At 44.8% G+C, this 122,576-nt stretch overlaps 3 protein-coding genes, 1 long non-coding RNA gene and 2 pseudogenes across 6 annotated transcripts; all 6 read left to right on the forward strand.

Annotated features, from left to right (window-relative positions):
• The first annotated feature begins 13,467 nt into the window (after positions 1-13,467).
• Positions 13,468-15,930, forward strand: LOC309539789 (protocadherin gamma-A12 pseudogene; annotated as a pseudogene). The gene has a single exon. The product of its transcript is annotated as a protocadherin gamma-A12 pseudogene (transcript).
• A 17,509-nt stretch (positions 15,931-33,439) lies between these two features.
• On the forward strand, positions 33,440-35,974 carry LOC309539790 (protocadherin gamma-B1 pseudogene; annotated as a pseudogene). Its single transcript has one exon. The product of its transcript is annotated as a protocadherin gamma-B1 pseudogene (transcript).
• Positions 35,975-47,894: 11,920 nt separating this feature from the next.
• On the forward strand, positions 47,895-50,408 carry LOC309539791 (protocadherin gamma-C3-like; the record flags this gene model as incomplete). Its single annotated transcript, XM_082236125.1, has 1 exon — positions 47,895-50,408. One exon carries the CDS (start codon positions 47,895-47,897, stop codon positions 50,406-50,408), a length of 2,514 nt encoding a protein of 837 aa, XP_082092251.1.
• A 7,447-nt stretch (positions 50,409-57,855) lies between these two features.
• Positions 57,856-96,888, forward strand: LOC309539792 (uncharacterized protein). The gene is made up of 6 exons (XM_082236126.1): positions 57,856-60,730; positions 65,759-68,275; positions 68,897-71,077; positions 75,063-75,121; positions 84,968-85,056; positions 93,963-96,888. The coding sequence occupies exons 1-6, from the start codon at positions 58,280-58,282 to the stop codon at positions 94,217-94,219; spliced, it is 7,554 nt and encodes a 2,517-aa protein (XP_082092252.1). The 5' UTR covers positions 57,856-58,279; the 3' UTR covers positions 94,220-96,888.
• On the forward strand, positions 61,988-64,719 carry LOC309538607 (protocadherin gamma-C5-like; the record flags this gene model as incomplete). The annotated part of the gene is made up of 1 exon (XM_082234319.1): positions 61,988-64,719. The coding sequence occupies exon 1, from the start codon at positions 62,260-62,262 to the stop codon at positions 64,717-64,719; it is 2,460 nt and encodes an 819-aa protein (XP_082090445.1). The 5' UTR covers positions 61,988-62,259.
• Positions 96,889-116,905: 20,017 nt separating the features above from the next.
• LOC309539829 lies at positions 116,906-117,860 on the forward strand. The gene is made up of 2 exons (XR_014222991.1): positions 116,906-116,983; positions 117,670-117,860. It is a non-coding gene; the product is annotated as an uncharacterized lncRNA (long non-coding RNA).
• Positions 117,861-122,576: the final 4,716 nt, after the last annotated feature.

A 122,576-nucleotide genomic window follows, 5' to 3' on the forward strand; every position in this document is an offset into this window, starting at 1 on the left:
AAAACTGGAACAGCCCAGATACGGATTAATATCACCGATGCCAATGACAACCCTCCCATTTTCACTCAAGAGGTGTACAAGGTCAGTTTAAGTGAAAATGCTCCTATTGGGTCCACGGTGCTCCAGGTCATAGCCTCTGATGATGATGAAGGTTCATATGCCCAAATCAGGTATTATTTCAGCAACATACCAGCAACTTCCCAAGAGAAATTCAGTCTAGATCCCATTGGTGGCATAATCACCCTCTTGGAGCAACTGGATTTTGAGGAGAACGATGAATATACTATGACGGTTGCTGCAAAAGATGGTGGGGGATTGGCGACTCATTCCAATATTGAGATAAGGGTTCTTGATGAGAATGATAATGCCCCGGATGTGACCTTAACCTCCATGTTCAGCCCGGTTCCTGAAGATTCACCATCTGGAACCTTAATTGCTCTGATCAATGTAAATGACAAAGATGCCGGTGATAATGGAAAAGTTACCTGCTATTTAAACAGTGATTTGCCCTTCAAGATTATGTCCTCATCTAACAATTTCTACAAACTTCTGACAGTCAGCCCTTTGGACAGAGAAAAAACTCCTGCATACAATATTACAATCACAGCCACTGACAAAGGAACTCCGCCTCTTTCCACACACAAAACAATCTCACTACAGGTTTCGGATATCAATGATAATGCCCCTACTTTTCAGAAACCATCCTACAACATCTATGTGCCAGAAAACAATCCTTCAGGTGCCTCCATTTTCACCATCAAAGCTTCTGATCCTGATACGGACCAGAACTCACGGATCACATACTCCATCCTCAACAGCAACATTGAGGAGCTTCCCATCTCCTCCTATATCTCCATTAATTCAGAGACTGGCACCATCTATGCCCAGAGATCCTTTGACTATGAACAATTCAGAGAGTTCCGGCTGCAAGTGAAGGCCCAAGATGGGGGTTCTCCCCCTCTCAGCAGCAATGTGACCGTCAGGGTGTTTGTTCTTGACAGGAATGATAACAGCCCTCGTATCCTGTCCCCCTCACAAGAAGCCAAGGGCTCAGCCTTGTTTGAGATGGTGCCTCGTTCGGCCGAGGCAGATTATCTTGTCACCAAGGTGGTGGCCGTGGATGCAGATTCTGGACACAACGCCTGGCTCTCCTACCACCTGACTCAGGCCACTGAGCCGGCACTCTTCACGGTTGGTTCTCATACTGGAGAGATCAGGACCGCCAGGGCCTTTGTGGAGAGAGACGCTGTGAAACAGAGACTGGTGATTATGGTGAAGGATAACGGGCAGCCGTCTCTCTCGGCCACCATGACTCTGAACCTGGTGTTTGCTGAGAACTTTCAGGAGGCCCTTCCGGAAATGAAGAGCCAACCCAGCAGCTCGGAGTATCAGTCTGACCTGCAGTTCTACTTGGTGCTGGCCTTAGCTGTGATCTCCTTCTTGTTCCTCTTGACCGTCATTCTGGCCGTTACAGTGAAGCTCCGTCACTCAGGGCATCCCAGGTTCCTGCAGTGCTTTGGTCCTGTTCCCCATTCCAAGAATGGTGCCATCTTCCCACCCAACTTTGAAGATGGGACTTTGCCCTATTCCTACCAGCTGTGTCTGTCTTCTGAGACCAGGAAAAATGAGTTTGCCTTCATGACACCCAATGTTCAGATACTAGACAATATTCTTGGCAGTGAGAAACCTGCTGTGCCTTTTACAGGCAACAGTGGAAACAATTTTCAGTCTGAGATGGCTAATGGTGAAGAGGTAAGATTTGTTCTCTGCAGTTACATGCATGGTACACTCTGTAGTTCTTTACCGTTAAGTGACATTTCAATACAACCTTTTATACATCATATGTACTTGCCTTTTCATTTTTCAGTCTTTAGTTAATTTTCCATCTAGATTCATGAATCATCATATTCTTTATATATAGTAAACAGCTGAGGCTAAACTACCTGTTGCAGGTATAGTCTATTTTCTCCATTGCATTTTGAGATTTCTTGTTCAATCCTAACCATATCTACCCAGATGTGAGTCCTGTTGAATTCAGTGTGACTTTCTGTCAGGTAAGAGTGCTTAGGATTTAAGCTTTGGAATTTGAATAGTGGGAACATGAAATTAAATGAAGTGAAATGGATATATATATTGCTTATTTAATCTTATGAGTGGGTGTGGAATGTGCCGTTTTTATTATATAATTGAGAAGGTATACTTCTTTCTGTATGGCAGTTGTGTGCTATTGAGTTCAATAGGGCTTACTCCCAGATTGTGCAGTCCTACCTTGGAAGTCAAACAGAATCCATTCTGGAAGTCCATTTGACTTCCAAAACCTTTGAAAACCAAATTGTAACTTCTGATTGGCTGTAGGAAGCTCCTGCAGCCAATCAGAAGTCTCAAAACCCCCATTGGACATTCGGGTTCCAAAAAAATGTATGCAAACCGGAACAATCACTTCCGGGTTCGCGGCATTCGGGAGCCAAAACTTCCGAGTTCCAGGGTGTTCGGGATCTAAAGTACGATTGTATTCCAGCTTTCCAGCATAAGTAGCTTGAACATTAAATAATATAGTAAATGAGGAAGATAATTATTTTCTGATCATTTCATGACATGGGGTGGGAGCAATGTGCTGATGCTTCTATTTTATAATCATAGCCCCCTTCTTTCTTTCCTTTTGAATCAAGAATGGTCAACTACAACATTCAATTACTGGGGTACAATGTATAATTTTTCACCAGTAGTGCATTTTAGCTACTTGGATTTAAAATAATATGATATGGCTTCACTAGGTCTAAAATGATTTTAATTTCGGATATACTAGAGTCCTTACAAAAGTCTGAATAGGCTACTTGTGGTTCATGTTGAAGAACATTGTACAAAGTACTTTCACATCATGGTTCGGAGCTAGAGTTTCGCTATTTCATTTTACAGTGCAGATTGGATTTCACTGATCAAATTGTTGGTATTTAATTGAGCACTGGATGCAATGCTTAACCCATTGTTTTAATGTAGGAGGTCATGTGTAATGTGGATGCAACCTTTTTATGTGTATCTTTGAACTCCACAGAAGATGCTTTTACTTTAATCTTTCGGAGGTGTAAATTGTGCAGCATGTTCTCAACGCTGCCTCTGTGGACAGTTGGCGTGGGCATGGTGGCACCATTCTCTATGCCTCTGTTTGGCATGGCAGTATCTGGCCTTCTCCTTCTAGCTTCAAACAAGGCAAGATCTATCAGTTCTCAGTTGGGGCTGAATGGTAGTATTTTGTTCTTGTTGCTAAATTGGCCGAATGAGAGGATGAATGACAGGAGCTTTCTCATCTGCTAGGCAGTCAATAATTAGAGAATGGCTGTATTTGGACCCCAGCCATTCTTTTTAAATGTGCCACAACTGGCATGTGCTATGTAGGTTAGAAAACATAAGGATCCTATAGTGAGCAGCCCAAGACCTGAAAGGAGAGTTACCCAAACCAACCTTCATGGCATTCTTACTAATTTGGGAGAATCTGGTCATGGTAATTATTTGTCTGTACTGATGACCTCATTGACTTACTGGCTCATGGCTGATGATACCTAAAGGTCCTCATTTGCACTCAGTGGAGCTGGGAAGGAGGGCACTGAAGAGAAAAGACCAGTTTCAATATTGATCCAATACTTGGACCCAGAATGGCGACAACTGTTTAATGTGTCTGGCAGAAAAGACAGTTCCTAGCCTCCATCTTGGCATTAAGTATGTCATCACTGAGGTTGTAGAAGTAGTATAATTTAATCATATGTAGATCAGACTTGTAAATAAATAAGTTGTGGCACATAGTCAAATCCATCCACTGTGTCTGGCTTCATGCTGGGGTGTGGAAGCAAACATAGACCACACTTTTTACCTGTATTGTGTAGTTCAATCATGTTTCAGTATGCATGATATAAAATCCGCCACCAGGTCAAGACTAATTGGCAGTGGTCTTCTAGAGTAGAGCGTGGATATTGATTATTTAGCTGGAGATACATTAAAGCCCTTTATGCACAACTAGTTGATCATATTTATTTTATAGTTGTAAACTGCTTAGAGACTGCTTTTGCTGAAGAAATGTGAATTGTGGCTATCTTGGAAGGTATATGTATTATTTAGGGTTATGTATATAATGGGCTGGATCCAGACTTGGCCATACATAGAGCCGAAGCATTGAAATCAACTTGACAAGTTACTGAGTTAAACCACATTGATTTTCGTGGATCAGCTATAACCATGACTAAGGCTGTTATCCAAATCCTGGCTTGGGCGACATGAGGCATAACAGAGCAAGGAGACCACTGTCACATCCGCAGCATTGCTGCTGGTCTGGGCAGAAGGTGGAGGGGCACCTCACTTGGACCCACATCAGGCCCAGTGCCATCCCGGGACAGTAGTGGGACTGGCTCCTGCCTCTCCCTGTCCTTGTCCCCTTTCAGAATTTTTCATCAGCTGCCATGAGTGGAGATCCCACTGGCATGACTTCTAACCACGCATACATTTGGCAGAGGGAACAGGCAATTCTGCCCCAGCAGAGTGACCCCCTGTGGGTAGAGGCCAGTGGAGGCTGGTAGGGCTTGGCTGAGGAACAGCTCCAGCCAATCCAAACCCTACCACCACCAGCGCAGTGCAAAAGATTGCAGGCTAAGTCTGGAGCTAAAGCTGAGTAAAGATCCTCAAATATCCAGGATTTGTCAGAACAGCAACATTACTTATAATATATATAAGTATAATATATATATTATAATATTATATAGTATTAGTGCAATTATTCCACATACTGCAGGAAGAGCCTTGTGGCTTACTTAAAGGAACCTGCTGAGTTCATGCCAAATGCAGGACATAAACTGCATTACTATTCTGTTTCTTACACTACACCAGCTGAAGACACTTAAAACACATTGAACGCTTGAATTGCACTTAATTCAATTTATAAACAGAGGTTGGATGGCCATCTGCCATGGATGCTTTAGCTGAGATTCCTGCATAGCAGGGGGTTGGACTACATGACCCTTGGGGTCACTTCCAACTCTAAGACTCCATCATTCTATCTCTCCTTCCTTGGAGGTTTTTAAAACCTTGAATAAAATTTCCTCAATTCTCCCATCGTCTTTTTCTTTATACACCGTAACACTTCATAGAGAAATCCACTAGAGTAATACAATTTTTCTCATAAAGAGGTTTACAGATTGATATTCTTGGTAACAATTGTAAGTGCTGTAAATTGAGGAAATGACTCTATACTGTGTTTTTATTGCTTGTTCTTTACTGCAAATACTCATTTGAAGTTGATTTTTTTTTTACCTGTAATACTAGTGAAAAGATAACACAAACAAAACACAAATATTTCTGCTTTATAACAGAAGAGGCTTCACATATCCTGTATCAGAATGTAGTTTGAGTCATTAAATATAAATACCACCATGCCATGTCATGAATTAGGAGAGAAAAATCACTGGGAAAAGATTGCAGTTCTCTGCTTCAGACTCACAGTGTCACTGTTGGACAAGGCGGCAATCCAAGGGCAGCTGAAGTTGCACTGATGCTTTCTGCAGAGAGATCTCTTTGTCCCAAACTGCACATCGGGAATACCAGCAGACGCTGGAGCAAACGTTTCAGCTGGAAAAAAAGAAAACACTGCAGCATATACAAATTAAACCAAAAGATCCAGTTATTTTTTTTACTGGGCAAAATAAAATCTCCTGTCTTTGTGGAAATCGGAAATCCTGTGCTCATCAAAGAGAAGAGGAAAATGAACAGAAGAGGAATCCTTCATGGAGAGAGCTTTCAAACACCAGGAAGGCATATTACCCTTCTGATATTATCATCTTTGTTTTGTGGAGCAGTTTTGGAAGAGGTTCACTATTCCATCCCTGAGGAGATGGCAAAGGGGTCTTTGGTGGGAAATCTTGCCAAGGATCTGGGACTGAATGCCAGAGAACTGAAGAGCAGAAACCTGCATATCCTTTCTGAAGGTAAAAAGCCATATTTCACTATCAATGCTGAAAATGGAAACCTGTATGTGAATGAGAGGATAGATCGTGAGGGAATGTGTAGAGAGAGCACACACTGCATTATAGATTTTGAAGCTGTGGTTGAAAAGCCATTGAATGTTTTCCATGTAAGTGTAGCAATTCAGGACATTAATGATAACATCCCACAATTCATAAAGGGCAATATTGGGCTTCAAATAATTGAATCCACATTGCCAGGTGCCAAATTTCTTCTTGGGAAAGCTCAAGATCCTGATATCGGGATTAATTCTCTCCAAAATTACCAGCTGAGTTCAAACCACTATTTCATTCTTGAGATTCGACAGAGAGAAGATGGCCATAAATATGCAGAATTGGTGTTGCAGAAACCTTTGGATCGGGAAAGTGAGCACTCACTTCAGTTGATCCTTACAGCCTTGGATGGGGGTGAGCCCAGAAAAACTGGGACTGCCCAGATATGGATTAACATCACAGATGCCAATGACAACCCACCAGTCTTCACTCAAGAGGTTTATACAGTTAACCTGAGGGAAAATTCCCCCGTGGGGTCCCCAGTACTCCAAGTAAAAGCCTCTGATAGGGATGAAGGTCTAAATGCACATATTAGTTATATTTTTAATAACATCCCAGAAACAGCCCACCAAATATTTGAACTAGATCCACAAAGTGGAACAATTACAATTAAGGAAGCTCTTGACTTTGAGGAAACAGAGAAGTACACTATGACTGTTGAAGCAAGAGATGGAGGAGGATTAGTAGCTCACTGCAATGTTGATATAAAGATTATAGATGAGAATGACAATGCACCAGAGATCATTCTGGCCTCCTTATCCAGTCCGATTCCAGAAGACTCTGTTTCTGGAACAGTAATTGCTCTCATCAACGTAAAGGATAGGGATTCTGGAGAAAACGGAAAAATTACCTGCCACTTACAAAATAATGTACCATTTAAAATAGCATCAATATCTAAGAATAACTACAAAATCCACACAGACAGTCCATTGGACAGAGAAAAAGCCTCAGGGTACAACATCACAATCACAGCTACTGACAAAGGTAGCCCCCCTCTCTCCTCCAACAAAACCATCTCCCTGCAGATTTCAGACATCAATGACAACCCCCCTGCCTTTGAAAAATCAACCTACAGTGTCTTTGTGCCTGAAAACAATCCCTCAGGTGCCTCCATTTTCTCCATCAAAGCCTTGGACCCAGATCTGGACCGCAACTCACGTATCACTTACTCCATCCTCAACAGCAACATGGAGGAGCTGCCTCTCTCCTCTTACGTCTCCATCAGCTCTGAGACGGGAACTATCTATGCACAGCGCTCCTTTGACTATGAGCAATTCAGGGAGTTTCAGATCCAAGTGAAGGCCCAAGATGGCGGCTCTCCCTCTCTCAGCAACAACGCCACCGTGTGGGTGTACATTTTGGACCAGAATGATAACAGTCCTCGCGTTCTGTATCCTGTCCCAGGTGTTGAGGGTTCTGCCTTGTTTGAGATGGTTCCTCATTCAGCAGAGCCAGGCTACCTAGTGACCAAAGTGGTGGCTGTGGACGCAGACTCTGGGCACAATGCCTGGCTCTCCTACCAAGTGCTGCAGGCCACAGAGCCCGCCCTTTTCACCATTGGGACCCACACAGGAGAGATCAGGACATCACGAGCCCTTCTGGAGAAAGATGCTGTGAAACAGAAGCTGGTCATTTTGGTGAAGGACAATGGGAAGGCTCCACTCTCAGCTACTGTGGTCCTCAACCTCGTGGTTGCTGAGAACTTCCAAGAGGCACTTCCAGAAATGACTAGGCAATCCAGTGACACAGAACATCATTCTGACCTCCAGTTTTACTTGGTGCTGGCTTTGGCATTGATCTCATTTTTGTTCCTCCTGACGGTGATACTGGTCATTGTCATGAAACTTCGACAATCAGGAAATCCCAAATTATTCCAGTGCTTTGAACCTAATGCTTTTCCTAAGGCGCAGGTCCTATTTCCACCAAACTATGAAGAAGGAACTTTACCTTATTCCTACCAACTCTGTCTATCGTCAGAGATGAGGAAAGAGCAGATCTCTTTCCCAAAACCCCATATCCAGGTGGCAGAAAATTTGCTGTGCAATGATAGCTCTCAGGTGGTTCTTGTGGATGGCAGCTGTGGGGATGCCAATGCCAAAGAGGAGGTTGGTGAGCAGGTAAGCTTTGCTTTCGGAACTGTGATGTTGGCAGCACAGGCTTGCTCCTTGTAGGAATAAAACCAGACCTTTCTTTTTGTCAGAATGCACCAGCACTCAGTTCTGGCGCCTCTCAGCTAGGCTCTTTTGCCATTATAAGAGAACAAAGTAGGCACCTCTTTGCCTAGACAAATTGCACTGAGTAAAACTAATATTTTTAGCTTGTCTTCCTCTTACCTTCCTGATTTAGTACATGAGAGAACTAGAAAAACATGAAATCATATTACTAGAACCTGCTGTTCAGAATGTAGAGAATTTTTTTTACAAGCCTTCAAGTTGCAATGGCAGGGGCATTTTCAATGCTGTAGCTGAAAATTATGTTCAGGTGAGTCTTGATCTTGTTATGGTTTAAAGGTAAAGGTAAAGGGACCCCTGACCATTAGGTCCAGTCGTGGCTGACTCTGGGGTTGTGGCGCTCATCTCACTTTACTGGCTGAGGGAGCAGGCGTACAGCTTCCGGGTCATGTGGCCAGCAGGACTAAGCCACTTCTGGCGAAACCAAAGCAGTGCATGGAAACGCCGTTTACCTTCCCGCCGGAGCGGTACCTATTTATCTATTTGCACTTTGACGTGCTTTCGAACTGCTAGGTTGGCAGGAGCTGAGACCGAGCAACAGGAACTCACCCCGTCGCGGGGATTCAAATCACCGACCTTCTGATCGGCAAGTCCTAGGCTCTGTGGTTTAACCCACAGCACCACCCGTGTCCCTGTTGTTACGGTTTAACTTCTAGTAATTATGAATGAAATGGAAGAGTGCGGTGAATTTGAGTTTTCCATACTAATGTAGATATCAATAATAAGGTAACAGCAATTCAATGCAAGACCCCATGTAAGAAAGTGCAAAGAAATCTTTTTTTCACATATTTTGTCATCAGCGGTGACTGACTAGGAACAAGATCCTGGAGTCATAGTGGATAGCTTGATGAAGATATTGACACAGTGTAAAACAGATGTGGAAAAGGTGAAAACCATGGTAGAAATTGTTAGGAAAGGAATTAAAAATAAAACTGAAGAATGTTCAGGAAAGAGCAAGCACAATGACAGGTGGGTGGAGTAATTCCCCTATGAAAAAAGGTTATGACATTTTTTATTTTTAAGTTTAGGGGAGAAAAGGCAAATAAGGAAGGACATAACTGAGAGGCATAGATTTCAGCATAGTGTGGAAAATGCAGAAATAGAAAAGTTTTCTCTCTCTCATAACTAACAAGAGGCTGTGATAGCCCACAGCCTGAATGGCTTTAAAAGAGGTTTACACAAATTCCATGGCTACTAACCATGTTGTCTAGGTTCTGCCTCCACTGCCAGAGGCTATATGCCTGTGAGTATGAGGTTCATGGAATCACAGGTGGTGGCTGTGCTGTTGTGCTCATGTTCTGCTTGGGGGCTTCTCATGGGCTTCCGGTGGTCTCCATGAGTGCTGGACAAGCTCCACCTTTGGGCCAATATTGCAGGCTTCTTCTTATGTTATGTTTCTTTGTTCTTTATAACAATGTAAGTTATAGTTCACCTTATAGTTCAGCTATGGAATTTGCTACTACAAGATGCAGTGATCACCCCCAACTTGGTGGCTTTAAGGAGAATGAGATCATATGAGGGCTCCTACAGGAAAAATGGCAAGATGTAAATTTAATAAAGAAATTTATGGTGGATAGAGCCATCACTGGTTTGTAGTCATGGTGGCAATATTACCTCTAGTCCCAGAGGCATTGTGCCCCTGATTTTAGTTGCAGTGGTCCAAGAATGGAGCTTCTGAGAGGAATCTGGCCAGCCACTGTGGGAGACAGGATGCTTGACTGGATAGGTCATTGGTCTGATTCAGTAAGACTGTTCTTATGTTTTCATGGAATGGAATTCTGTGCATGGGTATGCTGTGTGGTGTTGTGAGACAGATGAAAATTTAATGAATTTAATTAATGGGGGGAAATTGCATCTTGTGGGCTATTATACAGAACAATAATAGGGGCTATTACCATTAATGTGGACAAATCAAAATCAAACTACTTCTGTTATTTTCCAAGGAAACCTCTACAGTATCATAAAATCCTTCTGAATTAGATATCTTGATTTCTTGTATCACTCTCTTACTTTGTCTTTCTATTGCTCTCAGTTCCTGGCCGTCATAATGTAATTATCACAATCTTTTCATTTACAGTGGTGCCCCGCAAGACGAATGCCTCGCAAGACGGAAAACTCGCTAGACGAAAGAGTTTTCCGTTTTGGAGGTGCTTCGCAAAACGAATTTCATATGGGCTTGCTTCGCAAAACGACAATGTCTTGCGAGTTCCTGCTGGCTTTTTTTCCCTTCCCCCCTTTTTTCTAAGCCGCTAAGCCGCTTATCAGCTGATCCGATCAGCAGATAAGCCACTAAACGCCGCTAATAGCGCTAATCCGTCAAGGGGCTTGCTTCGCAAGACGAAAAAACCGCTAGATGAAGAGAATCACAGAACGGATTCTTTTCGTCTTGCGAGGCACCACTGTAATGTATTTTCATATACTACTTAATTGCCAAAGTCTCTAATCTAGCAATCCTTTGACATCCTCCTTCATCTAGAGCATATGAGTTCAAATATACCAGTAATGGTGTGTACAAACTGCATGATAATGTGCATTCAGTGCCGGATTCAGATACGCCTTTTGGGGGTGCTGTGCACACGTCATCCCGATCTCAGCCCTGTCCCACACTATTTGTCATTTTAGGTGTGTGCTTCTGGAATGGTTATAATCTGTTTTGTGCCAAGATTGTACTTCTCAAGCACTTGTTGCATGCATGTGTAGACCAAGAATGCTTTCTTAGGTCACCTCCTATTGGAGCAGATCTACTGATGTTGCATGGCTGTGCCACTGCAACTCACCTTGTTTAACCTGTCTGTGAATGAAAGAGGCAAAAACAAAAACGGAGCAGTACAGCAACTTAGCTCTCTCCATAAACATATGTATATCAACACATCAGTTTCCAACCCCCTCTCAAAAGACTGAAAAATATGTGCTTTTTAAAAGGTATGTGAAAATAGGAAGTACTGATGGGGAGGGGAACACAGAACTTCATTACACACTAGTTTGAAAACATGCCCACCTGTGTACAGACAGCACAGAGAGTAGCTGCTACTTTGGATGATGTTATTGCACAAAGGTGTGTGAAATTGCAAACAACCAGGTCTTTTTTCCAGTAGCACCTCTCCTGAGCGTTCCGGCAGACCTGGGATGGATTGGGACTTGGCGTGGTGAGTGTTTTGGGCTCTTTTTAAGGTAGTTGGTGTGGTGTGTGTTTTTGATGGCTCCCAAAAAGAAGCTCAACAACTTTGGGAGTTCCTGCACCTCTCTTTGTAAAAAAGAAGAAGCACTGCAAACAACTACGTACAAAGTGAGGGGGGGGTGATTTCCCCTGTGCATTTTAGAGGCTACATGTGTACACAGCCTATGATGTCCAACAAACCTATTTCACGCTGTTGGATCCAATACCATGCCAAGCGCTGGTAGAGCAATTACTGTAATTGTTCCTGCATTGGTGGTTAGATCCTGCTCTGGCCACAGGGGAGCAAATGCTGCAGAAGGAGCTCTGCATGGCACCAGCAAGTAGGAGGCAGGAGGCAGGGTCTGCTATGGAACTAATACCAGTGAACAGGTTTTTATGACCCACCACTGCCTAAGTAGAAGCGGGAGAGATCTTAACATTGCTGCTTATTGTACCCTCAGTAAACAGGCGCTGTCTAAATAGAAGCTGTTTATTGTACCCTCAGTAAACAGGAAGGAAGGAAGGAAGGAAGGAAGGAAGGAAGGAAGGAAGGAAGGAAGATGCATGGGATTCTCTGAAAATGTTCCTTATTTGGCAGATTGTAAAGATTCAACTGTAAGGACTTGTAAGGAAACTATAATCAAAAGCACAGAAAATAGCACTTCTGAAAGACAGAGGGAGCAGACGCTAGATGAATACTGTTATATGAGTCAGCATTGTGATGCTGTGGCGCAAAAGAGCTGGACCATGTGTAGTTTGCATTTACAGGAGAACTCTTGGAGTAGCCAGATTCCTACTAGGGACCGAGAAGAACTGTTCTGGACACATGCATTCCATAAATGCTGATTGACAGACATCTAACAACTTAGGAAAGATTCAAAAAAGAATTATTCCAGCCCTTCTGCTGAAGAAAATAATTATAATAAATAAATTTTCAGAAAATGTTTAATTAAGCATCCCTTAGTTTGCATTTTTCATATAATTTTTTTTTTTAGAATGTTTTACTTTGAAATTATTTTACAAGTTCCCTCCCCTCATAATGTTTTGTGAGGAATTCCTAGTAGATGCTATGATGTATTGAGCCTTGAAAAGACACACATATTTCCAGTAAAAATGTTCTTAAAATACTATATATATTTCGGAGTCAATGTTCCAAGAGCTAGGGGAAATGCATAAAAACATAAGATTTTCATGATTTTCATCTAACATTAGGATTCCTGTGTACAAATTCCCATACTTGTTTATGTGGTAACTGTGCATATTACATACCTATGTAGAAAACTTAATCTTACCAAGGAAGGTTTAACTGACTTGTTGGTTATTGGGGTTCTCTCCTTTTCTAGAGAATAAGAATCCACTTCTACGCTTACAAGGCATAACTTGGTGTTTCATGATAAATTAAAATAAATAGTCACTTTGTTTTGTTTATCTGTGAAACAGTGTGCACATCAGCAGCATTCCAGCTTATGTGGGATAGCTCAGCCAGTAGAGTATGAGACTTTTAATCTCAGGGATGTGGGTTTGAGCCCCATGTGGGACAAAAAGATTCCTGAATTGCAGGGGATTGGACTAGATCACCTTCGTGGTGCCTTCCAAATCTGTGATCCTATTATATGTCTTGTGTATTGACGCAAATAAATGCATTAAATATAGAGCAAGGAAACACGAGAATGACATTCAGTGATAAAACAGGTTAGTAATTAATTTGTGCATTGTATTTAAATGTTTCTCATTATACACACACACACACATGGAGTTGGATATACAATGAGAATCGAAACAAAAAATGTAGTGTGTGCAGTTCCTGGCTGTGACTCTGAGTGTCGCTGTTGACCAACCAAGGCTAAGAAATACACTGAGAAATTCATCCTTCCCAGATGAGCAGCTCAGCTCAGAAAATGCTGAGAGATCAGAGTTTCAGTGAACATTTTTGCGTTGGGAATCTCAGCTGCAAGTCCCTTTCTGGCAGCACTCCGTCATCCTGAATCACAGATCTCCCCAACAGCTTCATATCAGACCAGGAATGGCAACAGCAAAGTATCCTCAAGCTTGCAAAAGGAGAGTTTTCTTTTTATTTCTCTTTGCTAACATCTGCCAAGCCATCACCAGACAGATCCAGTACTCCATTCCTGAAGAAACTGAGAGAGGCTTTTTGGTGGGGAATATTGCAAGGGATCTTGGACTAGACGCAAAGGAGCTCTCAGATCGTGGAATTCGCATTGTTTCCCCAGGTAGGACTCAGTATTTTGCTTTGAATTATAAGAGTGGCCATTTGCACACCACAAAGAGAATAGACAGAGAGGAGATCTGTGGTCAGGAAGAGAAATGTATTTTGAATTTTGAGATTATAGTTGAAGATTCAATGAAAATTTATGGAGTTGAAGTGGAAGTCACAGATATCAATGACCATGCGCCCACCTTCCCGTCAGAGAAACTAGTGATAAATATCAGTGAGAATGCAGCTTTGGGGTCCCAGTTTCCCCTCTTGGAAGCTCAAGATCCTGATTTAGGAAACAATTCTCTACAGGGGTACAAACTCAGCAACAATAGCCATTTTTCTTTGATTCTCCAAACATCAGTTAAGGGCAAACAATATGGAAAAATTGTGTTGGAAAGACCTCTGGACCATGAAAAAGAAGCAGCTCATAATCTTATCTTCACCGCATATGATGGTGGTGATCCAGTCAGGAGTGGCACTGCACAGCTGCACATTACAGTCTTGGATGCGAATGACAATGCACCCATTTTTAGCCAACGCATCTATGAAGTGAGCGCAAGGGAGGATTTACCTCTAAGAACCATTGTGGTTACATTAAAAGCTACTGATCTGGATGAAGGGACCAACAAAGAAATGACATTTTCGTTTGCAGAAATCACGGAAAAGGCTTCCCAGATATTCCACTTAGATAAACACACAGGTGCACTAACTCTCATAGGAAGTTTAGATTATGAGGACTCTGCTCTTCATGAAATTGAGGTCCAGGTCCGTGATGGTGGAGGTCTATTGGACAGATCAACTGTCATAGTATTTGTTACTGATGTAAATGACAATGCACCCAAACTGGAAATAACTTCACTTATCAGCTCCATCCCTGAGAACTCTCCACCAGCGACTGCAATAGCCCTTCTCAATGTGCAAGATGAGGATTCGGCAGAGAATGCAGAAGTCACGTGCTCTATCCCCAGCAACCTCCCCTTTCTACTGACAAAAGCCTATGGCAACTACTACAGTTTGGTGACAGCAAGAGCCCTGGACAGAGAGCAGGTGGCAGCCTACAACATCACTGTCACAGTCACAGATCACGGGACCCCTCCACTTTCCACATCGATTGTTATTCCACTTGAGATTTTAGACACAAACGACAACCCTCCACGCTTCCTGCAGTCCATTTATACTTCTTATTTAATGGAGAACAACCCAAGAGGGGCCTCCATATTTTCCCTGAAGGCTGATGATCCAGACTGTGGAGAGAACTCCAGAGTCACTTATTCCATCATTGAGCACAACATCAGTGACTCCCCAGTATCTTCCTTCCTCTCCATTAACTCTGAGACTGGGATTGTCTATGGCCTGACCTCCTTTGATTATGAAGACTTTCGAGACATTCAGTTCCGTGTAAAGGCTCAGGATGGAGGTTCTCCCCCACTCAGCTCCAGCGTCTCAGTGACTCTCTTCATCCTGGACCAGAATGACAACGCTCCCCAAATCCTGTACCCCTCCCCTCCCACTGATGGTTCCACAGGGATAGAGCTGGCCCCTCGCTCCTCAGAGCCAGGCTACCTGGTCACTAAGGTGGTGGCCGTGGATGCGGACTCTGGCCAGAATGCCTGGCTCTCCTACCAGCTGATCAAGGCCACTGAGCCAGGGCTCTTCACTCTGGGGCTCCACACGGGAGAGATCAGGACGGCCCGATTCTTTCTGGAGAAAGATGCCCTCAAGCAAAGCCTGGTGGTTTTAGTCAAGGACAATGGGCAGCCACCTCTCTCTGCTTCAGCCACTCTGACTGTGGTGCTGGCTGACACCATCCCTGCAATCCTCTCAGACCTGAGCAGCATCTCAGCTCCCTTGGAGCCTCCATCTGACCTCACCTTCTACCTGGTCCTTGCAGTGGCTTTTGTCTCCTGCTTGTTCTTCATCTTCCTCCTTGTGTTACTGGCAGTTAAACTTCATAGGTGGAGATATTCACAGTCTGGAACTGAGAAGTTTAGTGGAGTTCCAGTTTCACAGTTTGTGGGGATTGACGGAGTCCGAGCATTTCTGCACTCCTACTGCCAGGAGGTTTCTCTCACTACAGACTCTAGGAAGAGCAATTTCGGATTTCCCAAGGGAAATATTTCCAATACTATGACCAGTCACCAGCCCTGTGAGATAAATGATCCCTTTCTCATTGCTGAAGAGATTGCAAACAGTAATGGGGATTCAGCCAATATACAGGTGAAGTCTTGCTATCAAATCAAAGGTTTTTCACTTTATATTTTCAGTTAGACATTAATGCCATTTATATTATTTGTTTTGCACTTGTTCTGAAGAAATGGAACTGGAGACATATTCTCTCATTTATACTTGTTCTCTTCAGATAAAATGAGGTTTGGGAGTTCACATAGTTCCCTTTTTGTATATGTGGTTGTTTCTGTCGCAAGCAAATGCGTGTAGAGATAGGAGAATTGTAAACAGCTTGTCCCACAAGAGCTTAAGTGCTTAAAGAGCAACCATGAGACAAATATTAGAGATATTCATATATTTTCTTGTTCAGCAATTTTTGCATGATTGTGATGGTTATCTTGTTTAAATTGAATGCTTCTTTCAGAGCTTCTTTCTTGACCTTCTTGCCTCTTGGAAAGGTTATTTAGTTCTCAAATAATAGCATCTGTGGAAAATCTAGGCTTCCCAAAATATTTGAACTTTTATTTACTGCCCTCTAATTCTGTGTCTGAAATAGTTTATGTCTTTACTCACATGGATAGATCAGTTGTGTGTTTACTAAACAGGGTCAATAATCTATCTAATTAGTATTTTCCAGCCTTATGAGCAGTAGGTGGTAACTCAGGTGTTTCTCAGCCTAGTTTTATTAGATGTTTTAAAAAACTGGAGATATCAGGAATTAAACCTGTATACTAAGTAAGAACTCATCTAGTTTATTGGCCAAGTATGTGAGCTGATAGGCATGAGATCTGTAATTTGAATATTGGCTCTTGCCACAAACTTTGGTGACATTAAATGATTTATTGCATTTAAAAATGGAAATAGATCCCTTGGATGGGACAGCAGAAGCAGAGTTGCAAGAAAAATCCTAACCCACTTCATTATTTGCACTGAGAAGACGAAAGGTCCCATTGATACTGTCTCTGCAACCATGGTCATGATCCTGCTCCCCCAGTGACATCTATTTCCATTAAGAATGCATTTTCATTCAATGTAATAAAACATTTAAAGCCACATATACTTTTGCTCTCATTAGGCATGTTACTTTTTCTCATTCTCAGCTGCAAATCTGTAATACCAGTGCAATAAATAACACTGGCCTAACACTCAGAAGTGCCATATAATGGCCAGGTATTGTCTCTGCCAGTGGGGAATGGCTCCCTGCTCTTTCCCTTCCATTGGTTCAGTCTCCCAGAATTTCATCATATAGAAAACAATGGTGTGTTAAATGTTTGTGTAGTAGGATATTATAACAAGGCAAATTTATTTCACATTTTGAGCAATAATATTTGGCCTCATCTGAGAGTCTAAAGAGGTCAGACAGGTATTTTAATAAGTCAATGATGATACACAAAGCAATCCAACCCCCATTTCCACTGAGCTAGGGAACAATGGGGTTGGATTAGGCAGAGACGTCCCCCTGCCTGGCTCTCTCGGCTCAGCTGACATCACCTTCTACTTGCTGGATGTGCAGGAGCCAATGGAGAGCCCCAAATGGGGCATTCTGAGGGCAGGGGCATGGCTGAGCTGGCCCAGTAAATGCTGTATCCTGAGCCAGTCTTGCTGCAGTCATGCAACAGACTCGGACCAGGTCATTCTGGATCTCCATATTCTGCTATGGCTAAACGGTGGGAGGGGGGTAGTTTTGATGTGTGTCCTCCTATAGTTACCTCGGGTTAGCTCAAGCCATATGTATATTTATCATCCTTGTATTTTGTATGATTTAAAAAAAAAACTTTCTGCAATATGAATGAGAGAAACTATGAGAGCAATGAAAATCTTTCAGTTCTGGATGGAGTTGGATAACTTTATAAAGAATGTCAGGCTCTTGTTGGATATGTCTGAACACGGCACAAGGCCTGTTTGCATTTCTATGATTTGTCTTAGGAGCAGCAAAGAGAGTTTCCTTGTTCGCTGAAATTGCATGGGGGTGCCACACAGGACTGTTTTAGCTGTTGACAGGAAGTTACAACTCAATCTCTCCCCACCACCCAAAGCAAGCTACCTCCTAAAGACCACGGTGGCATATTTTCAATAAAACCTGCTAACAAAATTGCTCACATCGGTCCTATTTATACCTCAGAATCAGAAGATCTCCTTTTTACACCTTAGACTTACAATTCTTTTATCACTCTGTCTCTTTTATCTGTTGACATTGGCAAGTCATTACCACTCCTTGAAGATTCGCCACTTTTTCCCTGAGGAAATGGAGGAAGGCTCTTTACTTGGAAGTATCACCAAGGATCAGCAACTACTGGTGATAAAGAAACTCTCAAACCATGAAACCACCCCACACTGTTTACCATGACAGGATTCAATTCTCTGCTTCAAATTAATGGCACAGTTTATTTGTGCAACACAGATATGTAATATGGTGGGGGAACGTTAAATATACTGGTTATATCTGTACACAAGTATATATATTAACAATGTCACCATATTACCAATAAAAAATGGACATGAGTATCATCTTCATGTAAGCGAAACTGCAGTCCCAGATGCAATCTCAATTTTCACAGTACTATCTAAAAAGCCACTGAAAGTAGCTCTAGCCTCTGTGTTCCTCTGCTGTCTTCTGACCCCTTTGCTGAAGACCTTGGAGAGAGCCACTGGCCTCCTCTGGGAGCTGCAGCCTCCTCAGTCAAAGTCCTAGTGCATGAAGAAGCTACACCCATTATTGACAAGGAAGGCAAAAGAGGAATCTTCCTTTGAATATGTCTGCAAAACGCTAACTGCCATCTCTGCCCACATCTACCATGAACTGAGGTTACTGAGAAGAGTAGCAGGGAAAAGAGAGCCCATTCTTCACTTTGTTGCTGAAGAGAACTGAGTGAAGTGGGGGGGAATTATCCATAAGTTTATCCACACCTAGTATCTCAAAGGGCCTTCTATTGCATTTAAAAAGGGATAGTTTGTGCTTCTTTTGCATGTATGTGTAAGGGGAATAATGAAAATCTGCCAGAGCCACCGATCCCATTTTGAAAGGGAGCTGGATTGAGGCCACTTAGAAAATAAATGAAATCTATTCATAACCAAACATTATGAGTGTAGTTACAGGTAGGTATATTGGTCTGCCGTAGTCAAAACAAAATTTAAAAAATCCTTCCAGTAGCACCTTAGAGACCCATTAAGTTTGTTATTGGTATGAGCTTTCATGTGCATGCACAAAGAAGTGTGCATGCACACGAAAACTCATATCAATAACAAACTTACCGTAGTTGGTCTCTATTATGAGTGTAGTTTGTTTTATTTTTGTTTTATTTATATTGCTTTTTTGGACCTGTACCCCACCCTGGAAGCCTTTGTTGCTGAAGGTGTGGACAATAAAAGTAATATGCTAAACAAAGGTGAAACAAGGAAAAACTTTTTCAAATGCTCCACTTGCAATTGGCTAAAGAAAAAGTTCACATTGTGGAAACGTGCATTATTTTAGCTCCATCTTTCTCTGTTATGGTGAACATGGTTTTCCTTGCAGTTCCTTGAGTGGTCCTCTAAGTGTCAGTGTTGGCCAGTATGAGAGCCAGAGAGAGGATAGAGATCCATTGATGCTTCCTAGACTGCAGTAACTCCCATCCCTGCTATTCAGAGCAGGCCAACTGAAGAGCACAGAGACAGGAGACTCTTGCAGAGAAGGAAAAATCTCTTTTGCTTTGCACACCTATAAGAACAAGGGAAATTTATTCTTCCTCAGTGATACCTCATGTTGTTTCCTTCATCACTGTGAGAGCTTGAGCATAGGAAACTGAGAAAAGGAAGCAGCCTGTTTTTGAGAGAACCAGCCAGATGGAGAGAAGGCACCCAGGGAATGGCAGGGCACTCACAAGGCAAGTACTGCTTCTCTCTCTCTTGTCTTTTACCTGTTGGGCTGCATCAGAGCAGATTCATTATTCAACCCCTGAGGAGATGGCAAAGGGTTCCGTTGTGGGGAACCTCGCCAAGGACCTGGGACTGAGCGCCAAAGAACTAAAACATCGCAATCTGCACACTGTGTCTGTGGCTAAAATGCAGCATTTCAGTATCAATGCAGAGAATGGAAACCTCTATGTAAATGACAGGATTGATAGGGAGGGGATATGTAGCAAAAATCCACTTTGTTCAGTTTGAAGTTGTAGTAGAAAACCCGCTGAATGTTTTCCATGTGCTAGTGGAAATCCAGGATGTTAATGATAATGCGCCCCAGTTCCTGAATAGCAATATCAGTTTAGAGATCCTTGAATCCACTCTGCTAGGTACACAGTTTCTCCTTGGGAAGGCGGAAGATCCTGACATTGGGATGAACTCACTCCAGGATTACCAGCTGAGCTCCAATCAGTACTTCACATTGGAAGTTAGAGAGAGAAAAGATGGAAATAGTTATGCAGAATTAGTGCTAAATAAACCACTGGATCGGGAAAATGAACAGACCCTTCACTTAATCCTTACAGCCTTGGATGGGGGTCAGCCTAGGAAAACTGGAACAGCCCAGATACGGATTAATGTTACTGATGTCAATGACAACCGACCTGTTTTCACTCAAGAGGTGTACAAGGTCAGTTTGAGGGAGAATACTCCCCTTGGATCTCCTGTGCTTCAGGTTTCAGCCTCAGATAAAGATGAAGGTACAAATGCCCAAATCAGGTATCATTTCAGCAATATACCAGCAAATGTCCAATTGAAATTCAGACTGGATCCAATCAACGGTATAATCACTCTTATAGATCCGTTGGACTTTGAGGAAACTGAAAAATATACAATGATGGTTACAGCAAAAGATGGTGGCGGATTGTTGACACATTGCAATATTGAAATAACTGTGCTTGATGAGAATGATAATGCCCCAGAAGTGACATTAGCCTCCATGTTCAGTCCTGTTCCTGAAAATTCTCTGCCAGGAACAGTTATTGCTCTGATCAATGTAAATGACAAAGATAGTGGTGATAATGGAAAGGTTACTTGCTACTTAAACAATGATTTACCCTTCAAAGTTCTTCCCTCATCTAACAATTACTTCAAACTCCAGACAGACAGTCCTTTGGACAGAGAAATAGCTCCTGCATACAATATTACAATCACAGCCACTGATAGAGGAACTCCACCTCTTTCCACACACAAAACAATCTCACTACAGATCTCAGATATCAATGATAATGCCCCTGCTTTTCAGAGATCAACCTACAGCATCTATGTGCTAGAAAACAATCCTTCAGGTGCCTCCATTTTCACCATCAAAGCCTCAGATCCCGATATGGACCAGAACTCACGAATCACTTACTCCATCCTCAACAGCAACATTGAGGAGCTTCCCATCTCCTCCTATATCTCCATTAATTCTGAGACTGGCACCATCTATGCCCAGAGATCCTTTGACTATGAACAATTCAGAGAGTTCCGGCTGCAAGTGAAGGCCCAAGATGGGGGTTCTCCCCCTCTCAGCAGCAATGTGACCGTCAGGGTGTTTGTTCTTGACAGGAATGATAACAGCCCTCGTATCCTGTCCCCCTCACAAGAAGCCAAGGGCTCAGCCTTGTTTGAGATGGTGCCTCGTTCGGCTGAGGCAGATTATCTTGTCACCAAGGTGGTGGCCGTGGATGCAGATTCTGGACACAACGCCTGGCTCTCCTACCACCTGACTCAGGCCACTGAGCCGGCACTCTTCGCGGTTGGTTCTCATACTGGAGAGATCAGGACCGCCAGGGCCTTTGTGGAGAGAGACGCTGTGAAACAGAGACTGGTCATTATGGTGAAGGATAACGGGCAGCCGTCTCTCTCGGCCACCATGACTCTGAACCTAGTGTTTGCTGAGAACTTTCAGGAGGCCCTTCCGGAAATGAAGAGCCAACCCAGCAGCTCGGAGTATCAGTCTGACCTGCAGTTCTACTTGGTGCTGGCCTTAGCTGTGATCTCCTTCTTGTTCCTCTTGACTGTCATTCTGGCCGTTACAATGAAGCTCCGTCACTCAGGGCATCCCAGGTTCCTACAGTGCTTTGGTCCTGTTCACCATTCCAAGAATGGCGCCATCTTCCCACCCAGCTTTGAAGATGGGACTTTGCCCTATTCCTACCAGCTGTGTCTGTCTTCTGAGTCCAGGAAGAATGAGTTTGCCTTCCTGACACCCAATGTTCAGATGGTAGACAATATTATTGGCAGTGAAAAACCTTTTACAGGCAACGGAGGAAGCAATTTAATTTCTGAGATGGCAAGTGATGATAAGGTAGGGTTTATTCCAGAAGATTTTTCATTGCACGCTGCATGATCTTTTACCATAACTGACACTGAAACATTATATGGAGGAGGAGAATTCATTTTCTCTGACATATATGTTTACTGAAAAATGAGTTATTTAAATCTGGAAAGCAGTAGCTCAGCCTTATTTATTGGGCCCCTCATGAACCATCTACTGATTTATGCATGATAAAAGAGTAAGGTTTACAGTGTCAAGGCAAAAATATCTAAGCATTGGATCCAAGTAGCTTTGCTTTACTCAGTTGGACTACTAAACCAGTTCTGTGGTATTTATGACGTTGGAAGTTTACAGTAGGATCCCATGCATGTCTACTCAAAAGGAACTCCAGGTGAAGTGAACATGTATAAGACTGCAGTCTTAGTGTCTTGGACTTTCAAAGTAATGATGTCCATAAGGAGTAGCTTTATTGAGGTTTCCAGAAGTAGTGTGCAGAAGTGCTGAACGATTTAAGAATAATTATATTTAGGATGCATCTGTCTGCAAGCTTCTTGCTTGCTTCCACTCCTCTTTCCTGCCATATCCTCAGGTGCACACAAATGGCAATGTGCTGGCCATCATTTTATGTGTGGCTTTGCCTTCTCCTGCCCTCTCTCTTCTCCCATCACCCAGCCTTCAAATTAGCTAAGCTCTATAGAGCAGCTAGTTGTAAGCTGGAGCTCTGGGGGCTGGAAAAGTATAGGGGAAGTTTTTCAGGGATTCCCATCAAAAGTAATGACCAGCATGCTGCTTTAGCTGCAAACTGGCAATTTCTTTCTTCATTTGCAGTTGCTTCCTCATTTGGGGCAGGGGTTGGGCTTTGCCATTTTTCCGTGTTGTAGGGCCAAGCTGATCTCTTAAATACTGTTTATTAGGACAACTGGGGAGGGGAGAGGAGAAGAAACATAAGCATTGGATGCAACCCAAACATATTTGTTATGGTATAAACTTTAGTGGACTCAAGTCATTGGGACTGGAAATATTCATTGAAGAGTGTGCTATAAATACTGTAAATCAAAATAAGGCTAAATGTAAGAGTGAGAACAAAAACACCACATTGTGATTCCATTTTCTGATACATCTCATCTATACCGGAAGTTCTATTTATGGCATAGTGCCATTAAATTATAATTTTGTTTTACAATTTTTCATTCTATTGCCATTCTTCTATTTGCACTTTGTCAACTATTCTTCTCCTTGAAATACTCAGTCCACCCAATCTATCTCTGTTCCATTCATTTGTTTCTTGTGGTCCTCTTATCATTTTTTTATCTTCCTGGGTTGCCATATTTTGAATAGAAAAAAGAGGACACATTTACTAACCTCTACTTTTAACTAATGTTTTAATGTATGTAAAATGACGACTCTCATTTTACATACCCATGAAAAAGAGGACATGTCCTGGCAAAAGAGGACATATGGCAACCCTATGACATGGATTCAATTTTATTTCTTTTATTTCTTTGTTGCATCCTCCTAGGTTTCTGTGTAGACCATCTACAACTGTTTCCTTTTAAAGCCTGTCTTTAAAACCCTGCTCAAACCTGTCATTTGGTTGGATTTGCAATTGTTCTCCAGATGCGTTCCAGACTTACTGTAGCAATTTTTGCATACAACTCGAATGCACTGTGACAAAACTTAGCATTTTTATGGCAGCAAAATATCAGGTCACATGATTACTACACCCATCCTATTCCGGGAATCAGAGGCAACATCAAACCAATGAAACCACCATCTCATCCCAATCCTGGCCATTCTCTCATAGCAGATACTTAAGAGCATTTAACATAAACGTGTTGCCCCCTAAACACACTTTCAGAGTTGTAATCTAAAAATGCTCTCTTATACATTCCTTCTCTGTGTTACTTATAGTGAGGATCTTAATTTATCAGTGCTTATGAGTAAAGAAGTAGGATTAACTGATTAACTAACCAGAAGCAGCAGGTTATATGGTGCAAGCATAGGTTTCTGTGTTTTTAGGAGATGTGTATATAAGGGAGTATTGTGGCCTGAGAAGGTGCTCTTTCCTCTCACAATTCCACCCCTCCTGATCATCAAGAGAATGAATTCCATGCAATGTATCTGGGCCACTCTACTTTCTGTGTTGCTCCCACCAGTGTTCCCCCACTGAATCAAAATATCATATTGTAGGAAATAGAGAAAGCAAACTAATCTAAGGCAATGTACCTCAGACTTAAAGACTCCTTAATAGATTGTTTTATAACTTTTTTCATGAAAATATCCAAAGAGTGATACGGCACAATGTTCTATACAATGTCTGAATTGCTCCTACAACTGGAAAGTTTCTTCTAATGTTCACCATAAATCTCTCTTCTGGCGCTGAACCTTCTTTTTTTCTAACATAGTTTTGAAATTTGACTTTGTTTCCTCTCTCTATCTTTGTTTCTCTAAGTTAGCACAGACAGTTCCATCATCTGCTCCTCCGTCTGACCTCACCTTCTACCTGGCCCTTGCAGTGGCTTTTGTCTCCTGCTTGTTCTTCATCTTCCTCCTTGTGTTACTGGCCATCAGGTTGCACTGATGGAGAAATTCTCACCTGGTTGAGTTGGGGAGTGTGAATTTCAGTGGCGCTCCCATCTCACAGTTTGTGGGGATCAATGCATTGGTGATAGATGTAGTATAAATGTTTTCAACTTTGCCATATTGGCAAGCTGTTGTATCCTCTGCATATGCATCTACATGCCTAATTGTTAGCGGCACATTTCCTCCCTTATTTGGAAAATGTACTGAAACATTGTTGTGAGTAGTCAAAGTCAAAAAAATCTACTGGTCTTGAGGGAAGAGTTTCAGAAAATTGCCCATTGGCATCAAACATTTCAGGTACAAGAATCCCATGAACACAGACCATCTTTACTGGACTGAATCTACAAAAAAGTGATCCTTTCCTGTTTTTTTCAAAAAAATACTTTTTTACAAATACCTTTTTTAAAGAAATAAGGAGTGTGGATATATATATTTTTAAAGCAATTATTATTTCAAAAAAGAAGGCAATATAAGGGATGAAAATCCAGAACTTTCATCTAATTAAAATATAATATTTTATGTATATAAAGTGATTTTCTTGCAAATGGCCTGTGAGGGATATTTTGTTGAAAACATTAAAATTGTGAAGGGGTTGTACACATCCATCAATATGGTCAAGAACTTAGTACTGTAATACATAACACAATTCCTTTTAGTCACTAAATGTTGCTTTCAAAGTATTAAAATGTTTTTTTATGGAGAGGGAAAGCATATATTTCAGTTCTTCCGGTTTATTCTTGGAGCTGATTCACTTGCAGTTCTTCAGTTGGAACTCACAGTGCCGCTGTTGGCCAATTTGGGAATCAAAGAGCTATTAGGGATCCGCTGTCAGATTGCTACTTACCAGCTGCAGAAAGAACAGACTACAAAGACCTGCCTGCTGTTACTGAGATGAGGAAACAAATGTGATACAAGCAAACTGAGAGGGAAATCAAAGGAATCAACTTATTCTTCTGAATACCTGTATTTTGGACAAAAATATATATTAGCTCACCTGCTCATTAGCAGAAGAATGGAGATGAGGATGGAAGTTATTCCTAGAGAAAGCTTCAGGGCATTCAGAAGCCACATTTTGCTTCTACTATTATTGTTTTTCCTCTGCTGGGAGATCTCAGAGTCAGTTCACTATTCCATCCCTGAGGAGATGGCAAAGGGATCTTTTGTGGGAAATCTTGCCAAGGATCTGGGACTGAATGCCAGAGAACTGAGGAATAGAAACCTGCATATCATTTCTGAAGGTAAAAAACCATATTTCAGTATCAATGCAGAAAATGGAAATGTGTATGTGAATGAGAGGATAGATCGTGAGGGAATGTGCAGAGAGAGCACACAGTGCTTCATTAATTTTGAAGCCTTAGTTGAAAATCCATTAAATGTTTTCCATGTAAGTGTAGCGATTCAGGACATTAATGACAATATACCACATTTCCTGAATGACAATATAAGGCTTGAAATAATTGAATCCACATTGCCAGGTGCCAGATTTCTCCTTGGGAAAGCTGAAGATCCTGATATTGGGAAGAATTCTCTTCAAGACTACTAGTTAAGCCCAAATCAGTTTTTCACATTGGAGGTTCAGGATAGTGTGGATGGACATAAATATGCGGAATTGGTGCTGCAAAAACCTTTGGATCGGGAAAATGATCACTCCCTTCAGTTGATCCTTACGGCCCTGGATGGGGGTGAGCCCAGAAAAACTGGGACAGCCCAGTTATCGATTAATGTCACAGATGCCAATGACAACCCACCAGTCTTCAATCAAGAGGTCTATGAGATCACCGTGAGGGAAAATTCCCCTGTGGGGTCCCCCATACTCCAAGTAAAAGCCTCTGATAGGGATGAAGGTCTAAATGCACATATTAGTTATATTTTTAATAACATCCAAGAAACAGCCCACCAAATATTTGAACTAGAACCAAAAAGTGGTACAATTACAATTAAAAAAGCTCTTGACTTTGAGGAAACAGAGAAGTACACTATGACAGTTGAAGCAAGAGATGGAGGAGGATTAGTGGCTCACTGTAAAATTGAAATAAAGATTATAGATGAGAATGACAATGCTCCAGAGATCATTCTGGCCTCCTTATCTAGTCCAGTTCCTGAAGACTCTGCTTCTGGGACAGTAATTGCTGTTATCAGTGTAAAGGATAAAGATTCTGAAGAAAATGGAAAAATTACATGCCATCTACAAGGTAATGTACCATTTAAAATCTTATCCTCATCTAACAATTATTACAAAATTCTCACAGATAGTCCTTTGGACAGAGAAAAAGCCTCAGGATACAACATCACAATCACGGCCACCGACAAAGGTAGCCCCCCTCTCTCCTCCAACAAAACCATCTCCCTGCAGATTTCAGACATCAATGACAACCCCCCTGCCTTTGAAAAATCAACCTACAGTGTCTTTGTGCCTGAAAACAATCCCTCAGGTGCCTCCATTTTCTCCATCAAAGCCTCGGACCCGGATCTGGACCGCAACTCACGTATCACTTACTCCATCCTCAACAGCAACATGGAGGAGCTGCCTCTCTCCTCTTACGTCTCCATCAACTCTGAGACGGGAACTATCTATGCACAGCGCTCCTTTGACTATGAGCAATTCCGGGAGTTTCAGATCCAAGTGAAGGCCCAAGATGGCGGCTCTCCCTCTCTCAGCAACAACGCCACCATGTGGGTGTACATTTTGGATCAGAACGATAACAGCCCTCGCGTTCTGTATCCTGTCCCAGGTGTTGAGGGCTCTGCCTTGTTTGAGATGGTTCCTCACTCGGCAGAGCCAGGATACCTGGTGACCAAAGTGGTGGCTGTGGACGCAGACTCTGGGCACAATGCCTGGCTCTCCTACCAAGTGCTGCAGGCCACAGAGCCGGCCCTTTTCACCATTGGGACCCACACAGGAGAGATCAGGACGTCACGAGCCCTTCTGGAGAAAGATGCTGTGAAACAGAAGCTGGTCATCTTGGTGAAGGACGATGGGAAGGCTCCACTCTCAGCTACTGTGGTCCTCAACCTTGTGGTTGCCGAGAACTTCCAAGAGGCACTTCCAGAAATGACTAGGCATTCCAGTGACACAGAACATCATTCTGACCTCCAGTTTTACTTGGTGCTGGCTTTGGCGTTGATCTCATTTATGTTCCTCCTGACGGTGATACTGGTCATTGTCATGAAACTTCGACAATCAGGAAATCCCAAATTATTCCAATGCTTTGAACCTAATGCTTTTTCTAAGGCGCAGGTCATATTTCCACCAAACTATGAAGAAGGAACTTTACCTTATTCCTACCAACTCTGTCTATCGTCAGAGATGAGGAAAGAGCAGATCTCTTTCCCCAAACCCCATATCCAGGTGGCAGAAAACTTGCTATGCAATGATAGCTCTCAGGTGGTTCTTGTGGATGGCAACGGTGGGGATGCCAGTGCCAAAGAGGAGGTTGGTGAGCAGGTAAGCTTTGCTTTCGGAACTGTGATGTTGGCAGCAGAGGCTTGCTCCTTGTAGGTACTATGAGCTACTGTTTTTAGATCATTATCTGCTCAACTGTCTGGTGCTTTATATGGGAAGAACCAGTACTTAGACCTGCCTGAATGGCATGCCGCTGAGGCATTCTGAACATGCTTACTTAGCACATCCAACTGGTACTTGGATTCACGGCACTCTTACAAGTGAGTCATTCCTAAATTAAGCTGAGCATCTTATTTGTCTGCCTTTCTTGTGATCTGGCTATATCAGTGTAGCTATAGATTGAATAATTTCCCTTGTTTTTTACCAGTCTGTTGAGTAGATTAATTCTATCCATATGGTTTTCTATCCCCGAAAATTAATAGCATCTAATAGAATAGCATTCTCCCACACATATGCCATCCTAGCAGAAGCATGGATAATATAACTACATGTTGTGAACTAGTAATACACAAATATAGAAGTCAGCATTTTATGACATTCCCTTATCATGGACATTTTGTTTGGTTGCATTTATTGCTGGTTCACACATTGCTGGTTCACACAGCCACATGGCTGTGATTGAGAATAGTCTGGGCTGTTCATGTGTCAACAACAGATATTATGTGGATCATATGTGTGCTGGGATCACAGCACCTGGAAAAGAACTATGAAATATGCTCCTTAGCAAGAGAGCCATCCATGTTCACATTTCCTGTGGCATGTTTTACAATCAGAATATGGAATAAAACCTTGATAAGAGTAAAGGTAACTTCATTTAAACCCAATATGTTCGAGGAATTTCAGTGACCTTTTATGGGAATGGAGTAAAAATCTAATGAGCCTGGGATTCTTTTCGTGTTGTATTTTGTACTTCACCTGAGGAGACCACCTCAGTTCACTTTCCTTATCTTCCTCAGGGTTTGACCTTTGAGCTCCAAATGAAAGGAAACCTATCTTAAAATAAACATAGTTTTTTTAAAATCTGCCATTCATCCAAGGTGAATTGGCAGAATGATATAGATATAGATATAGATACAAATGATATAGATGATTAGATACAGATATAGATATGTAATGCATTCACTTTTCCTGACATTTGCACAGGACAATGTCCAAACTGATAATGCTCAAGTCAAATAATGGCCTTTCTTGCATAGTGAATATAAAGCAGGGTAGCCAGCCTTTTTTGTCCAGTAAGCACATTTGGAATTTGGAGAGAGTGTTGTGGGCACCAGCCACAAATGGCTGCTATAGGGGCGTGTCTTGACACAAAGTGGCTGCCATGGAGATGTGATGTAACACAAAAGAGATGCCTAGGGTGTGGCATAATGGCTTCAGTGCAGGAGAGGCTGAATCCATGCAACAGAAACTGAGTACAAAGAGGGTTTTTTATTATTATACCTGAAAAGAATCGTAACACAAGTAAGGCGCATGGGGTCCTGTTTGCCAGCCCTGCAGTCAGCTGACTCCATCCACTGCACTGAGCTCTTAGAAGCCTCCTCACAATTGAGAACCCTGATAATGAAACACCCTTACAATACTGCAATTCATTGTTCAGTCATAACACCCAAGCCAGGTTAAAACCTATGCACATACGGCTGTAAACGTGTAGGTTCTTCTTCCCAATGCTCCACTGAATATGCAGATGTTGGACAGGGCCAGAGGCAGCACAAACATTGGGGAATGTGCATGAATTCTACACATAAAGGAATAATCAGTGAACAACCATAGAAAGAGGCAGTGAGGTGGGCATCTCTTGCTGAAATGACTCATTTTCCTTTATCTAGACCACTGAGCTCACTGTGAATCATTTACTTTATCATTGTTTCTGTTTAGGTTTGTTTCCTAGTAATAACTTTGATTTTCATTGGCTGCTCTCATGATCATATGTACTTGGAAGTATGCTTCACTAAAATCTATTGGACTTCCTGACATGTAATTATGCTTAGCAGAATGAAGTAGTGAAGTACTACCGTTCTAAGAGGAGCTCATAACAATCTGAGAAGCGTGTTTGTTATATCCACTTTCATTAAATAAGGTAGCAATTTTACTTGATTAGCTTTGCTTTTTAAAAAGTTACTATTTTTTTAGCTGTCAGGAGATAGGGAAGTGATCTCTTCTTGCTAATTAATAGTATATTGATGTTGGCCACAAACCTCCACATAGAAATAGGGATCTCTGAAGAGGGTAGTATCAGGAGACATTTTCAATGCTGCACTTGCGTGAAATCTGTTTAAAATAATCTGTTCATATTTTAGAACTCTTTGTGTACTACCCCAACCAATATTTTGGAACCCAACTTTACCTGTGCCCTGTTATACTTCCCACCAACATCAGACACGTGAAAGTTTATTGCGGTGACTTAGCAATAAAAGATAGGCAGTCTACACATACTCAAAAGTGTGTTCCTCGTATTCTGGGGCTCTTTAAAATGGTGTGGCCAAATCATGGTCAGCTCTAACAGTAATTAAAGGGACAACTGTGGCTTCAGTAGCAGAGTGCATGCTTCTTCTGCACAAATGAGATGAGATCTCATATAAGAGCTCTTTCAGAGAGAGGTGTACATTGTTTTCACAATATAGGTCTCAGTATTTTACTCTGAAGCTGGTCATTTACACACCACAGACCAAATATATGGAGAGGAATTTGTGGCCATGTAGAGAAGTGTGTCATGAATTTTGTGATTATATATGGAGGGGTCAATGAAAATTTATGGAGTGGAAATTGAAACGATAGCTATTAATGACAATGGGCCCAGGTTCCCATCAGAAGAAACAGAAACAAAGGTTGGTGAGAATAAAGCAAGAGAACTCCAATTTGCCATCTATAAGGCACAAGACACTGATTTGGAAACCAATTCTCTCTAGAACCTCAAAATCAGCGAAAAGAATAATTTTTTCCTGGACATGAAAATAGCAGCTGGAGGTGCCAGATATGTTGAACTGGTGGTAGAAAGAATTCTTAACCACAAAGAGGAAGCTGCTCACCATCCGCTCCTCACAGTATATTAAGGAGGAGAGTCAGAAAGGTCTGGTACTTCAGAAACCTTGATGCAATGACAGTGCCTTGGGCTTTAAACAAGCCTCCATTATACAGTGAGTCCAGGCTCAATATGGAGATTGCCAAGATTTGTTATCCTTGTTACCTATGTATGGCTATGCTCTTTAATTAGCCATATCCTCACATATTGTACTGCCAAAGAAAACCCCCCAAAGAAATCTCTCTCAAGATGACAACAGAAGCCATCCTAAACATGCAAAATCAGGATTAAAGAATCCATGGAGAAATCCTGTGTTCGGTTCTGACAGTCTCCCTTTCAAACTGAAGAAATCGATCAGCAACCATTACAGTTTGGTGCCAGGTGGTGGCTGTTTCTGTGCGTCAGGCAGACTGAAGAGGATATGGGAGCTGTTGCTTCAGCAGTGAAGGAACTTAGACTTGGAGCTTATACAGGAGCTAGAGGAACCATCCCTTCCAGGATCTCAGGCAGGACTTGTTTCCATTTGATTCCTTCTCATGAGTAGCCTCTGCAGCGGCTAGCCAGGCACTGCGGCAACTCTTATGTTCCTGCCTGGTTCACCTTCTTCTCTGAGCCTGTGGCCCCCAAAGAGATGAGGAAGATTCTGAGAGCCAGCCAGGATCTCAGCTATCCAGTCCTGGGGCAGGGTTGTGAGGTCCATGAAGAACAATGTATCCAGACCGAGAATAACTTATTAAAAATGAGATCAGTAATTTGTCTATATAACTCTATTAATTCTGTCTGGGGTTATTTATGCCTGATGTTCTTTCATTTATGAAAAGTTCCAGGAGATTAAGTTCCATGGAGAGCCAAGGATGGAGGTTCTCCACCACTCAGCTCCAAGGTCTCAGTGACTCTTTTCATCCTGGACCAGAATGACAGTGCTCCCCAAATCCTGTACCCCTTCCCTCCCACTGATGGTTCCATAGGGATAGAGCTGGCCCTTCACTCCTCTGAGCCAGGCTACCTACCTGGTCATTAAGGTAGTGGCCATGGATGTGGACTCAGACATATATTCCTGTATGGCCCATACTGATTTTAGGAACATATTTCAAACTCTGTGATTTTGTCATCAGTGACTACAATTATCATTTGCAACTTGTCTGTTTATATAACGTTCTTGCCTATCCTCAGTCTCTGTAGATTGAATAGGATATAAGGCTAGAAAACAAAATTGTTGCAATTATTGCAGAAGTATCACATGCAATATCCTAGAGAGAGATGGGCAGGCGGTGGGTCAGGATCTACTGATAGATCTTTGGGTGATTTTCAGCAGAATGGCAAGGGTTTCTGGCTCCCAGCTTAACAATAACAAAAAACTTTTTTTTCACCTAAATTAGGCTGCTGAAATGAGGAAAACTAACCAGGAGTGAACTTTTGTGTAGAATGATTGTAGAACAGTTCTGTTCTGGTACTGAAAACACAGTCCTTGGCTCAGAATGTGCTCAGAAGAAGCCTGTTGTTTAATTCTATGGGTGGTACTCAATGCTAGTCCTACTCAGACCTATTGAAGTTGATGGACATGACAAACTTAGGTTCACTTATGTCACTGAGTCTACCTCAGGGTAGGACTTAGTTGACTACAACCCTATGTCTTTTGCACCTGGTTCTGACTGATAGATTAACCTGATGTCTGCCCATTCCTGTCCTATGAAATGAAGTATTGTGGATTCAGAAATTCTAGTGGGTGGGGAGCAAGGGCCCAGCACTTGTAGTTGTTCCCCACATGACAGCTCTTCATAATGACTCCCACCCCTTTCTGCCTCAGTTTCTTCCTCTAATCATAAAAAAGAGGTTGGCAGTTTGGCACAAAAGCTGGTACTATGGGCATTGCCTTTAGACCTTCTGAAGAATTTAAGGTTTTGCTGTGGGGGGCTATTGTGAAGTAAACCCTCTCAATTAAGTGCTGAGTGCTATATTTCTGCCTCAGAAACTTTGTTTATGAAGTTCTTGAGACAAAGCCCACTGATAAGTTAAGGTAATAACTTCAGAGTGTTTCCTGTATGCACCATATGTGTGTTCACTCTTGCACATACTGCCTTAGGGAGAATTGTGAAATGCACACACAACCAAATAATTGCATAAACCTGTGCACATCTAGAGAGAAATGTTGCTACCCTGTCAGCCTCTGAACTCTTATCAGCATGTTGTGCCAGTAGGTGCTCCTGCAGTTTTCCAGCAGAGACTCAGAGTGCCGCTGTTGGCCAATACGGGATAAGGATAGAAATCAGGGGTCCATTCACTTTTCCTGTGATGTAACAATTACTGAGTTAAGTTCTGCAAATCTGAAGGAGCTGGAATTGAGGGACAACAATATAGCATCCTACCAAAAATGGATCCCTCACTGTTGAGACTGCATCACGGAACGATGCCTGCTCCTGACAACAACTTCTTGCAGCATGAAAGAAACTTGAAGACCCGAATCAGAAAAGAAAAGATGCAAACAAAGCAGCCGAGGAAATGGCTGAAGATCACAGGGAGCAGGGAGCCACTCCGGCGGCAAGTACAGCTTTCCTTGTTATTCTCTTTGTTCTGCCTGACAATGTCGGAAGAGGTCTGGTATTCAATTCCTGAGGAAAGGGAGAAGGGTTCTCTTGTGGGAAATCTGGCCAAGGATTTGGGTCTGAGTAAGAGAGACCTGGTGAAGAGGAAGCTCCGTATTGTTTCTGCAGCTAATGCTCAGTTCTTTACTGTGAATGAGGAACATGGAGACTTCTATGTCAGAGACCAAATAGATCGAGAAGCAATCTGTGGGAAATCACCACGTTGTGTCCTTAACTTTGAAACTGTGGTTGAAAACCCTCTAAATGTTTTTCATATAAGCATCACCATAGAGGATATTAATGATAATGCACCACAATTTTTAAAAGATGATATCAAGCTAGAAATAAGTGAATCTAGCTTGACTGGAGCCATATTCCCCCTTGAAAGTGCTGAAGATCCTGATGTTGGGATAAATTCTCTGCAAAATTACCAGCTGAGCAGTAATCAGTACTTCACCTTGGAAGTTAAAGAAACTCCAGATGGAAATAAATACCCTATTTTAGTGCAAAGCAAACCTCTGGATCGGGAAAGTGAGCACAGCCTCCACTTGATCCTTACAGGCCTGGATGGTGGAGAACCAAGAAAAACTGGAACAGCCCAAATATGGATTAATGTCACTGATGCCAATGACAACCCACCTGTTTTCACTGAGGAAGTCTATAAACTCAGCCTAAAAGAGAGTGCCCCTAAAGGATCGTTAGTGATCCAGGTGAAAGCCTCAGATGCAGATGAAGGTCCTTATGCACAAGTAAGATACAGTTTTAGCAATATCCCCACTAAAGCAAGACAGAAATTCAACCTGGATCCTGAAAGTGGAGCAATTTTAGTTAGGGATACTTTAGACTTTGAAGAATCCAGAAGCTATATGATGTTAGTGGAAGCCAAAGATGGTGGTGGACTACTGGCACATTGTAAAGTTGAGATTGATGTTCTGGATGAGAATGACAATGCTCCAGAGATTTTGCTAACATCTATCTTTAGTCCAGTTCCCGAAGACTCTTTACCAGGAACTGTGATAGCTTTGATCAATGTGGATGATAGAGATGAAGGAGAAAATGGGAAGGTTACTTGCCACATACAATATGATTTGCCTTTTAAAATTCTTTCTTCATCTAACAGTTACTACAAGCTACTTACAGAGAGCCCCCTAGACAGAGAAAAAGCCTCAGGATACAACATCACAATCATGGCCACCGACAAAGGTAGCCCCCCTCTCTCCTCCAACAAAACCATCTCCCTGCAGATTTCAGACATCAATGACAACCCCCCTGCCTTTGAAAAATCAACCTACAGTGTCTTTGTGCCTGAAAACAATCCCTCAGGTGCCTCCATTTTTGCCATCAAAGCCTCAGACCCGGATCTGGACCGCAACTCACGTATCACTTACTCCATCCTCAACAGCAACATGGAGGAGCTGCCTCTCTCCTCTTACGTCTCCATCAACTCTGAGACGGGAACTATCTATGCACAGCGCTCCTTTGACTATGAGCAATTCCGGGAGTTTCAGATCCAAGTGAAGGCCCAAGATGGTGGCTCTCCCTCTCTCAGCAACAACGCCACCGTGTGGGTGTACATTTTGGATCAGAACGATAACAGCCCTCGCATTCTGTATCCTGTCCCGGGTGCTGAGGGCTCTGCCTTGTTTGAGATGGTTCCTCATTCAGCAGAGCCAGGCTACCTAGTGACCAAAGTGGTGGCTGTGGACGCGGACTCTGGGCACAATGCCTGGCTCTCCTACCAAGTGCTGCAGGCCACGGAGCCGGCCCTTTTCACCATTGGGACCCACACGGGAGAGATCAGGACGTCACGATCCCTTCTGGAGAAAGATGCTGTGAAACAGAAGCTGGTCATCTTGGTGAAGGACAATGGGAAGGCTCCACGCTCAGCTACTGTGGTCCTCAACCTCGTGGTTGCCGAGAACTTCCAAGAGGCACTTCCGGAAATGAGCAAACCAGCCATTGACTCTAAGTATCAGTCTGATATGAATGCCATTTTAGTTATAGCCTTGGCTTTGGTCTCATTCTTATTCCTTTTTACAGTCTTAACAGTTTTAATACTTAAATGTCGGAGACAGAGAAGCCCAACAGTGCTTGGATCCTACAATACTGACTTGTACTCTAGCTTGGGACACAAATTTTCCTGCAATTACAATAATGGGACATTGACATTGCCCTATTCATATGAAGTATGCTTAGCGTCTAAGGCAGACCGGAATGAGTTTGCCTTTCTGAAACCAAACCCCTCAGTGGCCACAGATGATCCCATTCTGAAGGATGATTCTGGAATTGGGAATGAATCTCTGGGTGAAAATCTCATCCCTGATAACAGTGTACAGGTGAGAATCACAGATGCATTTTAAGACCTAGACTGCAAGGCTGTAATATTTACGTTTTCTAACCTGTTTGTTCAGAGTGAAGAAAAGCAGCTTGGTGGCACCCAGAATTCACCTGCATTTCGAACACTGCTTAGTTAAGATCCTTCTTTTTTAGGGGGGAGGAACCCTGATGAATAATATAAGCAAAAGGTAGTATCTTGGCATAGAATATACAGTAGTCTTCTGCACCTATAAGGTATGGATGTTTCCATAAAGTGAGATATTTTCATGGAACCTGGTAAGCTTGAACTTTCCTTTAGATTTGAGGGTAATGGACCCAAGAAGACATTTAACAATGTCAGAATTGTCCCTTTATTCTTCAAAGGTAACAGGACAATCATTCTATCGCAAGTATGTAATTTCTTCTTTGGTACAAATTTGTTGGGTTATGTCTGCCCTCTACTGATCAGATGTTATACTGCAGTTCTGGGTTTAGCATAGTGTTCCTAGACTTTATTACAAGCGCAACCAACTTAATAATATTTAGCTACAAATCAGTTTTACTTTGTGTTGATTTTAAATACCTTGTCTTATTTGTTGCAGGGTGTGTGTGTGTGTGTGTGTGTGTGTGTGTGAAGAATGCTGTCACAATCTTCTCTTCTTCAGGCTAAACATACCCAGTCGTAGGGCTTGTCTTTCATACCATGGACCATATCTACGTTGCCCTCCTCTGAACCTGTTCCAATTTATCTAAATTCTTCTAAATATGTGATGTCCAGGACTGGGCATAGTTCTTCAGATGCAATATGAGTAGTACATGAGTTTTGTTTGTTTTCCTTTTGGCTATATTTCCAAATCTGAAAGGCTGTGCTCGTTTAAGCAGGTGGCAACAGGTTTTTCAAGGCTTGTGTGTGTGTGACTACTCATTTGTGATTTTTTGAAATTGTAACAAAGGTTTGCCCTCGTTTTTCCAACATGGTGTATATGGCATGCAGGGTACTTACATTCTGTAACACAGGTGAAACTGTATAACACGAAATTTAAAGTGTTATGATCAGTGATAGGGTTTTGCAAGGATACTGGCTATCAAGGGTGATGGAGGGAAGATGATGGATCAAAGCATGCTATAAATGGGATATGATATTGCATGTTTCTATCTTCCACACTAAAAGAGCGTCTCCTCCACAAAGGTTGGACAAATACTAAGAAGCAGCACCTATCTCCATTTTTTTTAGTATGTGTGCATCCAGCATCCATCTATCCCCTTGTGATCAAGAAGATCTTACAGACTGATCAGTGTGTACTACTCCCTTCTGCACATTGCATCTGTTTAGAAATAATAATCTTGAAATGTGATTCTGCCTTTTTAAAATTGGATTATAGAAATTGTAAAGAGGCATAAGACTCATTTGAATGGATTGACTACTAAAGATAATATTTGTCATCTGTTAGGACTAAGTCATCTGTAAGCTAGGGAAATTGACTGAGAAAGGAGAGGCAGTGATAAAATATTTTTAATATTTTGTTGGAAGCCGCCCAGAGTGGCTGGGAAAACCCAGCCAGATGGGCGGGGTATAAATAATAAATTATCATTATCATTATCAAATAAGGTTTCAAGCAGGAGACAGGACCTAATAACATCAGCCATGCCAATAGAGTTCATTCACCTGCCCATAAAACACCATTGCCAACAATGCCTTTGTCTGAATAGGCCTGAATCACCCATGAGACAAGGAGAGGCAACAGCCTCAGGTGGCAAGATCTACAGGGGCAGCAGATCCCAAAATAGATCTTTATTCCTCCCTTTTTCCTGGTGTAGATATTCACTCACCCCTTCTTCCCTGGCAGGGAGGGGGTGCCATTTTATGGTTTGCCTCAGGTGCCAAAAAGTATTAGGCTGGCCCATAAACAGGCCATTTGTACTAAAGAACACAAATCTGATATAAAAAATGGCAACATTCAATGGAAGAGCAGGATCCCCTGCTGGTGACCCCAAATTAACAATACTCTGGCAAAAAGACTTAAACAGGCAGTTCCAGCTTGAAGTTGCTGTACTAGAATTTCTCAACAAGTTTCATACTGTTCTGTTCTGGCTCAGCTGAATCAATTGATTTGCTTCATAGTACGAAAACAAGAGAATTCTTTGGCAGCTAACATATGTATTGCGGAATAAGCTTTCATGGTGGACGCTAGCCCACAAAAACTTTCGCCATAATAAATTTGCTAGGCTTAAAAAGACTGTTGTTTTCAGGCAACAAATTTCAGTCTTTGAGGTGCCACAAGACATTTTGTTCTTTTTATGGGCTTCTCTTGAATCATCAAATCACATGTGTAATTTTGTATCAGGACCAACTTTTTGATATAAAGGCGAGCCACTTAAAAATGGCAGGCAAAAGGAGACATTTGGCAGCCAAGTTTGGGTGTTACTCAGTTGATCCTAAGATAAATGTGAGTCATCAGTTGCTGCAACAGTGGACAAATAGAGGTGGCAGCTTAACACAGGATGATGCTTTCTGACTGAACATGTTTTAAAATGCTTCTCAGATTTTGGCAGGAACTACGGGCAATCAATTTCTAAAGTTATATCTACAATGGTAAATTAGCATTTACTGAATGGCCTGTTGTTGTTAAAATTTGTATACCACCCTTCATCTGAAAGATCACAAGTTGGTTTAATTAAAACCACTCTGCAAAGAATAATGGAATATGATACCAAAGGCATGAAAAGCAAACTAGTGGATTCCTGATATATTTGTTATTATCTCTTCTATGTAGCTGAGAATTCACATAGAAAATGTTCTTCTCTCTAGCTTACTCCAGAATGTCAGCAGTTTTTTGTTTGTTGCAGCAAAACCCACAATGACTACCTTAGAGGTTTATTGTGGCATACAGGTTGTGTATTTTATTGCTTCAGTTGAGGCTATGTTCTTATCCCTATGCAAAGCATGGGTAGAGAGCGAATTTCCCCCTACCTCTCATCTCATAATTCAAGGTCTTCAAAGAAGTGGTCTGCATACAGTTCAAGGCTGACATAAGAAAATACTTCTGTACAAAGTTCATAATTAACTCAGCATCCTAAGATGTGATGAGATTGCTTTATGAAAAATGGTTGAACCTACATAGATGAAGGCAGTATACCTCAAAGGAACAGCTGGTGCCTTTCATTTCTATGCCTTGCTTGACAGCTTGCAGAGGTCTTTGCTTTCTGATATTAACAGCAGAATGCTGATATAGATGGATTTTGCTTTGATTCAGCAAGGCAACTCTTGATCTTAGGTACCCCAAGTGACTTGTGAATGTTCCAGGGAAATGAACATTTTTATTATGAATTATTATTATGCACACAGGTGTAAAACAAGATACCGTATTTTTCCGTGTATTGGACGAGGGTTTTTGACTCAAAAATCACTTCAGAAAACTGAGGTCGTCCAATACATGGATAGTAGCATGGCAGCGGGGAGAAGGGTGGTGTAACGCCAGCCATTCGGTGGGCTGGAGAGCGGCTTCCCCCGATGCTGCAGCGAGCGGGGAGCGATCTGGGGGGTGTTTACTGCCCACAGATGCGTGGTGGGGAGAAGCAGCGTGCTGCCAGCCAGCTCTTTGACGGGGGCGCAAATTCACCCAATGCCGTTGCGTGTGGGAAATGATCTAGGGAGTGTTTTCTGCCCACAGCTGCGTGGGGGAAGAGGCTGAACAACTTTGGGCCATCTCCCCTCATTTTCTTAAACGGAGGTGTGTGTCTTATACAAGGGGACGTCTTATAGACAGAAAAGTACAGTAACTTGGTCAGCGATAAACTAGAAAATTGAAAAAGCCACCAGGTGATTCTGAAACTATTGTAGTCATTAGTTGGGTAATAGCCTAATCCTATACATGTTTACTTGGAAGTAAGGGTGAAAATAGACACAATGGTGTTCAATTTGTAAACAGCTGCTGGGGGCAGTGATCTGGATCAGGACCACAACAGGAGCAAAGGCTTGAATCTTCTCTCTCTCCCAGCCCCGGTATGGATTGGGCTTTCCTATACTTGTTATTTAGTAAACAAGAAACAATCATGAACATGCCATTGTCGTTCTCTCCACAAGTGCAACGGATTTTACTCCCAACAGCAAATGTCCACAGGATTGCAACCTTACAGCCCTGTTTTGTAAAGTTCAATGTACTTATCGACATACAGCCTGTGCAGAATCTATGCAGGATTTGGCTGTTAACCACTTAAAGCTAGCTATAATGCACTTTACATATAAGCTATTGAGAGAGGTTTTGTCAATCGTGGGCCTAAGAACTATGGTCTTAGCCCACAAAAGGCAAGAGGGCAAAGGATGTGATGATACTACTTCATATGAACAGGTTTTTGGCTGGTAGTTGATGTGACTGACTTTTGCTGTGCTCTGAGTTGCATTTTGTGTGGGATGTATATGACTATAAATCCAATCCAACCTTCAGCAGAAAATGATGGGGCAGGACAGTGGTGAGATGAATGATATATACTGCATCATTTTAAGGCAACGTTAAACCATGTGCTGAGCCTCAAAGTATGCATGGTGGTTTGGTCTGAAGATTTTGTTTTGTTAGGGAAATGCGGTCAAAGGACTAAAAGTTGATTGCAGGAAAGAGACTTAGGAGGAAGGAGTGATTAACATTCTCCCTTCTAATTCTTTTTGTAATCAAAATCGCCCCCCTCCCACAGCACTCCCCCTATTGTCTCATGTGGTGGGGGGAAGAAGTTAGTGTCATACCCTCCAATATACCTCTGATGAAAATAGGGACGTCCTATTTAATATTCTTTCCATATTCTGTGGGTCATTAGACTAAAATCAGTCATGTTAAAAGGTCTGTGTGGGTGTGCAGCAAATATCCTTTGGAAACATATGCTTGAGGAATATCCCAAATCTGATGCAACAACAAAACAACAACAAAACAACAACAACAATTGACTGGGTTGCCCTAGCAACTCTGGCGGCTTCCAATATATATAAAAACATATACAACATAAAAAATACTTCACTATGCAGGGCTGCCTTCAGATATCTTCTAAAGGTTGTATAAATGGGTGGCCATATTTCAAGAGGTAAAAATCCGGACCCAAAAAGTTGTTGAGCATTTTACGGCAATAACCAGATAGCCTCTCCCCCTTCGCAGAGCCTAAGCCACCCATGCCAGAGCCAGAACCCCATTCAGTGAGGACTAGAGACTTGTTTCTTTATTTTAAATTGAAATTTGGGAAACATGGCCAGTTAAGGATTCAAACAGACAATGGGTGGCATGTCTAGAATCCAGGAAAACCTGACAGATAAGGCTACAGAGACAACCTTATTTTGACTTCAGTCGGAGAGATTAAACATACGCTTACCTTTCCCATCCAAAGTGCTTAATTTTTTCTAAGACTGTTTCTACTGCATATTACTGTGTCTTTAGAATTCATTCAAAATTTTGGTTTTATCATTTCCTTCTAAATAATCTTGAGGTTGTTAAAATTTGCCTGTGTGGCCAAAAAGCTGTTCATAAATCACAAAAATATTAATAAAATAGATATGATTGACACTATTTTTAGAAAGAAGACAATGAAAATCCACTTTAAATTGTGAAAGAAATGTCATTTGTGAGTGCTGAGGTGGGGGCTCATGTCTCCATAGGAAAAAGCAAAGGCAAAGATCCCTTGCAGCGCAGAAAATAGTGCGCTCCTCCCTGCTACCAGCTGCATATATAGGGAGAAGCTGTACGTAGGTAGATGCTTGCTTGTCACCCAGGAGGCTCTCTCTCACACAATCCAGAGAGACTAGGTAAGAAGTCAAGAGCTAATCATGAATAGATTTGCATGGTTGCATCAGATTTGGGATATTCCTCAAGCATATGTTTCCAAAGGATATTTGCTGCACACCCACACAGACCTTTTAACATGACTGATTTTAGTCTAATGACCCATAGAATATGGAAAGATATTTTAGCCTGTGGTGTTTTCCTGATATAAATTTCCTCCCCGGCTAGCAACTTGTTATATTTTCAGTAGCTGTTCCTCCATTACTTCTTTGCCTTCTATGCAGCCTGATACATTTGCACAAGGCAAAGGTCCATTCAAGACTGTAAAACACACACACACACACACACACACACACACACACACCCTCTATTTCTCAATTAAGACTGAAATAAATTGCAGTCAGAGATCAACACTATGTGCCTCATTCAGAAACATAAAAAGTAGCCTGATGAAGAATTTGGCTCAGTTCAAAGGTTTGTGAGCAGCACTGGTGGAATTATTGTTGTTCTTATATTAGTAATTTACAATATGAAAACAGCACCAAAAAAATAGAATAAATAATCCAAGTCACAGCAGCAGCAGCAACCTGTCATAATGCAGACAATAAAACCCCTCAGCATAAGCCACAGCTCCTGCAATAAGCATAGTCATAAAAACAATGCAAAAGTAAGAGCAATGGCCAATAAAAGCAGAGAGTGTGCGTGGCATTAAGGCTGCTAACCAAAACTGCAGTGCCAGCTGCCAACAAAGGCCTTTTGGAACAAATATATATGGGGCACTCATGAAGGTAGCATGTGGGCTTCCTTGGTAAGGGGTTCAATAGGATAGGTGCCCCACAGTGGTGCTTTAAAGACCTAGCATTTATCTTGCAAGCAAACAGTGCCTAGGGCAACTGAGACAGAACTGAAGGGCCTCATTCCTTTTCAGGAGACAAGCCACATGGTTCTGCTGTGGCTTTAAGGATAGGCCTGCATAGAACTCGCTGCAGTGGTGATGGGAATCAGATGCTTAGGGTTTGCTCGCAGTGTGATAGGAGTGTGACTGGTTGTCACCAATAAATTTACTGGCCTAGGTCAGCGGGGGTGGGGTGGGGACATTTGGATCAGAGCCAGTAGCCAAGCTGCCAGTAACCAAAGAGGGGGAAAGCATGCTGTCATAATAAAGCAGTTCCAGGAAGGCAAGTTTGAGTAGAGCCATAAGGCCACAATAAAGATTTTTAGGTCTTGCTCCCATTCTGTGGCACTGATCCAAACTAGGAAAAGCAAAGTGTATGGGGTGATCCAATCACAGATCTCCCATTGAATTCTCAGTTTGGCTAGTCATATGCTATCACTATTGCTTGCTAATTTTTTCCATTGTTGTTGACCTTCAATTCAGAATCAACAGGCTGGGGTACATAGAAGCACATCCGCTGCAAAAAGTCTTATCTGGTGGCCTTGTGGGGGGAAAGTAACATTTTTGCCTTGTCATGGAACTTGGATAGCCAAGCTGTTAGCATTAACATTTCCTCTGTGCTGAATATTTACCCCCTGCTGCACCATTCTGTTCTTTCCACGTGCTTTCTGTGCGCTCTCTCTTGTATTATGCTGGGTGTACATTCCATCCTTTTAAGTGTATGCCACCTTGGGGGTTCTTATTTGGGTCAGAAGGTGGACAGTTTTTTGTTTGTTGTTTAAAGCAGAAGAGAGTGAGAAAATGTTTAAAAAGGGAGAAGATGTGAAAATAACAGTCATTCTGGTACTGTCCAGTGTGGTGTGGAATGCCCACAGACACAAGCTCTTTTACACCATTAACATGGTGCAGCCTCAATTGATTTTCAGACTTTATATCTTTGAACTGTCCATCCTTCGATGTGCCTTATGAAATTGCTGCACTTCAAATAATCTGTCTTTCAGCTCCATTTTCTGCGCTATTAATGTTTATAAAGAAGCTTCTCCATTCCTGTATTTAGCATTGGCATTAACGCCTATGCCATTTTCTGGCCATTTAATTTTGTTCTTTAGAAGCTAGGCCTTTGGTGGGAAATTCTTTTTTATATATATAAGATATTTATTAAGATTTTCAAAAGATTACAAAATAGTAAGAAAAAAAGGGGGGAAAGAAAAAAAGAAAAATACAAAAAATAAAAATAGCTAAAAACAATTCAGTCTTTCCATCACATGTTTTTCATTTACTTATTTCCCGGACCTCCTCACGCCTCCCTTTTCTGTATTCCAGTTCAAATTGTTAATTCAGCAAACCCCTCCCCTCTTCATTCTGGTGGGAAATTCTGTCAAAGTGGGATTTGGAAGAGTATCGCATTAAGCAAGTACAAACTTGCTTTCTTTGAGGCTATAAAAAAGCATCCCTGAATAGACATTTAATCTGACCAAAGTACAACTTTCCTGGTTTTCCTGCTGGTGGATAGGAAGAAATATGGGATCTTTGGTGCTTTTTATATAGAAGGTCCTCAATTCGTATTCCTCCCACTGCCAGCTAAAGAGGTTGTTGTGGCTCCTGCTTTGCAGGGGGTTGGACTAGATGACCATTTGGGTCCCCTCCAGCTCTACAATTCTTAGAGGTCTTACACTTGCTGTCTGTTGGAGTAGTCAATGATGGGCTAATGGTCTGATACACTGTCAGCCAGTTTTACATATTCCAGCAATTATTTAACTGATAGGCACTCTACTGTTGCATAATGGAAACAGCTACCTGTGATCATAAATGGGATGTATATAATATTTCCAATACCAGCTGCTAAGAACTCCCATTGGCAGGGAAGCAGGATAGGAAGGTGATCAGTTGCCTTGAGTGCTGGCCAGTTGAACAGGGTGGGTAGAGATGCAGGAGTGAGCAGGTAGGAGCAAGCAGGAGCAAGAGCAATGCTTCAAGACTGTTGCTCAACCCGTTGGAGGGTAAATCTATGATTTAGCTGCAGCTGAAGAAGGGAAGGGTTCAACTTAAGCACTGCTCCATCCTAGAAATTGTTGTACATCAGTGTACAGTGGTACCTCGGGTTACATACGCTTCAGGATACAGACGCTTCAGGTTACAGACTCCGCTAACCCAGAAATAGTACCTCGGGTTAAGAACTTTGCTTCAGGATGAGGACAGAAATTGTGCTCTGGTGGCGCAGCAGCAGCAGGAGGCCCCATTAGCTAAAGTGGTGCTTCAGGTTAAGAACAGTTTCGGGTTAAGAACGGACCTCCAGAACGAATTAAGTTATTAACCCAAGGTAACACTGTACCTCCCAACACTGTTTAATGGTTTGCATCATATAACACCAAATTTGCATCCTTTTTACTTCAGGTTCATTCATCTGGAATAACTACTATTCCTGTCCCATAGTCACAAACCTAGACTGAAGCTACTTGTTCTATCAGCAACACAGGGAAAGAAAAGGAAGTATCCTGAGATTTGGCTCTTCTGACCCCACTTGTCTGAGAAGAACAGCTCTCTGTCTACTTACAGTCTCTAGCTGGTGCAGCTTGGCTGCCCCAGTCTTCACAGTGTCCAGACTCAGAGCAGAAATGTGGAAGTGGTTGCTCATATCAGAAGCAGCCTCCTCTTCCTTTCATTAACTCCCCTGTACTCTGTGGGATGGTGCAATGCTGGAGATTGGAGCCAATCCTCCCCATTGTGCCATCTAGATCAAGAGGAAGGGTAAGCAAGCAAGTACAGGCCCCCACCAGAGGTGGCCCATCTCAGTTTGCCCCTACATATGTGCCACCTGCTGCCCCCACCCAAGGCTCACTTATGGGGTTGCGTAGCTGTGGCTTCTGGGTTCCAGCCAGGGGCGGACTTTGATAATATGGTGCCCTGAGCAAGTACAAAATTTGGGGGGTGTCTCTCCACCCCACCCCCAAGAAAAAAATATTTCTTATCTTCACAATAATTCCTTTTTGTATTTTTTTACTGATCTTCTTAGTAGGAACCCATATAAATAAATAGAGAACTGCTTGCACTGCCCTAATCTGGCACTGCTCTAGTGAGAGCCCCATGAGAAGGCCTCCGGAGGCCTCTGTGGGCTCTTGCGATACCTCACTGGAACTTGGAAGACACTGCCGCCACTTCTCCTAACTACTCTGGTGGCAACGGGGGGGGGGGGGCGTCTCTTCAGGGATTCCACCACCTGAGGTGACTTCTTTAGACTGTCTCATGCCCTGGCTCCCACTCATTCTCTTCTAGGGTGGGGTTTGCAGGTGAGCAAACTGAAGCAGCAGTGGCTTCTCCTTGTGATGATCACTGGCCTAAACCTTCTTGCCATACTCCTAAGAGAGAGAGAGAGAGAGAGCTAAGCAAGCTTTGGTGCAGGGTAATGGTTGCTTCTGCACTTTGCCTGTGCTCTCCCTGTGGAGCCAAACCCCACCATCTATGGTGAGAGCAAAGGCAAGTGAGAGGAGCAGACACTACTTCCCCAGGTCCCCTCACCTTCTGTCTCTGGCCAGTGTAGCAGGGAGTTGAGAGCAAGCAGCAATTGTAAGTTTAGCTTAGCATCAATGATCTGTACTCTGATATCTTCCAGGTTCATAGGAGCCAACTCCTAGGGACTGAGGTCCCTTAGGCTCCCCTAAAATATTTGAGGGGACTGGGCCCCTCAAAGGCATTGTCATTGAAATGGTGTGTGTGTGCCATGTCTTGTGACTGATTGTGCTGTACCAGGTTAGACTACTGTGATATAGTCTCTGTGGGGTTGCCTCTGAAATATGGCTTGGAAATTGCTGCGAGTTCAGAATGCAGCTGCTGGATCACCAACTGGGGTAGCTTATTAGGATAGTGTAACATTGGTGCTATATGCCCGTTGCATTGGCTCCCAATTTCTCAGCCCAAGTGCTGGCTTTGACTTTTAAAGCCTTTTCCAGCTTAGGACCCAGGATACTTTATGTGTCAGCCGAGACATTCAGAACTTCAACAGAACGTCTTCTGGGGGTGCCCCCACAAACTGAAACAAGTCAGCTGCTCCCCAAAGAAAGGGCCTTCTCAGTGGTGGTGCCTCAGTTGTGAAGTGCAATCTGTAGAGGGGTCCACTTGGTACCTATTTTGTCATCCTTCCAGCACCAGGTAGACTTTTCCATTTCCCCAGCCCTTTTAGAGCTGATTTTAGCCCTGTGGATTCTTTGCTTGCTTGCATAAGATCCCTGGCTTTTATTACTGTTCTGCTGTATATTGCCTGTACTTTAATCCATGCACACGCACACACAAACTATCCTGGGGGTTTCCAATGAAGGTTAGTATAGAAATTCCTGTAACAAAATCATAATAAAATAACCTGCCCTCTTCCTGCTCACCCCTTTCCTTTTGAGCAGCAGATTGGGGAGCCAGTGGCGTAGCGTGGGTTGTCAGCACCCGGGGCAAGGCAAGTAATTTGCGCCCCCTAACCCTAACCCCCAGATGTTGCGCCCGGTGAGGCCGGCCCCCCTGCACCCCAACCCACGCTACGCCACTGTGGGGAGCAGAGGGAGAGGGCAAGCTTACACCGCCTTGGGGGGCTTGCGGGTTCTCCCTGAGCAGTGCCGTGCATGGGGAGCACTGGGCTGCCCCACAGAGCCGCCACGCCGGGAGAGCGTAAGCGAGGGAGCCAGAGGCGGAGGCACCGGAGGCAGGCAGGCAGGCAGGCATCTCTCTCCCGATCCCTCGGAAGCGTCCGGGGTCCAGCCCTTCCTCCACGCTCCCCAGCGAGAACAATGAGCCCTCGCTGCCTCCTCGGTCCGCGCTTCCCTTCGCTCCTTCTCGCGGCGGCGGAGCGGGGAGGGCTGTGCAGCCTAGGGGGCAGCCTCCGCAAGCCTTTCACCGAGGAACACCCCCGCCCCACCCCACCCCCCAAAAAAGAAGTCAGCGGGCCCCGCCGGCCCAGCTTGGATGGAGCCGTGCGCCTCGTGCCTCGGAGTCCCGGCGGCGAGCCGGGGAGGCGGAGCGGGAGCGGCCTCTCCTGCAGTTAATGGTCGCGACTCTGCGCGCCGCTGTTGACCCGGCGATGCTGGCGGCGAAGCAGCGCGAAGTGGGACGCTGCCGCCGCCGCCGCCGCGAGTTGAGCGCCAGCAACAGACGGAGCGCAGTCCCGCCGCCGGAGCGCCGCGCCGCCGAGCAATGCCCGACCCCCAAAGTCCGCGCGAGGCGAGCCTGGAGCGGGCAGGGTCGCGGCCGCATGGAAGGGACGGCTGAAAACTTTTAGAGGGACCTCCCCGCCGCTCCCGCAAAAAGAAAGAAACTTTGCGAGGCCGGGAGATGAGAGGCGCCGCGGGAAGGAGCCGGCCGAGAGCGCGATGGCTGCCCGTCGTGGGCTTCTGGCTGTGGCTGGGCGTCTCGGAGCGGGCGCTCGCCGCCACGCGCTACGCCATCCCCGAGGAGATGCCCAGGGGCTCCTCGGTGGGCAACGTGGTGGGCGACCTGGGCCTGGATCTCGCCCAGCTGCCCGCCAGGAACCTCCGCGTGGTGTCGGGCGGCGGACGAAAGTACTTCGAGGTGGACCTGGGCAGCGGGAAGTTGCTGGTGAGCGAGCGCATCGACCGCGAGGAACTTTGCGGGGCCCTCTCGCCGTGCGCGCTGAGCCTGGAGGTGGTGGCCGAGAGCCCGCTGGTGCTGTACGGCGTGACGGTGGAGATCCAGGACGTCAACGACAACGACCCGGCTTTCCAGAGCAAGCAGATGAAGCTGGAGATCAGCGAGTCGGTGACCCCCGGAGCGCGTTTCCCCTTGGAGAGCGCGCAGGACCCCGACGTGGGAAGCAACTCTCTGCAGACCTACCAGCTCAGCGCCAACCCGCACTTCGTGCTGGACGTGCAGACGCGAGGCGACGGGACGAAGTATGCGGAGCTGGTGCTGGAGAAAGAGCTGGACCGGGAGCAGCAGCGGGAAGTGCAGCTGCTTCTCACGGCGATGGATGGAGGGACCCCACCCCGATCGGCCAGCTTGCAGGTGCTGGTTGACGTCCTGGATGCAAATGACAACGCCCCTGTCTTCAACCAGTCCATCTACAGAGCCAGCGTGAAAGAAGACACACCCTTGAACACCCTGGTTGTCCAAACCAGAGCTTTCGACCTGGATGAAGGTCCCAATGGGGAGATTGTGTACTCTTTCAGCAGTCACACCCCTGCCAGAATCCGACAGCTCTTTGCCCTAGACTCTGCCACTGGAGAACTGAGGCTGAAGGGGTTGCTGGATTTTGAAGAAGCCAAATTTTATGAGATTTATATCCAGGCAAAAGATAAGGGTTCAAATCCTGGTGTCGCTCATTGCAAAGTGCTGGTAGAGATTGTGGATGTGAACGACAACACCCCAGAAATAACAGTGACGTCGGTGTACAGCCCAATACCAGAAGACGCGGCTCCAGGGACTGTGATTGCCTTGCTGAGTGTCACGGATCAGGACTCTGGTGATAATGGCCTAGTAAATTGCTTTATACCTTCTGGGATCCCTTTTGCCCTCAGCTCTTCCCTTAAAAACTATTATACCTTACAGACCAAAGGACCCTTGGACAGGGAACTTGTTTCTGAGTACAACATCACCATCACAGCTCAGGATGCAGGCACACCCTCACTCATGGCAGAAAAGCAAATACTGGTTAAAGTATCTGATGTAAATGACAACCCTCCTAAATTTCCACAATCCTCCTATGATGTGTATGTGGAGGAAAACAACCTTCCAGGGACCCTGATATTTAACATCAGTGCCTCTGACCCGGATCTGAACCGGAATTCCCACCTTTCCTACTCCATCCTGGATAGTCCCATGTCCTCGGGAGACTTGGCGGGCAGGTATTTTTCTATTAACCGGGAAAATGGCAGCATATATGTCCTAGTCCCCTTGGACCATGAGGGGACCATGGAGTTCAGGCTAGTGGTCCAGGTTCGTGATGCTGGCCTCCCGCCTCTCGCCACTAACATCACTGTCAATGTTTTTGTCACAGATCAGAATGACAATGCACCCAGGCTCTTATACCCAAACTCAAACAACAGTTCTTCGCTCTCAGAAGTCATCTCACCCACAGTCAGCCCTGGTTACATGGTCACAAAAATTGTGGCCTGGGATGCAGATTCTGGTTACAATGCCTGGCTCTCGTATTCCTTCCTTCAGGTCACTGACCCAGGGCTGTTCACTGTGGGGCTGCATTCTGGGGAGATAAGCACAGCTCGTTCTCTGCAAGAGGAAGATTCTCGCAAGCAAACATTGCTCATCTTAATAAAAGACAATGGGGAGCCTGCCTTGTCTTCCACAGTGACCCTTGCTGTAGATGTAGCAGAGACATCTAGGGAGACACTGACAGATTTGACTGCTGTGTCCACTACACCCCAAACAAAGAAGCACTTGACTTTCTATTTAATCATTGCTGTCATCTTGATCTCAGTGGCCTTCTTTGTCACCGTGGTTGGGGTGGGGATTTATAAATTTTACAAGTGGAGGCAATCCAAGGATATATTCAAAGCCTCCAGAAGCTCCCTTTATAGAACCCCGGGGCCTTTCAACCACATAGACACTGTGCGGAGTGGATTTACTCCTCCAAACTTCTACCAGCAGGTCCTCACCACGGACTCTCGCCAGAGTGAACTTCTGTACAAAATGCCCTTTGCTCCCAGCCCTATGGGGAGCCGCCAGAGCACTATCACAAGATGTGACCCTGCAATATATAACCAGCTAATAAGCACAAATAAGAGGCTTCTGGTGTCCTCTGAGGTAATGTATGCTTGTTGTCCTTCTCCAGCAAAGTTGGGAAATCCCAGCTCTGAGCTTAAGTTGACTTAAAGGCAGACCACTCAATGTCTTTCTATCCGGAAACAGGGTAGTTCCTGTAGAACACATTCTTTTTCCTGTTTTCTGTCTCCATCTAGTGCTGTGTCATTTAATAGCATGATTAAGAGCCCCACCTGTTTAACTCCTGTGCATGTGTTGTTTCCTTCCGACATTACATGGAGTTGGGTGGTTTGTTCTTTCTGCTCTGGGCCAGATCAATGTGGTCAGCTGTTGTTGGGTTGCATAGTCATTGCCTCTGAAGAATGATAGCTCCCAGTAAGTTTATGTTTTACGAAAAACCATACGTAAGGAAACAGTAATGCTGTGTAAATAATGGGTTGGATATGTATTGGGAGGCCTTTTGGCTTGGGTGCTTCTTCAAGACGCTAAAGGGAGATCACCTTCAACATTTCCTTGGGGGCCTAGCCTCTGATGTATGTCTGTTCGATATTCATCTATGATGGGGTGGAAATGTAAGACTTATTCCTTTTCCTTATGTGTATGGTGGAATTGAACCTATTCTCTATGTAGCCAAACATGAGTAGGAGTAGGGGTAGGAGTAGGAGTAGCAGAAGAAGAGACATTAGAACAGCGCTCTGATGGCTTCTCATTCAGACTAATTTGGTAGGGGGAAATGGCACTTTCTATGGAAGCAATGGCAGCAGCCTTCCAGGGAAGATGCTCTTCTATACAAAAGAGACTTCTGGGAAAGAGCCTGAGCATAGATGCCTTTCAGAAGGAGGCCTACACACAGGACCAGCCACCAGGTGTGCACCCCCAAATTAGTTTACCTGGAGGCCGCAGCAGGTGGAGGCAAGGATGGGCAGCAGCATGGGGGTGGTGAGGAGAGATGGTGCTCCCTTGCCCTGATGCTGAGAAATGCCGTTTTCATTTCCCCTCAGTGCTTCTGGGCCTCAATATAGCACCACTATGTTGAGGCCCTGGGACCGTTGGAGAAGGTGGCAGCTGTTGCCACTTGGTTTGGTGCTTCTGTTCCCAATGAAGGGCCCTGTGCTTGTTATTTTAAGTAATCGAGGGGGTTGCGGATATTGCTCTGGGGCCTATGCTTGTCAGAGGACCCAGACTTTGAGTTTTCATTGAAAAAATGTGAGAGCCTAGCCCTTCTAGAAATGAAGTTATCAAGCAAAATGTGTGAGTACCCTTCTAAGTGAGTGAGTGAGCCAGCCCAGCTATCCCCACCTTTTCAGTGTTTTTAGCAAATGAGTGACGTCTGAGCTGTGGTTGATGAGTAAGTGGTTTGGACACCAGGCTAAAGAATAACTGGTCTCTTAAAGAGCTGCCATTTCCCTCTTCCATCCAGTGCACTTTCTGCCCTGCTTGTTTCATTTTCTAGTCCTTGGAATTTCTGTTATTTAGCCAATCTGTTCTTTCTACAAAACAGGATGCATCTTTCCTGTGGTGAGTTGGTCTAAGATCAGGTACTCACTATAAGTTATTTTCTGTAAATATTATTACACAATAAGTGTGGGTAGATGTTAAAGAATACCCCACCCTACAGCAAGTGCAAAATGTGAAAAGTATGCAAAGAGGCTTGGGCATTCTGTCATACCAACATTTCTCCAATGAAAATAGGGATGTCCCATTCCATAATGATAATTTTACTATTTACCATATTTTTTGCTCTATAAGACTCACTTTTTCCCTCCTAAAAAGTAAGGGGAAATGTGTGTGCGTCTTATGGAGCGAATGCAGGCTGTGCAGCTATCCCAGAAGCCAGAACAGCAAGAGGGATTGCTTTTTTTACTGCGCAGCGATCCCTCTTGCTGTTCTGGCTTCTGAGATTCAAAATATTTTGTTTCTTGTTTTCCTCCCCCAAAAACTAGGTGCATCTTGTGGTCTGGTGCGTCTTATAGAGCGAAAAATATGGTATATCCACACATCTTACTGAGTTGCCCCAGCCACTCTGGGCAGCTTCCAACATATATAAAAAACTTCCCTTCCCTATACAGGATTGCCTTCTGATGGCTTGCAGGCTGCATAAAATTGAGGGGGCCCAGTCCCCTGCTTAATTGGAGGGGCTCAGCCCCCCCATGTTGACCCTGATCAGGTGGGAGATAGTAGAGATGCTACGATACTAAGATAATGTGTTCCCTGTTGAATGTCCAGGAAAACATAGGCAGCCCCATCATAGAGTTCATATCAAAAGTCAATAAGTGAAAAGATAATGCAATATGTTATTGTATGAAAGTGAATATTAACTAGAGATTTTGCCTGCAATCCAGAAAAGCTACTGTGTAGAGAGGAGAAGGAGGAGTAACAACAACAACAATAGCCAGGTTCTTTCTCACAGTGCCCACAAAGCACACCGGTCAACACCTACATAGGTAAGCTTTTTTTCTGACTCATCCACCAGCTGCACAAAGCTATTGTGCTTTAGGGTTTCTGAGTCTCAAGGTTTTACCTAAAGTTTCAGGCTTCAGCTTTCTTTTGGGAATCACAAGTGGCAGGCTACTTTCAGCTTGACTTAAATGTTGTTGTCTTGCACCCCATCCCATTCTGTCCAACAGTCTTCCCCCCCAAAATACCAGGCATAGGCAAACTGCCCAGGAGGCATCAAATTCCCTTCATTCCCAGGCTCCTCTCATATTCTGATCACTGATAACATTAGGTAGCACTCGTGTGACACTCATTTTATCTTGTTATTGTGTAACAGCAGAAGGCTGGCAGTGAATATGTTAATTGCTGGAATTGTATGTACATGCTAGTTTCCTTTGAAATATTCATGAACATTTTCACTCTGAAGAGAGCACGTTGTGTGTCTTGTTTGTAAGATTTCCTCACAGAGGCCCAGTTCTCACCAAGATGGTTAATCTGTTTCTAGGCTGTACCATTTCAGATTGCAGATGAAACCCACATCTTTGAATGTTCCTGCGTACAAAGAATTCAGAGCTCTGTCAAAGCTAGATGTCAGGAAGATGGATCCTAACCGTGGGGTGGCTGGCATGGAGGAGCATACAGCCATCTTGAGTCCCCACCTGCAGTCTGAAGTGGTACAGCCCAGACTCAGGTGTACAACCTCATTGAGAACTGAGCCAGAAGCACAATTCCTATAATTCCTTGGGAATGATTGCTGCAGTGTAGATACATGCTCAGGGTGCATTCTGCTACACAATTAGATGCTATAGGCAGGATGTTGTTTTAGGGTACAGTGATAAACTGCGGCTTTATGTGGAGAGGGTGCTGGAAGAAGGACCAGGAAGCCCAGAGATTGCAAGAGTAAAGGAGAGGTTGCCAGAAAGCATCTGGCTCCAGGCCAGTTCTCACCCCTGATAGTTTATGAATAGCTTTCAGGGCCATCATTTCAGTAACTGGTTTTGAGTCTTTGTACCTGGTTAATTTGGCATTTAGTATTTGGCATCTGATATCCGAACATGTTTTAGAGCAATGTGGTACCTAACCTTTCGGTTGTGTGGGAAATATATATACACATTCTCAACAGTAATTGATATTTTGTATGTAGCTTCCTTTTATCTTATACCTTGAGTTTTAAATTGTGCATCAACTTTTAATTAATTCATCATAGGTTTTTAATATGCTGTATTTTACTGCTTGGTTTGGTTTGTGAGCCACCCAGAAAACTGCTATAGGGCAGCCTTATAAATGTAATAATGATGATGATGATGATGTTAATTAATTGATAACTGATTAGTGATTTCATCTGTACTTTTAATTTGTTGTTGAGATTTAAATTATTATTGTTTATTAGTACTATTTTGATGCCAAAAGGGTTGCATTGCTGTTATCAATTCATAATTAGGCTTTCTTAACTGCCATACGTGTTGCTTTGCTTGAAATGGTTGACATGTGAACCCTGAGATCCTTGGAAATTGTTTTAGCTACGTTTTCCTACCCAAAATTACATAGTCTGGGAGATTGTTAAGAAAATGACTATGATCAGAAAAATAAGGCGGGCAAAAGAGACAGCGGAAGAGAGGTGTGTTTGTGTGTCCGTGTGTGTCCTGTCAATAGACATAAGCAATTCCAGCACAATATGATGACCCTAAGCTGATGTACTCTTAAAGCTGCACCAGATCCCACACTTAATCTGTACAGGCAGAACCATTAGTTTCTTTAGTGTTTTTAACAAAAGTTAGAATGATGCACAGATGCTTTTCATTAGTAGGCCATCTGGCTCTAAAATATGCAAAACCAGGGCAGACTCTCACCAAATATAATCAGGGCTCCTTCACATATTACTGAAACAATGTGAACATTTAGTGTGTTCATTACATTTTCAGTTGAGGAGGCTGTACTTATTAAAATCATATGTGCTTGAAAATATGTTGCAAGAGGCCAGGACCTGCTGCGCTTTGTGCACGGAAATAAATGCAGGCGACAGCTTCATATGCTGTGGGTTTTACTGCCAAACACACTGGTCTTCTAGTTTGTAACAAGCATCCCTGAATTATAGAACATTGAGATTGGAAAGAAGAAATCTCACTTTGAAAATTAAGATGAGCATATATGCAGCCAAAGCAACACAGGAGAATCCAAGATCAGAAACTTTATCATCTAATCTAGAGCGATGCAAGAAAGTAACCATATTTGTTTTTCTGTAAAGATAATGGAAGACAAAGAGTGGAAAGAGCTGGCTAACATCACGCTGTCTAGCCATCTGCCACTGGATGAGATTTGACAGCAATAAACATACACAATCCCTGCCCAGAGACCCCACTCAAGATCTTATGGTGCCTTTCACAAATGAGTTTAGTGTAGGGGGATGGGAGCATGTAATGAAACTTACTGTATGTTGACCCCCAACATTTAAAATTTCCCTCTTGCTTTCTTGTCTACAATCTTGAACCTAGAAAATAGTCATCAACTGTCCAAAAAGTCTAAAGCAATCAAACTCAATCACATTTCAGATTTTGAAGTGAGATTTCAGTCTCCCCACTCCTCTCAAATCCTAATTACAAGGTTTCCCATTTCCATTGTTGAAATGTTTTCCTGTGCACCAAATATTTATTGTGATTTCATTAAACACAAGGGTTTAGAATACAGAATTTCTTTTCCATTCCATTAAGTTAAATGGCACAAGTGCGCATTAGGAACTGATTTGAATGCTTCTCATCAAATACTGTTTCCTGTGAAGTTTAGCACAGTGTCATGTAGTATAATTCATGTGTGTTAGTTAAACCAAGCCAAGTGGCTTTGCATCTTTCAAAGCCACTTAGCTTGGTATGGAGCGTTCGTAGCTCTGTGAACCAAGACTGTATATAACTAGTTAGAAATATTTGTACAGTATGTGTGCTATTTGCGACTAAATGGATTCTGAAAATAAATAGGATTGCAAAGTTGAAAGTTATGTGCAGGTGAATTCAAGAGAAGCAAGAGTGTATAAAGACATTGGTATTATCAAGATAAGAACATTCATTATAAAGAATAGTATCCTTAAGTTTTTTTAATGTGTATTCTCAGGCATTAGAAAAGGCAGAATCAGTAAGTCAAGGAATGTATTTGATATTGTGATTTTTGGTGTTGTAATATACAAATACAAACTTTTGAGCTGAAGAAAATTGCTCTTGATGTAGCCTGAGTCCAGAATCTCAAGGTACTTCCAACCTGCAGGAGTTTTGTGGGTGCTGCTAATTGTTCTGCGCTCTCTGCCCAGGCACTGTGCCAATCCCTGACCATCACTAGTCCAAGTGGACTAGAAGGGTGAGTTTAGGTTACATAGAAATCATAGCAAAGAACGGGAAATTGCATCCCCAAACAACTGCTATATAATAGTTGATTAGTGAGATGATAACTGTGGAAATAGATTTTTACTTCTTTTAAGGAACCTGTAAACTGTGAGTCCCTGTGTACATGTGAGTCAAGCTCCTTCATGGAGTCAAAATGGATGTAAGAAGATCCATGGAAATGTATCAGGCAGAAGTGGGAAATGCAGGTGTTGATGATTCCTACCATCTCCAGGGCCTGTGACACAGAGAGATATTTAGAATCAGAGAAATTAACATTCCTTGGTTAGTAGAACAAGTAGCAGTTCCATCATCACTTACTTGTTAAGACTTTCTTGTCTGTTGATGTGAAGAGATCTGAACTTGCGTCTTTGAAAAACATTGCCCGGGAATTAAGGAAGTTGAGCATTGCTTGGTCCTGAAAGCTCTATATTAGAGCAACACCTTACTTAGTATGGCAATTCCGTATATAGGGGGACTCCACCCAATGCAACTATACTCCAGCTGGGTCATATGTGACTATTGGGAAGTCACAGCTGTGGTGAAAAGGAGGCTTGCCTATAAAATAGAAGCTATAAGTTTAATGATAAAATGAGGTGGATGTCTTTGCCATGGAACATATGGTGGTGCACATTTTTTATGTCCCCAAATACCCAAAAGATTGTACCTTGGTCAAAACAAACTTTGTCCGTGCCAGAGAGCATGTCTCTGCACATAGCAAGCAGCTCACTCCAGAGGCAGTGGAGCAGCAGTGATTGCCAGTATTCCCAGATGCCATGGGCCGTGTTTCAAAACCAGGTTTTAGTCACAAATACTCCTCTGGACAGTGAAGACCAATCTAGCTAACAGAATAACAAATGCAATACGAACAACCTGTGATCATTGCCCTATATTATCTGCACAGTACTCCTGGAGAAGAACCATCACCGTAAATACATTCTGTCTGTTTCATTTCTACTGTGAAATCTCACACACGGGAGGTGCCCAGCTTCTCATCCACACATGATGCCACTAGGAGCAAATCCAGGTGCTTCCAGTGCAAGCACATAAGACAGAGGACACCACTTTTTCAACAGCAGTGTACCTCATCTACCTCTTCACTGAAGTCTACCATGACAACATTCAGAAGGCATTGTCTACCTTTAGGGGAGAGAAAATACTTCTATTCATAGATTTCTTTCATCTTTTCCAGGAAGTCCATGAATCTCCTTGACCTGACCCCTTCCCTAACTATTATCTTAGTTGTCTCCACTATGGAAGCTGTTTGTTGGGAACATCAGGGACCAGGTTCTTGCTCATAAAACTCTTTTTAACCTTGCTCCTCCTAACCTTTGACTCCAGAGGCTTAAAAATTTCCTTTGTGATGTCATGGTTTATTCTGTTTTGTGCACTGGCTGCAAAACTCCTGAAATTTAGGAAAGGGTATATGGAGAGACTCTTAGTATACTCCATTTGGAGAACAAAGGCCATAGTGGGAATGAGTTTTGAAGAGCTCTCCTGCATCGGTTATTGAATGCCATTCATTTAAAGGAAATTCAGGCAGACAATCAATGGGTCTTTTAACGTGATCTTATATCCAGCAAATGGCAGTATATCACTTAATTGTGCAGCCACTGGTGTTTGTTGCATTCTGTTTTTTAAAAAATCTGCAAAATATGCAGTTTGCTGGTTTAGCTTATAACCCCAACCATTCCAAACAAAGAGTGTTCATTATTGAATTTAAATGCTTGTGACATTCATTAATGAATTCAAAAGCTTGTAATGACATAGGATTTATTGTTCATATAATTATCTTGGGAAATCCAGTAACTGACAGCTGGCGAATGGGCTCCCAGCTCTTCTTCAACATTTGCACTGGCGCTTTAAGACCTCCCCCACCCCATTGCTGGAGCTGGGGAGGGGGAGAATGGGTGGTCCATTGCAAACAGCCAGGCGCTTCCTTGATTCCAGGAGCCCTGTATCTGCTTTGATGGACAACAAAGCTCCTCCCCTCTTGATTCCGATACGGACTAGGCACCGCCGCTGTTTTCTGTGGAAGAAAAACAGAGAAAAGATGCAGATGGTGCGCCGCTTTCTCATCCCTTGCGCGATCTAACCCGGGATTCTGTGTTGTTTCCTTGGCTGTGCTGGAATCAGAGAGGACAGAGGTCCAGCAAAGGAAGAGGAAATTTTGGCGACATTATGCTGTCTCTGGAAGAAAGACTACTCCTGCCATGGCAAGTAAGAGCTTTGCTTTTGGTTTCTGTCTCTCTCCAGAGTGCTGGAGAGATGACCCAGCTCCGTTATTCGATTCCTGAGGAGTTAGCTCCTGGGGCCTTTGTTGGGGATGTGGCTAAAGACTTGGGTCTAGATGCTGCCCGGGTGGTCTCCCGACAGCTGCAGATCATGGCTGGCTCTGCTGAAAAGTACTTCGAAGCCAAGGTGCCAAATGGTGTCTTGGTCGTGAAAGAACGGCTTGACCGAGAGCAGCTTTGTGGGCCCAGCTTACACTGCCTGCTCTATCTGGAGCTCCTACTTGCAAACCCAACAGCCTCCCATCGTGTGGAAGTTGAGCTCTTGGATGTGAATGACAACGACCCAGTTTTTCTTACCAGTCTCACCCATTTGGAGATAGCAGAGTCTGCAATGCCAGGGGCCCGCTTCCCCCTGGAAAGTGCTGAAGATTTGGACGTTGGCATGAATTCAGTCAGCACCTACCAGCTGAGTCCACGTGGACAATTCAGCCTCAGTGTTAAGTCACATAAAGGCGGCAGCAAACCTGAGCTGGTGTTAGAGAAGGCGCTGGATAGAGAACAGCAGCAGCGCTACCCCCTGGTGCTTACAGCCCTGGATGGAGGAGTTCCTGCTAAATCCGGGACAGCAAAGATTCTCGTGTCAGTCATAGACGCCAATGACAATCCACCTGTCTTTAACCAGTCGGTGTACAAAGTTAGCCTACTAGAAAATGCCCCAGTGGGGGCCCTTGTGATACATTTACAAGCTACAGACAGTGATGAGGGGGCAAATGGGAAAGTTTCCTACTCCTTCAGCAGCCACACTCCACAGAAAATCCGGAAAATGTTCAGCCTTAATGAGGAGACTGGGGAGATAAGAGTCCTGGGAAGTGTGGATTACGAAGATGACACATTGTATGAAATTGATGTGAGGGCCAAAGACCAAGGGTCACCTTCCATGGATGCACACTGCAACATCTTAATGGAGGTAGTGGATCTGAATGACAATGAGCCTATCATTAGGTTCACTTCCCTCACCACCACCATACCAGAAGATGCTCCCCCAGGTACCACAGCAGGGCTCCTCAGAGTCAGTGATGCAGATTCTGGGGAAAATGGAGAAGTACAGCTTCATCTCCCTGCAGATGTCCCCTTCCAGCTTGTACCTTCCTTTAAGAACCACTACTCTTTGATCACCAGTGGCCCCCTAGATCGGGAGGAAATCTCACAGTACAAAGTTATGATCACAGCTACGGATTCTGGTTCTCCGCCTCTCTCCAGTCAAAGAAACTTCCTTGTAAATATATCTGACCTGAACGATAACCCACCCCACTTCTCACAGCCTGCATATGAGACCCTCGTAACTGAGAACAATGCTCTGGGGCTGCCAATCATTTCTATATCTGCCTTTGACCCTGATCTGGGGCAGAACTCACACCTGTCTTATTCGTTAGTGGAGCATATCATAAATGGAATGCCCATTTCCTCCTATGTCTATGTTATGGAGAACGGTACTATCTACAGTGGCTGCTCATTTGACTATGAGCAAACCCAGCAACTGGTCTTCCAGATTCAAGCTAAGGATAATGGTTCTCCTCCACTCTGTGCCAATGTGACTGTCTCCATCTTCATCATAGACCAGAATGATAATGCTCCTCTCGTTGTATACCCTGTAACCAAGAAGGGGGTCCTAGCCCAGCAGCCAGTTCCTTTTTCTGCACAAGGAGGTTACCTGGTAACCAAAGTCACAGCTGTGGATGCAGACTCTGGGCAGAACGCATGGGTTTCTTATAAGCTGCAGCAAGCCACAGACCCAAGCCTTTTCCAAGTCTCGGCGTTCACAGGAGAGATCCGAACCGTCCGAGCCCTCCTGGAACAAGACGCCCCTTCCCAAGAGTTGGTTGTTGAGATCTTGGACAATGGGAAACCACCTCTGTCTGCCACAGCCACTCTGATTCTTAATCTAGAGCATGAGCATGAGTTGGGCACAGCAGACCTCAGAGAGTCCAGCATGGAACAAGAAGGGCTGTCTCACCTGACCTTGCAACTCATTATTGCTCTAATCACAATCTCAGGACTTTCTGCTCTGGCCTTTGTGTTTTTAGCTATGAAGTGTCTTAAAAGATTGAAAGGAAGACACTCAGAAGTGGGTTGGACCAGCGACCTGAAGGGTAGGAACTCTATTTCTGTGGGAGGACACTTTGACACGTTCTCAGTACGCTTGAGCCAGGAGGAAAAAATGGAATTCCCTACAGCCTTCATTGGGGGAGATGTTGTTACTCCTTTTACCCTCCTAAGGCCTGGCCAGACCCACTTTTCAGAAGGGAGGAATTTCAGGATAGCTACACCAGTCACTCAGCAGGATATCAACAGCACAGGCACACTTCTGGCCTGCAGCCTTTCCCGAGAGCCAAACGAGGTGAGGCATGAAATACTGTTCTATAACTATGTCGTGTAGCACCCTGTGATTCTGTAACAATCTCCAGGGATAGAGGTCACAGATGCAATGGCAATGTCAGGCAGCCTTTGTGTTAAGGTGGTCAGTTTGTAAATTAAAAAGCATTTTGTTGGATTTGAGATTCTTCAAGGAGATAGGCTATTTTAGAAGAAGCTTGGGAAGATTAGCAGTTGTTCACCCTGTGGATATTTGGCAAGAAGTAATGCTTTTAAACTACTGGTACTTAGATTTAGGTTAACAAGCAGCAAAAAGTTTCTAACCGAAAAATAAATCCAGCAGTTAAATGATTTTCCAGGGGAGGTTGTCAAATATTTGTTTTTCTGATGTTTTTGAAAGCTTGGTGGAAAGAGGGGAAAGAAAAAGTGCTGAGGATCATAAGTCGGGAGTGCATCACGAATGAGGCACCCCATCTTAAGAAAAATGGTCCACTCACTGAGTCCATCACAGTTCTGTGAATCTGCACTTGGGTGTCTCGTTATTGGAAAGTGCCTTAACACCACAGCTTAAAAACTACTTGGTATGTGGGTCCCTGACATTCAAAGCCACACCATGGTCTTTGGGTTACAATGGTTCTACTTAGAAATACTGCTGCATTGATTGTGGTGTTCTAATTTTGGAAAGGCCAATGAATAGAGCTGGGAGGCCTTAAGCAATTTTGAAGATTGTGCATTCTTCACTGTGTGGTGGAGGTTCCCATGTCTGCATTTGAAAATGAACATTCTGAAAGGGTCTGTTTTGCCTTGGTAATGACTAAGAGTTTTAAATGCATTTATTGAAGCTGCGTTGCAAAATGCTAAAGCACTTTCTGTGAGAGTTTCTCCCTATCTTTCGTCTTTTCGACTGTAACAAATACCTTTTTCACTGCAAGTGAAAAATCGGACCAGTTGTTTGCCAGAGAGACTATGGTTCTGTATCCCCTACAGCTGAGAGTTTGTCTTTTGTTCAGATGAGATGGAATGAATCTAGCTAATGTGAACAATGAGGATTTGTACCGTTCATGCTTCCCGGACGTGCTGTTTCCTTGAGAACAAGAATCTGAGCTGCTAAACTTAGCTGCCAAAACCAGTGGCAAACCAGCCTCTTGGTTACATTTAGGGTTGAGGTATGGGGGTGATCAGTCCTGGTCTCCCAACTTCATGTGCTGCAGCAGCTTTAAGAGTGTAGGTGGACTTGTCACTGGTGGAAAGTGGATGGAGCTGTCATCTAGTCAGGTGCTGATCCAGATTTTGGGGGGAGGGGGGATCAGCTCTTTCTGCCTTGACTTTCCTCCTCCGTCGCTATGGCTGTAATTCAGCTTCCCTCCCCCAATCCACCCCCTCAACTCTCTGACTAACATTCTGTTGCTGCAGCTAGGCAAGCTCAAAAGCTACTTTAACTCATTTGGAAGGAAATACCGAGGGATTTGAAAAACAGCATTCATCCAGGTCCTGGAGCCTCCTTATCCCTGGGATATCACAAAGACTCCTTCTGGAAGGGGACTTTTTTCTGAAATGGAGCCACATTTGTCCCGGCAACCCTCTTTCAAATGGCAAGTACTGGGTTTGTTTTTGCTGTTCAGCCGGGCGTTGGTTACAGGACAGATCCACTATGCCGTGGTGGAGGAATCGGAGCTGGGCACCGTGGTGGGAAAGGTGGCTCAGGACTTGGGCTTAACGGTGGCAGACCTTTCCCGTCGCAGGCTGAGGCTGGGCTCTGAGGAGAGCAAGAGGTACTTTGCAGTTAACTTGGCCAACGGTGCTCTGATAGTGAATGAAAAGATAGACCGAGAGACCCTGTGTGGAGCAAGCTCAGGGTGCATTTTGCCAGTCCAAGTAGTTATAGAAAATCCCTTGGAGCTCTTTCACCTGGAGGTAGAGATCCTGGACTTAAATGACAATTCCCCCGGTTTCCTCACCCCCAAGCTTGTGCTGAGGATAGCAGAGTCTGCCGCCACAGGGTCTCGCTTTCCGCTGGAGAGCGCTCATGATGCGGACGTGGGGACCAATGCAGTCAGTGTCTACCGACTCAGCCCCAACCCCCACTTCTCACTTAATGTAAAGAATGTGAACGATGGCAAGCTTTTACCTGAGCTGGTGCTAGAGCAACCTTTGGACCGAGAGCAACAATCGGAACACCAGCTCATCCTGACTGCCTGTGATGGGGGGGACCCTGTACTGTCAGGAACAGCTCTGATCACCATTGTGGTCCTGGATAATAATGATAATGAGCCTGCATTTGACCTTCCTTTGTACAAGATAAGATTTTCGGAGAACATCCCTGTAGGCTCTTTGCTTTTCAGACTTAATGCAACCGACCCTGATGCAGGTTCCAATGGGGAAATACAGTATTCCTTTGGAATCCACACACCTGATTCCATCCAGAAGTTGTTTGGCTTGGATCCCCACACAGGTGAGATCCGTGTCCAAGGAGTTGTGGATTTCGAAGAATCTCATTTTTATGAGCTTCATGTAAGGGCCAGGGACAAGGGCATTCCTCAAATGGAAGGCCATTGTGTAATCCAAATGGAAGTTGAAGATGAGAACGACCACCCCCCAGAGGTTCTCCTTACCTCTCTGGTAAACCCCGTGCCAGAAAACACCCCTTTAGAGACAGTGGTAGGGCTTTTCAATGTGCGAGACCAAGATTCAGGTGCCAATGGAAAGGTGAGCTTACAAATATCACCAAACTTGCCCTTTAAAATTAAATCTTTTGAAAACCACTATTCTTTGATTACCTCTGAGAAACTGGATAGAGAAACAGTTTCTCGATACATTATCAAGTTGACGGCCCAAGATTCAGGGTCCCCACCTCTAACCACAGATGTCACCATCTTGCTGAACATTTCAGATGTTAATGACAATGCCCCGTACTTCTCTCAGCCCTTCTACAACTCCTTCTTGAAGGAGAACAATCCACCTGGCTCTCTGCTATGCACTGTGGCGGCCTCTGACCCTGACGAGGGGGACAATTCCCGGCTCACGTACTCGGTGGCAGGAAGCCCCATTCAAGATGCTCCAGTCTCTTCTTTCATTTACGTCAACCCAGACAATGGGAATGTCTATGCCCAGCACTCTTTTGACTATGAAACGCTGCAGGTGCTGCAAATCCCCATCATGGTGCACGATGCTGGGTCACCCCAACTGAGCTCCAGTGTCACTGTCTACCTCTTCATAATGGATCAGAATGATAACACGCCTGTTGTTTTGCACCCAGTGACTGGTCGGGAACTGTCTGCAATCCAGAGGATCCCTCAGTCTGCATCGGCAGGCTATGTGGTCACCAAAGTCACTGCCGTGGATGCAGACTCTGGCCACAATGCCTGGCTGTCTTACTCCTTGCTTTCCCAGTCTACTGACCCCTCCTTGTTCCGAGTGGCTCCCTACACTGGGGAAATCTGGACTGTTCGGGAGTTCCAGGAAACAGATCTCCCGGCACAGAAAATCCTTGTACTAGTGAAGGACAATGGAGAACCGCCTTTGTCTACCACCGTCACCATCGTGGTCTCATTGGAGGATAAAGTAACTGAGGAAAGGCCCCAGTCTCGTGATTTCCTGACTCACCCCAAAGAAAAATCTGACCTGACCCTCTATCTGATTATTGCGCTGGTGGCAGTTAGCATTGTGTCCCTCGTTACGTTCATCATCTTGTCTGCAAAATGCTTTCGGAATAAAAAAGCCAGGGGTTCTTCTTGCTGCAGCCTGAGTGGTGCTCCTGCCAGGGATGTTTTCAAACAATCCAGCCCTAAGCTTCAACTGAACTCAGATGGCACATTGAAATACATGGAGGTCACACTCAGGCCCACAGACTCCCAGAGCCAGGGCTATAGAGCCAGCTATTCTCCCGGCTCGGACAGAAGTGATTTCACCTTTATGAGGCCTGTGGATTATCCTCAACCAAGTACTCTGACGAGAGACTTTGACACTTTCTTATCTCGTACTGATACACTGAACCATCCCAGGCAGGTGAGGTAGCATTTTGTCCTTTTTCTCCTTTCCCACATGAAACTGGTGTCTCCAGTAACACTTTGAAACTTGACTGAGGGCTGATTCATCGGTTATCGGAATAGGGTGGGGCCTCCTTCTTCATAACCTAACCCTGCACCACATAGTCATAACGCCTTGGGAAAGAGAGAGCAGGAGAGGGGGGGGAATTACATTGATTTCTTCCCACAAATTGCTGCCTTTTAATGAGAGAAAGTGGGTAGGGGAGCAGGGACTGGAACTAGGATGTGAACAATAAGAAAATGATAATTTAAAATCATCCTTCAAATGCTGCCTGTCACAAAGTTAGCTCTTCATATTTTTGCAACTGCTAAGTCCCCCCCCCCCATACAATTAGATTTCTTTCCCTGAGAAAAACCAAGCACTCCCTTCAGTTTTTACATTGGAAGGGTGGAGTCTAAGGCTTCTGAAATACTGGTAAATAAAGCTAGATATTAATTTGGTAGCCTAGAAATAACTAAAAGAGATTGATCTGGAAGCTTAGGATGGGGTAAGAGGAACTATTGTTTCCTAGAATTCATTGAATTATCTTTGTTCATAAAAATGACAAATCAGCTGTTCTGTTGTGGATGTAATACGTGAGGAGTCAGTGTGCTTTTAGAGCAAAGATTTCTTTGCAGCGTATGCTTCTAAGAGTCCTATAGCTAGCACAGAAGCCAAAACCAGACAAGATTTTGGGCTTTGTTTTCCATTGTCTGCCGTTTAGCCTGGTGTCTCTAGGTTAAAAACAGCAGGTTACGCGGTCCTTTTTCACACAGTAGCAACTTCCAGACTTGGATTGGTGCGTGTGTTGCTGTCCTGGGAAGGAGGCTGCTGATTGGATAAATAGAAAGGCAGTCTCAGCCAATGAGCAGGAGGTTAGCATTGAAGATCTGCGGTGTGTACCACTCCCCTCCTGTGTCAATCTCTCTCAAACCAAAACAATGAATGAGAGAGGTAAACACTGACCACAGACCCTTTTCCTCTCATATATTTCATATTTCTTCGAGATAGGTGGTGAATCCTCCAGAGGTTTAAAGAGATACTGCCTGCTATATTTAGCTCCTGTTTTGCAGTTTTAGAGCTTCCTGCTGTGGATTTCAGAAAGATGCTCAGAACAGAAAACTCTGCCTGGCGTTTGGGACTCGTGCATGCCTTTGCCTTCTGTCTGTTTCTGAGTGACTGTTTTGCACAGATCCGTTACTCTGTCCCAGAGGAACTCACTCGAGGAGCCTTTGTAGGAAATGTTGCTAAGGACTTAGGAATGGATGTGACAAAGCTTGCAGCTGCCAATCTGCAGGTGCTTTCTGATTCTGACTCCCAGTACTTCTCTGTGAATGTGAACACTGGAATCATAATAGTCAATGACAGAATAGACAGGGAGCAGCTCTGTGGGCAGAACCTGCGCTGTTTCTTGCATCTCAAACTTGCTATTGAAAACCCAGTGGAGTTCTATCGCATCGAAGTGGAGATTCTGGATATCAACGACAATGCGCCTGTGTTCTCAAGTAGCACAATATCTCTGCAGATCTATGAACTGGCTGCACTGGGTGCCCGTTTCCCCATCCCACACGCACAGGATTCAGATGTAGGAACTAACACTTTACAGACCTACCACCTGAGCGCCAATGAGAACTTCAACCTCAACGTCAAGGCACGTACAGATGGCACCAAATTCCCAGAGCTAGTACTGGAGAAACCCCTGGACAGGGAGCACATCGCTGTCCACCACTTGGTCCTGACAGCTGAAGATGGGGGCATATCCCCCAAATCTAGCGCTATTCGAATTGCTGTCCACATTCTGGATGCCAATGATAATCATCCGGTTTTTGACAAACCTACTTATTATACCCGCTTAGTAGAAAACTCTCCTCCAGGAACCCTGGTGATTAAGCTGAACGCAACAGACTTGGACGAAGGGCCTAATGGAGAGGTTCAGTATTCCCTCAGCAGCCATAACTCAGAAGCCTTGCGCAGGATATTTGCTATCAATGAGACTACGGGAGAGATCCGTGTCCAAGGGAGCCTGGATTTTGAAGAGGCTAATGTCTATGAGATCGAAGTGGAGGCTAAGGACATGGGCTCCCCTACTATGGAGGAACACTGCAGTGTTATGGTAGAAGTCACGGATGTCAACGACAATGCACCTGAAGTTATTCTCACCTCTTTCTCCAGCTCTATGGGTGAAGATGCGCCTCCTGGCACTGTAGTTGCTGTGATACATGTCAAGGATAGAGACTCTGGGGATCAAGGGAAAGTCCGGTGTGATCTGCCCAGAAACCTTCCTTTCAAACTTCGGAAAGACTTTGAGCACCAGTATTCCTTGCTCACCAGCGAGCAGCTAGATCGTGAGAGCACTCCGCAATACAACGTCACCATCTATGCCTTTGACCTGGGGAATCCACCTCTTTCTGAGCACACCTCTTTCTCCATAACTCTGGCAGATGTCAATGACAACCCACCTCATTTTGACAGGCCATTTTATGAAGCCGTCATAGAAGAGAACAATCCAGTGGGGGTGGTACTGCTTAGAGTTTCTGCAACAGATTCTGATAAGGACCAGAACTCCCGTTTGTCTTATTCTGTTTTGGCGAGCCCAGGGCAAGGATTGATTGAGGACATCACCTCTTATGTCTCCATCAACCCAACAAATGGAGATGTCTTTGCAGAGAGCCCTTTTGATTACGAGCATACGAATCATTTTCAGTTCCTGGTGGAGGCGTGTGATGGTGGCTCCCCTCCTCTCTGCAACAGAATCATGGTGCACATCTACCTCCTAGATCAGAATGACAATGCACCCTGGATTCGATTCCCCTTTACTGGGAAAGATTCTGTTGTGCAGTTCAGAATTCCACGATCTACTGCAGCCAATGCCTTAATCACAAAAATTATGGCAGTGGACTTGGACTCTGGGCGAAATGCTTGGCTCTCTTACCATGTAGAGCAAGCCACAGACCCTGGTATTTTCAGCATGGCCCTCCGTAGCGGGGAGGTGAGGACCACGCGAGCATTACAGGACATAGACAATCCTACCCAGGACCTTGTCCTGGTTGTCAAAGACTCAGGTGATCCTTCCTTGTCCACCTCAGTCACTGTGATGGTGCTCTTGGAGGAGAGCAGCCCTGAAACCTTTCTGGGGTTAACAGCTCACTCAGTGGAAACTGAGGGACCTCCCACATTGACTGTGTACCTTATCATCTCCTTGGCAGCAATTTCCACCATCTCGCTGATGGCTTTGGTGGCCTTGGGAGTTCGATGCCTCCGCCGTGATTCACGTGCAACATCTACCATCTTTGGATGCTGTGGAAGCAAAGCTGGTGGGCTTCAAGATGCTTCGGATCACGTGATGGGACATTGCCATTATCAGCTGAGCCCTGGAGATGCCATGATAGGAGTGCAAGTGGCCACTTCTGGACCCCCGGCCCGTAGATACAGATCCTGCTTTTCTCCTGTCTCAGACATTAGCGAATTTGTATTCATGAAACCTAATCTGACACTTAGGACAGCTTCTTGCAGCAATCTCACTGAACCCAGCTTCTTTGGCAAGGTGAGAATTTTCCATGTAGTGTCCCTATTTTGTTCCAGCCATGGCACCACCTTTCTTTTCTTTTGAGTTTCCCTGCACCTAGGAGTGCCTGGGGTGGGGGTGAGGAATCAATGCGTGGTCTCAAGCATAGGCATTGCACCTATCTGCTCCAAAGCTTTGTGTGCCTAATTTTCCTCTCTTTCTTTATGAGCGGGGGGAGGGGGAGGGGAGGGGGGAGGGGATTGAAGTGAAGAGGTTGCAGGAGGGTAGAGTAGCCCCCTCCCCCCTCCTGGAGTTACAGCTGCCGTCAGCATCTCACCCTGTCTGCGTTCTGCACCTTCGATTCCTGCTTTTCCACCAAGAGGGGCATCAAGGGAGCTCTTCTGGCCAATGGCTCCCTTGGGTCAGCCCTCCAAATCTCTCTGCTGCGCTGGGAAAGGAATGGGAAGCGCAGGGAGGGAAAACTGGTGGCAAGAGAGATTGGGGAGGGGGGAGCAGCTGGGTGTGTGTGCGTTTCGGGGAAGGGGCTTCTCTGCTGCTGCTGCTGCCGCCGCCGCCGCCGAGGAGGGAATTGCCGCTTGTCTGTATCCATTTCACAGCCCCTTTTCTCTGCTGCTCCTTTTGCCAATGAGCTGCTGCTGATCCGAGCGCTTTAAAATCCCCCCGCTCCCCCCTCCCGCCTCTCCAGCTGCAGCCCGCGCCTTTCCGCTGCACAGCACCTCTCAGGTCACCCCGGAGCCGCCAGGAGCAGACCTGGGGGGCGGGGCGGGGGGCACCGGACTGCGGCGGGGTCCGGAGGCAGCAGCGGCCACCCCCGGGCTGGATACCTGGAGCAGAGGCAGCCGCTGGAGACGGCCATCCTTGCGCGCAAAGGAGCCAGGCATGGGCGGCGGGCAGAGCTGGTCGTGGCAGCTGCTGGCGCTGGTGGCTGCCGTCTTGTCCCTGCCAGGGCTCATCCCCGCGCAGATTCGCTACTCCATCCCAGAGGACCGGGACCCAGGCTCTTCCGTGGGGAACGTGGCGAAGGACCTAGGCGTGGACGTGCGGAGCTTGTCCGCTCGCCGCCTGCAGCTGGTCAGCGACGGGATGCGCCACTACTTCCATGTCAACCTCGCCGACGGCATGTTGCTGGTCCACGAGAGGCTGGACCGCGAAGCTCTGTGCAGCTCCAGCCCCACGTGCTCCTTCCCTCTCCAGCTGGTGTTGGAGAACCCCCTGCAGCTACACCGGGTGGAGGTGGAGATCCTGGACGTGAACGACAACGCCCCCAAGTTCCCGAAAGACAGGGTTTCCTTGGAAATCACCGAAGTGGCCAACCCGGGCACCCGCTTGCGCCTGGAAGCCGCCGAAGACCCGGACACGGGCTCCAACTCCATTGCCACCTATGAGCTTAGCCCAAGCGAACATTTTGCCTTGAGCATTAACGTCAGGGGGGACGGGGTCAAAATGCCCGAAATTGTGCTGGAGAAGCTTCTAGACAGGGAAAAAGCCGCTGTCCATCACTTAGTCCTGACAGCTCTGGATAGTGGGAATCCTGTTCAGTCTGGGACTGCCCAGGTGACAGTCCACGTCCTGGATGCAAATGACAACCCCCCTGTGTGTGACCCGCCAGTGTCCAAAGTTTATTTGGAGGAAAACGTCCAGGTGGGGACTGTTGTAACGAAGCTCAATGTTACGGACTTAGATGAAGGTCCCAATGGAGAGATGGAGTATTTCCTCAAAGCCAGCAATAGCGCACCTCTCAAGCTCCTTGACTTGTTTAGCTTGGATCCCCAGACAGGGGAGATCAGGACCAAAGCTCTGCTGGACTACGAAGAAGCCAATGCTTACGAGATAGCTATCTACATAAAAGACAAGGGGTCCCCTGCCATGGAGGGTCACTGCAACATCAGAGTAGAACTTGTTGATGTCAATGACAACCGCCCAGAGATTATGCTGACCTCCCTCTCTAGCCCAGTGCAAGAAGATGCACCCACGGGAACAGTCATTGCCCTGATCCAAGCAAAGGACAACGACTCTGAGGAAAATGGGCAAGTCCACTTGGAGATTACCAGGCACATCCCATTCAAACTGGTGTCTTCCTTTAAGGGACATTATTCACTGGTGACCAATGGGCCCCTGGACCGAGAGAAGGCTGCTGGATATAATATCACAATTAAAGCAACAGATTCTGGAATGCCTCAAAAATCCACCCACAAAAACATATTTATTCAGGTCTCAGATGTTAATGACAATGCACCCACTTTCTCCATCCCTTCATACACTGCCCATGTGGAGGAAAATACTTCCCCTGGGACTCTAGTTTTTTCTCTGTCAGCCTCAGATCCGGATGCAGGTGTCAACTCCAAGCTGTCTTATTCCATTGTGGACAATGGAAATCATGGCTTACCCATTTCGACCTATTTCCACATCAACCAAGAGAATGGCAGCATTTACACATCCAGGATGCTTGACTATGAGCAAGAGAAAGTCTTTCAAGTTGCAGTGGAGGTGAAGGATTCGGGTTTCCCACCCCTGAGCAGCACAGCCACTCTTCACTTGTTTGTTGTGGACCAGAATGACAACGCCCCGGTGATTGTGCACCCGCAAGTCTCCAAGGGCTCTGCCTTTCACCAGCCAGTTCTGCTCCCGGTGGAACCTGGATTCCTGGTGACCAAAGTGGTGGCTGTGGATGCCGACAGTGGCCACAATGCTTGGCTGTCATATAGTTTGCTTCAGGATGCCAATGAAGCCACCCCGTTCAAAGTGGAACGCCACTCAGGAGAGATCCGGGCTGTTCGGGCATTGAGGGAGCCTGGGGTGTCCCACAGGTTGGTGATAGAAGTAAGAGACAATGGAGTGCCGTCTCTCTCAGCCTCACTGGTTCTTGTGATTTCCTCAGAGGATAATGCTGTGCAGGACTTTTCCAAGTCCTTGGACCTTCTCCCCAAATCACCTTCCAGAGCCCCCAGCCTAACTCTCTACCTTATCATCTCTCTTGTGGCCATCTCTCTGGTCTCTTGTGTAATGTTGGTTATTGTGGGGGCCAGGTGCTTCAGATCTGGCCTCTGTGTCCCCAGCTGGTTCATGTCACACTGCTGTAGTAAGAGGACAGACAGGAAATCCACCATAAATTTCACTGGGCGCCCACATCCCGAAGGCTTTATCAGATACCTTGAAGTGGGCGGAGCTGGAGCTCAGCACTACAAGTCTTGTCTCTCTCCAATGTCTGAACAGGGCGAATTCTTTTTTGTTAAACCTTTCAGTCATTCCACTACAGCAGAAAGCATGCTTGCCTTTGAGCAGGCAGGCAGTGTTTTGCAGAGTCCCTCTGATGGGGTAAGATACACTAAAGTGATTCTTAAAACATTTCTGCTTGCAATCCATAAATCCATATTTATCTACCATATTTATCTACCATAGACTTCCATCTGCTAGGTGTAAAGAGGTAAATGAGGTGTGTATGCATGCGTGTGTATGTTGTGGAGGGTGACATCCCGGGGTTCCTTCATTTTGCAGCTGTTATGCTTTTTACAAGGTGCATGTAGGGCTTTCATTTCTTTCCATGCTACACTCTCTCCAGCTGCCTCCCCCCACCCCACGATGTTCTGTGGTAAATTGGGGTGAGAGGAGAATGCATGTGCAGTGGTTGCTCTTGACTGGGATTCCTGGGAATATGATTAAAGGGTGGTATAATAAAACAAATATATAGGGTGGTAATCCAACACATGCATCCAATCCGTGCAAGGATTTCTGCTTGTGAAATGGGGTCTGCCCCCTTCCCTCCCCCATTCTTACTCTCCACATGCTCCACAAACTCTCCCCAAATCTGCTCCAGAGAGTTGAGGAACCTCCAGACAGAGTTAGGTGTCACAGCAGGAGGGGGAGGGGGGAGGCAAGAGGCAAGAGGAGTCCTGTTGTGCAAGAGGAAACCCATGCACTGATGGGACGTTTAGGTAGCCCTATGCTGGACATAAGTTCAGGTGGATCCACAGTCCTGTTTGGGTTGCTACTGTTGCTTGTCAGTTAGGCTTTTTAAAACTCAGTAGAATTATTATTATGCCACCCGTGTGCACAGCACTTTACAGAGTAAAGAAGAGCACAAGCCATGGCCCTGCCACAAGCAGCTCTCGACCTAAATGTAGTCAGAGAAAAGGGGGAGGCAAGTTTAGCGAAGGATGAATGAGAGCAGATGCAGCTACAAACGAGCTCTGTTCCAGACCTTCTCTACATGTGCAGCAAACATTTGGGGAAGAAGCCAGATCTGAACAGACTTTGACTCCACTCTCATCTCGGCTGGAGAGGAAAGCCAGAGGTTGAAACCAAAGGCTTTATGGAAGAAGTTAGTTCTGAGCAGAGGTTCAAAGAGACTGAAATGGGACCACATGGGTGTATATGTTGAGGCATCTTTAGCTGCATCGTTTTGCACATATGTGCTTAATGGATCCTTTAGCAAAAGAGACTGTGATGGTGGTGGTGAGGAGATGGGTCAAAAGGTGAGGGTTGCTGGATTCATTTTAAAAAGTACTCCCTACTCACCTCACTGCTACCATTATCAGAGTTCTGTAAAACTGTCAGGCAAATCCAGATCTATCACCATCTTAAAGTAATATTGTGGAAAAACTGTGAAGCTGCTAGTGTTACTTTGCCATTTTGAGCATGTTTTAATTTTGACATGTTGCGTCAGTGGTCTTTGCCCCAAAAGCAGCCTGCAAGCGTTTAAAACAAGTACGTCCTATAAATACATGATTCAGTGACATCACAGTTACACTTAAGTAGCACCTTAGGGGAAACATCTCATGACCATTCACTGGGAAGTTCTTCTGTGTAAGTCCCATTGAAGTGAATGGGCATTTCAGTGCACAGGAGGGCATCATCAAGCCCTTTCCATAAGAGTGGAAGGAGCTAGGAGTGACTGCAAATGAGACGGTATATTTTTAACTGAATTACTTGGATGTGTTATAATGTGAGCAAGAATACATTTTAAAATATAAATTAAAAAATAGAAAAAAATGAAAAAATTCCCATTGGTAACACAAGGGACAGGAAGCAGTGAGCCCTTGGTGAAAGGGGCAGGCTCAGCTTATTTAAGAAAAAGCAACAACACAAAATTTACATATCAGTAATTTTAACAAACTGTTCTTACTTCATTTTTGCTTCTTTCCTGCTTCTAAATTTTGCTGGCGCTATGAAGATACTATGTGCAGAAAGAATGCAGTATTTTGCAACACATGACACTCTGTTTTGCAATCCTTATCGTACACAGCTTTCACATTCCAGCTTTTGCCACCTCGTAAAGAAATATAGCTGAAATTTGAGCTTTTTGAGACTTGGGGACATGAACTTAACCATTTTAGGAATGTCTAAATCCACATTTAGAAACTTAAATAAACAGGTGCCTTTTTCTAAACTTCAGAAAAACCACAGGTTGTGTGTGAGGGGTTTTTTTAATTCAGTGTGTGCTGAAGATGCTCAAAATATATTTAAAGAACTGCCTGTATTTAGGTGTTTAAATTTAGGATTCAAGGTTTGATTATTGTAGCCTCTGGCTCTGCAAATTATAGAAGCAACTGAGGAAGTAAGTGTTCACAATGAATAACTCAAAGGAGGAGGCTTGTTTCTGCATATTTAGTCTGCAGAGAAATATATGTATATTTATACATGCTATATACTGTCATATATGATAATTTTACACATACACATACATAAATAGATTTACAAACTTGTTTAACTGACACAAGTAGTATATTTTAATCCTCTAGTGTTTACAGGTCAATAATCAGAAAAGCTGGAATCCTATTGTAGTAGGACACATTGTCTCAACCCTAGCTTTGTCTACTCAGAAATGAGTCCTATTGGATTTAATTGGGCTTACTCTCAGGCAAGTGGGGTTTGGATTGCAGGCATATAGTTTTTTATTTGCAGGATCCTAGGAGTCCAGATTCACCTGAATCAATTCTAATTTTGACGTTGCTTGAATAAGATGTCGATTACACCCTTGTATCCTGATCTTAAAACATGTCTGTCCATTTTGTTTAAGGAAAAAACACATAAACAACGGTTCGGGTGCAAATCTCTCTAATGGTGTGGAATATTATTACTGAAGGATTAATGGAGGAGACTGACAGGATATCTGGAGTTTTGCAGCATGCATCAACCACACTGTGTCTTTCAGCTGTGATCACAAAGAGCCATTCAGACATGCTGCTCATAGTGGCATTTTATGTACTCCTTTATTTACAAAATGTCCATTGTTCTAATAATACAACAATGTGGGTGGAAAGTAATACATGGCTCAGTCTATTCTGATATAGTGTCTTCTGTTGCGCCTTCAAAGAAATCATTATTGTTGTGGGAAATGGAATTTTTAATCTCAGTGGGCGAAAAAGATTGCAAAGCTCCAAAGATCAAAGGAAACAGAAGACATTAAATCAAAGCCCTAACACTGACCTGTTTCAGAAAAGATTATAAATTAGGAAATTCTATTAGCATTTCAGATGTTGGTATTCTCTCAGTACCAATTAATTCTGTTCTTCTCCCCCCCAAAAAAAAAAAATATTCCTGATGTTCTGGTGTTCTCCGGTTTAAATGATGCCCCTTCAAGCTTATTTCATGCTTCATTTATTCATGGATAGTTTCTGACTGTCTTATCTTCTACAAGATTATTTAGATTACTTTCTTATCATGTTAACCAATCACGCTTCTTTAGAAGTATTTTGGAACATATAATGGTGTTCTCTGCTTGTGTGTGCATGTGTGTGTATATTTAATAGCTGAGCTTCATTTTAGGAATAGAAGCATTAAACCTCTCTTTGTGTTTCTCTTGCAGCAAGCACAACCTAACACAGACTGGCGTTTCTCTCAGGCCCAGAGACCAGGAACCAGTGGGTGAGTTATTTATTTTCTCATCTTCTGCAAAGCTGCTCCAAAGTTCCAACTATGGGTTTTAGTTCTGTGCTGTTGTGGAAATGCACTGGATATATGGATGCGTAGCTGAGGCAGCAGCAGCCTGATCTTTCTCTACAGCTGTTCTGCCACCATTTCTATAATACATTGTGCTAAAAAAAAATTGAAAAGGGTTGTGTGAGTTTGAGTCTATGTTATCTCACACTTCAGTTTTCCATATGCAGTGAATAAACCAACCTATGGATTAAGGCAGGAATGGGGAACCCATGGTCCTCCAGATGTGTCCTATCATCCCTGACTGTTGGCCACCCTGGCTGAGACTGATGGGAGTTGGAGTCCAACAACATCTGGAGGGTCACAGACACCCTATCCCTGGGTTAAGGCATATTCCTGAGCTTCTTATTATACTGCTTGTCTGGTTCTACCTATTGTTACCAAAAAAGAAGAAGCTGGGTTGTAAATGAGAGGGCTAAATGACTTACCAACAATCTCTTGTCAAGATATTAAGCAAATGCAACTGAGCTGAATTGGTTATTATTAAAATAGGGCCAAAAAAGGAAGCTCTCACCCCTGTGCCTTCAAAAGTCATCAAGTGGTAGTATGGAGCAAGGTGTTTCACCATTAATTTGCTGCAGAACAAATTGCAGTTAAAGGGGCTAGCCAAAACTTGGAATACAGAGTCATGTAGATTGGAGGAGGGTGCTGGATGATGAAAACATGGTCTGATAGCACTTTCTGCCTCCCTCAGATAATGAATATCTGAGATAGCTGTGGAGAAAGCCAGGAGGACCCCAAACCACAGACTGTGCTAGAATGAAGCAACACCTTGAAAACTCCTTGACATTGTCGCCATGTGATAAAGTTGGGCTCTGGCCTGCAAAAGATTCTGCCATTAACATACACAATAGCTTTTAAAGGTGCCACAGGACTCCTTTTGTAGGTTTTGCTTCCCTCTATGGACCCGGCACACTTATAGTTCTGAAAACTGTCCTCTTTTTAATCAAGCATGTCAAGTTCAATATTGTCCAAAATAAATTGAATATATAGAATATGAATAGCCTTGGGGTGTTGTAACAAATGAGCAAAAGTTCCAAAGGAAAGAGTGGTGACAATATAGTAGCTTTGTAAATAGAAGCTATTATCCCCTTATTGAAAGTTGCATGTGAGTGTGTGACTCAGGTGACTGTAATTGATCGATTTAGCAAAATTTATATACTGCTTGTTTATAAACAAAACTTCTAAGCGGTTTACAAAAAATATTGTTATTTATTAAATTTCTATACCCACAGTGCCTCTGTCTTGCCAGGATTCAAGCTCAGTTTATTTTCCCTCATGTAGTCTACCATTGTATTCAGGCCTGCATGACCTCCCCTGATTCAGATGTTTTCAAAAAATAGACCTGAGCATCATCAGCATACAAATGGCATCCTGCCCCCAAACGCCTAATGACTACTCCCAGTGGTTTCAGAGCACTGGGGATAAAACAGTGGCCTGTGGCATAACTGCCAGGGAGCCAAAAAGCACTTTTCCAGTGCTCCTTTCTGGACTTGGTCCCATAGGTGGGACCAGGACAACTGTAGTACAATTGCCCCCAGATTCCCACTTCACAGAGCCAGTCCAGGAGGATTCCATAGTCCAGAGGTATTCATAGTCCAGTGTGCCATGGCACCCCAGGGGTGCTGTGGGCAACACTGGCCTCTTTCTTTCTTTCTTTCTTTCTTTCTTTCTTTCTTTCTTTCTTTCTTTCTTTCTTTCCCTCCCTCCTTTGATGCCTTCTCAAGTCTCAGCCTCCCAAAGATTTGCACAGCTGTTTGTTGCAGCAGCCCGGGCTATAAACCCTGCAGGTGAATGGTGCCTCTGGGAGACACCTCTCTTTGGGGCAGGGGGGCCAAGGGTGGCAGCAGTGGCTGCCCAGAGGACTCCAAGGAGAGGGGAGGGGGTGACACAACTGGGCAAGGAGTGACACAACTGGGCTCCTGAGCCTCACAGGGGTGCTGCAGAAAGAATGTGGTTGGTTAAGGGAGTTGTGGACTCCAAAAGGTTGAAAACCTCTGCCATAGTCAATGGTATTGAAAGCTGTAGCAATACGGAGAAGTGGGAGCAAAGTTGCACTGCTCTCATCCCATTCTCTTTGGAGTACCCCTGGACACCTCCATCCATAGGCACCAGCTCCTAAGGGCTGAGGCACTTTGCCCCCCCCCCCCAAAAAAAATATGTTTGGGTTTTCTGCAGATTGATGTTTGTTCTGATTAAGCAGTAAGCAACGGGTTTTCCTGGGGAAAACAGCAGGACCAAATAAACCCTCTCTGACACTTGAAATCATGAGACAAAGGGAAGGGCAGATGGACCCTGAGCCACAAATGTCTTAACTCTAGAACCAGGCACTTGTTTTTCAAGTTGCCAATAGCAGGGTTGCGTACTTTTTAAAAAGGGTTCTGCTCCAGTGTCTTTTACTAGGGTAACCAGAAGCTTTTTTAAAAAAAAAAGCTGATGTAGAGCCATGGCAAAGAGACAGAGTGCTGACTCAGGAAGACCCTGGTTCAAATCTCACCTCTGCCATGAAGTCATAATAAAGTAGCCCCAGGCAAGCCATCCTTGCTCTCATCCTCTGCCTTCCCACCCACCTGCCACTGCAATCTGGAGGCTAACACTTACAGACGTGTTGGAAGGATTACATCAAAACAATGTAGGTGGAGCACTGGTACAGATGTCTCTTATCTCTGCCCCTACTCTTTGTACCTTTAACATCAACCTGACACAGAAATATCTGGCATAAATATTCATGGTGGGGTGAGCTTTACCAATTGTGGTCACCCTAGTTATCAGAACGCACCTTGTACCCAATTACATTGGAAGAAGTAACTTGGGCCATTAAAAATAATAATTATGGCAATATGCCTACTTTTGTCATTCAGAAAACTCTGCATTTAGTAGCAGATGTTTAAGCATCTATTGGCCAATTGAACTTGACAGTCCTTTGATTGCGAAACCAACAATGGAGACACACCTGAGCAGAGTTTTTTAGAACTTCCAGAGCAGGAGAACAGACAAAGTAGATCTACTGGATATACATTCTGATACATTCTTATTTTGCTTAGGGAATTGACACAAGAAAGCTGGTGTCCACCAGAGTTGTGTTGCGCCCCCTGCCCACCCAACTCATAAAAATACTGCAAATTGGATAAATCACCTGGCTGTTTTTAGTAATAATAATAATAATATCCTTAAAAAGATGGAATATATTAAAGAGGTAGCTTAGGGTAAAAAAGGAGGCACGTAATGCCTGCATCTGAATAGATCTGAGATGCTTGTCCCAGCAGGCTTCTGCAAAGTGAACTGCAGCTGTGCAAGCAGGAATACATTATGTGAAACCTTTTGCACTCATCACCACATCTGCATAATTGGGGAAAGTGCCAGTAGTTGAAACTTTTCCCAATTGCACAGATGCCTAATGAGAGGGAAAGGCTTCACTTGCAGAAATCTTCTTACACACCTGTTAAAGGCTCAGAAAATCTGCCAGAAAATGTTGGCAACTCCAATCCAGAATGCAGTAAATATACTGTACTGTAGTAAAATAGGTCACTGAGTGTTTGATAAAGGGCTTTTTGTTCCTAGATTAGAAGCAACATCATCATAGAAGGCAGCATTCTTCAGCCCTCAAGGAAAAGCTCAGTTTGAGCTTCCTGGTTGTCCAGACTTGCTGCTGCTGCAGCAGCAGAGCTGCCAACTTTTCAACCAGTCCCTTTAGCTCTTCCTTAACCGTTTGAGCTACAGCAGTGAACAGGTGATTTGCTCCATGGCATGAAAAGCTTCGCTTCTTATTTCTTCCAGTCAGAGCCCTGTTAATGGCACAGGAGGATTTTTCCCCCTGAGCAGTTGCACATATGGCCAGTTCCAAATTTTAGATCAGTGTTTGGCACGATCAATGTATATTCTCAGTGGTTTAATTTCATTTCGTCTTGGTCTACTGTTTCTGCCTCCAGTTCAGCAAAGCTTGTAGATAAAAATGGGGAGGGGGAGGCTCATGATACTCAGGGGTTTGTCTGTTGACTTTTTGGTTGGGAGAGGCAGTGGAGATTGGACAAGATGGGCCCACATCCCAGTGGCGTAGCATGGGTTCTCAGCACCCGGGGCAAGGCAAGTAATTTACGCACCCTAACCCATGGATTTTAGCACTCGAGTCTCTTCCGTGCGCCCCCCAGATGTTGCGCCAGGTGCGGCAGGCCCCCCCTGCACCCCCACGCTACGCCACTGCTCCCACCACAAGTCTTCAGGACAGCCATCCGAAGGCTGGCACGGGGAGAAGGTCTCTCCGCCCCACCGCCAGGCTTCGGAGGAGCCTTCCAAAGCCTGGCGGTGGGGCGGAGAGCCCTCCTCCCGCCACCAGCCTTCAGAGCATCCTTCCGAAGCCTGGCGGCGGGAGGAGGTCTCTCCCGCCTTGGAGAGGTTCCCGCTTCCTCGAGGGGGGGCCGGCCAAACGCGCCCCCCCAAATGTTGCGCCCGGTGCGGCCGGCACCCCTGGCACCCCTACGCTATGCCACTGCCACATCCTCTCTGGTGGCATCTGTGCTGCCCATTTGCTTGCTCTCCTCCTTTGGGTCCAGCCCCACACTACTGCTGAAAGAGAGAGGTGGGGGTGGCTGCTGTTTCTGTGAATTCACCTCCTCCTTGCTCTTGCTCCTGCTCACACGCTTGGAGTAGCAGGTTCAGCTCCTGTTGATTTGTGGTGGTGGTTAGATCATGGTGCTGATAATGCCAGGGTTGCCATTTCAGTCTTCATAGGGGCAGCTGCATAATCCTGCACTGCAGGGGGTTGGACTAGATGACCCTCAGGGTCTCTTCCAACTCTACAAGTCTACGATTCTATGATTCCTTCACATCACTGGATGCTTCCTGGGGTTGTGTGTTTCCTAGAGTGGCAGAGGACCGGACAGCAACAGCCAGACAGGACCTTCTCACTTGTAGCACCCCTGGTGGGGCTCTCTCCTAGGGAGGCTTGCCTAGTGCCTGCGTTAATATATTCTAGGCGCCAGACAAATACCTTTTTATTCCCCAAGGTTTTTAACTTCTGGTGCATTTTTATATATCCGCTTGGATATATGTTTGTTGTGCTCTCTCAACCATTTTATTGGTGATTTGTGTTTTGCAGTCTGCAAGCTGTTGTAATACTTCCTTGGAAACTCTTAACTGAAGAGCAGTATAGAAATTGGTTTTAAGCCAATGAATAGGATTTAGCGTGGACCCTCTTCTGTTGGGGCTTCGGTCTCTGTGGGTGCCTAGTAATGCTGATCCATGGCACCGGCCCTTGTCCTCGAGTCCTCGACTAGTTCCACTGCATTTTCTAAGCATTTGCTTAAGTAGTAACTAGGACCTAAGACCTCTTTCTCCAGTCTTATGCTCCCTTTAAATGGAAATAAATCTGCAATTTTTAGCTTTCTTACACAATTGTCTGCAGTCCTGTTCTCCCAAATAAGTGATCTCCTGCAGATTTGATAACTGTGTAGTAATCTGTGCGATTGTCCGTATGTTTTATAGCGAATCACCTGTGCCTTTTAAGCATATGAAAGCAGAAATTCTGCAAGTGAAGTTTTTCCCCCCTTGCATGGAGTGATAATGAAAGCCTCCAATAACTGTGATGAGGCAGAGGAGCACTGCTAGGGGGGGAAATGTGGCGATCCTAATTGTCTATAATCGCCTGCAATCTACTGTCTATATTTAAATCAGCTTCTTATCATTGGGACAGTGCTAATGAGGGATTTTACTAGAAGCTTAGCAGCAGCTGTCCATTAGTGTCCCTGGGCAAAGGTGACCAATTGTATCCTTACAACCTGTAGGGTTGCCACCTTTCTCACTGGCACTGCTTCTCCACCTTTAATAGCAGGTGGAGCTTCTCTTGGCAGGAAGAGAAAATTATGGGGAAAGCTCCACCCAATACTACTTTTGAAGGTACAGAAACAGTATTGGTGTTTTTAAAGTAGCAGTCCATTCCTCCCTGCCCCCACACATACACACATTTTCCCCTTCACACAACTGCATTTTAATAAATCAGTCCAACATGATATTTCTTGAAATCTGATTGCAAATGGTGTCTGTGGCTCACAGTGCAGTTCAGAGATTTTTTTTCCCGGGGCAAGAGAAACACAGTGGATACTGAGAGACATAATTAGCAGGCAGGTGCTTGAAATCATTTGTGTCATACCAGAATTCTCTGGAGTTACCAATGAAGTACTCCAGGAGTAGGGCTGCCACCTTGTCTTACTTGCCTTTAATGACCAACCTTGCACTAGATTTGCCCATTTTTCAACTGGCCGATGTAGCTGTGCTATGTGTCTGTATGCAAGCTCATTGGGGTCAGAGTCTTTTCTTCACAGTCATTAGCCCAAGAGTTTGTAGGTGGCATCTCCAGAGGTACTTGCAATTCAAGATCTGCTCAGTGTTTGAAATTGCTCTCTTCCCTCCCTCCCTACCATCCACTGCCACTCCATTGCCTTTCTGTTCTGAAAGGTGCCCCCCCCCCATATATGCAAACATAGACAATGAAGGACCTTGGCTAGAAAGCCTCGCTTCCTTTTCCGATCCCTGCCTTGCCCTGGGTGAGGGGGCCATTGATCCACTGAGCTCACCCTAACTGGCAGTGGCTCCCCAAGGTTCTCAGGCAAAGGTTTTCTGTCCTTCTGGCCAACATCCTTTTAATGAAAACATTGAACCAGGGACCTTCAGCACAACAGCACATCCTCCGCCATGGCCTCTCCTCTTCTCTCGCAAAAGAAAATCCAGCGGAACTAACACATTCCATAGAAAATGCCAGTTAAATGCAGCACAGACATACAGTGGTTTAATGGAAGAAGTGTTTGTGATGCAATTGATGTAGCACGCATACACAGCAGGTTGCCATAGAAACTGCCCGTGTGCTAGATACAGGAGGGCCTTCGGAAGATGCTGAGCTGTAATGGCTCTGCCAAATCAGGAAGCATTTCTTGGTTTTATTTAAGCCGAAGAGCGGATTAATTCATGCCAGTACTTTGCATTCCTGTTCTCGCCCCCCTCTGTCTTTCACACCAAGTATGTGAAAATAACACAGTGACAGAGGAAGGCAGGGTTGTACTTTACATTATAGCATAACTGCATAACCTAACATATAATATTTTCTAGTTTGTTCTAATTCTGTCTGCTAACTAGCCTGACAGCTTCTTCCTTTTCTGGGTTGCCCCCACTGTGTGAGGAGACACAGCTTTTTTGGTTTGAGCACCCCAACGGGGAGACATTTGCCTATGCAGGAAACATAGTCAAGAGTGCTGCCTATGTGCCAAGCTTCTTTGTCATATCCTGCAATTTTTGGCACAGTAACTGATTTGCTGTTCCACCCTTTTTGAACGTAGGATGATTCTGAAGAATACAAGGCAGTATACACTCTCATACAAAGCAGCCTTATATTTTTATTCTGCTTTCCCACTTGTTTATTAGATCCTCTCCTTTTATTGATTGCACTATTTCTATTGGTTTCATTTAAGCCTCCCTAGGTACTTGGCTGGCTGAAAGGCAGAGTAAAAATGTATGGCAGTAAGTCCCATTGAGGTCAACAGGGCTTTCTCCCGGGTAACTGGGCATAGAATTACACCCTAAAAAAGACAAGAAATTACTCTGGTAGCTGGCAGTCTGTTTTATGTTCAGACTTTTCTACTATCTTCTAAACAAACTTAAGATGGCAAGTTTTATTTCCTGGTTTTTAATTAGAAACTATCTCAGTTAAGTTTGCTCTTTTTTAGAACAATACGGATTATTTTCTTGATAAATGGTCCTTTGGGAATAACTGTAAATATCATTTCAGCCAACAGCATATATGGTGTTCAAAACGTAGACATTGCATTATTCTCAGCAAAAAAAACCAGCACTATTCCTGGTGTTGAGCCAAAGAAATAGATGGGGGATACTGCTGGTGTACAGTTGTCATGGCCAGACTACCTTCTGGTGAGGCTTTGGCCTCATAGCAATAGTTATCTCCTGTGAACTCATTAAGATGATATTGACAAACTGGAACGTGTATAGAGGAGGGCAGCCAAGATGGTTAAGGGTCTGGAAACCAAGCCTTATGAGGAATGGTTGAGAGAGTTGGGTATGTTTAGCCTAGAGAAGAGGAGACTGAGAGGAGAAAGGTTAGCCATTTTCAAATCTCCCTCGGGAGGTTGTGGACTCTCCTTCCTTGGAGGTTTTTAAGTAGAGTTTGGATGGCAATCTGTCATGGATGTTTTAGCTGAGATTCCTGCTGGGTTTATAGGGAATTGGACTAGATGCCCCTTGGGTCCCTTCCAACTCTATGATTCTATGAAATATCTAAAGGGCAGTAGTGTGCCCATTCTTGAAGGATCCTACCCTGGACCCAGAGTTTTTAGCAATACTGCTTTGTCACAAACACCCTGTTTTAGGTGAAGGTTCTAGAGAAGCTAGTGACAGCTCAGCTCCAGGTACTATTGGAAGAAGCAGATTATCTGGACCCGTTCCAGTCTGGGTTTGGGAAATGAACTGGCCTCATTTGATCCCGGAATGTCCCACTTTTCCTCAGAATGTCCCTATTTTCATTGGAGAAATGTTGGAGGTTGTGGAGTTATCTGACCCCTGAGCCATCTGAAGGCAATCCTGTATAGGGAAGGTTTTTTTTAATGTTTCATGTTTTATTATGTTTTTTTATATGTTGGAAGCTGCCCAGAGTGCCTGAGGCAACCCTGTAAGATGTGTGGGGTATAAATAGTAAAATTATCATTATGGAATGGAACGTCCCTGTTCTCATCGGAGAAATTTTGGAGGGTATTACCACATAATGTGGGACGCGGGTGGCGCTGTGGGTAAAACCTCAGCACCTAGGACTTGCCGATCGCATGGTCGGCAGTTCGAATCCCCGCGGCAGGGTGAGCTCCCATCGTTCGGTCCCAGCTCCTGCCCACCCAGCAGTTCGAAAGCCCCCCTAAGTGCAAGTAGATAAATAGGTACCGCTTTATAGCGGGAAGGTAAATGGCGTTCTGTGTGCTGTTCTGGTGCCGGTTCGCCAAAGCAGCTTCGTCACGCTGGCCACGTGACCCGGAAGTGTCTCTGGACAGCGCTGGCTCCCGGCCTCTAGAGTGAGATGAGCGCACAACCCTAGAGTCTGTCAAGACTGGCCCGTACGGGCAGGGGTACCTTTACCTTTACCTTTACCTTTACCACATAATGTGTAACTTATGTGTTGAGCTTCTTAACTGTGTTCAGCAAGTTATTGTCAGTATCCTAAGTACACTAAGGAGGCAGCATGCCCAGTTATTGGGGATTGGGGCTCCAATAACAGTAAATTCCAGAGGGGTAGACCTGTGAGCAGCAAAAATAACAGATGTTTTTGTCATTATTGCGGCATGTGCTTTGTGAATCATGAGTTGCATGAAATACTGAGGAGAAAACTTCAAGCATCTGCCAAAGTAGGCTCTAGTCCACAAAAGCTAATGTCACAATAAATCTGTTTTAATGTGCCATAAGACACTGTTGTGTACTAGAGAGAATGTCTGTAGGAAAAGTTTTTTCTTTTCCTTGCATAACAAGCACTCTTGCACAACTTTTAAAGGGACAGTAGGTTTGCTTTGCAGTAGGTTCCCAGTAAAGAGTACACCCATGAAGAAATTAGTCCCTCAAAAAAGGATACCTCCCTTGTACCATGTGCTTTCTCCCCCACCCCACCCACCCCCAAAAAATACTAAGAATAGACTGTGCTGTGTGTGCTTTGTGGAGGAAGTGATCCCTTAGATTGTTAACACTGTGTCTACTCTGCCTCTTTTTAATGTTTCATTTGCTCTGTTTTCTCCTTAGGTCTCAGAATGGGGATGAGAATGGGACTTGGCCAAACAACCAGTTTGATACAGAAATGCTTCAAGCCATGATTCTTGCATCAGCAAATGGTCAGTTGCAGCTAACATGTTCACTAATGTTATTACTTTCAGCTATGCTGGGAGTGAGCGGAGGGTGTGGGGGGGGGAAGGATATTTAATGTACATGCCTGTAAAAGTTTATACAGAAAGCTTGTACTAAAACAGCTTCAGGGTTATGGCAAGAGAGCCAAGGTTTGCGTGCTTCCTGAATAACTGTGCCGCTATTTATCACCATACAGAATTCCATGGCAAATGGGCAGCTGGCTGGTTTGCAACTCTTTGTAGATTAAAGGGCTTCTTTGTTCTTAGAAGAACTCTAATCTCTTAGTCAATTAATGTTTGTATACAGGATTTTTTCTTTAAAAAAAAAGCTCAACACAAAAATAGCTGGAGGCGGGTTCCCAAATATTGTTCACATAGCTGCCCACACATCTTAAACAGTCCTGGTTAACAGTTGCTCAGGCTGGTTTAGGACACTGACACGCAACTTTGGAATTAAAGCATTTACATTTTAAAACAGAGAGGGTTAGAATGCGGAAGTTCAGTTCAGCTCTGAAATGTGTCTTGGTAAAAATAGCTTTAAGGGGGTCCATATGTTCACCACTGTCTCTCAGCAAATCCAGATCCAATTTCCTTGCTTTGCGAATTAAAGGATTGCTTTTGAGCTGTCTTCTGCACAGTTCCAGGGACCAGGAAGTCGGAAGCTGCCCCACAAATTGCAGATTGCCTGATGAGCAGTGGCAGACAAGCCAGCGTTTAACTTTATAAAGAGAATCTCAGACAAAAGTCTCACAATTTATTTTTGTTGTTGTTAATGTTTATTTGTCACTTTTCTAACACAGAAGAGTGTCCCAAAGCAACTTAACTGGATAAGACATTAAAACTCTGTATAAAATACAGTCATACCTCGGGTTGAAGTCGCTTCAGGTTAAGCCTTTTCGGGTTGTGCTCCGCGGCGACCCGGAAGTAATGGAGTGTGTTACTTCCGGGTTTCGCTGCTCGCGCATGTGCAGACGCCCAAAATGACGTCATGTGCCTGTGCAGAAGTGGTGAATCGCAAGACGTGTGGACGCTGGTTGCGTTCGCTTCAGGATGTGAATGGGGCTCCGGAACAGAACTCGTTCGCATCCAGAGGTACCACTGTACAATACCTTAGCATGCTGACCTATGAATATGAAAGCATCACTTACTATCCTCCCAATTAATAGTCACAGCCCTGGGTAAACAAACAGGTTTTAGTCTGGTGCCTAAAAACAAACAACAGTGGTACCTGGTGAACTTCCCAGGTGCATTACACAAACGGGGAGCCACCACCCTCCACACCTCCCTCAGAGAAAGCACACCAAGAAGGACCTCTGTTGATATTCATGTGGGGTCACATGAGGAGTGGTGGTTCTTGAGGTACAGAGGTCCTGAGCCACATATGGCTGTGTTAGCAAAAACCAGCACTTTGAATTGAGCCCAGAAACCAGCCAGGCCAGAATTGGTGTTATATACTCAGATTGCCTTATCCCAATCAGCAATCTGGCTGCCAGCTTCTGAACTAGCTGCAGTTTCCAAACCATCTTCAAAGACAGCCCTGTGCGTAACACATTAATCTAATTTAGAGGTTACCAGAGTGTGGATAACAGAAGTTATCACTGTCCAGAGGTTATCACTTGTGCCTCAAGTGACACTAAAAGATCCAGAAGTAGCCCCAAACTGTGTACCTGCTCCTTCAGGAGGAGTGTTAACCCCATGCAGAACAGAGTGAACCCCAGCCATCCGGTTTAGTGAAGCATCCAGTAGCAGCACCATAGTCTTATCTAAATCAAGGTTGTTGGCTCCCATCTAATCCATTTATCAGTGCTAGGCACTTGTCTAGCATATCCATCACAACTCCTACAGCTGCAAAGAGGGAAACAGAGCTGCATATCATCAGCACAGGGCTAGCAACGCACTCCAAAATGCAAAGGGACCTTACTCAGAGGTTTCATGTAGATGCTAAATTGCACGGGGGGATACAACTGACCCCTGTGGAACCCCACTTTGGAGGCTCCATGGGGACAAACAACAATCCACAGGCATTCCATTCTGTAAATGCAACACATTCCCATCCACACTGGATCCAAAACACCACAAAATTAGGCAATCACTTCACAAACTGGCTGTTATCTGAATGTTGAAATCCCAGACAATTGCTTATTTAATTACGTAGTTAAAATTGCAAAATGCACATAAAACTAATACTTCTGAAGACAATGTGTTTTCTGGATCAGGTTATTCAGAGGCTGACCTCAGTGGGACTTACTGTCAAGGAAATGTGGAGAATTGCAGCATGCTTGCAAGTTTTAGATGTGATATCTTGCCTGGGGGTAAACACAGCTAGCTAATCATCACATTTATCCTTGCTGAGCTGACATCTCCAAGTGGTTTGTCCACACGGAGCATTATTCAGCTGTTAATCCGCTTTCCCCATGCTCATAGGGCCAGCAGCATTGCCTCTGCCCATGGAGCTAACTCCCACGGGAGCCAAGGCACCCAAAGGTCTCTTTAGCTTCCTCCCACCCAGTGAGACCAGCCAGGAGGAAGTGATCTAGCAGCTGCTTGTTCTGTGGGCAAGTCCAGACACAGACAATGAGGAATAAGTTGTGTAAGGAAAGAACACTGCCAAAGCCTCTCTTCCTTTGGCACCTTAGAGAGGATGGAGGTAAAGGACCTGCATGTCAGGAGGCAAAGAGCAGGACCAATGCTTTGCTGGGACCAAATGGGTGGCAAGGCTGGACAGATCTCCCAGGCGGGTCACCTGTTTTCTACCAGACAGATCCCACTCTGGATCTACAAAGGGGATCTGGTAGAAAGGGAAACAGAGAAGCTGTAGCAGTTCCTGGGGGGAAGGCAGGCTCTAGCTGCCTGTGCAGCACACACATTTAAGAGATTTCGGTGCCTGCTATTTGCGGAACCTCTCTCCCAAGCCACATAATGGGCTTAGTTCAGCAAAGCACACAAGCAAGCATTCAAGCAATCCTGCTGTTCACGTCAGTGCTTTCTAATGGCCATTTAAGCAGATTTCCCCCATTATTTTTGCCAAATGGAGGTGGGAGGGGTTTATTAAGCATTCCCCTCTTGTCTTAGCTGTAGCCTCTGCAAATCAACACGGATAGTGGTTAACGTCTGCTCCAACAGGCCCTGTTTGCCAAGTCCCTGTGCACAGTCAGGGTTCATCCAGACACTTTATTTGGTGCTGTGCTTCTAGGCACAGGTCTGCGCTTCAAAGCTCTGTGTCCAAGCAGTTTTGTTTTGGGTCCTGGTGCTTACCCCACAGAAACCTGCTCTTCACCGCTGAATCAGAGCAAAAGGCAATCGGAGTTTCTATGGATTGACATTTAATCTGATTCAGTGGTAAAGCGTGGGTTTTTCCCAGGGAAAGTGCCAGGACAAAAAAAACCAAAACAAAACGCTTCTTGACTACGGAGCTTTAGAGTGCGGACATATGCCTGGAAAGTGCAACACAAAAGAAAGCCTGGATGAGCCCTAAATCACTGTCCTGAGTTTGTAGTCCAGGGAGCGTGGCTTTAAAAAAATAGGTTACTGTGTCTATACATTCACTGGATTTGCTGCTTTCTTTAGCTCCCCCCACCAAAGGCTCTGGAGATCACATCTCTGCCAAGCGACTGATGCCTAGCCAAATGCTTCCAAATGTATTTGAGTTGCAGCTATTCTGCAGTAACTACAAGCAGATGCATTTGTCTAATAAAACAGTCTGTAATGTTGGGATGTTGTTTTTTTCAAAGGAAAGCTATTTTTGTTGCGCAGTTTTAGCCCAACGTAACGCCAGTACTGAATAGTGGATGTGAACAGCCATTCAGTCCATGGTGTGAGAATAGGGTCTGTATTTTTATCTTTTAAGGCCATGGGGTTAATCTATTAGTTTCAAATGAAACTGCATTGAAATATTGACAATGCTGATTAAAATGCAGCTGTTTATATTTGACTCAGCTACAAACGCAGATCAATTTTTTATTTTCACCTTATCCTTCAAAAAAATGTGAGGGTGCTGTGAGCTACCCTTCTATGTGCAGGGAGGTTTTGGCAGCGGAGCATTCAAAAAACAAATAAACAATAATGGTTGTTTCCCCCATACAGTGGTACCTCGGGTTAAGTACTTAATTCGTTCCGGAGGTCCGTTCTTAACCTGAAACTGTTCTTAACCTGAAGCACCACTTTAGCTAATGGGGCCTCCTGCTGCTGCCAGAGCACGATTTCTGTTCTCATACTGAAGCAAAGTTCTTAACCCGAGGTACTATTTCTGGGTTAGCGGAGTCCGTAACCTGAAGCGTCTGTAACCTGAAGCGTATGTAACCCGAGGTACCACTGTATTTTGAAAATACAAAAATATGAAGTGGCTGCTACATTTTATATTTACAAAATATGGGGGGAGGGCAGCTATGGTTGTTTTCTTGTCCCAGTAGCTGTTGGTGCAACCTGAAATCTGTTTTGCACCCAACGGAGACTAATCTAAACATTCCCTGCACTCAAAAGTAGCATTTTAGTTTATCCTAAGAAAACTAACGTACTATGGATGATATCCAGCTAAGACAGGGTAGATCCATTAAAATCAATAGACCTAGTTAATCCACTGATTTCGCTGAGTCTAATCTGAGAATGACTAATGTTGGCTATCACCCTTTCCTTACAAGCGTTGTGCAGGATCCCATCATCTTCTAAGCCAGTGTTTGTCACACGGTGGCCCTTGGGCCGCTTTCAGGGGGCCTCATTGCCACAGTCTGCCCTGGCCCCTAGCCATGCCACAGCCTTTGGGCTGGACCAACACCTCCATTTGTGCTGAGTAAAGGTAACCAAGAAATTGGAGAGGGGGAGCAGGGAGGAGAGGAGGTTTCCTTCCTCTGAAGGGAAAAGGCTAGAGGAGGTGTTGAATGAAATTAGAAAGCAAGATAACTGGGAATAGAAAGGAGGAAAAAGGAAAGAAGCTGGCAAGGGAAGAGGGGAGAGTTAAGTTGCAAGTTGTCTGTGAAAGGAGAATGGGGAGATGAAATTAGAGGAGATGGCTGGGAAGGAAAATATATAAAAGCAAAGCCTTCTCCACCTAGAACCTCTGGACCAGCAAATTCTACCTAAAATGGGGAGGTTGAGTCATAATACCTCCAGTGTCAGTCCTTAGCCTGAGTAGAGCTGAGTTTTGAAGCATCTTGCCACAAGGAAAGGGCTTTGGTAAAGAATCTAGCAGTTTCCAAAGATGGATAAGATATCAGTAGAAAATATCAGTCTCTACCTTCATCTGCCACCACATTGTGACTGGCTCTGCCTGTACTGCCATTTTGTGACTGGTGGGCCTCAGTAATTTTCAGCCATCTCAAGGGGGTCCTGGGCACAAAAAGTTTGAGAAGCCTTGTTCTAAACACTTTCTATGGTCACTTGGAAAAACTGTGCTTAACTACAGAGACTGGGGTGACATCCATCATTAGCCATATTCTGAGGTCATTCATAGATTGCATGTTTAATGAAGCACAATGGAATGGTCAATCCATGTTTCTCTTTTTAGTAAGTCTCGTCCTCATCCATTAGCATGGTAGTTGAGAGAGAGAGAGAGCTCTGTGAGAAACTATTATTTGCAAAGGTTCTGAAGAGCTTCGGAATCTCTTCAATTAGTTTTAAAAACGAGTTCTTTTGAAGCATCAAAGAGAAACCCTCTGGGTCCATATCCTAGGGCAGGCAGATAGGGAAGTACAGCACAGATTAGAATTAAAGCACTGTAGAAAATTAGAAATTCCAAAGGGCCTAATTTTTACATCCTGAGTAGATATTTTAGAGATAGATAGATTATTTATTTGGTTGGTTAAAGAAAAAAAGAACTTTAAGAGGATGTAAGCAGATGAGCTAAGATTGCATGGGGCAGATGGGAGCGAACCTGGCTTCTGTGCACATTGGAGACTTGCATTCTGTGATAAAAGGAAACTGCCTTGTGGAATGTTGTTGCATGGATTTTTAGACACCACCTGTCTGCAGGCCCCAGCAGGTCTCCCTGAACTGAACTGTCTGCTGTTAAATAAAGGTCCGAGCATTTGTGGTGGTCAAAGCTCAGGCAACAGACATAAGTGTCCATAGCGCCAGTGATAAGCCCTTGAGCTCTCTGGGCAGGTTCTGTTTCGGAAACAAGCAGAGACACAAGCTCATTTATTTTTGCCTGTTCTAAGATTTGCTTTCCTAGCCTCCTGTTGGCCATAAGAGGTGAGACACAAAAATTCAGGTCAATGTGAGCATGAAATAAATCAGAGTCTACCTGGGAGGAGGAGGAGAGGAGGAGGAGGAAGACTTCTTAACCCTTTCATCTGCTCTAAATCGCTTCCCTAGTCTTCTGCTCCACAGCTTCTCAGGCTGTTTCTCCCCACAGGGAGCCACAGGAGGAAGAGAGGCCACGACTTGCTTCCAATAGGCGAGGAAGGCAGCTTGAGTAAAGGATTAGACAGTCCCTTTCCCCTTGGGACCCTGCCTGTGGTCCTCTCAAGATTTTAGCCTCTCACAGGTGCTTTCCCTTCAAATCAAACTGTTGTATGAAAAAAGATCTGCAACTGTAGGAGTATAGAAAGCAGTCAGCGTAAAAACCAGAACAAGAAGCTAAGGCGCTGCAAACAAGAAAACAAAAGAAAGTTAAGTTTTCAAGGTGCCCCATAAAAGTTTATTGTGGTGATTGATTCTCAGCACATTTCTGAAAAAGTTTGCATATTTTTAGGGGCATTTATTTTTGTTGGAACACTGGTGAAACATAATGTTGAGGCCAAATGCAGCTTATTAGAAAGCTGGAGTGTATATGTGCATCATATGCATATAAGATACAATAATTGCTAATATTTTTAAGCAGAACTGTGGGGGAAGCTGGTTTCCCATTGAGATTAAGGAGGGAAACAAGAATTTTTTTGGGGGGGGGACCTGTGCATATTGAAAATCAAGACTCCATCCATACCCAAGGTCCACCAACTGAAGCCAGGCACAACAGGGATTTACGGAAAGGAGCTAAATAGAATTAAGAAATAGAGCCTCTCTTAGTCATCTCAGGAGTATTATTATTTTTTTCGTACCAGAACTGAGCTCACAGTTCTGTCACAGAAAAATCTACTCTGGGTCCTGCCCTCTGCCTAAACATTCTTCCCCTTCGCAGCCAAATTGAGAAAGAAAACAACAGCTGCTTATTAAACAATTGGGAGTCAGGAACCCTCCCCAGACAATCTACTGCAAATAACCCAGAGGTCTGCCAGTAGATCTTGACATACCTTCTGCCCACCTCAGAGCTAGAGCAAGGCTAGGCAGAAGGCGAATGGTGAGTGACTGGCAGAGTTACTGCAGACCCTCTGTTGCCTGGTAGTTGCTGGACTTACGTGGGTCTTGATCTGGTACAGGAAAGCACTTCTCACGTTCTTAAGCAAGAGGGCATAGAGGGGTTCAATCATGCGATTGACACAGACTGATCACTCAATATTTTTTAACAGTTAAAGTATATGTGCTCTCTTTCTTTATAAATTTAATCTTCTGTGTGGGGCAACTGACGTTTGACTTAATAAATAAATTAACCAAAGACCATACAAAACTAGAGTCTGCCATTCCATGCACTTGGATGTTATTCTGGCAGCCGGCTGCTATTCTTCATTTGAGGAGCCTGCTGTGCATAATAATCAAAGCCCATCTCATGCCAGAGGGCAGAAAAGCTTTACCAGGGCAGCTCTATTGGATGGTCTTTTCTCATTCGAGTTCCTCGGTCAAATTACAGCACAGAAGTGGGTTGGTAGGTCACTAAGAAGAGATAAGGCAGCGGAGAAGACAGATTGTCCTTTCCCGTTTTAAAAACACAACATGTTTAGGGGTATGTGTACCCCTGCATCCCCCCCAGAAAAAAGCACTATTTTAATCCCATTATTAAAAACCCATTCATAACTGCTAACTCCGGGCCAGAATGTCTCTCCTCTAGCCAAAATCAAAATAGTTAAGTCCATTGGCACAATTTTAATACCTCTTCCTGTTCCTCCTTGCTCTATTGTTGCTACACATTCAGTAGTTTCATAGCTTCTTCATATTTTGGGAAGTCAGATGAAAAGGAAACTCCAGAAATAAGCATGGCACAAAGAAGTCCATAGAAGGGTATACAGGCAAATGTATTCATCATCAACAAAAGCTGAGTTTCAGGCCACAGATGGCTCATCTTCAGTGAATCTAAAATAAGTAGAAGCATTTGTATTTTATAAAATACAAATATGTCATTGTTTACTGTAAAAGGAGTGTTTATCTCTCATTAAAGCCAACTGTTAAAAAATGGAAAACTTAAGTCTGTAGTGCAAAAATTACAGGGACACACCCCTAACCCACACGCCTGCACACACGCACCACTGCTGCAGTAACACAGCCGATTGCAATGCAAGGCATACAAATGAGAGGTCACAGAAGACACACAACACAGCACCCATGTGGCTCCCTGGCCATGCGGTTCCCTGCAAAAAGCACACAGCCTTTTTGGGATGAGGATTTAACACCCACCTTTTTGCCAAGCAGCCCAGGCATGCAACAAGGGCATAGTAAGATTGCTCCTAAGAGCTCTGAGTGTGCTAGCAAGCCTCTATTTGTTCTTGCCTAGAGTTTTCCCTTCCTCTCCTCTGGGCTTCAGGGAAAAGCAGGGATTTATTTTTGCCGGACTGCAGGATGCCACTTCTTCAAACCAGAGCTTTCTGCCTTATCACTCCCAAGCCTTGTGCACATGCCAAAGAGCTTGCTGTTCATAAGAATTCTGGGGGTGGGGAGGTGGGCTGAGTGCATCTTCCCTAGATGATGTGTAGTCGAGACCCTAAATTATACATTTACATCTAGCAACGACTATGCTAAGAATTCGCCCTTCTGACTTTTCTCCCCCTTCCAATCTCCTTCTCTCAATCCCCCTCTCTGTGGTGGTGTAGAAGCCGCTGCTGCCGCCGCTGCAAATCCTGATGGGAATTCTACTCTGGGAGGAGGAGCAACAGCAGCAGGCACAATGGGCCTCAGCACCAGGTATGGCCCCCAGTTCACCCTGCAGCACGTCCCTGACTACAGACAGAACGTGTACATCCCTGGCAGCACAGCCACTCTCTCCAATTCTGCAGCCAAGCGGGATGGGAAGCCTGCAGCCTCCGGAGGTGGAAACAAGAAGAAGTCAGGGAAGAAGGAGAAGAAGTAAGATTCGCAGGATGACACATCGCTGCCACCTTAGATCTAAAGGGCAGACTCTTCCAGCATTCCCCCAATTCATAGCCTAGGATGGAGGATGAATGTGAATTTGTGGTTAACCATTTTTAAAAAAATAAAAAAGTGTGGAACATGGCGAATGTACATTGCTGTCATCAGAGCTAGGAGAAAGTCTCCTACTGTTAGTCCTCCTGATGTAAAAGTATCTGGAAACAAAACAAAACAAAAAAAGCCCTGTGGATAGTGATGAATTATAGCTTATACTCTCATGCGGATGATCTAATATGCAAGGGTGTCAGATCTTTGGAATATTTTTCTCTCCCATTGCTTTGCTCCAGAGGGATCTGCACAACATACAAGGCTTGGGGTGGGCCCTGTCCATTGTAAATAATTCTTCTAAACAGGGGTTTTGATTTATACATTTTTCCATTTAAAGAACATTCTCACTTCCCCCAAATTTTGATGAATGCTTTCTGTCCCCACAAAAATATCTCGGTTGGAATCCTTGTTATGAAATTGATGAGGGGATGCTTTAGTTTCTGCTTTTTTATTTTAAAACAGTGTCCATCCTGCGTTATTAGAAGGGAATGAGTTTCAACAGCATTTTTAAAAGTTAACCAATGATGGTTGAAAAAATAAAACTGAAATGGTTATACCTAAGAGGCAAGGCGCACAAACACATTGCTATGGGAAGCCTCCCAGAGGCAGAGAATGCCTCACATGGCAGGAAGATGGAGAATTTTGCCTGTGTTGATTGATTTACAGTGGCCTCTGAAGAGACAACACATCTCATCTACACTTTGATCCATAAATATTTATGTGTACAGTAATTGTTTTCTGGAATAAGTTTAAGGAAGTCGAAGTCAATCGCTTGTGAGTATAGTGAGCTGCCGCTCCTCCTTTAAGCACTGAAATAGCTCTGTTAGTTCCACAGGCAGACGCCTTCTGTCAGTGAATGGGCTCTGGTGGCCTTGTAGGTAGAGAATTAAAACAAAAATGGAATGCTTCATATTTTCTGCACATCAAGCTGCATGCAAAACATTCACTTCACATCTACGGTAGGCCAGCTGCCGCCTCCCAACCTAGAATAGAGAAGTCATTGCATGCCATATACAGCATGATGTAAATATGCTGTGAAGTGCCCACATCCTGGTGGAACCTGAGCATTGTCTGTCTGTGAGTAGAGTTCAGTAACAAGATGCATTGCCCTGGATCAGAGCAGTAGGAAAGTTTCCACACGCCTAGGCAAGCACAGCTAAGGAAGGCCCTTGATTTGCTGGCCTTCTTCACGTGCTGATATTAAGCGGACAACAATTGGTCTGAGGACGCATGGGGCCAGGCACAGATCAGGGATGCCGGAGCTGGAGCTGGGCAGGGATTTCTGATACCAAGCCCCCAAGGCCAAGTTCTGAACGTTAGAGAAGTGAGTAACCATTGGTGCACTGAAGGTCCTTGGGACCTCTGCTATCACCCCCACTTGGATATAAATCCACTGGATTTAAAGTGAATAGTCATAAATCCCTTCGCTGTGTTTCGAAATGACTTGTTTTAGGGTTTTTAGCCACATTGTTTCATAGCCTAGTATGGAGAGGAAGTGAGCGTTTCCTGCTCCCTGTGCATTTTATCGGCCTGTGTTCTCATCTCTTTCCTCGCTCAAGCGCAGCACAGACTAGCAGGGAGCTTCGGCCTGCTGCTGGCAAACTCAGGTTGCCTTTCTATAGAGGCACTGACCAGCCGAGGGCAGAGAAGCAGCATATTTCCAACATGGAGGGCTAATCACTAGGCCAGAAATATATTACTCTTTCTTAAACCTTTGATAAGGAGCTTGTCTGAGATGGTCTGGCCTTCTATGATCACCTCAGGTTAAACATCTGACGACTTTTCAAAACATTGCGGACCACTCTCATTGGCTGTGTAGTATTGCACTGCTAGAGCGTATCTGCTGCCTCCTGTGTGTCTAGAAAGCGGGGTTTGTCTGTGGGAAGAAACTTCAGTCGACGTATGGTTTTTGTACTGATCCCAGTCACCCACCCACCCCTTGTGTTTGGTGACTGCACTAGAAACAGTTTACATAGTTAGTTAAAACAGAGCGCAATCCGTTGGGAAGTTCTCCTGCACAAGCTCGGCTGGAATCATCAGAAGCCACACAAGCGCATGGCAGTTCTGTCCTGCAGCCTCTCTCCATCTTAACGGGGCTGATGCAGGTGAGCTTCCCCACAGGATTGGGCCTGGGGCTTATTATGTACTGAAGTAGTTATTATGTGACTCTTCTCAAAGTACTGTAGATTAATCTTAGTCATTCTCTTTTTCCTTTTAATCAATAAGCTGAAAGTAGTGTAGTAGTGCTGAAAACCTAGTGATGTGTAGGTTTCTTACTTCTTTTTTAATCTTAGTAATTGAGTTGTGGACATCAGTATTTTTTTTATTCCTTTGTATCTTCTTTACGTGTGCTCTTTGTGCTTTTAAATGTATGTGAATTGAAACACACTTACTGTCCTTTCAATGTGTCTAATATTGAACTATACTTATATATTATATATATGCTTATATCCTTCTTATATCCATATAGACTGACGTCAATGTGTTACACGCAAGTTTTATACTCTAATATTTATATTGCTCTTTTTTCTTTGGGGAAAATAATAAAATCTTTTCTGCTGATGCGTTTGTTGTGATTGCTTCTGAAGGACGAAAAGGAGGGGAGAGCAAGATTATGGGAGTGCTAGACTGGAAACCCCACCCCCAAAGTATTGAAGGCAATGTGGCAAAGGCAACAAGGCCATACTTCTTTCCAGCAGCGCCTCTGGTAGACAGGTTTTGCTGGCTTTTGCAGCGTTCCGAATCTTTCAAACATGGAAACCTATTTTCTTTACCAAGAAACTGCTGCTGCTAACAGATGAGAACTTGCCTCTGGGAGGGAGAGAGCAATGGGCACCTGGTTTAACCTATACATTAGCCATTGGGAGTGGAACCCATTCTGACTGGACCATCTGCCCTTTTCACCGGCTCGTTTGCATTTGTGCTCTGAATAATAGATAAATAGGGCACACCTGCAGCACTGCCTCCTCAGCTATCAGTGATCCTGATCTGTTTCCACAGAAAACAAGAAAGCCTGGCTTAAGCCTATGGTAAACAATTCATGGACAATGTAAAGCAGGTGTAAATAATGCAGAGAGATGTGTCATATGCCCACTAGGGATGACTGGCATGATGCCACCCCAGTGGTAAGGGCAAGGGGAAAAGAGAATGGCACAAGAACCCGGCCCCTTGGGAAATAGGGAACTTCCCTAGTCCCTGTGAAGGGATTTGTTGCAGGTTTTACGACCCAGCTTTCTTCATTTCCTGTCTTGGGTGCTTTTCCAATTAGTGCCACCATATTGATTCTCTTTAGAACCTCCTTGTGGTATTCATGGGGCTACAGAGAACATGAACACCTTGTCCAAGGATGAATTGGGATAGACAATGTGACTAAACCAATCTCACTCCAACAAACAGGGATGGAAGGGATGCATGTCTGTGTGCAAGAAAGATGACAGAAAAGGAAATGAAGCCCCCTCTAGAAATACCACGCTGAGCCTTAGGCCTAGCCCTCAATTAGGCAGGAGGTGCTTGGTGTGTACCAATTAAGAGGGCGGGTGAAGATTCACATGATTGACTGCTTCTCTATATTGCAAGGAAGGGGGAACTTTCCATTAAAAAAAATATAATGGCTGGGAGAAGATTCTAGTGTAGCTTCGTCATAAAACCGGCCAGTTTTATTTGTTACGGACATTGTAGAAGCATTCCTGAATGCCCTTAGCTACATTCTGAGGTGGTACAGTGCAGGCATAAATTTACCTCAGCAGAAATGTTTGCTTGTTTTGAACACTTATATCCTGCCTTTCCGCCACTGAGTTGAAGGAGGCATACATCCCCATAACAACTCTGTGAGGTACATTAAGTGGGAAGAGTGACTGGCCCAAGGTCCACCCAGTGGGGACATGAACCCGGGTCTCTCCAGTCCTGCAACATTATAGCAGGACTTCCTTTCTTGGACAGCTTTCATTTTTGGTCAGAGTGCTGGGTTGCTTGGAACTAGCCTGTCAAACTTGGTGGACTGCGTGGGAGGAGAAGGAAGGTGATCCATCTAGGCAAAGCCTGCGCTTCTTTCTAAGAAATAAGACTGTCAACTTACGTTTCTTTGACTTACCCTGTTCCTGTGCCTCACACATAGACACTAAGCAGCCAAGGTCTTTCCTGACATGGAAATAAGGTCCTGAGAAAAGTGTCACCTACTAAACTTCCCTTTGCCAGCTTCTGTAAAGAGAACTGCAGGAGCAGGACGCATTGTTCACAAGGGAGGATAGCCCAAAATACTGAGGCAAGGAAGCCTAAGAGGGTAGGAAGGGGGAGTTTGGTACAGAACAGCCAGAGCTTAAATATAGATAGTATGGCCTACTGGGTCTAAAATTATTTCACTGTAAACTTAGTCATAACTACTTGCATCCTATGCATATTTACAGTGTTATGCACATTTAACTTGGAGTAAGTTCAACTGAATTCAATAGGACTTAATACTGAACAAACGTAGGGTTGTGCTGTCAGTCAATTAAGCAAATGATTAAATTTGCATGAGAGTGAAACCAGTATTTCCACAACCAAAACTGCATTAATAGGTTTTGGGTGATGTGTGCCAGGCATTGCCGGCTTTGAGGAAGCATTCCCACTGTTGTTTGAGGGCAATTGTTGTTTGAGGGCAACGTGATGTGGACTTTGCAAATGAAATGGGAACACACCCTACACTCTGGTGAGCATAAACCCCATGTCTATTCCCGCAGTTCCTTTACATGAGAAGCTTCCGAAATGCACAGTACTGAATTTTTCCTCGCCTTGTTGCTGGCTAGAGCCATCCTGGGCAATCTGCAGATGTCAGGAGTGCTACAGGAGGGGGGGCTTGGACCTAAAAGAAGTGGGAGGGGCCTGTGGGCTAATTACGGTAAAGACTCAGGTCAGACGTCACACAAAACCACAACTCTGAGATTCTCAATGTACAATCAGCTAATCATGGGGTGGAGAGCATCCAGCCCACAGACCAAATTTAGGTCTAAACTTCAGATCTTTTCGTTTTTGCTTTGTTTACTTGGCCACTAAATGCTGAGGCCCCCAGGTGTAGAAGCAGTTTGTCAATTTAGACACCATGCTAGGCCAACCATGATTATTTATATTTGCAATATTTTAAGCTACATATATATATAAAACAGTTGGCTAACAGCATCTGTGTTTTTTTTTTAAAAAAGAAACATTGGTTTTTTTAAAAAAAGTCTAAAACAGCAGCACCTAATCATGGCCAGGGGGGGAGGTATTAATGATCCACTGAAAGACAAGCAGCAACAGGACGAGAAAAGCTTCTCTGGGCTTGGTGCCTCCCTGCCGTCACAGAAGACGTCACCATGCCAGCCTGTAGTACTTCTGGTGGTAGCGGAAGTACATGAAGCAGAGGCCTCCAAGAATATCTTCAGGATCAGGCAGTTCCATAATAGTGTCTGCAAACCCATTTCACAGTATGGCTTCTGATTCTGTTCTACAAACTGATCTTCAATCACTGTGAGTCTGGATATTGCAAAGGCCTCCCTTGGCCTCTGGTCCATAAGCAATGGAATTTTTGCATCTGTGGAAGGTTTATACATATGAAATTGGCATGCCCGATAACTAAGCCATCTAGCATAGATAGCTTTTTGCTATGGCAAAGCTCCACTAAGATGGCAGCAGTTCTGTCTTTATTTTTCAGTACCAACCTCAACCACATAGAAAGAGCTCAGTGGTGGTGAGTAGGAAACCCCCTCCCTTTTGTGTTAATTGTTCTATATTTACTTATTTGGTCCATTTATTATCTACATAACAACAAAAATCAGCACAGATAATTAAAAATACATACAAACGCTTCCTGCTAAGTGCTGCCTTTACTCAGCGGAAGCCCATCCCGTTTTGCTGCCTGAGGCAAAATTGGGAAAGTGACCCCCTGTGCAGTGTGTGCCCACCCCTTGCCACCCCTGCTGAAGCCTTGCTTCCTGGGGTCACGCGGCAGCAGTGGCAGGTTCCAAGTTCTGGTGACATCTTGCACCACCTTTGCAAGGTCCTGGAAGCCACTGCCATTTGTCCCCACTTCTTTGACGTCAGTGGCTGCGTCCCTTGGATTTTGCTGTCTAAGGTAGCTGTCTGAGTCTGCCCCACAGACCGCCAGGTCTTTACTCCTAGTTTGGTCCTTTATCAAGCTAGTCCTAAAGAAGCGGGGGAGGGGAACTGCCTATCAGCACCATCTTAATTCATAAAATGTCAGACATGCACCAGGTGCTAGCTTCCCTGCAGGCCTCCAGCCTCCCTCCACCATTTGCTCAAACTATTTCCCCCCACCCCCACCCTCCAAAAACCCCCAGCAGGCTAAGCTCCTGGGCGGCTGGTTCCCTTCGCTCCTGCCTAGCGCCTTTCAGCAGAAGGCCTTTGCTTAGGACAGTCCAAAAGGGGGCAGGGAGCATAATGGGGGGGGGCGAAAGAGAAGACCCCGCCCCTCGCCCCTTCCAAGAATGCCGTTTGCCGACAGCAACAAAGGAAGCAAAAGGAAAACAGGTAAGATTAATGGTGGGGGCGGAGTGAAGAGCACAAGAAGCCAGAGGTGCCAACTTGAATAACATATTGGGGGGAGGCATAATTCCTCACTCTCCCTCTGTCCGCACGCTTCCTCGAGGCTCAGCCCCCAGAAGGCTCGCTGGGTGCGGAGCGAGGGCACCCCAGGGTGCCGCGTCGGGGCAGAGGAAAGCCGCCAGGCATCTCGCGTCGCCAGGGAGAGATCTCAAGCCGGAGTCCCTTGCAGCCTCCTCGCGAGGAGAGGTGCGCGAGAGAGAGAGAGGGGCCCCGGGATACGACGCTCCTCTCCCAGGGCGGTCTGCGCCTCGGGCGCCGAAGGAGGTGTCCGGGTGTGCGGAGGAGGGGCGGGCGCGAGAGAAGTCCGGGCAGCCGAGAGAAGGAAGAGGGGGCGGCAAGAGGGAGGACGCGCACTCTTCTTCCTCTTCTTCTTGCAAGCCCCTGTTGCCATAGTGACGAGGTCTTCCTCGGGCTCTGGCGCCGATGCGGGAGTCGGCCGCCTCGAGGGGCGCGCGGGCTGAGCGCTGCCTGCTGGAGCCCCCGAGCAGGAGGCAACCCGGAAAGGAGGGGGCGAAACGCCGCTCCCCCCCCCCCCGAGAATTGACCCAAACAGGCGCCTCGCCGCCGTCGGCGCGGCTTTTTCTCCCCGCCAGCGCACAGCGATGTGATCTTGGCTGTTCTATAATAAATGCGCCGTTTCCGAAGGGCGACTTGTCTTATCTGCTTATGAACATTAAATAATATTGGGGTTCGGGCAAGGGAAGCTGATGTGAGAGGGCGGTGGTGAGAACTCACACCTCGGCTCTGGTGTGTGTGTGTGTGTGTGTGTGTGTATATACACACAGTACATATAACCAGCTACTGCGCCTTGAACAGCCCCTCGACAGGGCAGAAATTCCGCAGAAGCATTTCCTCTCCGTGCCAAGACGGGCTTTTCCTGCCGAATTTCTCCCCGTTCGGGTACAGGTTCCGTTAGGATGTGGCGCATTTTCCCATCCCACCCAAAAAGGGAATTCCGCAGCCAGATCAAAGGTTTAATCTCTCTCTTTTTTTAAACAGACCAACACAGACCAGATCCGAAACGGTAACAGAAGAGCAGCTCTTTGTCCGTGAGAGCGCGGCTGGCTGGCAAGTCGGGGGCTGCAGCGCCCGGGGAGGGAGGGAGGGAGGGGGGCAGAGAGAAGGCGCGCACCTCCCTCGGGCAAGCGGGCGGGGATGAGCATCTCTGAATGGATGCTCTGTGCCGGGAAAGGCGGGGGGGGACCCCCTTTGTGTGGGCGGCAGATTAGATCAAGCGCCACGTGCGCTGGGAGCCCCATATTTCCCCGATGGGATCATCCCGCAATCTGCCCCTCGTGACCATCCGCGGATGCAGCTGCCTGGTGTCTCCATGCAGACAAATTGTGGGCATTTCCGGAGCCAGACGCCCCACCCCCGCTGAAAAAAAGCTTTTGTTCCAGTTTCGGTCCTCGATTCTGTCTGCCTTCTTAATTGGGGCGAGGGGGGGCATCCCATCCAGCAGAGTTGGCTCATCCCGGATGACAGTGACTCCTCCTTTGCCCCCGAACTGTTAGCCCAGTCGCCTTTCTTCGTCCCCGCTCCCAGTCCACTGTCAAATCACAGGTTGTGGCTAAGTATAGTAACCACAAATGTACATCCTGGGTTGATCGGCATGGCTTTTGGGGAACGTTTTTTGAAGAGCCCTGTGCAGTCAATCACCCTTTGCATTCACTCATTTCTGTGGTCATTGGGAAGAATGCAGTGCATCACACTAGCCTGGTGCTTATGGGAAGGAAGGGAAGATCAGTAGCTTCAGATTGTAGAAGCAGACAAAAAACGGAGTGATTCCTTCCTTTACTTTAGTGAAAAGGATTGGAGCTGATCTGCAATTACTGAAGGAGGGAGATTAGAGGAGAATGATTTGTTCCTCAAGGCCAAGGAAGTTAATCAGCTCCAGTTGCAGTGTATCGGGGAGGGGCTGGGTCTTTCTCTGAAGCACTGGCTGGAAGAAGAGATGGGGGAGGGGAAGTGGCCTTTTCCCCCAGTCCCTGGAGGGTTGCCCTCTGCCCCAGCCTTGGCTGGATGGAGTTAGCTGCTCTGAGTTAGGGCAAGGATCAGAGGACAATTAATGAGCTCTGCTGCTGGCTGCTAATCAGAAACAGATCAAGGCCTCACACCTGACCCCAGCCAGGGAGAGAGCAGAGTGGAGCTCAGCCAGCACAAAGCTGCAAAAAGGAGTGTGTACTCTTTCCTGGAGAGCATCCTGTAGCAGGAGGGAAGCAGTGGAAATCTGGCTCTGACTCAGGACAGTTGGCCAGGAAGGTTCTCTCTGTGACACATTGTCCTGCAAGTTGCTTCTGCTCATAGGGATCCTGTGACAGATCCCAGATGGCCCAAATGGTACCTGGTATTTAGCCATGTAACAATGAACCAAAGTCTACAAAGAGAGACACAGAAAAGGCAAACAGTGAAATAAGTTTTGTGATCAGTGTGAACTGCTCTATTGTCAAGAATATGTTTTGAGAGGAGCCTCTGTTGGAGAAATACCAGACAACAGCTTAACAAGCCAAAGTTTTCAAACAGACTGAGGAAGAGCAGGAGGAGAGGATGGAAAATCTGAAGATCTGTCGGCATGCCTGCTTTAAGGTCAGGATTAGTGGGACTAAGAGAAGCAAAGTGAATTGCATTTATATTGACTATTGACTTTAATTCATTTTTATTTACTTTTGACTTTATTTATCCATCTTTTTATTACAAGAGAATGCACTCTTGTAATAAAAAGGTGAAAAACAAAAACAATCCCTGTTGTTATTTGTCAAGGGAAGGCTCTGTTACAGAGCAGCTCTCTTGAGAATAATGGCCTTCTCACCCCCCAGGAAATTCAAGGCAGGTAATCATAGAATCATAGAATCATAGAGTTGGAAGAGACCACAAGGGCCATCGAGTCCAACCCCCTGCCAAGCAGGAAACGCCATCAGAGCACTCCTGACATATGGTTGTCAAGCCTCTGCTTAAAGACCTCCAAAGGAGGAGACTCCACCACACTCCTTGGCAGCAAATTCCACTGTCAAACAGCTCTTACTGTCAGGAAGTTCTTCCTAATGTTTAGGTGGAATCTTCTTTCTTGTAGTTTGGATCCATTGCTCCGTGTCTGCTTCTCTGGAGCAGCAGAAAACAACCTTTCTCCCTCCTCTATGTGACATCCTTTTATATATTTGAACATGGCTATCATATCACCCCTTAACCTCCTCTTCTCCAGGTAATGCTGCCGGCCTCCCACATTCTAGGGAAAGGTATAGGCAGGACATCTGATCACTGACAACCTTCCTGGAAACCTTTTGGCTGAATCCTGTGTGTGTTTCCTGAGAAGTAACACACAGAATCAGATTTGTAGAGTTGGAAGGGATCCTAAGGTGATGGCATTTTGATATGTGAGGCAGAAAATCCAAATTACATCTCTCATGGGGGTTAAAATATAATAAACTGAACAATTGGCTACCTTTAGTTTACTGACACACAAAAGTCTGGTGCCCCAGCTAAGGCCATGTCATTCTGCAGAAGGCTGGTGCTGGTGCTGTCTGTTCTTGAGAGAGATTCTTGAGAGAGGGAGCTTGGGTTATCTCTGGAGCACACTTTTCTCTCTCTTAGATTATTTATGGCTCTTCTAGCTGAAAAGAGAAACTAAATATGTGAACCCAAATTAAACTGATGGAATTTTACAAGCTTGTCAGATCTGCCCTCATTTAGCTGGCAAATGTTACTAGATTCTATAAATACATTAGATGAGTTAATAATAACAGCACGAATATCTACATAGTTTTAAAAAGAGCATTGTTTTTTTGATACAAGCTGTCCATTAATAAAATTACTAACACTAAAAGAGTTGCATTCTGGAATAATTTCTCTGGGTTAAAATACCATATTTTTTGCACCATAACACTCACTTTTTTCCTCCTAGAAAGTAAGGGGAAATATCTGTGCGTGTTATGGAGGGAATGCCTACGGGTGGCATGCCTACGGATTTTCCTCCTCTAAAAGCTACGTGCGTGTTATGGTCAGCTGTGTGTTATAGAGCGAAAAATACGGTAGTTATGCAACCCAAGGACATCTTAATTTTCTTCCTCATGCCCTTGCTGTTTGACTTCCATTAGCACCTGGTTTGCTCTCCCTTGATCTATAAAAGTTCAGCCCTCGTGTGGCTGCATTCCAAGATGGCACAGATTCCTTGCAGTTCCTAACTGCTTGCCCTATTGTGAGAGAGAGTCCTGGCCTGCATGAGAGAAAATTAGTCTGGTGAGAAAAGTCCCACTCACGTTAAGTGGAACAAATGTTCAGATTTGCTTGCCTGTAACTTTTGCTCCTCATTGGGGCTCTGTGCAGTCCCACTAAGGAAATCCACATGTGAATACCTGTTTTAATTATGAAATTACATTTCCTGCATTTCTGATATGACACCATGGCCCATACTGGGCATTTCTACCACACCCCCACCCCAAGCCATTTCCCGCCCCCTACTTTTGTTTAACTTAACATCCAGTCTGAAGAGTTTCCCAAAGCTTGCAGAGTATTTTTTGGTTGGTCCAAATAAATATATTTTTCTGCTGATTTTAAAAAGAAAATCTATCATGTGACTGCAAATATATTTTTGAGTTGACCAATTTACTTTAAAACTTTTCTTCTTGACTTTTTTATTGTGAAATTGTGGATTATTTCCCCAAAGTAAATTTCTCCTGCAAGTTCACACTTGATAGACAAGACAATGAGGTCGCTTAATAGTACCTGCAGTTTTTGATGAAACATTTTTCAGCTTATTCCAGAGTCACTGGCACTGTGCAAAATAAAATAAAATAACCCATATGCATGTTTCACTGAAAATTAGTTGCATTTTTTCTAAATATCATTCATATGATATAAAAACAGTACTGTGTTCCATATTTTCCCCAAAAATCATGAAAATAGCTCATACAATTTCCCAAAAGTAGACTTGACATTTTCCTGTTATCTTTTCAAGTGCAGTATTTCTTTCAGAATTTTTTTTCAGAAATATCTGCAGGAGATTGAGAAGTAGACATTTAGAAGCTTCTTGTAGCTCCTCAACACTCATTTTGGGGATGTAAACTACCGTGCAAGTCAATTTTTCCAGCTCTCCAAGACCCCATCAATTTGGCAGCAGGAGCAAAAAGTGTGTGGGGGGGTACATTAAGATAAACACAGCCTTGTTGGGGTATGGAACTACGTAAGTGGCATGATGGGGTTATAAATCTCACCTGGTCATTGGTCTGACCATTTGAGGAGCTGAGTGGGGGCAATAATAACCCACCTCAGCTGGTGAGGAGGGAGCCTGTGTGCTTCAGGCTGCCTGCGGGTGTTTGTCTATGCATAAGGGAGGGTGGGGCAGCCCCCACAGAGGATGGACCGAGGGTGAGTGCAGCCCTTAGTCAGCTGCCCCATCTCCAGTGACATAGGGTTGTGACTGGTGAAGTCATGCACAGAAATGAATTGATGGACTTGGCTAACTTAAGTCCAGTGATTTCAATGGGCCTGCTCTGAGTATGACTTAGTCAGTGACAAACAATATATTTTAGGACTTGGTGGAATGCAAAACAAATATTGTTATTTGAATCATTAACACTTGCGAGAGGCGTGAGCCCTAACTGTGTGTTCGGAGTCCTCATGCCATGTGCAGGCACTCACAGGAGGGAGCGCAGAGGTGAAGTGCAAGGTGGAAAGTGTGAGATATGATTGTTTTAAAAATTATTTGCACAAACATGGTTCCCAAATCAAAACTTGGTTGTGCTTTGACTGAATTTCACAAAAATAAATAAAATATATATTGAATACAGAATAAAGGGGGAAATAAAAAAGAGGTGAAGAAGCCGTAAAGAGATAGACAGAAGTCAATTAATGTATGATGGATAGGGATAAGTTTAGATGAGATATAGAATATGAATGTAAATGAAGAAAAAATGAAGATGTATTTTTGTGGGTGTGTTTGAGTTTTATGTGTATTTGTAATTGTGTATTTGTAATTTTTTTTAATGCAATAAAAATAATTTTAAAAAGAAATGAGGAACTTCCTCCCTGCATGATCTAGAACCCTCCAAATAAACCATGGTCTTGCATGAAACAAATTATGATCCACAGCAGATGATATAGCACTAAGCTAAGCTCTCCGTTTCTCCAGTGGGCTGGGGGGGGGGGAGCAAAGTGGCCCAGCTCAGCGTTTTCATGGTAAACTAATCAACTACGGTTTACTGTGACATGCAAACTGGACCACTGTAATGCCACTGTGTTTTTCAAGTAGGTTTTTAGCTAAAAACAAACTTGCTCTTGAACTGTAAATCAGCGTGGGACACAACCTTCAGCAATGTGTGATGGTTCGCTGGGGAGGAAGACCGGGTGGGGGTCCTTGGTACTGGAACCAAGGTGTCCGACGAGTGTGCTCTTCTCTTCATTTGCGAAAGGTTGGCTGGCTGCTGGAGTGGTCTAGGAATCCAGACAAATTACTGTCCTTGAATCTTAGTTTTAGGAGTTTTCAGCATTATAATTGGCTGGAACCATATCATTTTAAAACAGTACCTTTATAAAGAATCAGATTTAAACCTACAAACACACACCAAACTCATTCCATACCACTAGGCTTCGGGATATTGCTGATCTGGCAGCTCTGCTGATATACCTCAGGGAATGGTTTGAATCTTGGGACTCCTGTTACTACAGACAGGAGAAAAATTGCTTTGGGGGCTACTTCCAAAACTTTTTAAAAAAAGAATATTATGTTTATATGACTGCTTGAGTGTAAGAGAGAGATCCAGAGAGGACTTTATGTGTTTTTGCCAAAGCACATTGGCTGCTCCAACAGTTGGTTTAAACTTACAGAAATATGAGAATCCAAATGCTTCATAAAAACAGCACAAGGATGTCTACGGGGTTTCAGGCCTTTGTTTAATTTGGTTTTGGAATGTATTTCTATTCCTGTAGCATGCGTTGGCCTCCAAACATTTGGTTTTGTTTAGTAAGTACAAAGCTGTAAGATTTTCCCCCCACCAGAAGAATTGATCTTTCTCTGAGATCTTAGCAATTTGTGGAGGAACAAGACTCCTTGAAGATTCAGACTTCCATGGCCACATAGGTATGCAATCTGGTTTGTGCAAACTCACATTCCGTAATTACCTCCTTCTTTTTCTTGTTCTAATTACTGGGGGGGATTACATAAACAGCCACTGAGCCCCTCTTAATTTTAGGAAAGGTGGGGAGAACTTGTTTGGTCTTCCTTGTGCATAGTTAACATATATCCTTGCATTTTTGTGTGGTGTGCAGGAATGCGAGTGAGAGATTTCTAACTGGCCTGTCTCCTTTATCTGCTATGAAAAAACCAAACATGATTTTGTTCGGTGGTTTTGCCATCCCTTTCCCCCCATGCTATGACCAGCTTCATTCCCTGCATGACAGGACTGGTCAATGAGGAGGCAGTGTGGCTGAATTCTGGCTTTCTGTTCTCGGATTCTAGCAACTGTCCAAGAGGCTGTTTGGCAACTCTATTCACTTAAATATCTCTTTGCAAAACTTCTGTGGCACACAGGAGTGCTGGGAAAGAGAACAAATGCCATCCTGGAAATGCCCCCATGTCAAAGAACCAGCTCCAACCTTTCAGGTCATTTAAGAATTCCAAAGTCTCCTCAAAGACACTGCACAGTGAAACATATGGAGCTCAGCTCAGGGTCTATGCAAGAGGATGTTTCCTGCTTAGCGAATCCGTTCAGATTAACTACACAAGAGGAGATCCTTCTCAATCCACACACCTGTTTCCCTAAGATCCTGTAATGAATGATAAGTGCTTGGCACCCATCTCAGGCCTGATCAGACAGCAGGCTATCATTGCTCCTCCTGAAACATGAGACATAAAAATGGGGGGGGTGTTGTTTTTTAGTTATGCCCTCCCTTGGCCCTGAGGAACTCTGCTTGTTCAACTTCAACTTCTATGTCCTTTGCACATAAAACGATGCTGCACTTTACTGCAGGCTGCTGAAACTAACTGAGGAACTGACTTGAGTGTGAGGTTAGCTAGAAATCACCGGTTTGTTTTTTTTTAATCTTTGTGCTGCTTTCTTTTTCTCCTACTTTTATTTAATTAAAAGCTGAAAATAGAAACCTGAAGTTGACAGTTTGTTCGCAGGACTAGGCATAACCTTGTGTTAGGCTCCTCATATCTGCCTGGTTAGATGAAGGCAGTTTGCTAAGATCTGTCCCTTCTCCCAAGAAAATATTCCATGTTTGGGTTCCCACTTGCCCAGACTGAGGGTATCTAACTTTTAATATGGATGGTGGAAACTCTTGGTTACTTAAGAAAACAATGCCCAGACTGTCCTACCACAAGATGGAAGCTCTTATTTCTTTTGTTACAGCTCCCAATTTATTTTTCTCTCTGAGGAAGTAGCAGCATAATAGTATGCAAAGGCAGGCAGTGGTATTTCCCTGATTCAGCAAATCTCTTTTTTTGCTTTTTCAAGAGACAACCCGCCTGTAGCTTGCCTGACTACTTGCTTGAAAAAATCCAGCACTCTCTTAGCAACCTCTCCCCCACACACTGCCTCCCCCCCCCCTGCAGCCTGCAAGTGTATGACTGTTCAAGAGCAAGAGCTGTGTTTTGGAACTATTCAGTAATGCCAGCATAGCAACTCCTTGGCTCCAGTGAGTAGAGACCTCTCCACGCTCAGCCCAAGTGCAGCAACTGCAACCAGTGGCGTAGCGTGGGTTGTCAGCACCCGGGGCAAGGCAAGTAATTTGTGCCCCCTAACCCATGGATTTGCGCCCCCTAACCCGTGGATTTGCGCCCCCTAACCCGTGGATTTGCGCCCCCTAACCCTAACCCCCAGATGTTGCACCCGGTGCCGCCGGCCCCCCCTGCACCCCCACGCTACGCCACTGACTGCAACCAGTTGGGTAGGGGGGCAATGGAAAGATGGAGCAGTAAAAGCAGAGAGGGATGGAGAAATGGCTTGTCGGTGAACTCTATGGTCAAGTATGGTGAGATAGCAGCTAGAAGCTCTGGGGGCTTATCCAGTCTTCTGAATAGTACCGACTCGTGGCCTCCCTGTTGAGGGATCTGCTCGCAATATGCCTTGGGGGTAGGAACGTCGTCCCCCCCCCCGCCCCATTCTGCCTACTTTAAAAGTGACTAAGTCTCTACTAGGTCCCATGCAGACTTCTGGTTGCAACCCAGGACTGCTGAATGAATTCAGTGGTTGCTTCTCTATTTCTGAAAATACAAATCCTTAGGTAAACACACAAGTTCCTTGGTAGACAGAAAAAAGGGAAACAGGCTTATTTCAATACATGAGGGCGTGTCTTGTTGTCTGGGCAGCCCAGGACTGCCCAGGTTTGCACCCCGGGGAGATCACTTTGTGGTGCAACGCAGCAAGAATAATGTGGGATGCAGCAGTTATGAATTCCCGGTTTCTGCAGCCACAGCAGGTACTGTGATTCTCCAGCGGTTTGACTTTGCCCCCGGAGGCATTTTCTCTCAAATCGGCTACAAGTGATCACCAAAGAAGAAAGAAGAAGAGTGAAGAAATCTTTTTGCCCAGGGAAAGGAGACTGCGGAAGAAGACTGGAAGAAATTTAAGATTTATCTTAAGGACTATTATAAATTTGATGAAGTTTAGAATGTCGAGATTTTATAGAGAGAAAGGGTTGCAGTAATATAAGATTAGATTAAGAAAGGACTATGATGAATTAGGACGGGAAAAAACATTTATAAGTTGCTATAAAATTTGGACATGAGGATGCAGAAAGGGGAGGTATGGGGAAGTCCGAGGAAAGAAGTCTATGAAAGGACATTATGAAATTATATTTGTTTGTTTGTCTGTTTTTTTATGTTTGTTTGTTATAAAAACTTTTGTAAAATCAATAAAAATTTTATTAAAAAAAAAGAAATCTTTTTGCCCAATGTAGGGCAAGAACCCCCCCACAACCCTGAGATTAGAGTCTCGTGCTCTACTGACTGAGCTATCCTGTAGGCTCTTACTTGCCTGTTTAAATTATATATCCTCTTACCACATGTAGGTGTGAATTTGATTTTGCATTATTGATTGAGGACAATTTCCTTTTTCTGCTTGCTTGTTTTTTAACCCAAGGGAGACAGCAACAGTTGCTGGCTGCTGATCACAGTGCAATCCTATACACAGCTGCCTGAATATAAGCACTGCATTACTGAGTTTGATGGGGAAACTGCCAGAGAAGGAACATGCCTAATGCAAGATGGAGACATGATTTTCCTAATTTTGAGCTGGAAGGTAAAATTGGGCCAGGGAGTCATGTATATATTTCAGTACTCCTTTTTGTATTTTCTTTATTTTCTTTGACAAGATGAAATCACAGGATTCTATGACATTTATAGGGACAAAGGTCTGGCAGCTATTTTGGAAACTTGGAAAGGCAGAGAATAAACTGAGCTGGGATGGACCTCTCAAATGTATGAGCAAAATTTGCTAGATGTGAAAGATTGCATTAGACTGTCGAGATAACAAGGAAGTAAAACCATGAAATGATAAAATAGGGCAGTAAAACAATAAAATAAAACAATAAAAGGACAATAAAACTATAAAATGGTGAGAGCAGCTGCCTTGCCCTGCCTCACAGATCAGTGGCCATCTTGAATCGAGAAAGATTGCTGCCAAACAATAATTTTAAAACATTTTTTTTCTTTACAGAAGGGAATTTTACTTCAAGATAGATGTTTTTATCAATGTAAAACAGGCATAGGCAAACTTGGCCCTCCAGATGTTTTTGGCCTACAACTCCAGTCATCCCTAGATAACAGGACCAGGAGTCAGGGATGATGGGAGTTGTAGTCCCAAAACATCTGGAGGGCCGAGTTTGCCTATGCCTAATGTAAAACATTTAAGAACAACATTTGAGGCTCGACATTTAACATTACAGATTTTGAACTTATGTGGGTTACTGTAGAAATCTGCAGAAGAAACTTTATAAGACTAAGTGTCAACATGTATATAAATTGTTAACATGAGAACTGCAACATCTCATTAATAATAACCTTCATTTTCCTTGAACTAACTAACCAATGCAATTTCCTTGAATTCTGAAACGATCTATTTAACAAAAGGAAAAACTGGAGCTATATTATGGATGTGCAAAAAAAAAAGAAAAGAAAAGAAAGTTTAGCAAACAAGCAAGAACTGCAAGCTTGTTTTCTCCCGCTCTGGAGGGTGGGACCCGAACGAATGGATTCAAGTTTGAAGAAAGGAAATTCTGACTAAACATCAGGAAGAAAGGACTCCCTCTGAAGGTGGCGGACTCTCCTTCCTTGGAGATTTTAAAGCAGAGGTTGGATGTCCATCTGTCGTGGATTCTTAAGCTGTAATTCCTGCATTTCAGTGGGTTGGACTAGATGACCCTTGGCGTACCTTCCTGGCCCTGCTCAGAGTTCAGGGTCACACCCCAGCCAGGCCATGCCAAAGCCCCTCAAAGGGGGTGGGGTACTCTGGGAAGAGTTCTGAAAGTCAGGTGGGCGTGGGGGGGCTGCATGTGGCCCCCCCTGGCCTGAGGTTCCCTGCTCCTGGGTTAGATCACCCAGACAAAACTAGTTGGACTTAAGCCCCAATTTGTTGTGAAAAGTTAATCACGGCCAATTTATTCTTTCCCATTGATTTCTCCAGGACTCTGAACCAACCTGTGGCCTGTAACCTGGCTATGATGGGAAGTTGTGCATATCATGGGAAAGCAGTTCTTATGCCACCAGTTTAAAGCTGCGAGGGAAGGATAAAACGTAAGGCCTAAAGGGCCTTGGTCCAGTATATCTGAAGGAGCGTCTCCACCCCCATTGTTCTACCCGGACACTGAGGTCCAGCACCGAGGGCCTTCTGGCAGTTCCCTCACTGCGAGAAGCCAAGTTACAGGGAACCAGGCAGAGGGCCTTCTCGGTGGTGGCACCTGTCCTGTGGAACGCCCTCCCACCAGATGTCAAAGAGAACAACAACTACCAGGCTTTTAGAAGACATCTGAAGGCAGCCCTGTTTCGGGAAGCTTTTAATGTTTGATGTATTATAGTATTTTAATATTCTTTTGGAAGCCGCCCAGAGTGGCTGGGGAAGCCCAGCCAGATGGGCGGGGTATAAATAATAAATTATTATTATTATAAGATCAAAGGCTCCACCTCAACTCGGGTGAGGTTGGGAAAATCTGACTGATGTCAAACTTTCCGCTACCTCCAGATGATCACAAACTCTATTCTGAAGTTGAGGAACGGAAGAGTTGGGGAAAGGGCATTGCAGCAAAGAGAGTGGACACGGAGACCAGGTTACGTTCTGTTCTAGAAACAGATTGGCTCTGTGTAGGGAAATAGCCGTGTACCAGGTAGACCGGGGCGGGGCAGGGGGACAATTCCCAGTTCAAGTGCCAGTTTGTGTGTGTGTTTTACATTTACAGGGTCACCTGGCAGAATGCACTTTTTCCTTCCATGGACATGGAAAAAAAGGTTTGTGCTAAGCAGGGGCTAATGGCATGTTGTGTAGCTGCAAAGTGATGAGATCCACTCAGCAGCAGTCTTTTGAATTAGAGGGTGAGCCACAGCATGTAGTAGAGAAGAAAAAAAATACATGCTGCTTCCCAGACCATGAGAGAGTGTCCACAGCAGTTACAACCACTGAGAGTAACTGCAGTGGCATATAGAGCAGAGTGTACCACTGGGCTAACTATCTGTCTGAAATGGGACTAGTGTTTAGAGAAACTGACAGTGGTTATTTCATTTTTTTTAAAAAACCAAAACAACCAGTGATGGGAATTAGGCCTCTGTAGAGCTTGCATCTTCCCATCTGGAAGCCTTGCTCTTAAATCCCACAATCCTAGGTGGGTTGTGACAAGTACTCAGTGTTTGTGGAAATGCACTCTGCATATGACCAGAGGACCTCTCTTCCTCTTAAGTCCCAGAGCTAAGGGCTCGCATTTTCTTTTCCGCTGGCTAATTATAGAGATATACTGGGAGCCTTAGTACGGCAGGTTGCCAAGGAATTGGATGGTTCTATGTGAGCTGCAGAGCTCTTTCAATGGAAGGTTACAATCCAAGCAGTCTGTGTGGCTCACCTTTAATGCAAGCCGTGTTATGGTTGGCCTTTCCTCTTTAATGAGGAAGCTGGAGCAGTTTCAGGCTTGCCACAGAAACAAAAGCCTTTAAGAAAACATATCTGGAAAGGGAGGCCAGAAACGCTGAGAGGAAGCTGGGAAAAGAATGGACGGCATTTCTTGTTGGACACAGGAATGAGTCACCTGGGAAAAGCAGGAGAGTCCCCAAGGAGAAGCCTAAGAGGCTCACCTGTCTGTCATGCAACCAAGGGCCAGCTGATATGAAGGGGAGCACTGCAGGAACCCCACGGGCCCTTTCACCACTGCAAAAAGTGTGTTCTTGGGAGACGGGGCTTTGCAACAGAAAAGGAGGGGGGAGGGGGGTCAACCCTTTCCCTGCCAGTTACTTTTCCCTCAGGTCTGTGAGATAAACGCAAGTCTCAAGGAGCACTAGCATAAGCAGGGTTTAGCTGGAAGGAACGCCCTGCTCTGTACAGTGGTACCTCGGGTTAAGTACTTAATTCGTTCAGGAGGTCCGTACTTAACCTGAAACTGCTCTTAATCTGAAGCACCACTTTAGCTAATGGGGCCTCCTGCTGCTGCTGCACCGCCAGAGCACGATTTCTGTTCTCATCCTGAAGCAAAGTTCTTAACCCGAGGTACTATTTCTGGGTTAGCGGAGTCTGTAACCTAAAGCGTATGTAACCCGAGGTACCACTGTACTATAATAAAAAGTCCGTGCGTCTGAGCATAGCAGGAATGCCTTGCCTTGACCATTGTATAATCGCAACTACCTGGCCCTCCAGTGGGTTTGGGGGGGGCAGGCAGAGAGCGAAATGTCCAACATCCCTCAAAACCCCGACACATCTCCGTTTAGAAGTTAAGGACGGCGCCCCGCGCCCCGCCCGGAGCAGCAGCTCCATTGCCTTCGACTTAATGGGAGAAGCGCGTGCCCGGGAAGGACCCGAGGAAGCCCCACCGCGGAGCCATCTTCCTGCCTTGCGCAACAAAGGCGCTCTCCGCCGCTGGAATTGCTTGCACGGCTGGCTGCCGGCGCCATGGATTTGCAGAAACCCCGGGACTTCCCAGCATCGCTGTGCGCGCGCGCGCGTGCCCGTGGGCGCGGGAGAGCTGGGTCGCTGGGACTGTTTTGCAACATTCAGTCGCCATCCAGGGAACCAGTTTTCCTTACGATGCGGCAGGCGGGCATCCCACCTTGCTTGCGCGCACACAGGCGCGCCGCCTCCCGGCCCGGGCAGCCGCTGCGCGTCGCCGCCTGCTTTGCTCGCTCCTTGCTCAGCCCGTTACGGCGCGCAGAGCCCCCTGGTGGCGGAGAAGACGCCGGCAGCCAGCCCGGAAAGCGGGGCTGGATTTGGGGAGAGCAGCAGGGGCGAAAGGACTTCCGCCACTTGCGCGTGCGCGCAGGGTTTGTGAATGGCCCCAAGCAGCGAGAAATGAAACATCTGCTCCGTGAGTCATTGACAGCTGCAATTCTCCCCAATTACAATGAAGGCAAAACAAGCCTTTCTTGTTTGGCAAGAAAGATGCTCAGTTATTCATTCCGAATATCCCAACCATTTGGTTTGATGCTCACCTGCCATAGCTGAGATACAAACCTGTTATAATTAAGACAAAACACTAGAAATATTCAGCTTCGCGATGCCCAGTGTTACCGGTACCGGTTCTTTTTGCGTTTCTTTCTTGTTTGAATCTGTTCACAAACTGAGAAGATGCATATTGACCACTAACAATGAATCACATGCCTGAGATATGACTGTAAATTGGGTTATGGCTTTCCTTATGTGTGAATGACATAAGACTGTTATGATCTACTTATTTGCATTTACAAATCATCTCCAGGACGCAAGGGAGAAACGTGCTAAATCCACTTGCCAAATCCACACCGTGATCAACTCCCACCCAGAAACCAATGTTCCCACTGTGGAAGGATGTGTGGGTCCAGAATTGGCCTCCACAGTCACTTACGGACTCATTGTTAAAACCGAGTTTATGGAAGACAATCTTACTTGGCTACAAGTGATTCCCAAAGAAGAAGACGACAACTTATTTGCATTATTTGCTGTAGCTGTATTCCTTTTACAGCTTCCACTAAAGTGTTATATATTAAAAACAGAACAAAACTATCCATTCTGAAGAAACGAGGGCTGCTGTGAAACAGGAGACATTGTCACTCTGGCTTCTGATATGGGCATTCTAGGGGCAAGGTCAAGGAAGAGTCAAGCACCAGAAATTATAAGTGGAAGCCAGGTTTATTGTGAACAAGGACACAGGTGATGCTGTGGTCTAAACCACTGAGCCTCTTGGGCTTGTCAATCAGAAGGTTGGGGGGGGTTGAACCCCCATGATGGGGTGAGCTCCCATTGCTCTGTCCCAGCTCCTCCCAACCTAGCAGTACAAAAGCATGCCATTGCAAGTAGATAAATAGGTACCACTGCAGTGGGAAGGTAAACAGTGTTTCTGTGCACTCTGGCTTCCGTCACGGTGTCCGGTTGCGCCAGAAGTGGTTTAGTCCTGCTGGCCACATGACCCGGAAAGCTATCTGTGGATAAACGCCAGCTCCCTTGGCCTGAAAGCGAGATGAAAGCCACACCCCGTGGTCACCTTTGACTGGACTTAATCATCCAGGGTTCTTTACCTTATTTTCTCTTTTTACCTTTATTGTGAACAGGAGTTGGTCTTCTTGGCAGCTAAAATGGAACTTTCATAGTTTTTATCAATGATGTAAATTGATTTTCTCACATGTAACAAATATAGCAATCAACATGAAAACAAAGATAAATATCTGAAGGATAATTTTGAAGAGAAAATAACAAATACATTTTCACCCAAAACTCACTGATTATGAGGGGAGAGTGCTTTTGCTCTCTCCTAACTAGCAGGTTTCCCACAGGTGGTTGTCTGGCTACTGCGGAAACAGGAGGCTGGGTGCATGGACCGTAGGCCTGACCAACAGTATCTTCTGATGTCCTTTGGAAAATAGTTCACCATTGCTTTTTTGCTGCTGCAACCCACCAAGCACTCCTCCTGCAAGGAACAGGTAAAATGAATAGAATTGCTCTTTTGGTTGAGAAATATCCAGATTTTTATGAATAAATTTATATAGTGGGCAGTTTGGCCACTGCAGTCTGGCAATAGTCACAGTGTGTTCCATAAAGGATGTTACACAAACTGTGGTTACCAACATGTGTACCTCTGTGGTCAGCATATTCTGGTTCAGGAACATTCATCGTTGGCAGAAGGCACTACAGCCATACCTCGGGTTACAGACACTTCAGGTTGTGTTTTTTTGGGTTGCGGACCACCGAAACCCGGAAGTACCAGAACGGGTTACTTCTGGGTTTCAGCGGTCGCGCATACGCAGAAGTGCCAAATCACAACACACGCATGCGCAGACGCGCCGCTGCGGGTTGGGGACGCTGCAGGTTGTGAACGTGCCTCTCGCATGGATCACGTTTGCATCCATAACTGTCAACTTTTCCCTTTTCTTGCGAGGAATCCTGTTCAGAATAAGGGAATTTCCCTTAAAAAAGGGAAACTTTGACAGCTATGTTTGCATCCCGAGCGTCCACCGTAGTGGGAAGGCTGGATCCATGAGTGGCCCAGGCTCGCCAAGAGGGAGCCAACTAGAACCTAACGCTTACAAAGCTTCCATCTTTCTAGTATTCAAGCTCAGCTGATTTTTTTAAAAAAGTTCTTATTTCACCTTTCTCCTTTATTTTACAGTATACAGAGAGTAACACAAGAACAAAGCCCCTCGCCTCGCCTCCCTTCCCTTCTCAGACTACAAAGTTCAATCAATTACATCTCACCACAGCTGTCCAGCAGAGTTTGTCCATTGTTACTCAGGTACAAAGTAAAACTACACCAAGTTTCAGTAAAGTCATCATCTACTTGATATAATAAACAACAACAATTTATTCTTTTTAGAAGAAGCAGTTACACTTAAAAGCTTTTGAAACCCTCTTTTTAAGGTATGATTAGATAAAATGCACTGCCTGTTGGAGTGAGCTAACTCTCCTTGCTCCCAGCTTAGCTTCGGAGTACCTGTAAGGGGTTCCTGTCCTTCATATGCATCATGTAAATGAACTAGACCTGTCTCTAGTTGGGAGCCAGTGTAGTGTTGTGGTTAAGAGCGGTGGACTCGTAACCTGGTGAACCGGGTTCGCTTCCCCGCTCCTCCACATGCAGCTGCTGGGTGACCTTGGGCCAGTCACACTTCTCTGAAGTCTCTCAGCCTCACTCACCACACAGAGTGTTTGTTGTGGGGGAAAGGAGAATGTTAGCCGCTTTGAGACTCCTTCGGGTAGTGATAAAGCGGGATATCAAATCCAAACTCTTCTTCTACCATCTTTGGAAATTTTGAGATATGCCCAGATTAATAATAAATGGGGATATTTTAATGAATCAGAGGGGGCATTGTGGGACAAAACAGTGCCCTGTGGCAATCCATAGCATAAATGTCATGTGCCCAAAGACCACTCTCCCAGTTCTACTCTCCAGACATATCCTGAACAGGTGGGAGCACAGTGTCGGCAATACCTATTGCACAGAGTCTGTCCAGAGAGACACCATGCTCAATGGCATCAAAAGACCAGGATTGCCCTCCCACTTCCTTCTCATTAGGGAGACCAGGGCTGATTTGGTCCTGAAGCCCAGAATTGAAATGGATTCAGATAATCAGCCTCATCCAGGAATGTCTGCAGTTGTTCTGACACAACCCTCTAAACCCTGCTTTCCCAAAAGTGGGTACAGTCATACCTTGGGTTACAGACGCTTCGAGTTGTGTGGTTTCAGGTTGCACACTGCGCCGAACCCGGAAGTACCGGAACGGGTTACTTCCGGGTTTTGGTTCTTACGCATGTGCAGAAGCATCAAATTGCGACCCGCGTGTGCACAGACATGGCGCTGTGGGTTGCGGACCCTGTGGGTTGTGAACATGCTTCCCACACAGATCACGTTCGCAACCCAGGCATCCACTGTATTTGCATCCAGGTGATAGCTGTTATAATCTGTCAGGCCCTGGACCAGCTTTCCCCAGGAGTGGCTACACCACTGCCTCCTTTAGGGTTGCGGACGCCACCTCCTCATACCATGAAATGCTCACCACACCCTGCACCCACCCGGCCAACACTTCCCCAGGGGAGAAACAGCCCGCTTCACTACCTGAGGCAAAATGGTAAGGCACCCCCCTCTACTTCTCCTCCGCTGAAGGCTTGCTTGCCTGGGTCACACAGCTATGGCTTCCAGGTTCCAGTGAAAACTCACAGAAAGCAGGAGTGAGAAGTGGCAGCAAGATGGTGCATGAGTTCTGTGGGATGTGAAACACAAGAGCAGTCAAGTACAACATCCCTAGAGTGGACATAAAAGGGGATGTCTGGACCAGCCAGTTGGAACTTCCTGTTTCTCCTAGGCTGGGACAGACTTCCTCTGCATGTGACTAGAGGTGGGCATGACCTCACCTGCCCAGGTAACAAAAGAGCAGGACTGGTCAGCCATCTTTCTCTCTCTGACCACATTCGTGGGACTGTCTCTTTATGGGATAGATTCCAGGTATATTACTTTTGTAACTTAAGTCTGCCTTCTGGGATCCATCTGTGAACAGAATGAGTGAGTAAATTCTTTTATACTTTTATAGAAGACTGTGTCGTGTCTATTTCTTTTATGAGGGACTAAAGGGGAAATTACCAGGTAACTTATTTTAGAGGCTTTAGCGGGCCTGAGCAAATGCATCCACTGTGCAAGTTTAAAAAGGGGCATGTTACTCTGCTAAATTGTAGAACTTATTAACACAAGTTGGAAAGGCTATAATCAAACAATATATCCTTTCCTGCATCCCTGAACATTCTTACAAGTTCTGCAAGCCCTCGCCAAAGGCCACCGCTACTTCTCTGACAGTGGCAGGGGGCAGGTGCTCACGGGGTCCCACAGCCCAAGGCAGCTGCCTCTGGCCCCACAGCCTCCCAGGCTGGAGATCATTAGGCATCCTGGGCAACAGAGGTGGATTTACGCAAGTGCAACCAGTTCGGTCATACTGGGTGCAATGCCTCGGGGTCGCGGCAACTGTTATTTGGAATGGAGCACGAGAGGTGGGGGAGGTGGCAATTTGGCTTTGCACAAGGCCCCACTGAGATTTGAGAACCCAAGGTCTGCCATGGGGGTGCGGAATCCAGACTGTGCCGTTGCACCCATGCGATGGGGTGAAGCAGTCACCTCGGGCAGTAGGCACCAGAAAGGTGCCCCCCTTGCAGCAGTCCTGCCTACCCAACTGCCTCCACCAGCAGCAGAGAAGCCAGGCGAAGTCAGTGCCTGAAATCCCTGCAGAATGTGTCCTTTAGCAGGCTCAGCTGGGGAATGGAAGGAGACAGAGAACCAGGGAGTCTCTTGTTTCTGCAGGATTGGGCAGCATGGGGAGGGAGATATTGGAGAGGAAACATAAGGGAGGTGTGTGTGTTTTTGTGTGTGTGTGTGTGTGTGTGTGAGAGAGAGAGAGAGAGAGAGAGAGAGAGAGAGAGAGAGAGAGAATGCATGTATAACATTGGTAATTTTCTCCAGCTCCTGTGTCAGCCCCCTCCACCTCTGCCAAGAGGAATAAGCCATTCTGCTTTCTGCTGGTTCTCTTCCATTCATTAAAGGACCCTTTTGTTCTGGAGTCCATTTTTTATTTATCTGAAAACAGCCGGTCTCCATGCAGAACTTTGCTCGTTCTTTGGGGAAAGTGGGTCACGCTGTGCCTATGACTCTTGGGTGCCCCCTGCTGGTGCCTTTCCACGTATGCACAGAGAAGTCCCAGACCCAGTGTGCTCTTGGTGAGGATGTCTGCTCCTGTCAGCCTCCTCACTCTCCCTCCATCTTTTATAATCCTGCAGCGAGCAGAGGCTTCTGTTGCTAGAAGAGGGCAAGAAGAGATGAATAATTCAGAGACAATTCTGCAGCAGCAGCCAGGAAAGGGGGCTGCCTGCCATTCCCCACTAGGTTTCCACAATGAGATTCGCTCTCCTTCCCCCTCAATTCCGGCATCTGATGCACAGAGCAGGTCACAGGCCTGGCTTGTGTAAAGGAACCAAAAACATCCCGCCGGAAAAGAAGAGCTGGCTCTTGGCTGCAGGCCTCCCTGTTGCTCCCGGCAAGTTTCCCCCAGAGGCCGAGCCATTTCCTCTGGATGCACCTGGGTTTGGTCTTGCTGACAGAAGACAAAATCTATTTTAAAATCCTGAGGAAGTCACGCTGGGAAGGAAGATGCCTGCAATTTCCTGGTCCCTTATATTTGTGTCAGAATTGAGGCCGTGGAAAACAGGCCTTGATGCTGCCTGTGAGCTGGACCAAGAGAGCCACAGGCCCCGGCAACCCAATTTTCAGGTTTTAGAAATAGCAAGAGGGGGGAAATACCACCCCCCCTCTACACACACACACACACGTACGTACGTAATTATCTACTAATGAGGGAAATGCTGTGAGACAGTCCAGTACATATATATTTATAACATAGCAACAGTTTCACATGAAAGAGAGACGTGAAACTAGGACAGATATTAATTAATTATGAAGAAACAGAGAGCTGGCTTTGGCTCGCTTAGTTCTGTTCCTCGGCTCCTGTTGGGATTAGCTGTAGAGATTCTTGCTGTGCTGCTTGATTTACAGTGTTGTTTTTAAACAGTCATTTAGAAGTAACAGGACATCCGCTCATCTCTCTCCATAACTGCCCAGTCCTCAAGAGTACACTGTACCAGCACACAAAGCCCACTGAAACGAGAGGCATTTGAGTCTCTTGGGATCACTTATTCAGGCAATACATGAGATTTCATCCAGCTCCCCATTACTTTCAATTTGCCTTCTCCCCACCAAAAAAAGCTTAGCCACTCCTGGCTTTCCAATGTCTTTGTATTTGCTCGCCTGGCGCATCCAGACAAGGTTCTTGGTGAGCAATTGCCCTGCTTTGGCCACTCACCTTTTCATGGGGCATCTTCCATGTCATCAACCAGTCATTGCTCCCGTTTTCTTCTGTCTCTTCTCAGGAAGTCCAAGGGTGCTCCCAGACTGGGACATTACTTGCAAATGAGCTGTTGACAACAGGCTTTTTTCCTTTTTACTTACCAGAATAGAGGCTGGCTTTTTGATGCCAATGGCCTTGTATGGAGGCTGCAATAGGCTTGCATGCACGAGAAGTGGCAATCTTATGATAAACCGCCATCTAGAAGCATCTCAATTTTCCTTTAGAGTGGAAGGGAAACACAATCTCTGCTTGCCTAGGAAGCCTTGATGCTACTCTTCTGCCTGGGGCAGGTGAAGGCATTGCCAGCCAACAGACCACTTTTCTAGTTGGCATCATTTAACCAACCCCTTCATTTTTATTCCGTCTCCTAAATACAATGGTACCTAGGTTTCCATGGCTTGGGCGCGCTGGAGACCAGGCCCTGCGGTAAGTGCTAACCCCCACGATGTGACACCCAGTGTGCCCCCCCCAGCTATGCGTCTGAACTCAACAGAATGACGTGGGGTCACTTGTTTTTGCCATTTTGTCACCCCGCTCAGTGACGACACCCAGGATGACCCACACCCACCGCACACCCCTTCCTATGCCACTGGTACAACTGCAGTGGCCAGTACACTTTTCTGTCTGTACATGCAATTGT

Source organism: Podarcis vaucheri (assembly GCF_965113315.1).
Source record: "Podarcis vaucheri genome assembly, chromosome: 8".
Taxonomy (NCBI): Eukaryota; Metazoa; Chordata; class Lepidosauria; order Squamata; family Lacertidae; genus Podarcis; species Podarcis vaucheri.

Coding starts and splice junctions, on each gene's coding strand:
- LOC309539792 (XM_082236126.1), top strand. CDS start 58,280: ATGCTGTCTCTGGAAGAAAGACTACTCCTGCCATGGCAAGTAAGAGCT. Junction 60,731..65,758: donor TTTCCCGAGAGCCAAACGAG/GTGAGGCATGAA, acceptor TGAATCCTCCAG/AGGTTTAAAGAGATACTGCC. Junction 85,057..93,962: donor GATTCTTGCATCAGCAAATG/GTCAGTTGCAGC, acceptor GTGGTGGTGTAG/AAGCCGCTGCTGCCGCCGCT.